The following is a 127,894-nucleotide window of genomic DNA, read 5'->3' as shown; positions in this document are numbered from 1 at the left end:
GGGGTAAAAACCCTTGTGACCTCGAATTAGGCAGTGGTTTCTTAGATAAGACACCCAAAGCACTAACAACAGAGAAAAACACTCGTCAAGGTCATAAAAATACAGAACAGTCACAGATCAGAGGAGACAAAGGGGATGTGACAACTCAGTGAAATGGTGGGACCCTGGGTTGGATCCTTGAACCAGAAAAAAGGACATTAATGGAAAATTTGGTGAAATCCAAATAAAGTCTAGAGTTTAGTTGATAGTAATGGCCAGTGTTGGTTTCTAAGTTCTGACAAATGCACCACAGAAATGTGAGATAAGAGGAATGTACCATTAGGGGAAACTGAAACTGGGTGAAAGGTACATAAGAACTCTCTGCATTATCTTTGCAAGTTCTCTGTAAATCTAAAATTATTCCACACACACACACACACAAGTCCAGCAGTCAACATTAGTGACATTGGGTGATACTCTTCCAAGCTTTTTCTATGTATATAAACCTTGTAAAAATTCTTGTAAACATTTCTAATTTTAATTCTAAATCTTACCAGGTTTAAATGATTTATACCCACTAAAAAAACAAAAGAAGCACTTCAGTCAGGACGCTCACTAGATATTGCCGGTGATGCTGATGGAGTATACAGAGTCCTGCCTCTGATCAGCTTCTCCTGGAGACCACATGCTGTGACCACTGACGGTGGTCAGAAGGAAGCCTGGTGCTGGCCTTCAGCACTAACGTGTCTTACACTGAATCGTGGTAGGTAGGGCAGGCCTGGGCCCCAGCGCTGTTAGCAGGCAGAACTTTCCAGCTAAACTTTAATGCATTTTTTTTCTTTTCAGTTACTTTCTGTTTATCTCCGGTGACCCTGGTTTAAAATGTAAAGAAGTGATATAAATTTTCCTTTTCAAATACATTTTAGGGGAAAGGAGATAATTGACTTTTAAAAAATACACAAAGAGGGGATTTCCTGGTGGCGCAGTGGTTAAGAATCCGCCTGCCAAGGCAGGAGACATGGGTTCGAGCCCCGGTCCTGGAAGATCCCACGTGCCGTAGAGCAAATAAGCCAGTGCGCTACCACTACTGAGCCCATGCTCTAGAGCCTGCGAGCCATAACTACTGCACCCTGTGCGCCTAGAGCCTGTGCTCTGCAACGAGAGAAGCCACCGCAATGAGAAGCCCGTGCACCACACTAGAGAAATCCCACATGCAGCAACGAAGACCCAACACAGCCAAAAATAAATAAAATTTACATTAAAAAAATAAGTATATACAAAGAAAATGATAGTACAAGTGATAGGAGGGCAAGGCTGGCCGGCTGGAGCTAGGAGCTCTGCTCTGCTCACCTATGACTCCCTCATCTATTTTGGGGTCTCCGGTGGGGTTGAGCTCTTGGGGAGGCTGTGCGCTGGGCCCATGGCTTGTCTTGTTTCCCAGGTAAGAGCAAAGTCACAGCCTAAGTTAATAAACTGTGTTTTCCTTTACTCTCAGACGACTACCATGCTCACAAGACCTCTGACACCGGATGTGCGGTTTTTTCCCCATCTCAACCCATGCTCTGACACCAGCTGCTTGTCCTGTGATTCAGTTCTGTTCGGACAGTAACTGGAGTTAGCGCGGTCCCCACAGGTTCACAGCTCAGTCCCATAAGGCTAACTCCCACTTCAGACGCCAATCACAGGTCCCAGATTCCCTAAACCTTCGTCTGACTGGTCTGTAAGGTGGGGTCCTCACAGCCCCTCCTTGGGTTTGATAATTTGCTAGAATGGCTCATAGGACCTACTGAAACCCTTCCTTACATTTACCGGTTTATGATGAAAGAATATGATGAAGGCTAGGGCACATCCAGATGGAAAGATGCATAGAGTGGGGTCTGGGGAAAGGGCACGGAGCTCCCTTGTCCCCACCAGTGCACCCCCCTCCTGGCACCACCATGTGTTTGTTGAGCAACCCGGAAGCTCTGCAAATCCCTGGTGCTTTTATGGTGGCTTCATCAGGTAGGCATGATGAGGTGGGATTATTAACTCCACCTCCAGCCCCTCTCTGCTCTCCACACAAGGGGAGCAGGGGGCTGAAAGTCCCAAGCTTCTAATCATGGCTTGGTTTTTCGAGTGACCAGTCCCACTCCTGAAGCTCTTCAGGACTACCCCCTCCCCACCCGCCACCCGAGTCATCTCATTAAAAAAAAAAAAAAAGATTCATTTACCCATGAAATTCCAAGGGTTTTTGGAGCTCTATGTCAGGAACCGGGGGCAGAGATCAATATATATTTCACAATCCATTTTTCTCACACTAGTCTTCCAACTTATAAATCAAACTGTGAGGTTGGTTAATGTGATGAAATCAATCCCTGGAACCCACAGTGTTAAGGATACAACTCTAGATCTGGGGTAACCACCATCCCAGCTCTACCAACTGAAGTTCAGATACAGCTTGATCAAGCCTTTCCTGACGCTTCCTGTGTGCCAGGCTCTAGGGGGCCAGTCATTGGGAGTACAGAGCTGGATCTGACATAGTCACCGAACTCGGGCGCCCTCACTCCAACAAGGGTGACAAAGCCTGAAGCACAGCACGTCGTGCATGGTCCCTAACGGGAGATGCCTTTGTCCCCGAAGTTCTGAGGAATGAAGAAACCATTCCTCCTGCGGCTGAGTTAGGGACCTTTCACGTGGGAGGTGACATTTGCACGAAACCTGGTGGAGCTAAGGGAACAAGGAGACTCCAGGGAGAGAAATGACCCCCACAAGGCCCAGAGACACAACAGAATTTGTGCAAATGAAACAGTCCTCACGGGAGGCTAATGCAAGACACACGTGCAGCAAGGATGAGGGCTGGAGGGGCGCCTGAGAGAAAGTGGGGCTGCAGATTGGGAGTGAGGGGGAAGCTACAAGGTGTGTGTGGTTGACGGGCTATACGGTTGTCCCCAAAGAAGATCCAGACGCTGGAGCAGAGCATTCAAACCCGTGAGAGTTTTGATATAAGAGCAACTTATGAGCAACTTCAAAAATCAGTAGTATGGTGACACACCAGGAAAGCCAGTTTGAAAAAAAAAAATTTTTTTCTTGGCTATGTCACACGGCATGTGGGATCTTAGCTCCCCGACCAGGGATCGAATCCGCGCCCCCTGCAATGGAAGCGCGGAGTCCTAACTACTGAACCACCAAGGAAGTCCTGAAAATAAATTTTTTAAAGATGCCATTTACAGTAATAAAAATTACATGTCAAAAATCTTTTAAATTTTAAGAAATTAGTGAAGGACAAAATTTTAAACATCCATTGACAGCAGAGAACTACATGTTCATGGATGGGAAGATTCCATCTTAAAAGCACGAGTTCTGTCCAGATTCATCCAAAAAGTCAATGCTATTTCAATCAAAATCCCGACAGGTCATTTCCGGAAGTTGACCAGCTGCTCCTTAAACTCGGAAGGAATTTAAAGGTCCAAAACGGCCAAGACAGTTCTGAAGAATAAAGAAGAGAAGGTCTTCCCATAGCAAATGTCAAGATTTATTATAAAAATTGTACTTAGGCCTGTGGTCCCGGATCAAAGCTAGAAACTTGGAGCAGAATAGATAGAGGCCGCAAAAAAATCCCAGGCGTGAGAGCTGGGTACAGACAGATGTTTGAGAAATCAGTGAGGCAATAACAGACTTTTCAGTGCGTGATGCTGGACCAGTTGGCAATCCACATGGCAAAACACAAAATTAAATGTGTTATATGGCCATCATAAAGTATTTATTTTGCTTCGATTTACCTCTCAGTGGATAGTGGCATCTGTAGTGACTCTTTGTCAGTTCCCGAGGGGAGCACGCCCCACACCCGCACCTCGAGCCTCGCCCTCCCCTGGTCGGGAGACGGCCTCGCCCCCGCTGAGACTGAGGTCGAAGCTCCCAGTCCTCCTTCCATTGTCATCTCTTAATATCTGGCATCTTCTCTCTAGATTAAAGTCCCTTCTCCTTCCCTCGCTGCCTTATTCTCTCCCACCATTCATTCATTCATTCATTAATGGTACATTTGAAGCCCTCCCACTTTCCCCAGTACATTTTTCTTTTCCTTTCTTTTTCTTTTATCTGGCCACAGTGTGCGCTTGTGGGATTTTAGTGCCCCAACCAGGGATCGAACCCGGGCCCTCGGCAGTGAGAGCATAGAGTCCTAACCACTGGACCACCAGGGAATTCCCCTTTCTATTTTTTTATTGTGGTGAAATATACATAAGATTTACCATCTTAACCTTTTTTTTTTTTTTTTTTTTTTGAGGTACGCGGGCCTCTCACTGCTGTGGCCTCTCACGTTGCGGAGCACAGGCTCCGGACGCGCAGGCTCAGCGGCCATGGCTCATGGGCCCAGCCGCTCCGCGGCATGTGGGATCTTCCCGGACCGGGGCACGAACCCGTGTACCCTGCATCGGCAGGCGGATTCTCAACCACTGTGCCACCAGGGAAGCCCCATCTTAACCATTTTTTAAACGTACAGTTCATTGGCATTTAATACATTCATAATGGTGTGCAACTGTCACCACCATTTATCTCCATAACTCATTTCATCTTGTAAAACAGAAACTCGGTTCCCATGACACAATAACCCCCTATCCTCCCCTCCCCCCAGCCCTGGAACCCACCGTTCTACTTTCTGTCTCTGTGATTTTGACTAGTCTAAGTACCTCATATAAGTGGAATCATGCAGTATGCCTTTTTGTGACGGGCTTAGTTCATTCAGTATAATGTCCTTGGGGTTCATTCACGCTGTAGCGTGTGCCAGAACTCCCTCTTTTTTAAGGCTGAATAATATTCCATTGTATGTGTGTGCCATACTTTGTGAATAAGGCTGCTGTGAACATGAGCATAAAAAATATCTCTTGGAGGGCTTCCCTGGTGGCACAGTGGTTGAGAGTCCACCTGCCGATGCAGGGGACACGGGTTCGTGCCCCGGTCCGGGAAGATCCCACATGCCGCGGAGCGGCTGGGCCCGTGAGCCATGGCCGCTGAGCCTGCGCGTCCGGAGTCTGTGCTCCGCAACGGGAGAGGCCACAGCAGTGAGAGGCCCGCGTACCACAAAAAAAAAAAAAAAAAAAAATCTCTTGGAGACCCTGCTTTCCATTCTTTTGGGTATGTACCCAGAAGTGGAATTGCTAGATCATATGGTAATTCTATTTTAAAATTTTTGAGGAACTGCCATACTGTTTTCCACAGTGGCTGCACCATTTTACACTCCCACCAACTGTGCACAAGTGTTCGAATTTCTCCACATCCTCATCAACACTTGTTACTTTCTGGTGTTTTTTGATAGCAGCCATCCTACTGGGTGTGAGGTGGTAAATCTTGTACATCAAGCTTAACACAAAGAAAATTCCAGCTAGAATAAAGAACTAAATGTGAAAAGGAAAACTTTAAAACTCTTAAAGAAAAAAATAATAGGCAAGTGTCTTTATGACTTCCAAGCAAGAAAGAATTGCTTAACCGACACGGAAAATGCACAAACCCATAAAGGAAAATATTGATAAATATTACATTGAAATTAAAATTTTCTGTATGACAAAATGCAAAGACAAATCATGGGCTAGAAAGTGACGTTTGTAAGATACATGTCCATCAAAGCTCTGTAGCTAGAATATATAAAGAACCACGTATCAACAAGAAAAATGTAACTCAGAAAAATGAACAAAGGATCAGAATGAGAAATTCATAGAAAAAGTAACCCAAGTGATCAGTAAACATGAAAAAGTACTCAAACTTACCAGGAAAGCAAACAAAGAAAAGTACAATTAGGTGCCTTTTCATACCCAGCAGACGAGCCAAGATTGGCAGGCAGATCACACTTGAGTGTCGGGAAGGACACCAGGGAAGGGTGACTTTTGCACACTTTGAAGAGCACGTTAATAATATCTAGCAAGGTTGCAGATGGCGTGTCATATCCTGTGACCCTATGTTTCCATCTCTAAATACATACTTCACAGTCACGCTGTCCTATACAGTAATCACCAGCATCGTGTGACTCTTGAAATGTGGCTCATCCAAACTGAGAAATTTGTTTCGGATTTGAAGACTTTATGAAAGAAATACTGGACTTCCCTGGTGGCACAGTGGTTAAGAATCCGCCTGCCAATGCAGGGTACACGGATTCGATCCCTGATCCGGGAAGATCCCACATGCCGCGGAGCAACTAAGCCTGTGCACCACAACTACTGAGCCCGCGTGCTGCAACTACTGAGGCCAGCGCGCCCAGAGCCTGTGCTCCGCAACAGGAGAAGCCACCACAATAAGCCCGTGCACTGCAACGAATAGCCCCCGCTCGCCGCAACTAGAAAAAGCCCGCGCACAGCAACGAAGACCCAACGCAGCCAAAAATAAATAAATAATTTTTTTTTTTAAAGAAATAGTGTAAGGTGTTTCATTAATGTATTGGATATATGTTGAGATGGATATATTGGCTATGTTGGGTTAAAATATGTTATTAAAATTAATTTCATCAGTTTCTTTTTATATTTTTTAATGTGGCTACTAGAACATTTTATGTTACATATATAACTCTCATTTGGGGCTTTATGATATTTCTACTAACAACGCTGCTGTGGAGAAACTCTCACTATCATACAAAAGAGACATGCTCAAAATGTTAACTGCCCTATTGTTTGAAATGGTAAAAATGGGGAAACATTAGTGCCCACCAACAGGAAAACGATGAGAAACACACATTGCTGGAGGATTTAGACAGTTAATAAAATATACGTAAAAGTGAAAAACACAAAACAATCCAGTGTGTTATTACAGGGAGGGAGGAAAGGGTTCAGCTAAAGTGAAAGTGTAAAACATGGATGGAAGGGATGTGTCACATCTTCCAGAGAGCGATTGGCCCTGGGAAGAAGAGGACAATAGGACGAGCAGTGCACACAGAGAACATCAATGCACCGGGAACAGCTTATTCCTTTAGATTAAAAACCAAATATTCTAGGCAAACATGGCAAAGTGCAAACATTTGTCATATTTTCCAATCTGGTTGCTTGCACCACATTATTTATGTTATGTTGTTCTCTACATGTTTGTGTGCTTAAAATAATTAATAATTTTTTAAAATTAATTAATTAATTAATTTATGGCTGTGTTGGGTCTTCGTTTCTGTGCAAGGGCTTTCTCTAGTTGTGGCAAGCGGGGGCCACTCTTCTTTGCACGCACAGGCTCAGTAATTGTGGCTCACGGGCCCAGTTGCTCCGCGGCATGTGGGATCTTCCCAGACCAGGGCTCGAACCTGTGTCCCCTGCATTGGCAGGCAGGTTCTCAACCACTGTGCCACCAGGGAAGCCCTAATTAATAATTTTTTAAAGAAACAGGTCGTGAAGAGTTTTGTATCCCATGCAGAGGGGTTTGGACTTTGTTCTTTTGGTCAATGTTCAAAGCCATTGAAGGGTTTTAAACAGGGGACAAGATTTCCATTTAGAGGGAGCGTTTTGGTAGCCTCGTTTTAGGCTCGTCCAGGCCAGCTAATAAAAGTCAAGAAGAGTATTTCATTGCTTCTGGCACACACTGTTTCCCCATGTTTTAACAGCTCTGAGATTGGGCTATGCCATGTTGGCCAGTCAGCAGTCAGGGCGTGGGTGTTGCTGATGCATCAGGACTTGCAGAATGGGCGTCAGGAACCTGGATGAACATCCTGGATACGGTGGAGCGGCCTTAAATGCTGCCTCACCCTCACTGCGCTGCTCGTGGTACTGAGACCGGTGATGCTGGTAAACCTGGGCATCAGTGACTCTGAATCAAAAAGTGATTTAGAAGGAGTAAGTTCTACACATGCGTGAGTTTTAGAAAAGCATTCACTTATTGATTCGGCCTATATTTTCCTTTTTATATATGCACAAGAGTGGAATGATTTTTCTTTTTATTAAAAAAACAATTTTTTTTAAGTTCCCTGGTGGTCCAGTTGTTGGGACTCCACGCTTTCACTGCTGGGGGCCCAGGTTCAATCTCTGGTCAGGGAACTAAGATCCCACAAGCCTCAAGGCCCAAAAAAATTTTTTTAAAAAACAACTTTTAATCGTGGTAAAATACACATAACATGAAATTTACCACCTTACCCATTTTTAAGTGTACAGTTCAGTGGCATTAAGGACATTCACCTTGCTGTGCAGCCGTCATCACCGTCCGTCTCCGGAACTCTTTTTGTCTTGTACAGCTGGGACTCTGTCCCCATTATGCAATAACTCCAGTTCCTGGCCACCAGAACGAAACCAGTCTCCAAGTCTCACACAGGTCCGTCCGATTGGTAGGACCTCCCTAAATCACAGCCGAACTCTAGTCGAGGCTGGAGGGTAGCGTTTTCAGCTCTGCAGGCTCTGCCACACAGTGAGGCGCCCCGAAGGGGGCAGATGGAGGTGGGGACCACCCTGCCATCCGTGCTGTAAATGTCCACTGGTCCTGGTCCAGAGATACACTGGGGAAGGATTGTTCCAAACAGGGAAACCCGATCAGAGGCGAATTCTGTGAGTTTGAACCACCAAAGTCGGCCTCACTGAACTCTGACCCTAGGGACCCAACCCTGTAATTCCCAAGGGCAGCCACTGCAGGGTCTCCCATCACAGTGGAACCTCGCACATCCTCCAGGACTAAACCTTACCTGGGCCAGTCCAGGCTGAAGACCTTATGCAGATAAGGCCCATCAAATCTCCCACATTTGCTGCCCCTGGGACTTGGCTAGCCTTGAACTTTTCATCTCAGTGAATTGCTCTTCTAATGCATTTCCTTTTCCAATGGCCAGAGCGCCTCTCTGCCCTCCCAGACGTTCCCGTCAACACGTGGTCTGCGGCACTCAGCTGGTGGTTGTGCTATTGACCCATGAGGTGTTGTTTACGCCCAATTCTCTATCGTGTCAGCTTGTGAGTTCCCTCCTCCTTTTCCTCAACAAAAAAACGAGGAAACCAAACAACCACAAATCCCTACAGCTTTTCTCCAATTCTCAAGATTTCATCCACTTTCAGTGTTCCTGTCACCAGCGGTTGTGTCATCAGCAGAGTGCTTCGGGGACGATCGGATTTTGATATATCAAACTGGCAAAAACACATTAAAGGAGATCACAGTAATCCCAGCCCCAAATCCAAGCAGATAAGGATTATATTACTCAAGAACGTACCCCGAGTGACAGAAACTGAACTTATCCAGTGGGAAGACTCATTAGCATTCAGCAGCCAGGATTTCAAGTCTCACCGCTTTGGGTAGTGGTTTTATATATTTATTTCAAAATCGTCTGGAAATCTCCGGCTCCTGGAGGTGGCTCCCTGTAAATCTTTTTGAAAAGACACAGTGTTGTCATTTGCTCTCCTCTGCTGATGTTTCCATTTCCTCAGGCCAGTCCAGCCTTTGACACAAAGACTATTTGACGACAGATGGCTCTGTGAGCTCCTGGTGAGGCCATATCTCACTTTTGGAATGCAAGTGATAACCGGGTTCCTCTAGAGCCTTATTTATTATACTGTTATTCCACACAAACTCATTAGATGTAAAACGTTCTGCCCGTCAACTTGAACCCGCTCTTCCCCAGCTGTCGTGCTGGCAGCTCAAAGATGGTGACAGATGACGCTGATGGACAGGACGCCTGCCATCTCCTGCTTTCCCAAATTAAAAGCCGGATGCTTCCCAGCTGAGGGGACGTGCTGGAGAAAAGAGCTAAGAAGGCACTCTGCAGCATCCTGCAGTTTAATCACCGTAGTAGCTTACTAAGTGGCGTTCGCAGGGTCCCGTTGCCAGGCCTTCCTAGCACTTGTGAGTGTACTTAGGCCAACGGTATGAAATCAACCGAAAGCAGACCACATCACTCCCTCCAGAGCCATGGGAATGCTGTCAGTCTTGCATCCTTGTCCCAATGTTTGCCAAGGACTAGTTCTTTCTCCCTTTTCAGAGGTGCCTGCATCCGGTCTCCAGCTCAAACATTTCTCATAGATGTTTTGGCAATAATATAAGAAGTAACGATTTATTCAATCACTCACTTAACAAAGGCACGCAGAAAATATCTAATGGTATTATTTGCTGTTCTGTGGAAACACACCTAAAGGATTGGATAGACTGTCTGTGCATGGATTCAATCAGGACATTACCTTTGGGGTGAGTCTCAGAGAACCAATAGGAGTTTGGCAAGCGGACGCTGGGAGCTCAGTAGTTCCAGGCATGCGTGTGCCAAGGGAGGTTCATGACCAGGTGATCATTTTTACCTGTGAGAAATTAGAATGTTCTTATAACAAGAGAGCTCATGTTAGGCTCTCATGTCTCACATTCTGAGCCAAGGTGACCTTGAACCTCAGCAAATCCCCTTGGGAGGATGTGGGAGAAGGAAGGCTATTAATGTACATCATAAGAATCAGGGGACAGGTGCCATGTTGGCACTGAGGACAGGCAGCAGAAAAGCCAAGATTATGATCCAATGAGAAACTCATCCTCCACGCCTGGAGGACAAGAGTCCAAACAGGAGGAGAGAGGTTGCTGGGAAGGTGGTGGGGTAGGAAGCCCCAGGACTCTGTCTCCTCGCCCAGATTACAACTGCACTGGCAGGATGTGGCTGTTTTAACTGCCTTTGAATTCTGGAGCCTATCCAAAGGCTTGCAACTTCCAGGGGAGGGTTTGGATGGTAAACTGCAGTTAATTCCAGCCAATTTCAGCTCCCAGCATAGTGGCTGATACCCACCCCCGACCCTTAGCCACATGGCAGGCAGCTGTGCAAGAGCTCCTGGAGCAGCTTATGGGCAGCTTTGGGGAGCCAGCGTGGGCAATAGGGACCTTGACCTCCAAAAACTGGGGCTCTGTGTTCTGATTGCTGCTTCTGATCTTGGAGGTGCAGAAACATAGGTAGGTGGCCCATGTGGAACCCCTCCTCGGTGTTGCAAGCCCCTCCCCCTCCAGCTGAAGCAACGTCCAAGGGAATTAAAGGGCCAGCACCCCTTTTTTCCACTTCCATTCATTTTTCTGCTTTTCCCTTTTGGGAGCCAGACATTTAAAGTCTAGGATTTTGAAAAGAAACCACAAATACAGGGGAATTTATAAAGTCAACACATAAGACCAGAGAAAGGTACATGCCCAAGGAAATATGCAGGTTTAAAAAAAGACCTGAGAAGATCGATGTTTATACCTCAGGCTTATCCCCACCAGAGACACAGCTTACAACAAGCAACAAAACAAAACCAAAATGCAGCAAATCCTGAGGAAGGGGGAGAATCTGATTTCCAGAGTTACTACATTACTAGATTCAAATGTCCAGTTTTCAACAAAAATTCACAAGGTGTACAGGAAAGAACAGCCTGTTCAAAGGAAGAAAGAACCTGACGGAAACCATCACTGAGAAAGACCAGATGGCAGAATTGCTAGATGACAAAGACAACTGTCTTAAAGATGCTCAAAGAACTAATGGAAGACATGGAGAAAGTCAAGAAAACAATGTATGAGCAAAATGGAAATATCAAAAAAGAAACTAAAAAGAAATTCTGGGGCTTCCCTGGTGGCGCAGTGGTTGAGAGTCCGCCTGCCGATGCAGGGGACACGGGTTCGTGCCCCGGTCCGGGAAGATCCCACATGCCGCGGAGAGGTTGGGCCCATGAGCCATGGCCGCTGAGCCTGCGCATCTGGAGCCTGTGCTCCGCAACGGGAGAGGCCACAGCAGTGAGAGCCCCGTGTACCGCAAAAAAAAAAAAAAAAAAAGAAAAAGAAATTCTGGAGCTGAAAAGTGCAATAACTGAAATTAAAAATTCACTAGAGGGATTCAAAGGCATATTTGAGCAGCCAGAAGAAAAAAAAATCAGTGAACTCAAAAATAGGACAATTTGAAATTATTGAGACTGAAGAACAGAAAAAAAAATTGAAGAAAAGTGAACAGAGCCTAAGGGACCTGTGGGACACCGTAAACTGGACCAACATTGTGGGCATCCCAGAAAGAGGAGAGAGAGAGAGAGAGAGAAAGGGACAGAGAGATTATTTGAAGAAATAGTGGCCGAAATTTTCCCAAATTTGATGAATGACATGATTATAAACATTTAAGAAGCTCAGCAAACTGCAATAGGATGAAGTCAAAGAGACCCACACCAAGACCCATTATAATCAAGCTATAGAACAGCCAAGACAAAAGGAGAATCTTAAAAGCAGCAAGAGAAGAGTAATGCATCACATACAAGGGATCCTCAGTAAGATTATCAGCAGATTTCTCACCAGAAACTTTTGCCCAGAAGGCAGTGGGGCTGTTATATTCAAAGTACTGAAAGAAAAACTGTCAACCGAGGATCTTATACCCAGCAAAACTGTCCCTCAAAAGTGATGGAGAAATGAAGACATTCCCAGATAAACAAAAGCTGAGAAAGTTGGTTGCTGCTAGACCTTTCCTGCAAGGAATGCTAAAAGGAATCCTGCAGATTGAAATGAAAGGACATTAGACAGTAACTTGAAGCCATATGAAGAAATCAAGATCTCAGTAAAGATAAAGATGTGGGCAATTGTAAACACTAGTATTATTTTAACCTTGGTTTATAACTCAATTTTTTATATTCTACTTGATTGAAGAGACTAATACATTTTTAAAAATATTAGCTTAAAAGCTATTATTATAACTTTTGTTTATAATTTTGTCTTATATACAATGTAAGAAATTAATGCATAAAAAATTATTACTAGTTTATGTTTTGGACACACAACGTGTAAAGACATTTTTGTAACATCAATAACTGAAAGGGGTGGGGACAGAATTGTTTAGGAGCAGAGTTTTTTTTTTTTTATGTTATTGAAGTTAAGTTGGCATAAATTCCAACTGGTGCTATAATGTTAGGATGTTAAATGTAATCCCTGTGGTAACCACAAAGAAAATAGCTACAGAATATACACAAAAGGAAATGAGAAGGGAATTAAAACATTTCACTGCAAAAAATCAACTCAACACAAAAGAAACCAGTAATGCAAGAAATGAGGCACCGAAAAAGCTATAAGGCATCTAGAAAAAAAAAGTTAAAATGATACAAGTAAGTCTCTCCTTATCAGTAATTATTTTAAATGTAAACAAATTTAACTCTACAATCAAAAGACAGAGATCAGCAGGATGGATTTTAAGAAACATGATCCAACTATATGCTGTGTACAAGAGACTCAATTTAGATTTAAAGACACAAATGGGTTGAAAGTGATAAGATGGAAAAAGATACTCCACGCAGAGAGCAATCAAAAGAGAGCAGGGGCAGCTATACATAAGCTGGTCACAAAAAGACAGATGCTGTATGATTTCACTCATATGAGTTCCCTAGAGTAGTCAACTTCATAGAGATGGAAAGTAGAATGGTGGCTCCTGGGAGGTTGGGAGGAGAGGGAAAAGGGAAGTTAGTGTTTAATGTTTTAGTTTTGCAAGATGAAGAGTTCTGGAGATGGGACACTGCAATATGAATGTACTTAACACCCCTAAAAATGGTGAAGATGGTACATTTTCTGTTATGTGTATTTTACCACAATTTTTTAAAGTGTTATTAAATTAAAAGAAAAAAACAACTAAATTGGAGTCATTACAGTCCTAATGTACCAAATGATAGTCTTTTTTTTTTTTTAAGTGTGCACCATGGTCAGATAGGTTCAGGGAACACTTTATGTTAAACCTCCCACGCATATGAGCTTCTGAAATTCTTGGGGAGGTGCTGCATGAGGAAACCCTTGTTTACCCTTTTTTTCATGGAGCAGTTTGATCTCTGCGCTTCAACAGCCCTGGTGTAATCAAGGAGCCGAAGGTGTTTGAAACACAGCCATCTCTCACGTGCCCTGTTCCTGTGGTTGCTGGCTGGCCTGTAGGAAATTGCCGCTGGCCACAGGCCCACATCCCTGTGTGTGGTGAACTGTCCATCTAGTGGCCCCCAGTGACCCTCTCCCCCTGGTAGTTAAGTCTTTTGAATCTGGCCTGGCCCTGTGACCTGAGGTGGAATCCACACGGTGCCAGTTCCAGGCCCCAAGCCTAGGAAGGTCTGGCAGCTTCCACTTTGGCACTTTGAGGGAAGCCAGGGCCCGTGTCAGAAGTCTGGCTGCTCTGAGCCCACACTGAGCTGTGAGGGAGCCCACGCTGGCCTTGTGGGCAGGACACGTGGACGAGAACTGAGGAACCCAGCCAACAGCAAGTTGTTCTGTTCAGCCTCCAGCCTTGTGAGCACCAGAGCTGGTGAGTCTGCGTGAAGCCAAGATGAGCTGCCTGCCCGAAGTCCACGTTGGGAGCAAATAAGCAATTGTTTTAAGCCTCTGTGTTTGGGGCTGGTGGATTTGTGCAGCGATAGATACTCCAAACCGCATGTTTCCTGTCTGGCTGAGTGAGGTCGTGAGCAGCCCAGCTGGGGCTTCTCATTACCTCCATTCTCCCTTCCCCTGTGGTCCCCTCTTCTTCCCTGATGATCTAATCCTCCAGCCTGCATCTCTGAACAATAAGGCCATATCCTACCTAATCACAGTACTATTATCATATTTAAGACAACTAGCATTAATTCTGTAATGCCCTCCAATATATAGTCCCTATTCTAATTTCACCATTTGTGCCCCCAAAATTTCTCCTATAATGGTTTTTTTAACTCCAGGAGCCACCAAGGCTCCTGGTTTTCATAGACATGAAGAATTCTCAAAAGGCATTTCACTGGAGAAGAAGATGGTGACTAGAAGTCCTGCTGTGGTTATTACCTGGGCCACTCTTTGCTACTCTCCTGGTCCACCTCCTTCACAGGTTGTAGGTTTCAATGAGAGCCGTTGCTAATTTGTGGTGACCACTATTCTAAACTAGTCCAGGTGAGTAAGAGCTTCCACATATAACATTTTCATTTCTGCTCGCACATAAACACCCAGCGTGCTCACTACTTGGTATATTGGCTTCTTCGTGGGTCTTCTCTCAGTTCTTATTTTATTTCTTGGTGGCTCATTGATTTCTCTGGATAGTAATTCCAAGCTGTGCATTTCCCTTGTGGGAACCTCTGCCTCCATCATGCTGTCTTCACTGCATCTTTTTTGGGTAGAGATGAATCATTCTGGAGGGGGTGCTTAGAGTGAGACCTGGGCATGGGAAGAGAGAGGAAGATAACATTTTTTTGCAGCAATGGTGTTAAGAGGGTGAAAGTAAGCAAACCCAGGGCTTTCCTGCCTCTGTTGGTGGACAAGGCAGTAGGACATCTCCAGAGACAGAGGGGAGTCCAGGATATAGGGGAGCTACCAACCCTAGTCCTGGCATTAAGCAAAATTTTTTGTGTGAAGAAACAGGTATATCCATAGTGATAATTCTCGGTTTGCACATTATCTTGCCGAAAGCCAAATAAATTCACAAGTTTCTTCTTGATATTGTGAGGAAGGATTCTGAAGTTTCCTGGGGCACTTACACTGCCCTCACACCACGTGGGGGAGTCAATATTTTATTCTAATAAATGTTTAAACATTTAAAAAATGTTTTACAAGGACTTTCAAAGGTTTATTGTGATCTCAGTCCTTTAAGGTGGAGTCCCTTCCTGCCCAGAGGGAAAGGGACCATGACCCTGTTTTAGCCAGTTCCTGCCTGCGACCCTCTTTCCCCAGGAAACCTCCAGAAAAAAGAATGCTGCAGGACCCCCACAGGCTATACCAGGACCTGGGAAGTCAGATGTCTTCCTGTTTCTTCCTACGGAAGCAGCTCTGCAAGAACTGGGAAAGGACAGATTGCTTCCCATCTTCTGCGTGGCCTCAGGGGAAGAACAACTGATTAAAAACGGAAGGTCAGGGCTTCCCTGGTGGCGCAGTGGTTGAGAGTCTGCCTGCCGATGCAGGGGACGCGGGTTCATGCCCCGGTCCGGGAGGATCCCGCATGCCGCGGAGCGGCTGGGCCCGTGAGCCATGGCCGCTGAGCCTGCGCGTCTGGAGCCTGTGCTCCGCAACGGGAGAGGCCACAACACTGAGAGGCCCGCGTACCGCAAAAAAAAAAAACCAAAAAAAACAAACCGGAAGGTCAACATCACCCATACTGGGCAAACTTGAGATCTTTGAAGAGCCTCTCAGCCCAGCGGACACTCGAGCCCTGCTCAGAGTGAGCAGAAAGAGGCTCAGCTTTCCCCTTGGAGGCCCATCCTGGCCCGAGCTCATCATCAAATGCGGAGCGGTTTTTTTTTTTTTTTTTTTTTTTTAGATTTATTTATTTTATTATTTTTGGCTGCGTTGGGTCTTCGTTGCTGCACGCGGGCGGCATGTGGGATCTTCCCGGACCAGCACTCGAACACGTGTCCCCTGCAGTGGCAGGCAGATTCTTAACCACTGCACCACCAGGGAAGCCCGCGGAGCGTTTTAATCTTTATGCTGCCCCTACTGACCTGGCCAGAAAAGCATTCATCACAGCGCCTTGCTCTATCATTTCCTTCAGAAGCCTAAAGTTCATGTCACTCCAAGCCTCTCTTGTCGGAAAGCGGGAGATGACGACATGACGTTGGCCCCCCGTGAGTACAGAATAGCACACTGGGTCCCCATTCGCATGGCTGAGTTGCAAAGCTGGTCCGTGAGCTTTCCTGACCCCTCCATCCTAACTCTGCATCCATTTGCCGAACACAACCAGCTCCTTTTTTAGGGCAGCAGAAAGCTTTATTCTGAGATTTTTAATAATGTCAAGTATTATAATAGCTGCAGTTTGGGGTCATGGCCATCTTTCCCCACCCTGGTAGTTACAGACAGGGGCTCTGGGGTGGCCACATTCCCATCATGGGGGTGGGGGGAGGGGAGGCTCCCTGGCCCGAGAGAGGCAGACCACAGGTCGGGGAGAAGCCCCCGTACCTTTGTCCCCAGCCACCAGCTCTCTGCCCCTGGCCTCTGCCGACCCTTCCCTCATGAGGCTGTCTGCCTGGGGTTCCCTGAGCTCTGTGCTCAGATTCCCCACCTCCTCACCCGTCAGGTGTGATAAGAAGAAAACCAATATCCCCTGGCGGGGACCTCAGCCGGGGCCGTCGGCCAGAACGGCTACGCCTGGCCTGTCCATGTGGCTGCTTGGCTTCCTCACAGCCTGGTGGATGGGTTGAGAGAGAGGCGGGGGGAGACAGGGCTCCAGGTTGAAGCTGTATTGCCTCAGAAGTCACATCCTGTCCCTTCTGCCACATTCCATGCCTTGGAATCAAGTCACTAAGGCCAGTCCAAATTCAAAGGAAGGAAGTGATGAGAAGAGTGCTCTGGAATGTTCAGACACGTTTTAACTTTACCACACATCTGCACAATTGCCGAAACTCACTGGCTGAACATTTGAGAACCGTTCATCTTATGGTAGGTTGTGGTATTATGACTTACTGTAAGAAACATATATTTGGTCTTCATCCCAGTTCCTGGCACAGAGCTCCTGAAACCCCGGGAATTTCCCAGAGCTGATAGAGGTGTCTTTTGTGATGTTAATGAGGATGGAGAACCAACCTTGATTAGAGGATTGGAACTTTCAGTCCCACCCTCTGATTTCAGGGGAGGAGATAAGGTCTGGAAATGCAGTCAGTGATCCGTCATGCCCGCTAGATGAAGCCTGCAGAAGACCCAAAAGTACAAGTTCAGAGAACATCCGAGTTGATGAATATGTTGAAATCGGGGAGGGTGGGAGCACCCAGAGCTCCACGCCCTTTCCCCACCCTGTGCATCTCTTCCATCTGGCCGTTTCCTGAGTTGTGTTCTTTTACGACAAACCAGTAAGCTAGTAAGTAAAATGCTTCTCTGTGTTCTATGAGCCACCCTAGCAAATTAGTCTAACCTGAGGAGGTCATGGGAACCCCTGACCTCCAGCCAGTGGGTCAGAAGCACAGGTGACGATCAGACTTGCGAGGGGCATCTGAAGTGGGGGGAGGGGCAGTCTTGGGGGACTGAGCCCTCAGCCTGTGGGATCTGACACCATCTCCAGGTAGACAGTGTCAGAATTGAGTTGAATTGTGGGACACCCAGCTGGTGTCAGAGCACTGCTTGATGGAGAATTGCAATTACACTTTGAAATTGGTGTCAGAAGCGTATATGTCAATTATACTCCAATTTAAAAAATGGAAAGTTGGCTTTCCTTGACCCTAAAATAGAGGCCCCACCCCACTGTCACTCCCCACCCCTGCGCCCTGTTGTATTTTACTCCAGAGCACTTATCACAACCCAACACAGTATTATACATTGTTTCTTCACTTATTTGCCGTCTCTCTCCCACCCCACTCCCCATGCTAAGCAAGACTGCAGAATCTAGGAGGACAGGCAATTTTTGATGAACACCTAGCACCTGCAACAGAGGCTGGCACACAGATGCACAGTCAAGATTTGTCAAATTTACTGAAAGCATTCAAATGACTCCAGGGGGGGAAGCCCCACACAGCTGAAAACAAGTGGCAACAAGCTGTGTATGTCAACGTATTAAATACTGACCACAGATGACACAGGCATTCAGACAAGGAAAGTGGCGTCTAATGCTGACGGATAGAGCCGGAAGAATCCTCAGAGGTGACCGGTTTAGGAACTCGCTTTACAGGTGAGGGCAGTGAGGTCCCAAGAAGGCCAGAGGATCGTTCAAGGCCACATAACAGTAGGTCTAGAGCCAGGTCTGTGACTTGGGTCACTAGGTAAAGTTAAAGCTCCAGGTGTCTATCCCTCTCTCCAATGCAGCATCTTTTAGGATCGTAGCATCCCTAGCCTGACAGTGCTGGCTGGCTGGGCAAAAATGAATGAGATTTTAGAAGGAGATTATGAATTGGACGGTAAAAGTCAGGCTCACATGCTGCGGGATCTCTGGGTACTAGACCGAGGGAAATGCATTCTTTGGAGTTTTATTTCATTCACCTTGGGTCGTGGGATCAGCTGCATGAAAAATACTACTGGTCTTTCGTATCATAAAAGCCTCTGTTTTTCCCGGCCATTGGCTAAAGTGCTCTCTGTAAAAGATAGAAGTTTCTAAGCCAGTTCTCCTTAAGCAAGTGATCCCATGATAGAAAGATAAAAACACGTGACTGCCATTCATGCACAGAAAAGCTTTTGGATTCTTACCTCTGTTATCTTTCTGAGAGCACTAATTTAAGGCGCTCTCCCATGGTGCTGGACTAACTCCCACATCGTGCAGCCAGAAGTCAAATCACGCCTCATCTCTGCACCGCACAAGCACCCAATTCTATGTCTTAGCTCTTATTCAAGTTTCTTGAGTGATTCTATTTGAGTAACGTGTTAGGACAACGAAACGCACTAGTCCAGGTGGAAGATTCATTTCAGAAAAGAACATGAGGATTTGCAGGACAGTGGGAATCAGGTTTAAAAAAATAGAAGAAAAAATGGCACGTGCACACTTGCTATACCAATGTATTTTCTTCTTCAAATTGACATTGTCTTAACAAGCACAACGGGCCGCTGGAGATTTTGTAAATGCACGATTCTTCTCCCCTCCATCCTGTTTACCTGGCTTTACCTGGAAGAGACTGCATCTGAGCCCAGAAGACATTACAAATCCTTTTCATGATGATGCTTTTTTTTAAAAAAAATTAATTAATTAATTAATTTTTGGCTGTGTTGGGTCTTTGTTGCTGCACGCAGGCTTTCTCTAGTTGCAGCGAGTGGGGGCTACTCTTCGTTGTGGTGCGTGAGCTGCTCATTGTGGTGGCTTCTCTTGTTGTGGAGCACGGGCTCTAGGTGCGTGGGCTTCAGCAGTTGTGGATGCAGGCTCTAGAGCACAGGCTCAGCAGTTGTGGCGCCTGGGCTTAGTTGCTCCGCGGCATGTGGAATCTTCCCAGACCAGGGATCGAACCTATGTCTGCTGCATTGGCAGGCGGATTCTTAACCACTGCGCCACCAGGGAAGTCCCCATGAGGATGTTTCTAATAGCGACAGACATCATTGCAATTCAGCAGCACCAAATGGACACTTGAGGTTTATTTGCTTAAACAATGAATGAATAATGAGACAGGGTGAGCTGCTCGTTTTTTCTTCCTCTTCGTAATTGTCATGAACTGTACATTCCAGTTTTCCCATTTGTGCTTCAGGTAAAATTGCATCAGCCCATGTGGTTACTTCAGGCTCCCTTAGAGCCGTCTGCTACTTCCCCCTTTTAGACTGCTGCAGTGACTCACATCCATCCTATAGAGACTCTACAAGTGGTAGCTCCCACTATGCTTTGCTCCTAGTAGATGCTCACTAAATGTTTGCAGACTGAATCTGTCAAGAGAATGCTCTCTGTACTCCCTTCCCTTCAAAAAGAGGATTTCTGAAATCCTAGAAACATGTTCGGAATGTTTAGAGACAGGCAAAATTTCGAGATTAATGATGTCTGTGAAATTTGCCTTAAGAATGTGATGTCACACATATAAGTTGGTGCCTTACCCTGACCATTTGGCTGGTAGGTATGTGGTCACATAGACAACGAGGCAAAAAGGGGAGCTGGACTAGTGCAAATCCATGTGCTGGAAGTACTGTCACTTACGTTTTGCTCAGTTGTGGATGAGCAAGTAGTTCAATGGTGTGTGAGTGAGTGAAGTAAGCATATGCTAGGGTGGTGGAGAAGCAAAATAAGGGCAGATGGCAGAGGGCCAAAGATGCTAGTCTAAGGAGTATCAATTCCCTTCTATAGCAATCAGAGATCCTCCCAAGGTTTTTGACAATGACAAGAATGCTCATGGAGGCCATTCTTATAATCATCAAGTGTATGTTTAGGTAAGATGGTACAACTATTTGTAAAACAGTTCGGCAGTGTCTTACAACATTAAACATATACCTACCAGCAGCCCTTATTCCCAGTATTTGCTTGCTCCAAAGAAATGAAAGTGTATTTGCAAACACACACAAAAAAACTTGTACATGGATGTTCACAGAAGCTTTATCCCAAAACACTGGAGACAACCCAAATACCCATCAACAGGGGAATGGACCAACAAATTGTGGTACGTCTACATAGTGATAAACAAAGGACTGATTCACACAACATGGATGAATTTCAAAAACATTATACTGAGGAAAAGAAGTCAGACAAAAGACTATAAACAGTAGATTTCATTTATAGGAAACTCTCGAAAAAACTAATCTAATCTGTAGGGGCAAAGTGCAGATTAAGAGTTGCCAGAGGCCAGGGGTGAGGAGGGAGTTGCCACCGCACGCACAGGAGCACAGGGAACTTTTGGGGGTGATGGAATTGTTCTATATCCTTGTTGTAGTGTTGGTTTCCCAAGTATGTCCATTTGTCAAAATTCATTGAACTTAAATGGAAGTATTTTAATGTATGTAAATTATATCTACACGAAGCTGGTTTAAAAAAAAAGAACTGTATTTGGGCAAAATGCCATACAAGGCAGAGGAAACAAGACAGACCTTCCTAAGGTGCTTGTCCTCTTGACTGAAGGTGAGTTGCAGCCTGTGACATAGAGGCCCCGCACTGCAGCACCATGGACAGCAGCGTGGGTGCCATGGCCCCGGAAGCATGTGGACAGAACGGAGAGGAGAGTGCGTGTGTGTGCGTTCGTGTGTGCGTGCGGGGGGGATGGGATCCCTGTGGCCTGGAGTTAATTAATGCACATCATTCTAGTGAAAATCTTACCTATCTGGCTCTTCCTTCAAGACTTGTTCCCAGTTCCACTTTCTCCATGAAGTCTTGCTTGACTCCCTGCCCATAACAGCCTTTTCTTCTTTCTCTCCTCTGAACTCTTAGAGTAAGTTCTGTTTAACTTGTTTGGAAGTAACCATGGCCTTTTTTTTTTCTTTTCTTGTACTGCTATTGAAATTGCTTATTGCTACTTAATTTTCAATGTGATTACACCTTATATCGTCTGCTACTGCGAGTCCCTGAAGAGAGAACCACAGCCTGGATCCCCCTTAGTTCCTACAGAGAAGTCGGGCAGTTTTTGTGGATGTTCTTGATTCATGTTGATTTTCAGTTCCTAAAACTGGACTCTGTTAACAATTTGGCATAAGGAAGAGACAGCTACAACTCTATCATAACTGAACTTAAGGACTATGTAGGGAGATAATGAGGTTTGTGAACCCCCCAGTAACTCATCTCCATTTCTACTTTATTAATCTATTTTTATTAATTTTTATTGGAGTATAGTTGCTTTACAATGTTGTGTTAGCCTCCACTGCACAACAAAATGAATCAGCCATACACATACAGATATCCCCTCCCTTTTGGACCCATTTCTACTTTAACTGACAGACCATAATTTCTACCACAAAGCCAATACCCTCTTCAGGTGATGTCCTCTCTGTGGCAAACTGAAATCTAGTTGATATATTTCCCCGATGATTTCATATCTCCATGATTTTTTTTCAGTCATGAATTTCAGCCAGGGCAGCCACATTTGTATTCGAAGCCTGCCAACTCTGACCAGAAATCAGGTGTCCGCTTAAGACACACCTTGACAAGCGGATTAGATGTTCTAGTGAAAGGCAGATAAATGTCACTCATGTCACTATAAATAAAAGTCTGGGCCTGCTTATCAGCTTGTAGGGTTGAGGTCATACCTTCTACACTTCTTAGTGCTTCACACTTTATTATCCTTTAAAGGAGGCCTTTTCCATCCAGTTTCTCCATTTATACCCCCAAAGGGAATTATGACTGTTCAACTCCTTGAAACATATGCCTTCTGTCAACTTCCTGTCTTTTGCTTCAGGAGACAATACAACCTGTGGCCTTAAACAGAAATCTGCCAGAATCTTCTCAAATGTCATGTTATGGAATGAAATGGAGCAGGACCCTTTCATAGTGCTGACCTAGGACGTCTTATACCTGCTTTACAAGCGAATCACATTCTGGTGGGCTTTGACTGTTTGGGGTTACATTTCAGAGCATGGGATCTGTCATTGAAATCCATGTAATAACAAGCATGGATTTGGACTTGTGGCTTTGGTCAAATCCTGTTCTTTGAAACCGAACTACATACAGCCAAAGTTTGCAGAAACATCAGTCGCAGCCTGTATACACTGTATACACTCCAAAAGTATCTGAGGGCTACAAGGCCTTGCAAAAAAAAAAAAAAAAAAAAAAAGGATTTTTGTGGTTAGAGAAATTGCAAGATGGGGCATGCCAAAAGGCTCTAACGTGGCCACAGAAATGTAGTCTGCTTAACTCAGTTCAACCCAGAGCTCCTAAAGTCACGTGACTACAGATCCCCTTTCTCACATGCTTTGGGGGTACGATGCTCATTGTTTTACGTCTTTGGTCAACTTAAGGTGTGAGGACAGACTGAGAAAGTTTACAGGGAAATAAGCTTTCTGAATACATTTAGCAGTGTGTACAGATCGAGGCCTTAACAAATGCATCTTTCAGTTATTTCCAGTTCTGCATTACCTTTCTGTACCTACATTTCTGAGCTGCATTCTTTTTTTTTTTTTTTCCTGAGCTGCATTCTTAAGTTCAGTGAGGACAGGACTGCACAGGAACAAACATGTTTTCACCAACGTCATGTTCATTTGTACCTGTGAATTACACCTGGTGATAATGATTGCACATTGTTTTGTGCTGCAAAGAGCATTTAAGACAAGATCTGAATATATCAAAATCCTAGAAATTTGAAAAAGTAGCTTTGGATGGGTTCTAAGAGCAGAAACTTGTCGATTCCATTTCTGTTTCTGTGTCCTAAGACAGAGGTTCTCAAAGTTTTTGGCCTTGGGACTCCTTTATACTCTTCAAACTTATTGAGCACCCCAAAGAGCTTTTGTTCAGGTAATAATATCTGTCAATATTTACCATGTTAGAAATCAAACCTGAGAAAATTTAAAAATGCTTAGAATACTAAAATAAATAATTATTAATTGGGACTTTCCTGGTGGTCAGTGGTAGAGTCCGCCTTCCAACGCAGAGGACGCTGGTTCGATCCCTGGTCAGGGAACTAAGATCCCATATGCTGCGGGGCAACTAAGCCCAGGCGCCGCAGCTACTGAGCTTGCAGCCTCAAGGAGAGAGCCCACGTGCCACAAACTACAGAGTCCACGTGCCACAACTAGAGAGAGAAAACCCACATGCCACAACTAGAAAGAAGCCTGTGCGATGCCAACGAAAGATCCCGTATGCCGCAACTAAGACCCGACGCAGCCAAAAAAGAAAGAAAATTATTAATTCACTTTAACAAAAAACCCATAACATGCTAACATAAGTAACATATTTTAATAAAACAACTATTTTTCCCAAAATTAGTGAGAAGATTGGCATTGTTTTATATTTTTTGAAATTCTTCAGTGTCTGGCTTAATAGAAGGCAACTGGGTTGCCACAGCTGCTTCTGATATTCAATCTGTTGAGCTATCACATCACATAGCCTCTGAACAATACACTCGGAGAATGAGAGTGGAGAGGGAAAATCACATGTTTTTTTTGGCCTCGCTGCTCGGCATGCGGGATCTTAGTTCCCGGACCAGGGATCGAACCCATGTCCCCTGCAGTGGAAGCACGGAGTCCTAACCACTGGACCACCAGGGAAGTCCCCAAAATCACATCTTAATATTACTATGAAAATAGTTTTAACCTCATGGACTCCCTGAACAGGTCTCTGGGATCTTAGGGGTCCCCGGATCACATTTTGAGAACTACTGCTCTAAGAATTCAATTCAATAAAAATATTGACAATCTACTGGATCCCCACAACAAGATTAATAAAGACATGTCCCTGCTTCCAGGGAACTCACGGTGTCTCCTTCCACACACACCTCCTTTTTTTCTAATCGAATCTCACTGAGATTTCAAGACTCATTGTCATTCAACTTCCTACTTACCATCTCTGATTTCCCCATTAGATGACTAGATCTCTATCTTTTTAAAATGTCTGTAGCAGTTATTGTCTGTGCAATTCATCTGGGATTTTTAATCATACACTGTGGTATGAGACTTGTTTACCGTAGGTCAAAATGCGACTTTATTATGCTGTGGTTGTATCTTGTCCTTGCTACTGATGGTAGGCTCTTTGAAAGCAATGATTTATTTTGTTAATCGTGCCCAACACAGGCAGGCAGCAGGGACTGTGGACCTTAAATACATATTTAATAATTTCATTTGCAGCTTAATTAAAAAGTGTGGCAGAGATAAGGCGTGTTCACCAATCCTCTTTCCTGTTCCTATTCTTGAGCACTCCAAAAGACCGTATTTCCCAATCTTGTCTTCAGTTGGGTTGGGACCATGTGACTGGGATTTGGTCAAACGGATGCAAGTAGAAATTATGTAAGCCCCCATCAAGCCTGGCCCTTCAGAACATCCAGGGCAGCCCTCCTGCCCTGTCTTCCTTTGGTAGTGGCTGTGGTGGTCATGTGTTGAGCTGGCAGAACCACAGGATGAAAGCAGCTGGATCCCTGAGTCACCCCGTGGAGGACAGCCCTGTAGGGTAGCTCAACTGCACACGTGGTCAGCTGATGAGATTTCAGGCATTACTTATTACCACAGCAAAGCCTAGCTTATCCTGATATGTTAGAGGAAAGAGGATGTTCACAGACGAGATAGGAAACAATGTAAGACACAACACCATGTGTTATAAGTCAAGGAGTGCTATGGAAGGTGAGGGCAGGCAGGAGCCAGTCTGGGCTCATGTGCTGGGAGAGATTTCTGGAGAAGAGGGGGAAGAGGGAATACATAGGATATGAATTGGCAGAAGACTCTTTCCTTTGAGAAGGATAGGAACTTAGCCCAAAACATCTTAGGGCAAAAGGATCATTTGTTGGTTCATGGAATTAAAGGACAGGTTTACCAACCAAACTGTAGGAAGAGGGATTTAGCTGTACTCAAAACCCACTGAAACCAGGGACTAAATCTGCTCCTCTCATTGCAGACTGGCAGTAAGTCCCATTCTTATCTTTTGGCTTTCAACCATCTGGGAGGGATTGCCGCACCATCCTTATGGCTTGAAGTTCAAAAATGCTGGGCAAGGGCTCTCAATGGCCAAGCTTGCCCAGCTACCCATCCCCGTACCAAAATGCTTGCGGCGTGTGTTCCTATAAGATACTTCTGCAGGGAAGCCAGGTATTGAGGAGGGGCTGTTTCTAGGAGAAATGAAGGACTTCACCACAGATAGAATTCCCGGTAATAGTTTTGGCTGTCCTTAGGTAAAATATGGGTTCATTATTTCTCTAATTTCCACACCAGCAGTTTAAACAAAGACCACAGAGGAGGGGGCATGGATACTGCATGCCAGGTCGTAGAGGGAAATGCTTTCACAGAGGCCTCCTGAGGTGAGCCTTTAGGATTGAGTGTGATTTATCAAGCCAAGAGGGGATTCCAGGGAGACAGACTTCCAGGCTTGAGCAAATGGACATAAATAACTCCCCTTCCACACCTTCCTTTTTATATGTTGAAAAAAAATGTATTTGAAGCCATCAGAAAACAAAGGACAAAAGTATTCTGTTAGTGCAAGGACGGAGGATTAAATGATCTTTACCTGGACTGAAACACAAGCAGTGTGAATAAGCAAATGACTTAACCCCTCTACAACCTGGCCTTCTCATCTGTTACGTGAAGATGATAAAAGCACCCTCAGAACGCCCAAGTGACGATCAAATTTGAGAATCCCTTAGCCAATGCTTTAGCACATTGTAAACGCTCAATTAAATGCTGGAGAGTGATACCAGTAATTATTTTATACGCATAAATGTAGCTGGATGCTTGAATTAGATGCTGAACGGTACATTCCATTTTACAACTATTTAAAGTGAGTTACTTATGCAAACCAGCCATCATTAGTGCAAAATACTTTTTAAAAATACGGTTGCTAGTCCAGATACGTACTGTGGCATAAAACCGGGAGAAAGCAGGAAGCAGAAATAACGAGTGCGTGTAGATGCTTAGATTCTACGTGAATCAAGATAGGTGGGAAAGAGGAGGAGACCAGACCGGCCAAGGCTCCCTGGCGGCCTGCGGGGCGCAGGGATCCCGCCCGAGGGGCGCCCGCCGCAGAAGAGGCTCCGGGACACGTACCGCCGAGAACGCGCGCCGAGCCGCGCCGGCTGCTGCCCTCGCCACCCGCTCCACTGGCCAGCCCCGCCCCCGACCAGGCCCGCTCCGCCCAGCCGGGCCGGAGCTTCCTTCCCGGCTTCCCAGGCGGCGACGCCATCACCTCACTTCCTGTCGCCGGGTGCACGTGGGAGGAAGTGCCAGTGCCTGTGGCCCGCTGCTGCCTGTCTCTCTGGTTACGTCCGTCCGCGGGCCGGGCAGCCGCCTACAGCTGCGCCGCCGCTATGGGAGTCCCGGCTTTCTTTCGCTGGCTCAGCCGCAAGTACCCGTCCATCATTGTCAACTGCGTGGAAGAGAAGGTGAGGAGGCGCCCAGAGGCCGCCACGCCAGCGCCAGGAGCCCTGGCGCGTCCAGGCCGCGGTCCTTGGGGCCCGCCGCCCGCCTGGGGGGCGTCGTGCGGGGGCCCGCGCTGCGTTCGCCCCCGGCAGCCGCGGCCCGCCGGGCGCCAGGCGCGGGCGCTCGGACTCGGGCTCCGGGGGTGGCATGGGCGGGGCGAGGGTCGAGCGGCGGAGCTCGCGGAGGGATGCTCCTCCCCGGTCCGCAGATTCCCCGGCGGAAGGCCCCGCCCACGGCTTTGTTTCTTCCCTGCTCGCCCGGTTTGGGTTTCGAAAGCGGCTCTCCGGCCGTCGGGCAGCGCGCGGCTGGTCAGCTGAGTTAGCTGGTTAGGGATGCGCGGGTGCTCCTGCCAGCCTCTAACCACTTTGTGAAGTAATGCTGGGGGGGAGGGGAGGCAGCTTTTTGTCGTTTCCTGTCCTAGCCTGAAAGGTTTTCTGCTAGGGGAGAGGCCATTTGTTGCTGTTGTCAGGTCCTACGGAGAGAGCAGCACCTCGGAAATGTCTAGGATAGGACAGAAGTCCCTTAAGTGCCCCCTTGTCTAGGTGCCCGACTGCTGGACATGCCTTTGACATTTTCAGAATTCCTGGATGCACTTGGACAATACACTTTTTGCTGTTGGTTTGTTAGTGTTACGTAGACTGTTGGCCGTTCTTGAGTTTTGTATTTGTCGTTTCCTTGTTTCCGTCCCAGTTCGATTTTGTACACTTAATGAGAATTTCCGGATTGGGTAGTTCAGGGGCACGTTATGCTCCCCACCCCTTCGTTTTTGAAGGAAGTGCCCAGTCGACACTGGGAACTTTTTGCTTAGGCTAGTGAGATTTGTTTGTTCGTTTGTTTGTTTTTTGGACAGGTAGATGGATCTCCAGGGTTCATTCGATGTGAGATCTTGATTTTGCTTAGTTTCTATCCTAGGAGGAACCGAAACTCCTGATGAATTTCCAGTACTCTCTGTGCTTTTCTCAAAGAGAAACTGTTAAACTGAATGCTCATGTCCTTTGCTTTTAAAACTTTTATCAAACTTTATTTAAAGTTTACTTACATCTTATCCCATTTCTACTCTACAGTGATAACTACTTTAAACTATTTTTGGTTCTATCTCTAAATGTCCTGCTGACATCTGATTTATTGATTTTGAGTGTATCTGTTGAATTCTAGCTATGATAGAAGAGGATGTAGTCACTTATACAGTGCCCTTCCCCACATGCCCCCCCATCCTCCTAATCATTATTTTCATTTCTTCTATTGGTAAACTTGATAAATTTAAGTAATATTCCTTTATTGTTTTATTCTATCTCCTTTACAAAGTATCCCGTGATTCTTCACATTCTGAGGTTAGGTATTAGCTTTTCTACTGCTGTTTCCTTACTCTTCATCCCAAGCTTCTCAGCTGTGCTCTTGCTTCGTTGGCATCCAGAATTAAATTGTCAGGGCTTTGGCTATACAGGTTTGTTTCAAAACATGAAAAATCAAATAGTATTGGTGATGATTGTCACTGTGTAGATTCAGATTATGTACTGTGACTGTTTCTTCTCTTGTGCTACTTTTGTCTTTTTCTGTGTGTTGCCTGTTTTCCATTATACATCGTTCCCCATCTAGACTCTCCTTCATCAGTTATTCTGTCGAGTCCTCTTTCTAGTTGGAGACTGCTTGAAGTCTTTATTTCTGTTGCTGTCACACCTGGTTATTTAGACTTGCTAGAAAGCCGCTTCCTGAGATTTTTAAAAATTTCTTCAGTTGGAGGTACTGTTTTCTAATCATTATCTCTCTTGGCTTAAACCCTTCCTTGGTTTTTGTTCTTACTTGAGTTCTTAAGAAGTGGTGTGTGGTATGTGAGTTTTCTAAGTCCATTCTACCCTTGTATACGTGAATAATCATTAGCTAAGCAGAGTTTGAAAATTACTTTCCCTCAGAACTTTGAAGGCATTGTTCTTTTGACTTCTGTCATCCAGAATTGTTGATGAGAAGTTGAATGTTAATGTGATTTATTTATTTAGCTAACACTTATGTAGTGTTTAACATGTACTAGGCACTTCACAGATGAATTTATTAAATCCTCATAACAGCTACATAACTATTTCTCCTTCTCCTCCCCCCCCCCCTTCTTATTACAGATGAGAAAATGAAGCACACAGGGGTTAAGTAAGGTACTCAAGGTCTTGTGGCTAATAACATGTCAGAGCCAGTGTCAAAACCAGGAAGCCCATGCTCTTGGTTTCTGTGTTCTTTTGCTTTCATTCTTTTGTAGTTGATCCGTTTTTCTTTCGGAATTTTTAAAAGATCTTTATCCTTGGTGGTATAAGCTTTTGTAATTATGTACTTAGGTACAGATTTTTTTTAAAATTTCAATTCATTTTGATCAGTGCTTGGCTGACTCTGAGTCTGGAGGCTTGTGTTCTTTAGTTCTAGGGAATGCTCTTTGATTTTTTTCTTGTTTTCCTTTTACTCTGCCTTCTCTGAACTCTGAATACTGGTCCTCCTAGATTGATTTATTTTTCTTTTCTCTGTTCTCTCCTCCCTCCTCCACTGAGGTATAATTGACCTAGAACAAACTGCACGCATTTAAAGTGTACAATTTAATACATTTTGACATATGTGTATGTTCATGAACCCATCACCACAATCAAGATAATGAACATCATCTCTGAAACATTCCTTCTGCCCCTTTGTTGTTCCTCCCCATAACCCCTCCCCACTGCCCATCTTTAGTCAACCACTGATTTATTTCTGACTCTATAGATAAGTTTTCATAGCCTACAATTTTATATAAATAGAATTATACAATATGTACTCTTTTTTTTTTTAACCTGACTTGGTTACTTTCATTCAGAACAATTATTTTGAACGTCATCCATGTTGGTACTTATATCAGTAGTTTATTTCTTATTATTTTTGAATAGTATTCAGTGTTGTGCATATATCACGTTTATTCATTCACCTGATTGGTGAACGTTTGGATTGTTTCCAGTATTCGACTATTAAAAAAAGTCTATGAACATTGGTATACAAATCTTTGTGTGAATGTATGCTTTCATTTCTTTAGAGAAAATACCTAGGAGTGAATTGGTTGCATTGTATGGTAGGTGTTTGATTATTTAAAAAGAAAAACTTGCCAGACTGTTTTCCAAAGAGGTTGTACCGTTTCATTGCCACCAGCGGTGTATGAGAGGTCTGGTTGTTTTGCTTCCTTGCCAACACTTAGTATGGTTAGTTTTCCTAGTTTTAGCCATTCTAGTGTAGTGTTATCTCAGTGTGGTTTTAATTTGCATTTCCCTGATGAGAAATGATGTTGAGCATCTTTGGGTGCTTATTTGCTTTCCATATGTCTTCTTGAGTGAGGTGTCTATTCATATCTTTTGCCCATTTTTAAGTTAAGTTGTTTGTCTTACTGAATTGTAGAGTTTCTTACATATTGATTTTTTTTTGCAAATATTTTCCCTTAATCTGTGGCTTGTCTTCTTACTTAGTGCAAAGAAGAGCAAAAGTTTTTAATTTTAGTAGTCTGCTTTCTTTCTTTTTCCTCAGTATTCCTGCTTTTTGTGTTATATTTAAGAAATCTTTGCCAAGGTCACCAAGATTTTTTCTTGTGTTTTCTTAGAGATGTCTTATTATGCTTTTAGTTCATAGTATACTTTCTGTTTTTTAGGGTTTTTTTCATGGTGAATTACATTGATTTTTAAATGTTAAACACACCTTGCATTTCAGGTGGATAAATCCCACCTGGTCATGGTGTATTATTTTTATATACTGTTGGAGTCAGTCTGCTAACATTTTCTTGAGAATTTTTACATTTATGTTCAAAAACGATGTTTGTCTATAGTGTTTTTATAATTTTTTTTTTTTTTGCATTACGCAGGCCTCTCACTGTTGTGGCCTCTCCCGTTGCGGAGCACAGGCTCCAGACGCGCAGGCTTAGCGGTTATGGCTCAGGGGCCCAGCCGCTATGCGGAATGTGGGATCTTCCCGGACCGAGGCACGAACCCATGTCCCCTGCATCGGCAGGTGGACTCTCAACCACTGCACCACCAGGGAAGCCCCTATAATGTTTTTGTCCAGTTTTGGTATCAGAGTAATCTTGGCCTCATATTGAGTTCCGAGGTACATACCCTCTTTAGTTTTGTGGAAGCGTCTGTGTAGAATTGGTATTATTTCTTCCTTCAGTATTTGGTAGAATTCATCATTGAAGCCATCCGGACCTGAAGTTTTTTGGGAAGGTTTAAGCTAAAAATATAATTTTTTTAGTAGACATACGGGTATTCAGATTATCTTTCTTTTTTTTTTTTTTTTTTTTTTTTTTTTGGCGGTACACAGGCCTCTCACTGTTGTGGCCTCTCCTGTTGCGGAGCGCAGGCTCAGCGGCCATGGCTCACGGGCCCAGCTGCTCCACGGCATGTGGGATCTTCCCGGACCGTGGCACGAACCCGTGTCCCCTGCATCAGCAGGCAGATTCTCAACCACTGCGCCACCAGGGAAGCCCTATCTGTTTTTTTAATGAGCTTTTGTAGTTTGTATCTTACACAGATTTTGTTCGTCTAAGTTGTCCAATTTGTTGCTATAAGGTTGTTCATAGTATTCCTTATTATCTTTTTAATATCAATAGAAAATGTAGTGATGTCACTTCTCTCATTCCTGCTACTAATTTTGTCCTTTCTCTTTTATCCCATTATCAGTCTGGCTAGACTGATCTCAGAGAACTAGCTTTTGGTTTCATTGATTTTTCTATATTATTTTTTCTCTTTTCTACTTCATCGACTTCTGTTCTTATTTTTATTATTTCTTATGCTCATTTTGAGTTTAGCTTGTGTTTCTTGTCCTCTTAAGGTAGAAGCTGAGGTCATTGTATTGATGCTGCTTCTTTGAGTTGCTTCTGTTGAGTGCCATAAGCTGCCTGCTAGGTGCTGTTCCAGTGGCACATCACAAACATTGACATGTTGTCTTTTCATTTTCATTCAGTAAAAAATACTTTCTCATATCCCCTTGACTTCTATGGCCCATTGGTTATTCAGAAGAGTGTTCCTTAATTTTCAGATATTTGGGGGATTTTCCAGGCATTCTTTTTCTGTTATTGACTTCTAATTTAGTTCCCTTGTCAGAGAACATAACTTTCCATAATTTGAATTACGTATTTTAAAGCTTAACTGATTTGTTTTATGACCCAGAATATGGTCTTGGTAAATGTTTCATTTTGACTTGAAAAAGACACAAGTTCTGCTGTTGTTGGGTAGAGTGTTCTGTAAATATTATCATGCTGGTTGATAGGATATGGAAGACTTGAACAGCACATTGATTTTCTGTCTCCTGTTCTATCAATATATATGGAAATCTTCTATAATTTTTTTGGATTTGTCTGTTTCTTCTTTCAGCTTTGTTGGTTTTTGCTCCTTGCATTTTAAAACTCTTTTATTAGTGCATAAATGCTTAAGATTGTTAGGTCGTCTTGATGAATGTGTTTCTTATTTTTTAAAGATTTGATACTTTTCTTTTTTAAAAAATTTATTTATTTTTGGCTGCATTGGGTCTTCGTTGCTGTGCGCGGGCTTTCTTCAGTTGCGGCGAGCGGGGGCTACTCTTCATTGCAGTGTGCAGGCTTCTCATTGTGGTGGCTTCTCTTGTTGTGGAGCACGGGCTCTAGGCGCGTGGGCTTCAGTAGTTGTGGCATGCGGGCTGAACAGCTGTGGCATGCAGGCTCAGTAGTTGTGGCTCGTGGGCTTAGTTGCTCTGCAGCATGTGGGATCCTCCCAGACGAGTGGTCGAACCCGTGTCCCCTGCATTGGCAGGCGGATTCCTAACCATTGCGCCACCAGGGAAATACCTGAATGTGCTCCTTTATCATTATAAAATGACCTTTATCCTTGGTAATATTCTTTGCTCTGAAATCTGTTTTGTCCAGTATTAATATAACCAGATCTTTTGACTAGTGTTAACATGGTCTATTCCCCTACTTTCTATCTTATGAATTTGTCTATTCTAGGAGCTAATATAAGTGGAATTATATAATATTTGTCATTTTTTGTCTGGTTTATTTCACTTTTTCATTTCGCATAGTGTTTTCAAGATTCATCCATGTTTAGCATGTATCAATTTATTTCTCTTTTTTTTCGGATTTTGGAAACCTTTTAATTGAAGTATATATACACAAATACATATATGCATGTATAGTCACTTAAATGTTTAAACTCTTCATATATTGAAGTTATATAACTGTGTATAGCTTGTTAATTTTCACAAAATAAAAATGTATGACTTGCATCCAGATTATGAAACAGAATATTATCATAGTATTCATACCCCAGAAGTTCCCCTTTGCTCCCTTCTAGACAGTGGCCACCCCACAATCCTGTCTTCTGATAGCAAAGAGTAGTTTTGGTAATGCTTTTCTTGTTAAAAATGGTACCGTAACCTCTACTTTCTCTTGTATCTGTGTTTATGAGATTTCATGTTTCTTTGATTTATCTAAGTTTGTTTCGTTACTATGTAGTATTTCACTGTGGAGCCCATTGTATGAAAATGCAATTAATTTTATTGGAAAACAGTTTGGGAGCATCTGTAAAACCTGAAGATACATATATTCTATAACTGTTAATTTTTAAGTCTGTATAATGATATCCCGACACGAGTTATTTTTACCTTTTGACTATTGGGAATAATGCTGCTGTGAACATTGGTGCACAGGTATTTGTACAATAGATCAATACTTTGGGTATATACCTATGAGTGGTCCCTGCTTTTGATTCTTTTGGGTATATATACCTATGAGTGGAATTGCTGGGTCTTATGGTAATTCCATGTTTACCTTTTTGAGGAATTGCCAAACTGTTTTCTCAATCTCTGCCTTGTAAATCGGGCATTTAGAACACTTACATTTAATATGATTATTGATATGGTTAGATTTAAATTTGTAATCTTACTATCTGTTTGCTGTCTGTCTCATCTGTGCTTTGTTTCCATTTTACAATTGTTCTCCTTCTTTTTTATGATTCCATTTTATTTCTTCTTGGCTTTTTAACTACTCTTAATTCATTCAACCATCAGTTTCTTTACCTTGTGTCCTTGGCTTATACAGTCCTCCACTCATTAGCTTTCTGGTCTTGGGAAAATGACTTAAACTCTCCTAAACGATGAAGAACTGGAGTTTCTTGCATTTCACCACCCTGTTCCTACAGTCTCTATGCTCTGGTCATCTCTGTGTGAGAGCTGAAATAGGGCAGAATGTTGCCTTGTTTAACATCAGTTGGGAATGTGTGTGTCAGTGGACTCAAATTTTTCATACTTCTTGTGTCTGTGAATGACCTTGAGAGTGCAAAAATTGATTTGGGGGGTTACAAAAAATTTTAGTGAGCGGGTGAATTAGCAAATATGGAATTTGTGAATAAAGAAGATCAGCTGTATATGTGCCACATAAGGTGGTTGTGTGGATTAAGTCAGTTAATCCAAGTTAAGTGCATGAAACAGTGCCTTGCACTGATATTTCAGAATTTTATTTGATAAGTTAATTTTTGGTAGTTTATATGTCCAAGTAAAAGTGGGGATATTTTCATGTCTAACTCTTGGTAACGTTGCGTAATACAGAATTGTGCTGTTTGCATGTAGTGAAATCTAGGTTTCCCACCTTGCTTTTTTTCTTTCTTGGTCAGACTTGCCAGAGGTTTGTCAATTTTGTTGATCTTCTTTGGTTTCATGGATTTTAAAAAATTGTTCTTTTTATTCTCTGTCATTAAATTTTTCTCTAATACTTGTTGTTTTCTTCTTTCTGCTTGCTTTGGGTTTAGTTTGCTCTTCTAGTGTCTTAAAGTGGAAGGTTAGGGGTTTTTTTTCTTTTTTTTAAAATCTTAAACGATATGTGAAAAGATTTATGGGTATATAGGGCTCTTAATTTCATAAAATAATAATTCAAGTCATATCAATACATGTTAAAAAGAAGCTTCTAATTTTCCAAATATTTTGATACAAAAAAATTTTAAACAAATATTTTATAGACCTTTTGTGAGAAGAATATAAGGATAGTTACAAGAAACATGCTGTTCAAGTGATCTTATTCAGTTCACTTGGCCTTCTTCAAATCAGTTATAATCAACATGATTCCAGTGAAGGTTAGGTTGTTGATTTGAGATCTTTCTTATTATAGACACTTACAGCTATAAATTTCCCTCTGAACACTGCTTTTGGGTTCTACACTGTAAGTTTTCATATGTTGTGTCTTCATTTTTATTCCACTCAAATTATTTTCTGATTCGCTTTTGATATCTTCTTCAATTTATTGGTTATTCATTAGTGTGTTGTTAAATTTCCACATGTTTATGAATTTGCCAACTTTTCTCCCATTATTGAGCTCATTACTTTGTTGTGGTTGAAGAACATACTTGGCATCACTTTTATGCTTTTATTGAGGTTTGTTTTATGGCCCAGCGATTGGTCTTTCCCAGAGAATGTTCCATATGCAGTTGAGAATGTATATTCTGTTGAGTGGAGTGTTCTGTAAAAGTCTGTTAGGTCTGGTTGGTTTATAGTGTTGTTGCAGTTATCTGTTTCCTTGTTGATCTTCTGTTCAATTCTGTCCATTTTTGAAAGTGGAGTATTGAAGTCTCCAACTATTATTGTTCAATTGTCTGTTTCTTTCATTTTTGTCATTTATTAAAAGTTGCATGTATTTTGATGCTGTTACTAGGTGCATGTGTTTCTAGTTGTTATGTCTTCTTGATGGATTGACCTTTTTTATCATTATCAAATGTCATTATTTCCAGTAAGTCTTTTTTAAAGTCTAGGTATTTTGTCTGATACTAGTACAGCCACTCCAGTTTTCTTGTGGTTGTTGTTTGAGTCTCTTTCCCCATCCATTTACTTTCACTCTGTATCTTTGAATCTCAAGTGTGTCTCCTGTAGACAGCGTATAATTGGATATTTTTTTAAATCCAGTCTGATAACTTTTGTCTTTTGATTGGATTGTTTAATCCATTCACATTTAATGTTATTGATATCACTGAATTTACATTTGCCCTTTTACTTTCTGTTTTCTATATGTATTTTTAATGTAGCGTTTAGATTTCATTAGTGATCTTTTTAAAAAATATATCTTAAGGGCTTACTATACACATCTTAGTCAGCTTTAGATTTTTTTTTTTGTCTTTTGGCCGCACCACGCTTACAGATCTTAGTTCCCTGACCAGGGATTGAACCCAGGCCCCTGGCAGAGAAAGCCCAGAGTTAGCTTTAGATTTATACTAGCTGAATTCCAGTAATATATAGAACCTTTACTGCTGTATGGCTTGATTACTGTTTTCCTTTTGTTTTTAATTTTATTTTTGGCTGCGTTGGGTCTTTAGTTACAGCATGCAGGATCTTTTGTTGCGGCGTGCGGGCTTCTCTCTAGTTGTGGCACATGGGCTCTGTAGTTTGTGGCACACGGGGCTCTCTAGTTGAGGCACGAGGGCTCAGTAGTCGTGGCATGCGGTCTTAGTTGCCCCGCAGCATGTGGGATCTTAGGTCTCCAACCAGGGTTTTGAACCCACGTCCCCTGCATTGCAGGATGGATTCTTTACCACTGGACCACCAGGGAAGTCCCCCCATTTTCCTTTTTTTACATGGTATTGTCATTATATGTATTATATCTGTTAATGTTACAAACCCAACAGTGCATTGCTATAATTATTACTTTACCATCTGTGGTTACTTCCATAGCATATTGCTATTTTGCTTCTACCCACCTCTTTTTGGGCTGTTACTAGGAAATATATTACATTTATATTAAAGTGTGTGTTGTAAGCCATAGTATTTTACAAAATATCATTTCATCCAACTGTTTTTTTGCAATAGCAGTTAAGAAAAGAAAGGATTAAAAAAATGTATTATATTATCTTTAGTGGGGTCACTTAACTTTCAGCCTGAAGAACTTCCTTTAGTATTTCTTGTAAGTCCAGTCAGCTAGCAACAAATGCAATTTTTGTTTATCTGGCAAAGTCTTTATTTCACCTTCTTTTTATTTTTTTGCGGTACGTGGGCCTCTCACTGTTGTGGCCTCTCCCATTGCGGAGCACAGGCTCCGGACGCTCAGGCTCAGCGGCCATGGCTCACGGGCCCAGCCGCTCTGCGGCATGTGGGATCTTCCCAGACCGGGGCACGAACCTGTGTCCCCTGCATCGGCAGGCGGACTCTCAACCACTGCACCGCCAGGGAAGCCATCACCTTCATTTTTGAACAATGGCCTTCCCGGATATATGATTCTTGGTTAACATTTTTTTTTTTTTCTGTTTTGGCACTTTATATATGTAATCCCACTGCTTTCTGGCCTCCATTATTTCTTCTTTTTTTTTTAATTTCCTGTGGAGATTTTATTGAAATCATATCAAATTTATAGATTACTTGAGGGAAGGCTGACAATTTTGCAATACAGTTTAAGGGGCTACTCTTTGTTGTGGTGCACGGGCTTCTTATTGTGGTGGCTTCTCTTGTTGCAGAGCATGGGCTCTAGGTGCGTGGGCTTCAGTAGTTGCAGTGCGTGGGCTCAGTAGTTGTGCACAGGCTCTAGAGCGCAGGCTCAGCAGATGTAGCACACAGGCTTAGTTGCTCCGTAGCATGTGGGATCTTCCCGGACTAAGGCTTGAACACGTGTCCCCTGCATTGGAAGGCGGATTTTTTTTTTTTTTTGTGGTACACGGGCCCCTCTCACTGCTGTGGTCTCTCCCGTTGCACAGCACACGCTCCGTTCACGCAGGCTCAGTGGCCATGGCTCACAGGCCCAGCCGTTCCGCGGCATGTGGGATCCTCCCCGACCGGGGCACGAACCCACGTCCCCTGCATCGGCAGGCGGACTCTCAACCACTGTGCCACCAGGGAAGCCCTGGCAGGCGGATTCTTAACTGCTGCACCACCAGGGAAGTCCCTGGCCTCCATTATTTCTGCTAGAAGCCAGCTGTTAAATTTATTGGGGTTCCCTGTAAGTGACTCGTCATTTTTCCTATTGGTTCTTTGAAGGTTTTCTCCTTGTCTTATACCTTCATCATTTTAACTCTGATGTATCTGTCTGTGGGTCTCATTGTGCTTATCTTACTTGGAGTTGTTAGAGCTGCCTGCACGTGTAGGTTATTGTTTTTCAATACATTTGGGAACTATTTTGTTATTATTTTCTTGAATATTTTTTCTGCTCCTTGCTCCCCTTTCCTTCCAGTACTCCAGTTGTATGTTCCTGTATTTATTTCTGTCTCATATTTCTCTCAGGCTCTGTCCGTTTTTCTTCATCCTTTTTTCTCTCTACTCCTCAGCTTGCATAATCTCTATTAATCTAAGTTTAAGAATTCTTTTTTTTTTTTTTTTTTTTTTTGCTGCACGCAGGCTTTCTCTAGTTGTGGTGAGTGGGGGCTACTCTTCGTTCCGCTGCACAGGCTTTTCGTTGTGGTGGCTTCTCTTGCTGCGGAGCACGGGCTCTAGGCGCAAGGGCTTCAGTAGTTGCAGCACGCAGGCTCAGTGGTTGTGGCACGTGGGCTTAGTTGCTCCACAGCATGTGGAATCTTCCCAGACCAGGGATCAAACCCATGTCCCCTGCATTGGCAGGCGGATTCTTAACCATTCAGCCATCAGGGAAGTTCCAAGGATTCTTTTTTTATTTTTTGGTGTTTTTTTTTTTGGCTGTGTTGAGTCTTTGTTGCTGCACGCGGGCTTTATCTAGTTGTGGCGAGCGGGGGCTACTCTTCTCTGCTGTGTGCAGGCTTCTCACTGAGGTGGCTTCTCATGTTGTGGAGCACGGGCTCTAGGTGCGTGGGCTTCAGTAGTTGTGGCACACGGGCTCAGTAGTTGTGGCTCGCGGGCTTTAGAGCGTAGGCTTCAGTAGTTGTGGTGCACGGGCTTAGTTGCTCCACAGCATGTGGGATCTTCTGGGACCAGGGCTCGAACCCGTGTCTCCTGCATTGGCAGGCAGATCTTAAGCACTGCGCCACCTGGGAAGTCCCAAGACTTCTTTCTTTTGCCAGTTCAAATCTGTTGTTGAGCCCCTGTAGTGAATTTTTGATCTCAGTTATTGTATTTTTCAACTCCAGAGTATCCATTTGTTTGTTTTTTATAATTCTTGTTTTTGTTACTATCTCTATTTGATAAAAGTTGTCATCATACCTTTCTTTAATTCTTTAACCATATGTCTCTTGAATTCTGTGAACATATTTATAATAGCTGCTTTAAACTCTATTCTGTTAAATCTGACATCTGGACACTATCACAGGTAGTTTCTTTTGCCTGACTTTTTTCCAGCATGTGGGTCATACTTCTCTGTTTTTCTGCATGCCTGGAATTTTTTTTTTTTCCTGCACACAGGATATTTTAGGTGCTGGTCCCCCCAAGCCCTTCCCAGATACGTTATTGTTATTTATGTTGCTACTGGCTGGATTATTTTAAGGAGGTGAGTTTCTTTCTCAATGTGTTGTTGTGCCTCTAATATTGATCCTCAGGGAGGTGCAGTTTTGATGTGCCCACAGTCACCCTGCGATGACAGTGGCACACATAGGGCTGTCTCCTACTCTCACCCACTTAACTGCTGCGTGTGATCACCCAGCAGTTAAATTCCATGGATTTTTGTCCATTGCGCCATTGTTTTCAACAGCGCTCAGGGAATAAATTCCTCTACAGACTAATGCAGTGAAATTGTGGCACCTTCCAAGGATTAGCTTCTGAGATTAATGTTTGGTATCTGTTCTAACCCCAGGAGGGTTCCTCCCAGCTGTCTTATTCCCCAGTTCTCTCCTGCAGACCAGCTGGTCTGTGGTCTAGGCTGTATCTTCATTAGATCCCTGATTCTCTACTCAGTTCTTCTCACCACACCTTATGCCGTTCTTGAGAATGAATGCCCTTGGGTGTAAACTTCTCCATGGTCTGTTGCAAATGAAGTCATTTCTGAATTTTCAAAGCTTTTCTTGACTAGATTGCTGTTTGCTCCTTGGACTGTTTCCAAAGGCTTTAAATGTTTTGGTTTTTTAAAAGGTTTTCTCTAGTTCAGCTGGGGAGCAGGTAGGCAGAAGTCCTCATGCAGTCATGCTGGTAGCCGAGCTCTCCAATATGATCTCTGTCTTGGAGAGTGAAGATCAGATTCACACATCTTGCATATTATGTGTCCCCCATAGTTCTGGCTGTAGTCCTTGACACACATTATAGGTGTTCAATAAGTTTATGCTGAATCTAGTGAAATTGCAATTAATCAGTCTGACATACCGCTTAAGATACCAGCTCTGAATTCAGATGACTGGGTTCAATCCTGGTCTCTGAACTTGGCAGAAGTGTGACTTTGGAAAGCCACTTACCCCCTCTAAGCATTTGTGTTCTCATCTGTAAGTGGGATACTCTGTACGTCACAGGGTTGTTGTGAGGAGAGAGGGAAATAATCCATGAGTAAAAGCGCTTAGAACAGTATCTATCCCATTTTAAGTGTTCTGTAAACGTTAGTGATCATTAGTAGTCCTTGTTGACTAACACTGCATAAAAATGGAGAGCTGATATACATGCAACTTGAAAAAACACTAATCACTAAAAATACTAAGTTTTTTTTGTTTGACAGCTACATCAAAATTTATGGCCCGAATTTTTAATGCAAATACTGTAATCTAAATTTTTCAGTAGCCTTTTGACCCTTTCTCCCCAAAATGTCACCTGTGTTTTGCAGTTCTTTTTTGGAGTTCTGAGCTGCTTTAAGGGAAGTCTAAAACCAAGTTCTACAGTATGTTATCTACTGTCCAACAGTGGGAGCTCTCGTTACAGTGGAACCTCAGGCATGAGTCCTGATATTCCTAGTGCTGCTGTTAAATATTGTGCAGACTTACACAGAAATGCATTTAGTTAGGTATTACTGATAGTAGTGGTTTCCGCCTTACATTTGAAGAGCCAGAAAGCCGTGTAAGGTTGACTGGAACAGTAGGTTGATGTGAAGCTCATTCTGGGGGTTTACTTCAAAACCTGTGGAGTGTATTTTTATACAGATTCACTGTTTGTGTATGTGTACCATCTTTACTTCTTCAAATACCTTCTTTATTTTGATTCCTTGGCATATTTGTGCACAACCAGGGTAATTTCTCAACTGCTTGTTTAGGATACATATATCCCTTCCTCTTTCCATGCAGTGGGCTTCCTGCAGGGCAGAACTGCCTTGACGGCCAGCCTTTGGGTAGGTGTGCTCCCTGCCCCTGCGGGGAACTGCTGCTCAGCCAGGGTACTGACTGCCCTTCCTCCGCAAGCACTCGTGTTTTATGGGAATAACTGTCTCAAGTTGACTGGTCCACATGGGGCCTGAGAGGGCCAGGGGAGAGGAGAGTGCAGGGCTTGACCCACTGGGCTGTTCCTGCTGCTGCTGCGGGATCATCCAGATGCTGTCCTGTGAGCCCCCTCTGGGCCCAGAGCCCTCTTGTGTTCTCCCACTTCTGCATGTTTGAGGCTGTGTGTTCCATCCGATCATATCTACTAGTTTTCCACATTTTGGAAAATGTGATTTATCAGTCACAGACGGATCTCCTTTTGGTTTTTCAGCACAGTTATGCAATTGTGGTTATTTGTTTGTTTTTAGTCATTTTTTTTTAAAAAATTATTTATTTATTTGGTTGTGCTGGGTCTCAGTTGCAGCATGTGGGATCTTCGTTACCGCGTGCGGGATCTTTAGTTGCGGCAAACGGGCTCTTAGTTGCAGGATGCAGTTAGTTCCCTGACCAGGGATCAAACCCAGGCCCCCTGCATTGGGAGCGTGGAGTCTTAATCACTGGACCACCAGGGAAGTCCCTGTTTTTAGTCTTTTATGTGGTCTGGGGATAGAAAGGGAAGGCTGCAATGTGTGCTCAGTTTATCATCTGGAAAACCCGAAAGATAATGAAAAGCTATTTGCAATGAATTGGTTTTAGGGTTCAGAGTAGCTCTCCTTTTAGCTACTCTTTGATTGATTAAGAATCTCTCTTGAACCTAGCAGGAGATAACTGGCATTGTATTTAATGGCAAGGCTCTTGAAGAGTGAGTACCTTTGTTGAGTATCAGAATCTTCCCTTGAAGAAAGAAACTCTAAATTTATATAATTAATGTGTTGAAGATATCCTCAGAACTCTGGAGAGAAAAATATGTTCCATTTTCTTACTGGGAATGCTTGTAGCTCTTTTCTCAAAATTAGGACCCACCTATACCTCCTTCCCCAGGCTATACTTTCTAGGTAGTGGAAGTGGAAATTCTCATGCAGCTGCATTCAGCATTCATTGAAGAGCTGCAATATAGCAAACCAGTGGTTTCCTGTTTTTGTAAAGTTTTATTGGAATGCAACCATACTCATTCATGTCCATCTTGTTTAGGGCTGCTTTTACTTTATAAAGGCAGATATGAGTCATTGCAACTGAGATCATTCAGTCAACAAGTCTAAAATACTTACCGTCTGGCTTCTTGGAGAGCATAAAGAAAGTGGGTTTGGATTCTCCTGAGTGTGGTGTCTGCTTGGCTCAGGAGAAAGGAAAATGTGGACTTTGAATGTAGAGGTGAGGTGGAGAGGCACAGAGCCTCCTGCCTTCATTGAGCTTGTTTTTGTTTTGGACTCATCAGATTATCTTGTTTGATAGACCTCCTAAATTGACCTCTTGCTTTCCTCCCCACTTATCCCATTCACTGCTTCTGATCAAGCCCCTCTTTCCTGATTTACAGGGTGTCTGCACAGATCACTGATAGCTTCTTCCCTGTTTTGATATCCGTTTCTCCCCATTATACATACAAACTGAAGCCCAGTCTCATTGCTTCCCTCTCTCGAAGATCCCCACTTGTCCTGAAATTGGTGTTCATCATTCCCCTGCTCTTTCCTGTGCTTTCACTGCATCCGTATTCGTCCCTGAACAATGCCTAATACTGTTTTGTGTATTTTATAACTTCCTGTAAGTGGTATACTGTGTTTTTTCTTCTTCACCTTGCTTTTTTGACTTAAGATATTTATGACCTTCCAGCCCTATTTCTTTGAATCTTACTTTTGTCTGGCATTCCGGTGTATGGATGTACTACAGTTCATCAGTCCTTTTCTACAGGCTCTTATTTTTCCTAGTTAAGTTGACCTTTTGTTTTTATTTCTTTTTTAAATAGCTTTATTGAGATATAATTTATATACCATAAAAATCACCTGTTAAAACTATACAGTTCAGTGGTTTTTAGTATATATGCAGTGGTACAGCAATCACTGTTATCTAATTTAGAACATTTTCGTCATTCCCCAAAGAAATGTTGTAACCGTTTTTAGTCACTTCCTATCTCACCCTTTCCCCAACCGCAGATTGAAGGTAGTCTATTTCTGTCTAAAGATTTGTCTGCTCTGGATCTTGTAAATGGGATCTTTTGTGGTCTTTTGTAACTGGCTTTTACTTAGCAGAATGTTTTTTTTTTGTTTGTTTGTTTGTTTTTTGCGGTACGCGGGCCTCTCCCGTTGTGGAGCACAGGCTCGGACGCGCAGGCCCAGCGGCCATGGCTCACGGGCCCAGCCGCTTCGTGGCATGTGGGATCCTCCCGGACCGGGGCACAAACCTGTGTCCCCTGCATCGGCAGGCGGACTCTCAACCACTGCCCCACCAGGGAAGCCCTAGCAGAATGTTTTTGAGGTTCATCCATGACGTAGCATGTGCCTGATGGGCTTTTAAGTTGTTCACAATTTTTTATTATTACAAATGATACTTTTTATGTTATTTTTTAAGTGACTTTGCTATTAGTAAGAGTAAAAACCAGTCTTATTGTTATCATTTGCTGAAGCTCTGGTAGAAAAAGAGAAAGATAATGCTTACCACAGAAATACAACTGAGTGCCTCCAGGAGTGAGTATGGCGTGGTTCTTGCCTTTGGAAGAACTCACAGTGTAGCTGGGGGTTAGAATGACAAACTAATTATAAGACCATAAAAGTGCTACAAGCGAATAAGCAAAATTGGGAGGAAATGCAAGCGGAGCAGTTAATTTTTTGAGGGATGTGTACAAAGTGTTATAAAGTGAATGGCATTTGATGTGAGTCTAGACCTTGGAAAATTAATAAGGTTTCCGGAAGTGGGTGTTGGTTGGGCGGAAGAAGGAGGAGCAGAGGTGTTGAGAGATGGAAGGGCGTCTTCCAGGAACTGGGGAGATCTGGCGGCCTGAGCAGTGTTTGGCAGGACAGGGTGGGTAAGGGCTGGACTCATTGGTCTGCACCTGCTGTGGTATCATTGGAAAAATTAGGGAAGATGAAGACACAGCCACATTTGTATTTAAGAAAGAAAACTGACAGCATAGAGTGTGGGCTGGAAACAGTAGAGTCTGGAGGTGGGGCAGCCCATATGAAGCCTATTCCAATCTCTTGGTGAGAGGTGATGCCTGATGTTGGTAGTGGGAATGAGAGGAGATGGTGTGGAGAGGCATTTTTCAGGTTAAATTGACAGGACTTACTGGTAACGGGCGATAAGGGAGAGAATTCTAAGATGACTCCCATGGTCTCTGTCTTGGACAACTGAGTGATTTGGGAATTTGGTAACTATCCCCCACGTAGTCAAGAGTAACTTGTTGCGATGGAATCTTTAAGGACTAAAATAGCCTATCTTATAATTTAAAGATTACTAAAAGTATTTTATTTCCAATTCAGAAATGAAGCAGGTTCATACTGAGCCTATGATGTGTCAGTTTCAGACTTGAAAGTTCAAACTACTATTAATTATCACTTCCTTGTAGCCAAAAGAATGCAGTGGTGTAAAGATCCCTGTGGATGCCAGTAAACCTAATCCAAATGATGTGGAGTTTGATAATCTGTATTTGGATATGAATGGAATCATCCATCCCTGTACTCATCCTGAAGACAAGTACGTAACCCATTTTTGTTACTGATGTCACAAATTATAGAGGAGTACTATTTGATATTACATCGTTTGCTTGTCATTGTAGACCAGCACCGAAAAACGAGGATGAAATGATGGTTGCAATCTTTGAGTACATTGACAGGCTTTTCAATATTGTAAGACCAAGACGGCTTCTGTACATGGCAATAGATGGAGTGGTAAGTACTAAATCCCCCATTTTTGTTTTTGCTGTGTTCCCAGTGTCTAGAATGAAAGTAAGCTAAATCGTGAAAAATGTTGACTATAGTGAATTTGAGAAAGAAAGCCTCATCTTTCAGTTATTCATTCAGATGTATTTTGTGTATGTGCCTGTTTTGTGCCGCATCCCGTGAGGGGCTGGGGATGTCAGTGACTGCCCTTGCTTTGAAGGGCTCGCCACTTAAGGGACAGAGGCAGAGGTAGACGTGCAAGGTTAGATACCCAGGGCCTTCCTCGGGCCTTAGACGGCACTTGCGGGGGGCCTTGAAGGAGGGGGAGTCAGTGCTACAAGGGAGTGAGGAAATAGAGAGGAGGGGGCGTTTGTCCCATTTTTTGAAGAGTTAAGAATAATTGGAGATTGGGAGGGCAGGGGCAGAGGAGGGAGGTGGACGTGACAGATGTGGGGAAGGAGGACCTTCCAGATGTCTCAAATGTGCCAGGTCACACACTTTCTGTGTCTCTGGCCACACTGACATGCTGGGGCAACTGCAGGTGTTTAGATTGGAAAGAGAAGTAGAGAGAGGGGCTTGAGAAGGCCTTTCTTGTCACACTCAGTTTGGCTTTTATCCTATAGGCAGTGAGTAGTCATCACAGTAACTTCGGAGGGGACTAGCTTATAATAATACCAAGTGGTTTCAGTTATAAATGACCAGCAAACTGTATATCAGGGTTCAAGGAAAATTAGGGTAAATCATAACCCTAAATTTATTTAGCCATATGCACATTGATTCCCTTTCTTTTAGATTTAATAATTTTGGTGGCTAATGAAATAATTTTGAAAATCTGGAAAACTTGGGTCCAAGAAGCTTAACTTTTCTGTGAGATACTATTTACTCAAAGAAAAATCTTAGCTACCTGAAAACTTAGGTTGCAGTTAAAGTGTAGTGAGGAATAAAGGGAACAGGAATATGTCCTATTTGGAGCAGATTGCAGTTCACATTAGCTAAGTTTCTTGAAGAAGCTCTTTCACTGTACTCTGTTGTGCGCTTCTGCTGAATCAGGTCTAAGTTATATGCACATTCGTATGTGTATGTACACGCTCTTGTCTATAACTCATGTTTTGTTAAAATATAAATGTAGATCATAGAACCTAAAAGAGTTAGATTAGGTGGTCTCCTTTTACAGGAAAGGGAACTGTTTAAAGAGGATATGAAATAACTTATTTCATGTAGGCAGGATACTTGAGGGTCCCTTCCAGCCCCAAACCCAGTTCAGTAACTGCAAAACCTTGCAGTTCACTTCACTTCATTCAGGCTTACCCAGTGATTGTAAGTTACATTTGGTTCGAGTGATTTAAGAGTACTTTTGATTAAAACCTTGCTCCTTTTCTACCTGCTGTGCCTTATTATAGACACAGTGATAATTATGAACCTTATTGTGGGAAATACAAAAAGGCTTTTAAGGTCTTGTGAATCCCATTTGGAGACCATCCTTCCTTTTAGTCGTGGACAAAGGGAAGGTCTTCCTGATCCTGGTTCTGTAGAAACCACTCACTTGCTGTGTGCTGAGTCTTTTGAGTAAAGTGAGTTTTCTGTCTGGGGTGCCTGAAAGCGTCATAACCCAGTGGAACTGGCCTTGGGGCATGGACCCTGCAGTATTAAGTGCTGTGGCCTCATAGGATGTTTGTCTTTTTGACATGTCCCTCACTCACCTAAGTTCAGCGTTCAAGGTTCTTGGTCCAAATATAAGCTCCCAGGATCTACTGTCTGTAATGAAAGGATTGTTTGGACATATTGCTTAACTTTTCCATTTTAGCATACTATTTTTGTAAGACTAACTGATTCAAAATAATGTACAGATTTACTTACGAATGTTTGGAACAGTATTATGTCACTATGAAATACCTGTTTTCAGGCGCCACGCGCTAAAATGAACCAGCAGCGTTCAAGGAGGTTCCGAGCATCCAAAGAAGGAATGGAAGCAGCAGTAGAGAAGCAGCGAGTCAAGGAAGAAATACTGGCAAAAGGTAAAGAACATGCACCTTGAGGTCGGACTTATCAGATGTACGTGGACGGGGGTGTAGGGGTGGAGACTTCTCCTTACAAATAGGTACGGTTTTAATTTAATCAGGACCCCAGGATAGCCAAGGGAAATTGACGTTCGCTGTTGAGGAAAAGTAGTTAATAGAATCATTTCTTCCATTAATAAGCTTGTTCATTTCCAAACTCTATAGTAAATGGGAAACTTGGGAATAAAAGGAGGGAATTCTGGTAGGGAGAGCAAATTGTCAACTTCTGTCAGGGCGAGTGCAGCCCTTCAGCTCACTTTATAGATCTGTAAACTAGAAACACATGAAGAGTGCTTCTTCCTTCCTTTTTCTCTGGGGGCTGCTAGGAAGCTACAGTTGTGTAACCATTTTCCTCAAGTCAGTCTTGGTGGCATGCTTGCTGCTTCTCCCTAGAACTCAGGTCTGGATGAGGAGGCCTGGGATGATGGGACCATGTTTCCAGGCTTTCCCTGAGTCATGCACACTCTCACTTTGGGTTGAGGCAGCAGGCACCGAGGTAGTGAGGTGCCCAGGCCTCCCTCAGTTCAGGGAGGGGGTTGTGGGGTGGAATGTGGTCATCTTGGCAGTTCCTCAAAGCCCTGATGGGTCCAGAGATGGGAGTTGGCTGAGTGTCATAGAGGAGGACGACCAGGGCCCTGACGCCCCGGGACCGCTTCTTCCAAGATGCCTGTGGGTGTGGTGCAGTGCAGGGCGGTGCTGGCAGGGTGGCTTGTTTGGTGTTTTGTTCCATGAGGCAAAATGATAGACCAGGAAAGCCACGATTATTGGTTCAGGATGTTGCATTTGGCAAGTGGAAAAAGAGACACAGTGTAGTTGGCTGAGGCTTATAATTACACTGCCTTTAATGTTATTTTAATTTGCTGGAAGTGTGCAAGTATGTGAGTATTTTAGCTGCAGCTTGTAATTAATACTCTAAAACCTGTTTATATTTATAACAGGCTGTCTTTGCTTTTAGAGATGTCTTCTTTCTTGAAGATGTTATAAAATATATTTGTGTCTTGAGAAAAAGCTAATCAGTGATATAGAGGAAAAAATAGGATTTCTAAATCCCTCTAGGTGATATAAAGCTGTGATAAATTCAGTATTTTAACTTTGTTTTTCTAAGGCCCCTTCATCTTAAGAACTGTTAGTAGGATCAGAGCCCCTAACCTGTGTGTGTGTGTGTGTGTGTGTGTGTGTGTGTGTGTGTGTGTTCTGCTGCCAGGGGCATTAGGAAGAATGTCATAATTTTTGTATTTTTATGTAACAATATAGTATCTTTTGTGTACCATGTATTGTTTGACAGTCATGTTAAAGCTTACTTTAAATTTGAGGGGAGGAATCTTATTTCTTCGGAAAGGGGGATCATTGTTCCTCAGGTGACAATACTTCTCCTTCTTTTGTATTTCAACTTATTGTTTTTGTTGTTCTGGCCTAATATCGAATAGTTACCTCACTGTTTATGGGTAGAACAAAGCATTGCCCCTTTTTCTCTAGGTGGCTTTCTTCCTCCAGAAGAAATAAAGGAAAGATTTGACAGCAACTGCATTACACCAGTAAGTAGTCTCATACTTTGCTAATTATTGCTAACTCTTAAATGATAGGTTAATTTATTTCCTTCTATCATTTTAGGGAACTGAGTTCATGGACAATCTTGCTAAATGCCTTCGCTATTACATAGCTGATCGTTTAAATAATGACCCAGGGTGGAAAAATTTGACAGTAAGTTTCATATTTTCGTACTTCAGAAAGATTAGGGTGGGGCTTCCCTGGTGGCGCAGTGGTTGAGAGTCCGCCTGCCGATGCAGGGGACATGGGTTCGTGCCCCGGTCCAGGAAGATCCCACATGCGCAGAGCGGCTGGGCCCGTGAGCCATGGCTGCTGAGCCTGCGCGTCCGGAGCCTGTGCTCCGCAATGGGAGAGGCCACAACAGTGAGAGGCCCGTGTACCGCAAAAAAAAAAATAAAGATTAGGGTGACGATTTGAGGCTGTCCTTTGATACAACTGATACTATTTGTCCTTTTCCCCCCATAAAATACTGGTTGGCTGTTAGAGGAAGGAGAAGCTTCCAGGGTTATTAGAAATGGGGTGCCTTGCATGGTCCAGTTAGAGACAGCTGATTTTCTCTCAGTGCCAATTTTGTACTCTTACCATCACTGCGAAGCCATAAGATGGGACTCATGATTTAAAATACATATATATGAAAGTCATTTCTGTTATTAGAAATCAAAATACAGCAAGATTAAAGTCATGGGACTGCCTCTAAAGAAAATTCTCCTGAGAATTTAAGCAAAACTTTTATATAATAGAAATTATAATAAGCTTGTTTCCCTATTAATTAGATATGGTACATTATATTTAATGGATATCTCTTACTGATTACTCTCAGGGCTTATATCGTTCGATGCTGTATACTTGAGTAGCAGTGAGAAGAGTAGAAACTTGTGAACTGAATCTGTTTTTCTAATGGCTAAGTTTGACACAAACATTTCATTTTTTTCTATTCCAAGTAGTAAGTTAACCAATGAAATAATTTTGATGTTTAACACATGCACACCTAATTAAGAAAAATTTCTAATTAATAACACTGTCTTAATAGAATTATCCCAGTTTATTTTAAGACATTCAATTCTGTTGATTTTTGTGCTAGAAAACTGGGGGTGAGCTACAAATGTTAAAAACTGTTTTTTATAGGTTATTTTATCTGATGCTAGTGCTCCTGGTGAAGGGGAACATAAAATCATGGATTACATTAGAAGACAAAGAGGTAAAATTCACCTATAAATATTTGATTATATGTTCCATTTTAAAAAAGACAAGCCATTGTATAGAAAATATTTGGTAAAATGTGATATTCCTATAGTATAAAATATATTTACTTTGATATATATTTCCCTTCTCTCTAGCCCAGCCTAACCACGACCCAAACACTCATCATTGCTTATGTGGAGCAGATGGTAAGTTTCTTCTTTGGGATCTGAGTCTCTTGGATTAAACCATAGCAAGTCGATGGGTTTGTGTGTAGTAATGGATTATTTGTGGTTGCCTGGAAATTCTAAAATGCCTTGCTTATTTTATGTGTGAGGGGGAACTAGTATAGAGTTGTTGTTCAATCTGTGATTAACATTCACCTATCTAGAATTTTTGTTGTTGTTGTTACATTTTTTCAACTTTTTAATATGGCCGCACATATCTTTAAAATGGAATGTTTCCAAGTTTTGACTCCTGAGTGGTAGTTAGATTCTAGGCCCACATTTCTGTAGGAGATCTTGTTGGCCTCTAGGAAGTTTTAGGCTTTTTGGCTTTGCTGCCTCTGTGTGCTCATTTGGGCTTTTCTTTGCGTTGGTGTCTTGTGTTATGATAATGTCTTGCCTTTGGTTATGGGGTAAGGGTCTTCTAGGGTGCTCACTGTTTGCTGTTTCGTTGTTGTTGATTGATAGCTGATCTCATTATGCTCGGCCTTGCTACACATGAGCCCAACTTTACCATTATCAGAGAAGAATTCAAACCAAACAAACCCAAACCCTGTGGTCTTTGTAATCAGTTCGGACATGAGGTCAAAGACTGTGAAGGTTTGCCGAGAGAAAAGAAGGGAAAGGTAAGAACTTCGAGGTGGTAGTAGCCTCATTTAAAATTTCTTAATTTTATTTTTTATTGTGATAAAATATTGATATATATCAATACAACAGAAAATACACCTTTTTAACCACGTTTAAATGTACAGTGCGATGGCATTAAGTATATTTAGGTTGCCTCATTTTAAAAATGGATAAAGAGAAGACAGTGGTTGATTAGATTTTTACCTACTTGCTCCGTTATCCCTCATAGAGATGTATCTTTCAAAGCTCTTTAAAGTAAACACAAATTAACAACCACGCATGAACTCATCCTTTCTACTCCCCACTTTCCTAACACAGCTTATAATCTACATGAGGCTGAGGTCATATAGGTAATAATGCCCATTGCACTTGATTTGTTTGTAGAAGTTATTTGTCTCAAATGGTTATTCTTCTTAAAAGGAACTATAAATCAGGTATGTTAAACTTCTTGGTATTTTTTAACGGCATATGTATTTTATTTTATTTATTTAGTTAAAAAAATTATTTTATTTATTTATTTTTTGGCTGTGTCGGGTCTTAGTTGCGGCACACGGGATTTTTCTGTTGCGGCGTGGGCTCTTCGTTGCAGCACTTGGGCTTTTCTGTAGTTGTGGCATGTGGGCTCTGTGGTTTGCAGCATGCAGGCTCTCTAGTTGAGGCGTGCAGGCTCAGTTTCTCTGCGGCATGTGGGATCTTAGTTTCCCGCCCAGGGATTGAACCCGCGTCCCCCGCATTGGGAGGCAGATTCTTTACCACTGGACCACCAGGGAAGTCCCCTTGGTACTTTTAAGTTACTCCTAGTTTCTACATATTCTGGGTTCCCTTGATTATATCTATTCTCCTTTAAGGAGGTTTCTGTTTTAAGAATATGGTACCTCTTTAAAAGACATGTTGAGTGAAAAAAGCAGGTAAGAAGTAGACGTATTCACAGAGAAGGATGAGGCATACACATTAAAATGTTAATATTGGTTGGGTGAAGGTCAGGGTTTGGCAAACTGCAGCTCTCCAGATTTGGCGTGTGAGCTAAGAGGGTTTTTTTTCGTTTTTTCAAGACTTGTAAAAACAAAGCAAAACAAAACATGAAAGAATATGCAGCAGAGACCATATAGGTCCCGCTCCCCAGGCTAAAATATTTAGTGTCTGGCCCTTCACAAAAAACGTTGGCCAATCCCTGGTCTAGGTCTGATTGAGGTTATGGGTAATTTTTATTTTTAAAATGGTTTGGTGAGTTCTTTTTTATTTAATACTTGTAATATTAAAGTGAGTCTTGCTTTAGAAAAAGCCATAATGTTTGTGTGGGTGGAGAAAATTCCAGGGTTCAGAGTAGATGTGTTGAGTCTTCATCCCCTTTCTTGCAGCACGATGAACTGGCAGACAGTCTTCCTTGTGCAGAAGGAGAGTTTATCTTCCTTCGTCTCAGTGTTCTTCGTGAGGTATGTAGCAGTGACTCTTGGCATCGGGCCACTAAACGAGGGTGCCTTTTCATGGCTTTAATGGCAACGTTCCTTCTTGGTTGCAGTATTTGGAAAGAGAGCTCACCATGGCCAGCCTGCCATTCACATTTGATGTTGAGAGGAGCATTGATGACTGGGTCTTCATGTGCTTCTTTGTGGGAAATGACTTCCTTCCTCACCTGCCGTCCTTAGAGATTAGGTATGTATGTTTGTGTCGGTCTTCAAACTGTTGTTTTAGCCTTCTTGCCTTTACAGTGCACGCTGGTCCTAATACATAATGTTTGTTTCCTGGTGGCAGGGAAGGTGCAATTGACCGTTTGGTTAACATATACAAAAATGTGGTACACAAAACTGGGGTAAGTTCACTCTTGAATAATTTCAAAACAGAAGTATTTGCTTTTATAAGAAGATCATTTTACATGTATTTTATCACTTACAGGGTTACCTTACAGAAAGTGGTTATGTCAATCTGCAGAGAGTACAGATGATCATGTTAGCAGTTGGTGAAGTTGAGGATAGCATTTTTAAAAAGAGAAAGGATGATGAGGTAAAGTGTTTCTATTGCAGTAGCTAAATTGCTCCTGTCTCTAATAGGCTGTGATGATCCTGTGATTGTCCTTTTAACCTCTTTGAGTGCGCTGTTAAATCACTGTAGTGTATCAAACACCAATGTAATCACGAGTGGTCAGTGCTTTGATGATTTTATAAAGGCTGTGATGCTTGCTGTGTGGAACTATGTACTGCACCCTGTGTGAGTTGCATTGTAATTTCTTCTCTCAATCTTAATTAAGGTATAAATCCAAACACCTGTCTAATCAATAGGACATGAAATGAGGGTTCCAAAGCTAGAAGAATGCTGGAATTGAACTAGTGTGTTTTATAGGCACTGTTTATGCTCTGAACCTAGGAACTCTGTACTCTGGTGGCAGAGTATAGGGGGCCTGGGTGGGATTACATCAGTCAAGGCAGGTGGTTTCAGCTCTGTGTAAGAAATGTAGACATAAAAAAAGGAAATAAAGTCACAAAGCACCCGGGAATTAGTTACCTGTGATAGGGTGAGTGCTTAGGTGAGAAGTCCAGGTTTCTGGCTGGGGTAGTTGGGAGTTTGCTGGTGCCATTCACCAAGGTAGCAAGCCCCAGGGGTAGAGCAGGATGGGGTGGGGATAAGGTAGAAGTGAGTTTCGTTTTGGAGGTACTGAGTTTGAGGGGCCACAGGACACCTGAGAGGAGAAAAGTCCATGAACCAATTAGATGGATATATGTAGAGCGCAGGTCATAAGTCTTTTGAAAGGAGATTTGAGAACCATTGGCATGTGGGAGATGCCTCCCGTCATGAGTGTGAACTTGATGTCCCTGGAAGCTCACATAGCGTGAAAGTGCCTCCGTGAGGAGCCTTGAGGAGTGTGGACGTTTAAGGAGAAGGCGGGGCCGGGGGAGGACGTCCCTAGAGAGAGGAGAAGCCTTCCGTGCTGCCTGAGGTGTCAGAGCAGGACGGACAGGCCCCTAGTCTTCAGCCAGGGCTCGAGATGCCCTCGGGAGCTGAGGGCTGGAGGGGCAGCAGCCTGGAGGCAGAGTGGGCTGGAGGATGACCATGGGGAGTCGCCAGGGAGACCAGCAGTGGGTAAAATGAGCAGAGAGCAAGTGGAGGAGAGCGCTTAGAAACTGATTTTCTACAAGTCACATGGCTCTTGTGAGCAAATAGCAACATAATATCACTACCTTGTGTCACGATTTCCTAACAGATTAAAACATGTCATTGTCTCTGACAAGATTTTATGTTCTCTTCAGTTTTGTGTACTGTAGTTAGGGGCCTCTTCTTTAGAACTTTGGGTACCATTTTGTGTAACAGTGAGTGGACTGTAGGCATTCTTTCAAAGCCTTTGGTATTTGATAATCTTCACATGTAAAATTCAAATAACTAACTTTGGGATATCAAATGTCTACCAGAACAGCCGTTTTTAACTAAGTCTTCAACAATTACAGTGGCTCCACTCGAACTGCTGCCATTTTGCTTAAGGAATAAACTATATATACTGTGTACTACTTGGTGTAAAAATCTCATGTTGGACAAGTCCTTTGAGGTGGCTTTAGCAGATTCTGTACTATTAAATATTGATGGTATTTGGCATTAGAATTGGATGTATAGGATTTGATAGACTCCAAAGTGCTTCAGATTTAAGTATGTCATGTGGTTTCCAGCTGGCCTGGCAGAGAGGGCGTTTTACAGCTTTGGATCTTTTTTGGTGTCCTTGACATCATATGATGTCTGTTAGCATGGTTGGGCATTGGGGAAATTAATGAACCCTCGGAAATTCAATATAAAAGTATCTGGCTCACTTGGTGGGGAAGTGTCTGGGGAATTCAATATAAAAGTATCTAGGGAAGTGTGTCCACGGCTTTTGACAGATTTCGAGAGGAATTCATAGCACACAAAAAGATTAAAGATCAGTAAGGTCCGTCCAGGTGGACTTGTTCTGCTTACGCAGCCACCTCCCTTAAAAATAGCAAAGTAGATAGTAGAATAGGAATACATCAATATTTGTTATTAAAATTGAACAGTTAGGTCAGAAATGTATAGTTTTTATTTAATGAGTTTTGATGTTTGCCTTTCATCTTGCAAATGTTCATTTACTCAGCAAATATTTCTTGTTTACCGTGTGTCAGGTAGTATTCTGAGCGTTACTGATACAACAAAAAATGAAGCAAAAAAGCAGACGAAATTTCTGACCTCACGGAGCTAACATTCTTCCGGGGGAAATGGACAATCAACACAAAAACGAAGTGTAGTGTGCAGGGTGTTAGAGAGTGCTGAGTGCCATGAAGGAAACTAAAGCAGGGCAGGAAGTGTCTGGGGAGGTTGCAACCCTAGAAAAGGTGGCTGGAGAAGGCCTCACTGACGGATGGCTTTGAGGAAAGACCTGAAGGATGTGAGGGAGTGAGCCAGGCAGATGTGTGCGGAAAGAGCATTTCAGACAGGGAACAGTCCGTGCAAAGGCTCTAGGGCAGGAGCATACGCAGGATGTTTAGAACAGCGAGGAGCCGGGAGCCACTGTGGTGGGAGCAGAGGAAGCAAAGGGAAGCGAGTAGGAGAAGAGGTCAGAAAGACGATGGATCTGGTAGAGCCCTCTAGGTCACTGACAGGACTTCAGCTTTCAGTCTGCATCATTGAAGCATAAAAGTGACAGATCTGACACGTACTGTAAAGCCATCACTGTGGCTGCTGTATGGAGGTAAAGGCAGAAGCAGTGAGCCCAGTTAAGAGGCTCCTTTGCAATAATCCAGGGGAGCCAGCACGGTGGCAGTGAAGGTGAGAATAGGTGGCTGGATTCTGAACGTATGTTGAAGCAGGAACCAATGGGGGATGAAATCCTAGGTGTGAGAGAAGGAAAGGTGTCAAGAATGACTCTAAGGCATTTTTTCTGAGCAGATGAAAGACGGTCTGGTCTGAGCAGCTGTGATGAGAAGACTGGGAGGTGCAGGGCTGGGGGTGGGGTTCTGTTTTGGACACGTCAAGCTTGAGACGTGAGGGTGGGGGTGTTGAGTTGGGAGAGGCTCTGGCTGGAGAGTCATGAGACGAGAGGATTCCTTCTGTGAGCGCAGGGAAGTGGGGAGGTCCAAGTATCGGGCCCGGAGGGGCGCCAGCGTTACAGGGACAGCATGGGGGCTGGGAGGCTGTTGAGTGAAGGCAGCAGCAGGAGTGAAAGAACCAGGTGAGTGTGGTGTCCTGGCAGCCCAGTGCAGAGGGCACCATTCCAGAAGGAGTCGTCGTGGTCAGATAAGAGACGTTTCCTTAACAACAGGGGCAAAGCTTCATCAGAGAAGTGGGTGGTGTTCACGTCTTAGGAGGTTTTCAGGAGTAGGTCCCCATGTATCCAGCATTCAGCCCCTCCTGCAGAAAGCACAAAGCTCACATCTCGTTAGGTGTCCTGTTGTGGGTGGAAGTGCTGCGAGTAGGGTGACAGTCAGTATAGTACCTGCCGTGGTCACCTTAGCTGTCGTTTCAGTGCCTGGACACTCAACAGAAATGCAGGCGTGGGAGGAGTGCTTTCGGGGGAAAGGGGGCCTTTGAGTGGCTCACCTGGGGGAGAGCAAGGTCAACCCTAAATCCTGTCTAGTTGAAACTATGGCTACATTTTGAAAATGAGTGGAGGGAAGAATCAAGGCAGACTGGACGCTTTCCTGTGAATTTAACTGGCCCAGAATAAACAGTATAGACATCTGAATTTTCTTCCTTCTTTCATTAGGTTGACTTGTTGCAATCTTGGTGGGTAGTGTTTGCATAGAGCCCCACTGCTCTCTTTACCCTTGTGCCACACATGTGACAGCGCTAGAAACTGTCCAGCCCTTTTTAGGTAATAGAGGCCCATTATTAAATTGTCGTGTTGATTTTTAAAAATTGTCATCTTCATTATTAACTATCTTCAGCTACAACTTAAAGAATTGTTCTCTTACTTATGTGTATCTTCTTCATTATTGGCAGCCTGTTCACTCCAGGGAAAAACCAAGGGTCCTTGTCATGACTCTTGCATTCTTTCCTGAAATGATGTTAAAAACTACCTGAAAAAAAATTTGAGGAACATTTTAAATTGTATCTAAACTCAATTTAGAATGCTCTCTATCCATCTGCAGTTCTGATAAGCAGCACTTTGAACATACAGTCCATTGCCTGGTTTAATTATGTACCTAGGTTTCTGGGGTCTTCCTTTAAAACTTTAATTGTCTCCCGAATCATTCCTGGTAATGTTTAACTCTTACATTTTTGTGTAATTATTTGACAGAATATGTGGATTTTATACTTTTAGGACAGTTTTAGAAGACGACAGAAAGAAAAAAGAAAGAGAATGAAGGTGAGTTTTAGCTAATATCATAAGACTGGCAATGGTATCAGTTTACGATTTGGGAGGAAGATGTTCATTACAATAGCTCTTTATTCCTTACGGGCTGGGAGTTGGTTAGGGACGTGGCGCCCACCCAGCTGCCTTCCTGCCTGGTATTGATTTTAAAGAAGTCCTTTCTAAGCTCTCTGGAGTCTGAAGGGAAACACTTGATGGGCAGGAGGGGGCAGGTTGCATTTAGCTGTTGAAGAGGTTTTTTTTACAATAATCAGATACTGTTTTTGTAATAAAAGCGGTCAACCCTTTGTTTCCCCTTACAAGTCACTATACTCTGTCTATATCTTTGTCAGGTTAATCTTCCTAGAACAAGATACCCATAGCTTTGTTGTTTCTCTGCTCGGAAATCACCAGTGACTCCTTAGTCCCCTCAGAATCCAGTTCTCTCTCAGTCTGCCTTGCAGAGTGCACCGTGGCCTGGTTGAATTCTGGCCTCCAGCCCTTCCCCTGCTGTCCTCTAAATACACCATGTTGCTCCTGACCTAGAGCCTTGCCCCCCTTTGGCTGCTCCAGAAGATTCCTACTCCAAGCCCCGCACACCTTGTCTTCTCCACGGCCTCCCTTGCTGCCTCTGCTTGTGGTCCAGGTTGAGCAGTCCCTTCCTTTATCTCTGGTGAATGTTGTCTTCCTTCCTGGATTTTAAATTCATGGAGTTGAGGGACTGCCTCTTATTATCATATTTTATTGGATTTGAGCAATTTCAGGAACCTAGAAGGGAGAAGAGTAATTTATTGTTGCAGGTAGTTGCAAACCACTTAGATTGGGAGGAGCATATTTGGTTTCTACTTTATTTTTTTCCTTTTTTTAATTAATTTAAAAAAATTGAGGTATATTTGATGTATAATATTATATAATCAGGTGATTAGAGTATATTATGTACAGTATAGTATATATAATAGTGATTCACACTTTTTAAAGGTTATATTCTATTTACAGTTATTATAAAATATTGGCCATATTCCCTGTGTTGTACATTATATCCTTGTAGCTTATTTATTTTATATATAATAGTTTGTACCATATATTATTATTTCCTTTCAGTCAATGTCTGTTTTTAAAACATCTGTTTATCAGTCAGCCACAACCGTCACCTAGTATAGCTATAGCTATAGTATAGCTGTAATTAATTGGCAATAAAGAGTTAAATTCTAGCAAGGTGAAGGGTAAATAAAAGCTGTATTTCCTGAGTAGAAGTTAAACTCTTGACTTATTTTTTTTTACCATTAAGGTAAATGTTATAGTTATTTATTATTTGTTATTTTTATTTGCCTAAAATTATGTCTTGAATGTGTTCAGAAATTGTAAGTAAACGTAGTAGAACAGCCTAATGAGACTTGAACAGTCCACAGGGTGGAACTGCAAGTGACGGGCATTCTCAAACTCCACGTGTATATACCAGAACAGTGAATTATATGTACTTTTAGAGCAGAGTTACTATTACAAACGGTTGTTTACAGGGTAAGTTACCATTATATCAAAGTGTAGACAACCCTGTCATGTTAACAGAAATCCATTTCGTCTTTTAAGTGCTTACAGTGGGGACTCTTTCTATTGCCCTCTTTTCTTCCTGTCATCTAACTGTGTTGTGATTTAATTTTAATTTCTACATTCATTTATTTCCATGTATGTTAGAGAGATCAACCATCTTTCTCTCCTGGTGGAATATTAACCCCTCATGCCCTTGGTTCAAGAAACTCACCAGGATCTCAAGTAGCCCATAATCCGAGACAAGCAGCCTATGAAATGAGGATGCAGAATAACTCTGTAAGTGACTCACTTTTATGTAGCTTTGAAGGGTGGTGACTTATCAGATGCCCCTGTAGTTGTGTGTGAATTTGATCATTTAGCCTGGGGTTGTTTTGTTTTATAGTTTTTCTCAATTTCTTTTGCCTTGAGAGATATTTTTAATTCTATTAAATTCTTTATCAATATGAAAATATCTAAATGATGTGAAAAGAAAGAAAATGCATGTAAATACAGTTGGCTAAGTGGCTGCAGTGTCTCTGTAATGCACATGGGCCACAGTGCTTCCCTCTTCCCCCAAAGGTACAGTGGTGATGGTGCTAGAAGCATGAGGGGACATCCAAATGTCTCACGTCTCTGGCGTGAGAGACAAGGGAGGGTTTTGCTGCCTAATTTCCCCTTTCCTTCCAGGGATCAGTTATGGGCATTTTGCAGAATGGTATTCCTCAGTCTGTTAAATACAGGTACTCCTTACTGCCTAAGCTTCCCTCTCCAACTCAGTCATAGAATAGATCCGAGCATGTGTTTTAAGGTAGTTCTCAATACCGAACTCAGAATGGATTTGCCTCATGGTATCCCTCCTTATTTGAACTTTGTAATCCAAGCTGCGTGAGCAGATCATTTCAGCCAGCAAGGCTTTACTCTGTCCATTAGCTTCCTGTTGTATTGACAGAAGACCAAGAGCTCAGAGCACATGGCAAGACAGCAAGCAGGGGTGAGGGAATAGACCATGAACTAACACACACATACAGCAGATAAAGCTATTGCTTATTTCAGGCTAGTAGGCATGAGAGAGAGAGAGTTTTGTAAAGGGAGAAAAGATACTATGTAAACTTTTACTATGATAGATGCAAGGAAATTGCATAAGTTTGGATATTTAAGTTTTATTTTTCTATTAGTTATCCTATTGATGATAAAATCCCTTTTTATAGGGCAATCCTGTATGTGGAATTTTTGCCATATCAAGAGACTGATTGAATTTATATTCCCGTAAATTCACAATTAGAAGTTTTAGGACCTTAGATTTGGAATTTGAGAAATGAGGTTTTGCATCTCCCAAGAGAAGAAGCCTGCCTTTTTGTTGTGTTTTTTTTGTTCTGTTTGAGTTTTGTTTTCTTTTTTTAATTTTTATTTTATACTGGAGTATAGTTGATTAACAGTGTTCTGGGACTTCCCTGGTGGCGCAGTGGTTAAGAATCCACCTACCAATGCAGGGGACACGGGTTCGAGCCCTGGTCCGGGAAGATCCCATATGCCGCGGAGCAACTAAGCCCGTGCGCCACAATGGCTGAGCCTGTGCTCTAGAGCCCCTGAGCCACAACTATGGAGCCCATGTGCTGCAACTACTGAAGCCCATGTACCTAGAGCCCGTGCTCCACAACAAGAGAAGCCACCGCAATGAGAAGCCCGCTCACTGCAACAAAGAGTGGCACCTGCTCGACGCAACCAGAGAAAACCCGCATGCAGCAATGAATACCCAATGCAGCCAAAATAAATTAGTTAAAAAACAAAACAAAACAAAAAAAACAATGTTCTGTTAGTTTCAGGTGTACAGCAAAATGATTCACTTATATATAGTTGGCCAAAAAGTTCCTTTGGTTTTTAAGTAAAAATAAAAGCACATTTTTAACTTCCACCAAGAACTTTATTGAGCAATGTATTCACCGTTTTGTTCCACTACCTTCTGCCATTTTTCAGGCAACTTTATAATTCCATCTTCCCAAAACTTTTTATCTTTTTGAGCAAAGAACTGTTCCAGGTGCCTTTTACAGCCTTCCAGGGAATTGAAATTTTTTCCATTAAGAGAATTTTGTAAAGACCAAAATAAATGGAAATCCACAGGTGCAATGTCTGAAGAGAGCAGATGACTCAGAACTTCCCAGCCAAGTTGTAATAGTTTTTGCCTGGTCATCAAAGAAACATGCGGTCTTGCGTTATCCTGATGGAAGATTATGCGTTTTCTGTCTTTTCCGGATGCTTTTCGTCGAGTGCTGCTTTCATTTGATCTAATTGGGAGCAGTATATGTTGGAATTAATCGTTTGATTTTCCGGAAGGAGCTCATAATAGAGGACTCCCTTCCAATCCCACCACATACACAACATCACCTTCTTTGGAGGAAGACTGGCCTTTGGTGTGGTTGGTGGTGGTTCATTTCACTCGCGCCACAATCTCTTCAGTTCCACATTATTGTACAGTGTCCACTTTTCATCACCCATCACGATTTGTTTTAAAAACGGAACGTTTTCCTCACGTTTCAGTAGAGAATCACATGTGGAAATATAGTCAAGAAGGTTTTTTTCACTTAATTTATGTGGAACCCAAACATCAAAGCGATTCACATAACCAAGCTGGTGCAAATGATTTTCAACGCTTGATTTGGATATTTTGAGTATGTCAGCTATCTCCCGTGTGGTATAACATTGACTGTTCTCAGTTAATGTCTCGATTTGATCTCTGTCAACTTCAACTGGTCTACCCGACTGTGGAGCATCGTCCAGCGAGAAATCTCCAGCATGAAACTTCGCAAACCACTTTTGACACATTCGATCAGTCACAGCACGGTGCACAAATCTTTTTTTGCGTTTCAGTTGTGTTTTTACCTTTCTTGAAATAATAAAGCATAATATGCCAAAAATGTTGCTTTTTTCTTCCATCTTCAATATTAAAATGGCCACACAAAAATTCACCAATCTTGATGTTTTTTTTTAAAATGCACACTGATGTGACAGCTGTCACAATACAATCTAAGAAAATTGTTTCGGACTTCCCTGGTGGTCCAGTGGTTAAGAATCTGCTTGCCAGTGCAGGGGACACGGGTTCGATCCCTGGTCCAGGAAGATCCCACATGCTGCGGGGCAGCTAAGCCTGTGCGCCACAACTACTGATCCCATGCTCTAGAGCCCACAAGGTGCAACTACTGAGCTCATGTGCCACAACCGTTGAAGACCACACGCTCTGGGGCCCGCGTGCTGCAACTACTGAAGCCCGCGCGCCTGGAGCCTGTGCTCCGCAACAAGAGAAGCCACTGCAATGAGAAGCCCACGCACCGCAAAGAAGAGTAGCCCCCCCCCCCCCCGCCGCTCACCTCAACTAGAGAAAGCTGCGTGCAGCAACAAAGACCCAACGTAGCCATAAAAAAGAAAAGAAAATTGTTTCAAATGAAGTTAAAGACAACTGAGCGCTACTAGAGCCATCTTAATGGAAAAAGACCAACAAACGTTTTGGCCAGACGTATACATGTACATGTATCTATTTTTGATTTTTTTTTCTTATACAGAGTGAGATGTGGAAGGTCAGTGAAAGGGATTGCAGCGAGACACTTGAGTAGAACAGAAAAAGCTGATGTCCATCATTTAAGATCATAGTGACTACAGTCCCCACAGAGTGGAACTGAAAGTGACTGGCATTCTCAAACACCATATTGATGATATGATAGAATGCTTTTTTCTTAATGTCAGGGAGGCAGTAGGTTTAAACTTTGTCACCTGTGATTGCCCTGAGAAGGATTGCAGTATTACAGTCCGGCTCCACAGAACCAGATCCACTGTTGATTAGTAACGTCTCCCAGGGGAGTGAGAGTGGGGAGGTTGGTGTTTACGTTGCTTATTTGATCCTGTATTAATTCCTCTTGACAGTGTATTTCTTTTGGAGTCTTTGCAAAGAGGGATTTTCATCTAGAATGTTCTGAATTTAAAGTAATCATGAAGGCATATTACCAGTTCAGTTAAAGAGGGCCTTTAAAGTTAAGGAGTTTTGCTCTTTTGGTGTGTTTTTGTTTATTGATTTTTTTGAGCTGTTTGGGCGTGTTAGTCTGCAGTACTTGACCAATGTCTGCTGACGGTGAACATTGACAGTGTTTTATCAGACGGCTTCTGTTTCTTCATAAATATGTGTTTTTAATTTTTGCATTCTGAAGTATGGTTTCATTATACCTGCAGCCATTCTCAATTAACAGAATATGATTACAAAACAGCATTTTAAAAAAATTTTTATGACTTGTTATGAATCTGGTATGTTTAGGAAGGAATCCTTTTGTTGGTAGAGGGAGAGGAGAAAAGAGCAGTGGGGGGGGTTAGCATTAAAGAACAGACACCCGCCTTTCGTGTTTTCCTTGAAGGTATATTATTTTTGTTATCTAAAGATGGAATTTATATTTTGTCAATTTGGGAAAGTTTGCTTTTTACCCAACTTCCCTTCATAATTTAATCCAAATGGATCAGTGTGGGGTTTAAAAATAAAAGTGATGACTTAGTGAGTCAGGTGTGCTATTGATCTTCCACATGTGGTGTTTCGTTTAATCCCTGCAGTAATCTGTGAAGATAGAGAACAGTAGCATCTCCATTTCAAGTTGAGGCTGACAGGTTAAATAAATTGCCCAAGGCCATACACGGAGAAAGGCTGGTTTGGTATTTCAAACCCAGGTCTGTCTGACTGAAAATACCCATCTCATTTTCCCAGTGCAACAGTGCCTTCCTGGATTTATTTTTTTACTGGGTTTTGTGAGGGGTTTTGGACAGTATTGGCCATACGATATCATGAGTAAAATTGATACTATACGTTTTTAAAAGGAAAGTGTTATAAGCTCTATGTGAAATATAATTTTGCTTTGTTGTAACAAACTTTCCTAGCCTGTGGTATGAACTGCCTTTATGCTAATTATAGTATCAACAAAATAGCCTCCTGAGCTCTCAATTTAAAAAAATTCAATTTACTCAAAATATCTAATATATTGTGAATAATAGAACAAAACCTTTACTATGAAAACCTTTTTTGCCACTTGTGTTTTTGGTCATTTAACATAAAACTAAAGTTGCAGAAGACTTTAATTTTTTAGTTAAAATTAAAATACTGTAGGGTGTGCCTATCTTTGTTAAGTACAAAGGGAAGAGATAATACTGAATTTAAAGTGGTATCCAAGTCTTTGAAATACTAATAAGATGTGCATTTTTCTAAGATGACCAATAGATTTTTATTTGTACATTGAATTTTAAAATAGTGTATGTAAAATAATTTAACAGTTATCTGGCAGAGCCTTATTACTAAACTGTTGCTTTCCAGAGTGGTTATACTAGGTTGAACACATACCATTTAACTTTATTTTCACCCGCTTGACTATTTTATGTATTACTAATTTATTTATTTATCTTTTTCCCCCTTTACCGTTTTGCTGTTTGATTGGTGGAAAGTGATCGTGAATTCATAAGATCAGCAAATCACCAAAGAAAATAAATATTTAAGTATTAATTTTCTAAATTTATAAAATTAAATTTTTCTTTTTTCTTCTGAAGCAGTTTTTACCCTAAGAATGTTCAGATTCTTTTGAATTTAAGCATAGGAAGCTTGGTACCATATTACTCTTTTTTGGGGAAGTGCAATAGGCCAAGATCAGTCTTTGTGCTTTCTAAATACGTTTACTAATATCTATTTAACAGCCTTAAAAAATGTATTACCGTGAAGCATGGTGGTAGTAGCAGTTGGATGTAACTTCTTATGTGAAATGAATAATTAAGTCCTTCCTCTGTAATGTCATAATTGCCTGCAGAGCCCTTCAGTGTCTCCTAATGCGAGTTTCACTTCTGATGGCTCCCCATCTCCGAGAGGAGGAATTAAGCGAAAAGTGGAAGACAGTGACAGTGAACCTGAGCCAGAGGATAACGTCAGGTGAAGCCATTTTTTGGTAGCACTTTGTTAGCAAATTGCTGAAATAGAGGCGGTCTGATTAATGCTATTAGCTCAGAGCAGCAGTGCCTTCAGATGCTTGCCTGTGATCTTTTTATCCACAAGTAATTAATGTGGAGGGTTAGAATAGTCAGTAAATTCCAGTGAGATGTGTAAGCTGTAGCTGTTAAACCTAAGTATCTAGATTAGTATGCAGGTTTTCGTCCTCCAAGCCACTTTTCCCTCTGAGAGCGGGCGCTAGATGGGCTGGGCATGAGGTGTTTAGCTCTGACTGTGTGATCTGAAGGTCACTGCGTGGAGATTACATTTTCAAGCTGCTTAACCCAGAAAGTTCAGTTACACTTGGATACTTGATATGGTTTGCTTTAATCTTCTTAGTTGAAAAGTTTCTTCCTCAAGATGAAATATGTAGAACTTATTTGGTTAAGAAATAAATATGTATATTTTTAAAAAAACACAGACTTGTATATGCATAGTTATATTTCATGACAGAGAAGTTTCCCTGTAGCTGTATACTTAACATTTATTTTATTTTTTAAAAAATTTATTTATTTATTTATTTTTGGCTGCGTTGGGTCTTCGTTGCTGCACATGGGCTTTCTCTAGTTGCGGTGAGTGGGAGCTACTCTTCGTTGCGGTGTGCAGGCTTCTCACTGAGGTGGCTTCTCTTTGTTGCAGAGCACGGGCTCTAGGCCCATGGGCTTCAGTAGTTGTGGCACACAGGCTTCAGTAGTTGTGGCTCGTGGGCTCTAGAGCTCAGGCTCAGCAGTTGGGGCACATGGGCTTAGTTGCTCCATGGCATGTGGGATCTTCCCGGACCAGGGCTCGAACCCGAGTCCCCTGCATTGGCAGGCAGATTCTTAACCACTGTGCCACCAGGGAAGTCCCATACTTAACATTTATAATGGGAAACTTTGATTCTTTAATTTGTCCAGAAGTTGGAGATCATCATATAATAAGATTAACAGCCTCTCCTGTAATTAAATCTAGGTTTGAATCCTGGGCTCCAAGTGCAAAGGCCAACAACAGTCTTAATAAATGTAACTCATTAAGAATTTAGCAAAAATGATATAGTTCAGAGTTAAGCAAACAATGGTGGTCCATATCTCGTGCTTCTTATATAGGATGTGGGTGGTGTGTTTATAATTAGAAATGTTCTTTGATGTTAGATTCTAATACCTGTGATGACTGGTCATCGAACATTTACCTGACCTGAGTTTTTATCCTCTGCTTCTATAACAGTGGATTTCCTCTTAGAGTATCTTTTGTTTTACTCTGAGGTCATCATGATCAGTACTAGCTTAATAGTAAACTTGATTTATTTAGTACTTTATTATTTAATTCAGGTGCTGGGGATAATCAAGGTAGAAATGCTTCTCAAGAAATGCTTGGGATTCTTAGCATTTATTTTGTTCATATTTTCTGTAAAATGGTGATAATCCACATCATGGATAGAGGATAGTTCTCCTGATTGATGTTCTGTGAATCCTTTGTGTATGCGGGAAATTAAAATTGGTAATATGTGCGGGTTTCCCCCAGTATCCGAAAGTGGATGGGGCCTATGAAATCTTTCAGAGCCGAAATGGCGTAAAGAAGGAGTTACCTTAGGTCACGTCTTGCTGCACAAAATAAATGGAGATAAAGCCCAGATGCTCACAGACACAGCTCACAGCTCTGGCGGCAGATGCTAAGACGCTGAGTGTGATTCCTGGGGAAGGGGCTGGCGGGGCCACTCCTTCTGGGGTGCACGCTGAAAACAAACGTGCTAAACGAGATTCCCATTTTCTGCCTTTTTTTTTTTTTTAAGCGAAATCTCTGCATTTCTTTCTATTAGAGAAAACAGGTATTAATGAGAGTCTTTTGTAAAAGCAAAGTGGTGTAAAGTGAACTTTTGAAAAGCAGGGCATACCTGTATTCTGAAACATGACTGCAGTTAATTTGTAAGCTCTGGCACATGGTAGAAAATGGCCTTACTGTAGAATCATCTTGGTGTTCTTGATCTGTGCTAATTAAAAAAATTTCTTTTTGGCTTCTTTCTGTTCCTTTAAGAAGATGTTTTCATCTCTTGGAGAATGAGAAATGAGTACTTTGTGGTTCTTCACATTGTATTTTCCAGTGATTAATGATAAATTAGTGAATTAATTGACCTGCTTCTAAGTTTTACCAGAATATACATACATACATACATACGTGTGTACATGTGCATGCGTGTCCTTCCCTTCAACTCTTAGCTCAAAGAGGCCCAAGCATAGGGAGAGTAGGTTAGTTATACATATAATTTCTGCCTGGTTTCTAGATTATTCTTTTATAAATCACTTTTTACCTTTAAAAGAATTACCCATGCAAGTCTTTTTTTTTTTAAGTAATTTAATTGACTTTCTCTGTATAGTTTAAATATATTTTAACAAACTGAGGAACTTGAACTATATAAAAATATCTTCAAATTTTAAAGTGTAGCTTTAGGGACTTCCCTGGTGGCGCAGTGGTTAAGAATCCGCCTGCCAGTGCAGGGGACATGGGTTCGATCCCTGGCTTGGGAAGATCCCATATGCTGCGGAGCAGCTAAGTCTGTGCACAACTACTGAGCCTGCGCTCTAGAGCCCAAGAGCCACAACAACTGAGCCCACATGCCGCAACTACTGAAGCCTGCGAGCTCTAGAGCCTGTGCTCCGCAACAAGAGAAGCCACCGCAATGAGAAGCTCACGCGTCGCAACTAGAGAAAGTTCGCGCGCAGCACCGAAGACCCAATGCAGCCAAAAAGTTAATTTAAAAAAAAAAATGTAGTTTTAGAATTATTCCGCAATCAAAAAGCATGTAAAACAGTATGAAAATTCGAGCAAACAAGTGTTCTGTATCTACTTTAGCATAAGTGATTATTCTTTTTTTAAATGTAGTTTTATAATGCTCTTACTGGAATCAGTGTTTGAGTTTTTGATGTTTAACTCTCTTTAAGTTGGTAATAAATCCTGTGAAAGCGGACTTTTTAGAAATAGTTAAATGAAACCGTGTTTGTTAGCATTACTGTTTAACTCATTTACATTTCACCTGGACATTAAATATAAATTGATTTGGTGATAAACAGGTAGACAGTTACCATATTAATTCAGCATACACTGGCTTTGCCTGGTTTGTAGGTTATGGGAAGCTGGTTGGAAACAGCGGTACTACAAAAACAAATTTGATGTTGATGCAGCTGATGAGAAATTCCGACGTAAAGTTGTGCAGTCTTACGTTGAAGGACTCTGCTGGGTTCTTCGATATTATTACCAGGTACAAAGAGAATATTTTCCTCTAAACCTCTAGTTAGTCATTTTAGGAACATAATTTCTATAATAATGTGTATTATTGAGCTGTATTCTGAGATTAAACCTAGACTTCTTCTTAAGCTTCCTATTTAGAAATTCATTACTTTGAATAATATTTGTTTCTAAAGCTCCTTAGGTGTTAATATATAAACAAAGCTATTTTTTTGCTGTGTCAAAAGATTTCAACACCAGGGAGTATGGTTGAGTATACTTTGTCTTTCAAATGACTAAAGTGTAGTGTTTTTTTAATTGGAATAAAAAAATAAGTGAGGAACTAATAGATAGTCAATAAATGACTGAACAAAGGACAAAGCCTGGAAAATACTATTAAGAATTAGAAAGGAATTTGAATGATACCATTTCCTCCGTATAAGGTAGTGATGTTACTTGAAGTGCTTTCTAATTGGAGTCATCTGTATCTGACTTAAAGCCTTTGATAATTGGGATGTCAGATTGATGAGAGGTTAGGTAGACATGGGGATTGTAACACAGATAGTTAATATCTGGTTTTGTGCTCGGAGGTGAAGCAAGTTCAGTTTGGTGTGATCTGAAATTAGTAAGTAGAAAGTAATTTAAATGTGCTGAGTATCAACTATAAAATATTTTAATTTCATGTTTTACTCCTACCAGGATTTTAATTCACCAGGCACAGAATGAAAACATATATCAGGGAGACTTCTTTTTTCTATGAGTATAACTTGTTTCCGTTTTGATGGGCTTACTTAAATATTTTTATAATGAAGATAAAGTTTTCCCTGAAAATATAGGGAATAGTAAGATGAAGCTTTTGCCTGTTTTACTCTCAATCACAGTGATGTCCCTTCCTCACCTGTAGGCTCAGTAAGTGTCAGCTGCAGCTGCTCTTCATTTTATTTGATGATGGCAGCTCTAGAGTTGAAAGAAATGCCACCAAACACATTATAAGGATAAAAATCTTCACCAAATTGTGTTTGTGAATATAAAGTTTGGTATTAACTACTGATTATTAAAGGTGTTTTGCAGTATTTTTTAAATCAAGGGACCATTGATACGAAGTAAAAAGTTCAGATTTAATCAAAATAACTTAGGACTCATGGAAAAACTTAATGCATGGAATATATACTAGAAGTCGTGCTTTATAAATAGAATATATAGGTTAACAGTCTAATTTTTATTTATTTTTTTCTGTGTATATCATTAACATAGATTTTTGGGTTTGCTGTTTTTAATGATTGCAGGGTTGTGCGTCCTGGAAGTGGTATTATCCATTCCATTATGCACCATTCGCTTCAGACTTTGAAGGTATTGCAGATATGGCTTCTGATTTTGAGAAGGGTACCAAACCGGTAAGCTTAACTATTTAGAGCCATAAAATTTATAGAATTTTGGCTTAGATAAAAATTGTGTGTTGTATGCTAAAGTTTTTTTTTTTTTCTTTTTTACAGTTTAAACCACTGGAACAACTTATGGGGGTTTTTCCAGCTGCAAGTGGTAACTTTCTACCTCCATCATGGCGGAAGCTCATGAGTGATCCCGTGAGTCTTTTAGTATTTTGAGTGCGTTGGTAAATGGATTTTTGTCGTACATTTTACCAACATTAGCCACAATTCGTCTTGCATCTCATAGTTAAGAGAGCGAAGTGCAGGAAAAAAAGTAATAGTATTTGAGTTCCGTATATTTTTCACCACTTTATTCTTTTTCTGCTTTCCTTGGCCATCAGGACCCAACTTAGTAAAAAAAAAAATCATTTGTGTTTGGGAGAAATTCTTAGAACAGTTTTTTTATTCTCAGCCTACCTGTAAGCTATTATTTTTGGTTGTTCCAGCCTGTGTGGTGGCTGCTAGAGCTAAGGCTGGCCCGCTTGAAATCCCCTCCCAGCTGGTTTTGTGGGCGAGTAGTGAGACCCAGCTGGGAGGTGGGGTAAGTAAGCTCTTCACTCTACACTGGGTCCACAGCTGTCTGCTTTAAAATTCCTCTATAATTATGCCTTTTTCCCCCTCTTTTAAAATATAATTGTTGGGGCTTCCCTGCTGGCGCAGTGGTTAAGAATCTGCCTGCCAATGCAGGGTACATGGGTTCGAGCCCTGGTCCAGGAAGATCCCACATGCCATGGAGCAACAAAGCCCGTGTGCCACAACTACCGAGCCTGTGCTCTAGAGCCCGTGCTCCGCAACAAGAGGAGCCACCACAGTGAGAAGCCCGTACACTGCAAAGAAGAATAGCCTCTGCTCGCCGCAACTAGAGAAAGCCCGTGTGCAGCAACGAAGACCCAACACAGCCAAAAATAAATTTATTAGTTAATTCTGTTTCACTAGACCTGCAATTTAAAGAATACTTTTTTTTTTTTTTTGTGGTACGCGGGCCTCTCACTGTTGTGGCCTCTCCCGTTGCGGAGCACAGGCTCCGGACGTGCAGGCTCAGCAGCCATGGCTCACGGGCCCAGCCGCTCCGCAGCATGTGGGATCTTCCCGGACCAGGGCACGAACCCGTGTCCCCTGCATCGGCAGGCGGACTCTCAACCACTGCGCCACCAGGAAAGCCCAAGGAATACCATTTTTAAAAGGAAAGGATGCTCATTTTCTTATCAGGCATGATAACGTGATCAAATGTTATGTCCAATTCTTTGTAACAGAAATATGTGACTTCACTTTTTGAATCTTTACTTGTCTTCCTGGTATAGGATTCTAGTATAATTGACTTCTACCCAGAAGATTTTGCTGTTGATTTGAATGGGAAGAAGTATGCATGGCAAGGTAAAATTTAGACATTATTCCTTTTCGTTAAAATAATTTTCTCTTGGTAAAGCTGTGCACAAACGTGATTTATGGGATGAAAGAATTTCTATATTTTGCCATCCAAACTGGGATTAGCAATGATTGATATTTTAATAGTCACACTGTGGTAAACAATAAATGGGTTGAAATACGTTAATCATATTTTTTATCTCCTTTGTGATAAATTAACGGGACTTGGGACTTGCTCCTTGCAGTCACTGACGCCTTGTGAGATTGCTGAGCAATGTAGAAACATGAGAGTGTCCATGTGGAGATTTACTTACACTCTGTGGAAACTTTTGAAAAATGTATTAGAAATTTAGTTTACATACTTAACATTAATTTTACTTAATTTCTTATTTATGTGTATATTATTTTCTCATTCCATTCTTTTCACAGACTTTGTAGAAAGAATGGCAGTAAAAATTAGTACTAAATGTAAGGTGATATTTCCCACTCAAAAAATGTGTGATGACAGTAAAACACAAGAATGCCTCTCACACAGTAAGCCAATTGTTGTTTCACACCAAAGTCCCTTTCAGCAAATCATTTTAACCTCTTCTTCCACCATATATTTTTCTAGAATGATAAGCATGTTTGGTAATACCATGCTTTCATTCTTTTTCCCTGATTATTCTCTGGGGTACAGAGACCAGTAAAATAACTCAAAGAGAACTGTGGAGGAAAAGGGGAATAAATAATAATTTACCAATTGAAATAATTATGAGATTTTAGGGTTGACTTTTGATTTATGTAGTAACAGGAATTTCATATTACTTTAACAGAATGATAGTGGGAAATGCAACCCGTTGATTGGGGCTGTGCAAGTGTTGTACTCTGTGGGCATATTGTGTTATAGGTAAAAAGATTGGGGACTTAGGTTGTTTTTGAAGATGCTTTGTAGAGGAGTCACATAGAGGGAGAGGAGGCATAGGAGAACAGGAAGTAGTAAAGTAAAAATAAGTAAAGTTATTTATGTAAGTGTTCGTTAAATGAATAAGTAAGTATATAAACATGCAGATGACTTGCTGACTATCATTGTAGTATAAATTGTCTAGAGGAAAAGTAAGGCAGTGCACATCAGTTAGTTTCTCCACACCCTTGCCAATATTTATTTGGTTTTTTGATAGCAGCCATCTGGATGGGTGTGAAGTGGTATCTCACTGTGGTTTTGATTTTTCATTTCCCTAATGATTAATTATGTTGATCATTTCTTTTTGCATGTGCTTATTAGCTATTTATGTATCTTGTTTTGGAAAATTGTCTTTTCAGGTCCTTTGCCCGTTTTTGAATTGGGTTTTCGTTGTTTTATTATAGGTGTACTTTATATATTATTGATTTTGATGAAGTCCAATTTTTGTTGGACTATTTTGTTGTTGTTGCCTTTGCTTTTGGTGTCTAAGAAATCACTGCCAAATCCAGTGTCACTAAGCTTGCTCCCTACATTTTCTTCTAAGAGTTTTATAGTTCTGGCTCTTACATTTAGGACATTCAGCCATTTTGAGTTAATTTTTGTATGTGGTGTAATGTAAGGGTCCAACTTCATTGTTTTGCATGTGGATATCCATTTTCCCACCACCGGTTGTTGGAGAGACTGCCCTTTCCCCTCTGAGTGGTCTTGGCACCCTTGTTGAAAATCATTTGAGTGCATATGATGGTTTATTTCTGGGCTGTTTATTCCATTGGTCAGAATGTCTGTCTTATGCCAGCACCATACTGTTTTAATTACTGTAGCTTTGTAGTCAGTTTTGAAATCAGGAGATGTGAGTCCTCCAACTTTATTTTTCTTTTTAAAGATTCTTTTGGCTGTCTGGGGTCCCTTAAGATTCCAGATGAATTTTAGCATGGGTTTAAACTCAGACCTTTAATATTTTTATATTTTATATAAATATTTTCATTTATTAGACTCTGTAGCAAGAACATACCTTTCTTGAGGTAAAATTTACTACTGTTAGGAGATGTAGTTTTTTCTCCATACATATCTTTAAATCGTATGGAAAGTAATGATAATACTTAGTTAAGTTCTTGCCTAAGTTGAGTACATCTTAAAGTGATAGATGATAAAATGTATCTGGGTATTTTTCCAACATTTATTGACCATGTGTACTTACAATTATTATATATAATAATATAGCGTAGGGCTTCCCTGATTCCGCAGCGGTTGAGAATCTGCCTGCTAATGCAGGGGACATGGGTTTGAGCCCTGGTCTGGGAGGATCCCACATGCTGTGGAGCAACTAGGCCCGTGAGCCACAACTACTGAGCCTGCGCGTCTGGAGCCTGTGCTCCGCAGCAAGAGAGGCCGCGATAGTGAGAGGCCCACGCACCGCGATGAAGAGTGGCCCCTGCTTGCCACAACTAGAGAAAGCCCTCGCACAGAAACGAAGACCCAACACAGCAAAAATAAATTAATTAATTAATAAACTCCTACCCCCAACATCTTCTTTAAAAAAAATAATAATATAGCATAGATATTTCGAATGCTGTGTATTTTATATATGAACAGAGAATTTAAGTAATTTGATCAGAGTCACACAGTGTCAGAACTAAAATCTGAACCCAGAGAGTCTGACCACTGTGTTTAACTAAATATTACCACTATTTGGGCTGCCTCTGGGCTGTTGAGAGGTTTAAATGAACCAAAGCATGTAACATAGGAAATAGGTGCTCAGAAAAAAGTAGCTGCTGCTGCTGTCATTTTTACTATCAACTCATTCTCAAGCACTGCCACTGTCACACCTGGGTGTAAGGCGTTCCTTCCTCCCTTGGCCAGTAGGGCTCGTTTGTTACTTGTTAACCATATGGCTGTCATTAGCACTGCAAGTTGCTTACTGTTTGGAATTAGCTTCTGGAGTTGATATTGTAGGAAAGTCTTTCTGATAATTTGTTTAGATCCTAAATCTAGTAGGTAGAAAATGAAAGCTAGATAATGTTGTAGTTTTTCATGTTATAACTTTTGTTAAGTGAATGACTAATTACCACTTGAACAACTTTCTAGGTTTTTTCCATCTAAGTGTTTACCAGTTTTTTAGGCCCCATAAAATTCACACTAGAAGTTAGTATTCTCCTTAACTAGGTATTCTCCTTACTTGTAGTACAATTGAAGACATTTCCTAACTTTGAAAATATGGTAGCTAAATAATTAATGACAACTTTGGAAACCTTTCATTTCTCATCATTTTAAAGGGAAAATATCACAAATACAGCAGTTTTGAGTGGGAGTAGTTTCAAAATTATTTAGCTTTATTTAACATTTCTCTTTGCTATTTATCTTAAAATTTTTATTTGGCCAAAATACTATTTTTACTGTATACAGCAGCACTTTTTATGCTTCAATAACTTCGTATATTTTTCTAGTAATAGATATCGTATTACTGGTGTGCTTCTTTGAAGATTATGCACATGGGTCCAGATAAAGCAATGATTTCAATTCTAGCACACTCCAGGGGACAGTTTTCAACCTGAAAATAATCATCTGTTCTACCCGCCCCTAAAATTTAAGCAAACAAGTGTCTAAAATTTTTGTGTGTGTAAGTTAATTATTAGGTCTTAAAATATAACAGAATATTATGCAATTTTAGAGCTGCAGGAGTCATTTCAAGTATTCTAGTTAAACAGAACTTCTGAGCATTTTTGTTGAATGATCTCTGTACAAAAGAAGAAACCAAGGTCCTAAAAAGATGAAAGGATGAACCCAAGCCTTTGGGAGATTGACTGGTTTGCCCGAGGGCATCTAGTAAGGAGGGCGAGAACAGAGAGAGGCTGGTGTCTAGGTGGCCACTTGTTCATTTAATTTAAAAATTTTATTATCACAGAGTTAAGATCAAACATGGTTTTCCATATGAGCCATTTTAAGGGTGGGGAATTTGGAATTTTTTCTTCTACATTTGAATTTTGGCTAAAGATTACAGTTCAGTTCCCAAATGTTTTTATATTAGCAGGGATATTCTACTAGAAATGTTCATTTGGACCAGTTGGAATTTAGGTGACCCTAATAGCTGGGCGGTTGGTGTGCGTTTATGTCCCCAGGTGTGGCTCTGTTGCCGTTCGTGGATGAGCGAAGACTGCGAGCTGCCCTGGAAGAGGTGTACCCGGACCTCACCCCCGAAGAGAGTAAGGCCGACGCCCCACTCAGTCAGCAGTGAGTCTGTGGGACACAGACTTCACGTTTCCTTATAAAATTAGACCTTTTGGGCTTCCCTGGTGGAGCAGTTGTTGAGAGTCCGCCTGCCGATGCAGGGGACACGGGTTCGTGCCCAGTCTGGGAAGATCCCACATGCAGCGGAATGGCTGGGCCGGTGAGCCATGGCTGCTGAGCCTGCGCGTCCGGAGCCTGTGCTCCGCAGCAGGAGAGGCCACGGCAGTGAGAGGCCCGTGTACCGCAAAAAAAAAAGAAAAAATTAGACCTTTTTTTTTCATTTGTGAATTTTTCACAAAGGGGGCAAAATCACTGATTTTACTTCTTTGTAACAAAAGTTAAATTTGTTTCTTAAAATTTATTACCTGTAAATTGAATAGTAATTAAATGAAACTTTTAAGTTATAAGTATTAGATTTCCTCCATCTCCCTTCTTCCCTTCCTCCTCCCCTACCCCCCAAATAACAATAACTTTGCTTGAAGGTTAAGTTGAGTCAAAAGCATTTGCTCTCAGAGTGTTAACTTGAAATGTTATTTTTCACAAAAAGTAGGATTTTGTCATTAATACTGACAGTTAAAATATTGGGAAATTGCAAGGCTGGGCTCAATTGGAAAATTTATTTAATACCAGTGTAACAAACCTATAGAAATAATATCTCCATTAACCATCCTTAGGATAATTTTTGTTCTCAGATGATAAAATTAGTGTTTTCTCAGGGAATGTTTGTTTCTTATAATAAGAAATTGAGTTCTGTATAAATAAGAAAACTTTGACCCTTATCTTGCAATCCCATAATAATTCAGGTATATTTTAGTAATTTTTTTGATAGTCATTGATTTTTGAAACCTTATCATCAAAGTTTTTTTTTCTTCTGCAGAGACATATCACCTATTTAGACCTATTGTTAAATTATTTTTCACAGACTTTAAGTTTTTAAAATTTAGATGCATCTTTTAATTTTGTTGTCATAAAAATTGCTCTTGCAGATACAATGGTTTGATCTTTATTCTTTTCCTACTTTCCCCCCAGCTAGAAGAAACAGTCTTGGAGGTGATGTCTTATTTGTGGGGAAACATCACCCACTGCACGACTTCCTTTTAGAGCTGTACAAGACAGGTTCCACAGAGGTACGGTCTCCCTTCCAACATGAAGTGTTTTTAAACAGTATATTTATTTGGTTAATTAATCAGGAATACCTAGTTAATTAATCAGGAATACCCTTTTTAAATTTGGTAAAATATAAACATGATTTACCATTTCAAGCATTTTTAAGTGTATAATTCTGTGGCATTAAGACCATGTACAAAGTTGTGCAACTACCACCAACTGTCCGTTTCCAGAACTTCATCTTCCCCATCAGAAGCTCTGTACCCATTAAACAACATTAAACACTGCCTCTCCATCCTCCCCTCCTCCCAGCCTCTGGTAACCTCTCTTCTTCTTTCTGACTCTATGAATTTGTCTAATCTTGATACCTCACGTAAGTCGCATCATACAGTAGTATTTGTCCTCTTGTGTCTAGCTCACTTGGCTTAGCATAATTTTTCAAGGTTCAGCCATCTTGTGTTAGAATTTCCTTCCTTTTATGGTTGAATAATATTCCATTGTGTGTATACGCTACATTTTGTTTATCCACTCATCTGTTGATGGGAACTTCAGTGGTTTCCACCTTTTAGCTGTTAGGAATGTTACTCCTGTGAACGTTGACGAACAAGCATATGTTTTAGTCCCTGCTTTCCAGTCTTTCGGGTGTATAATCAGGGCTGTGTTTTTCCACAGTCAGTGGATGTACCACCTGAACTATGCCATGGGATTCAAGGAAAGTTTTCTTTGGATGAAGAAGCCATTCTTCCAGATCAGTAAGTATTCATTGTATATAATTGAAGCGATTGGGAGGATGTATAGTTAGCATTTTTACTTTGTTGCCTAAATGTTTCATTTTCTAGTAATAATGAGAAAGTAGTGAGAAAACAAAACAACAACAGAATACCCCTGGACTAAAAAAACACTTGGGGTCAAAGCCCAGCTGTTGGGGCAATCCGCAAGGTCAAAACTATTTTCATAATAATACTAAGGTGTTATGATGCTGTTTGCCTTTCTCTTTTCCTGCCTTGAGTGTATGGTGGAGTTTTCCAGAGGCTAAATGTAGTGTGATACCTCAAGAGATTGAATCAGAAGTGGATAACAGAATCCAGCTATTAAGATAGATACTAAGCCATGTATTAAAGAAAGTTAAAACAGTAACATTCTTCTCATTTGTTTTTGTTTTGCTTTGTAAAATATAGTGTTTTTTTCATAAAAATGTTATATAAATTAATGGTAGGTTTATTACTAAATTGTCTTATTAGGTTTTCAATAGTAGGTTTATTAGTATTATCTTTAAATTAGTGTTTAAAAAATTTCTTAGTTTTAATTTTTAATAGGTAAATATTGACAGATATAACCAACATGAACAGAAGTTCTTTGGGGTCCTCAATTGATAAGAGTGTAAAGGGGCTTTGAGATCAGAGTTTGAGAACTGCTGCTCAAGGGTATATAGATCCAGGAATAGAATTGCGGGTCATAAAATATGTGTATCTTCATCTTTTCTAGATAATATCGGGGGGGTTTCCAAAGTGATTACACTGTTTTATAATCTGTGTCAGTTTGTGAGAGATCCTCTTGCTCTGTTCTCGTAAACTCTTGGGATTGTCACGACCTTACGTTTTGTCAATTTGGTGGATGCTTGTTGGGATCTTGGGGTTGACAGTTGTTATTTCTCTGATGACTAATGAAATTGAATGCCGTATGGTATATCTCTTAACTATTTGGTTTTCCTCATTTATGAAATACCTGTTCTGTTTTCCTGTTAAGTTATCTGTCCCCCCAACTCCCCCTTTTTGGTTTGTAGGTATTCTTTACAAATTCTGATAAAAGCCCTTTGCCCATAATTGTTTTCTGTTAGTGAGATTACAAGCAAGGAAGACAAGGCCCTTTTTTAAAGATATATACGATTATATTGTTTTGCTGGTGCATTTTAATGATTCCTCAGAAACATAGCAACATCTTGCTTCCACTTATCCAAAAGGTTACGATTCACAAATAGATGGTTCTTCTCTTGTTTCTTTTTAGAATAGTATGTTCTCCTGTTCCCATGTTAAGGGATCTGACACAGAACGCTGCGATCAGGTAAGTTTCCCCAAACTGCTGACATTTGCCCAGAATGCAGCTCTGAACTTGCAGATAAGTTTAAGAAGACTGGTTCACCGGGAAATGGTAGCTGTTATTCCAGCAGTGCTTTGAGATTGGAGAGTCCCTGTGTTGCAGACCTCCTAGTAGAGCCTCTTGACTTTAAATTATGTATATTGTTAAGGTTACTGATTTAACAAGCTTGCTTCTCTGCTTTCTGGTTTCCCCTAACAACCTCTAATTCTTCCTGGATTAGAAAAGTGGGAGGTAGAAAGTAGGAGTTTCCAGGAGTAGTTTGCTGTGTATGTGCAAACAGACCTCTTCACCCCAGAGGCCCACACAGCTTCACCGTATTGTAAGACTATTTATTACATTTATGGTCGTGGCCCTGCTGAGTTTAAAAACAAAACTGTTAATATACTTTATTTTGGTTAAGATGAGATAGACGAATTTGTGGAATTTTTTTATCAACAATTTTAAACTTAAGGGGCTAATTTCTGCTATCTGGAAAACTTATACTTCATTTCTTCAATGGTGACAGCATTTTCTACTGAGTATGTAAAATATAATATAGCTATTTAGATAAAAATCAAACTTACTACTCATTTATGTAACTGTTGTATGCAATTACTAATCTTGATGGCAGGGTTTATGTTTTTGTGTTCTTCAGTCTTTAGATGAGAGTAGGGCAAATATTCTAGTAATTCAAGGATTTTGTAAAAGCTGTTCCTGAATACTCCTTTATTTCTCTCATTCTCAGGGAATATTTTGGATTTCACTTAGATTTCTCATTGTGATGTATAAGCATGTTTATTTGCCTGTCTTTCATGGCTTTAGAGAGCAACTGCCATTCTAGAAAGGCTTTTACGTAAAGAAAACCATTGTGAATTTGGAAAATCTTCCTAAACTAGTTGCCTTTATTTATCTCTACCCACAATTTTAGTTTATCTTTGCACATAATTCGTCCTGGCTCTTTGTCTGTGGGCTCTTTTGTTAAGGGTGGGATTCAGAACCGTAAGCCAAGCTGCTGTGCCCACCACAAACAGTCTGGCTGCGGCAGAGCCAGTGTGGACTCTGTGTATTAACCCCTGGGGTCTTTGGCTCCCAGCCGAGCTTCAGGCCAGTTAACTCCCACCTGTCCTCTCTGTTTGCTGTGCTCCTCAATTTCTCAGCATGTTCTCAAGGGTCTTCCTTCACAGCCCTCTAGAAATAGTTAATTCATCTTAACTATCTAATTAGGATAGAGACTTGCGCAAGGGAAGAGTTACAAACTTGACAGATCCTGGAGTTTTTGTTTGTATGATGATATGGTGGTGGTGATTTCTGAGCCTGAAATGGCCTTTGGTGTTGTTTGGTATCCACTGTTTTTTACAAGATTTATTAATTTATAAAAGAAATCTGAGATTCAGCTGTATATTCAAGTATATATTGAATATAACTTCATAATAAAATTGACTTAATTGAGTTGATTTTCTAGAGATTTCGTGAAAGACCAAAGTGTTAACTCTTACCGTATGAGGTGATTTTCAGTGTTTTCTCTGAGGGGTCATGTTGAGGCTGAGATGCAGTTTACTGTAGTTTTGCGTGTGTTTGTTTCAGGGTTTCTTGTGTAGCCCAGTGGTTTTTTTTTTTGCTTTATAAACAAAAAATCTGAAAAGGTAGCTTCCATAGTCAGCTGCCAGTTCTGTTTTGACTCTTGATATTTTCCCCCTTCTCTGTTTGCATGCATCTGGTATTGCATTCCATGTTTGAGAAGTTGTTTCCTCACATTGACTTTAGGTAGATTCTTCCCATCGTGTTAGGTCTTATCTATAGTATTGAGAAAGTATATTTTAGAAGTTATTGAAGTGTCTTAAATTCATAGAAGGATTCTTAAAGAATACAATCAGCAGTTACCTAGGATTTTTTTTTCCAATTCTGATTCCATAAGTCGTTCAACATAGTAGTAGTTTAACTTTGAACAGAGCTGAGCTATCTCCCTGAATTTTCCTCAGTCTGCTCTTCCTCCACCATTGTAATTTGCTTAGCATAGTATTTTAGAATAATTCTTTGTCAAATTTAAACATATAAAACCTGTATATGATTTTTAAATTACAAAAAAGTTATCTTCCTGGTGTAGCAGCACAATTTTCTATCCATCTGGGGGAGTAGATGCACACACACCCCCTTGGTCTCACCTCGGACTCTGTGTCCACACTGGCTGCTTTGTTCTGCGCCCCTCACACGCCTCCTTGCCCATCTCTCCGTTCTGTCCCTCGACCTCCTGTTCCCCCAGATGCCCAGACTTAGGAGCTTTGGCTTCTCACTTTACAGGACTCCATGTACCTACACCACTGCTCTGGAATATTTTTTTCTTCCCAATTATTTTTCATATCTGGCTTTTCCCAGTGAGCCTGTTCTGTACTCGCTCCTCCTGGATTACCGTAGTGCTCTCCCAGCTGATTTTTTTTTTTTAATGCCACCTTCCTTCCCACTGAATCTGTTGTCTCATCTTTCTTAAACACTGCCACCCCTCGGCGATCTTTGGTTCCTGCCCTAATTTGGTGGAGCCGTGCTCTGTGCCTGAGTGCCCACAGCTCCTCAGGGACACCTCCTCCTTGCTCTCTAGGCTGGTCCCTTCCGTGTCCCACTCATCTCTGTGCCTTCCTCCCAGTGCTTGGAATGCTCTTCCCTTTGCCTACCCTTCATTGCTTTTCTTCTCTTCTCAAAGGTAATCTGGGTTTATGTAATCTTTAGAGATGTTTTCATTAGTAGCATTGTCAGATTTCTCTTTTTCTCTCATGGCACCTGGCATCCTTCTAAACCCATGTAAAAGCTTGGCTTTCATAGTGTTGGAACCTGTGTTTGCCAGATTCTTCTAAGAGCCCAGACTTACTTCTTCAGAGGACGGCTTCTCAAACGTTCTGTGTTCACTTTTGGATGGATAAGGCAAGGGATAGAATGTTTTCTGTCTTCAAGGAGATGTTTTTAAAATGTGGATGTACGTGAAGATAGATTTTTAATGTAATGACCATTACTGCCATGTTTGTAAGACTCATGGTTGGCAAGCAGGTAACTTGAGATCCAAAACCTGAAGAAGTGGAGGACACACGGAATCAGTAACAGAGTTGATGGTTGGGAACACTTGGGAGGGTTTAACTTTCACTGCCTGTAATACTTCATAGGACACAGCTGGTTAACCTCCTCTGATAGGATGTCAGAAAAGACATTGTTAAGTCCTATAAACTCTTTAAGTGCTTTAAAATGTCAAGTATATGAATCGTGAACAGTTTGCAGTGGTTTGCTGATTGAGCATTAATTATGGAATGTATCAGGGAAAGGTAAAAATGAAAAGATTTCTGGAGTTTTCTGCTTTCTTTGTGATGTGTCCTAGCACTCTCAAACAACAGTAGTACTTAAATAGCGTTTATAAGGATAATTCTTAAAGTGAATGGAATTGGAAAAGGTGTTGTGCATTCTGGTTTTTTTCTATTGAGACTTTGCTGCAAAGTGTCTAAAGTGCTACTTGTGATAAAAATAAAAGCACTGTTCAGTTTCCTTACTTTACAACTATGCTTAGGTTTAAAATTTTTAATTTATATTGTCCTTAGTGTGTTTATGAAGACAATTAAGTGATTAAAATAATAGGGAGGTTACCTAACCAAGGAGGGGATCTACTGTACAAGCCCTCGTCGGAGCTGGTCTGGAGGGTAGAAGCTTATGCTGGCTGACTCGGCGCTGTTCCACCTCGAGGGAGTGGTTAAACCCCCTCCGCTGTTCACCAGTTAGATGAAACAATATGAATCTACGCACCGTTCTCTGACCTTAGCCGGGCAGCCTGTTGGGTCCAGAGGTTCTTCTGTTAACTCGTCTCCTCCCTGAGGGTGCTTCTGACTTTATCTCCATATTACTGCTTTCCCTCCCCAGTAAACTCTCCACAATTAATGCCTCTTGTTTCTAATGGTGGGAATTTCTCAGAGTAATCTATATTTTTTCCCCGTTATTTTTATTTATATATTTTAGTATAATGGAATTATTTCCATTATTTTTAATGCTCTACCTATAAAAATTTGAATTACGTTAACCTGAAAAAAACCAAAAGCACTTTGAAAGTTTGGATCCAAATAAAAAGTTACCCTTTGGACCTTTGCCTAATGGGTTCCTGCCTAAGTCTGTTTTACTTTTAGGAAGTTTAAGTTGTGGCTGATGTTATCACATTGGAAAAAAGTACAGTAGAGTTGTGCTTTAGCTTCTGTTGTTACTTTAGTTTCTAGAAACATAATAGTTCTTAGTATATATTTTGGGGAACAAATTAAAATACAAAAAATATCACAACCAGTCAAAGCTTAACTCTTTCTAGGAGAGAATAAGTCTTCAAATTGTTCTCAAAGATCCAAGGGGAATGAATGCTTTAATCTTTCAGATCATAAGTTGTGTCCCTTGTCCCTTCAGTGGGGGACCTCCAAACTTATTTTTAAATACTCCTTTTCTGTCTCCCAATGGCTTGAACCATATTAAGTATAAGATCACACTGTTGAGTGTAGTTCTGAGGGGAAGTGGGAGAGATATTGGAGATTGTTTTCTTATTAGCTTGGAAATGTTTTCCCTTTCAGAGCATGAACATGAATAGTGGAATTTTAAAAACAGTTTTATTGAGGAATAATTGACATATAATAAACTGCACATATTTGATGAATAAATGGATTTGTTTTCTCAAACATTACCTTCAGCTCTCTTATTAAACCTCTTGTAACCGTTGTCTTTCGAGAGAGATTATCCCTATGACCTGGGATTCTCTCTTCTCCCTGGGAGCTTGTTACTTGGCTGTTCACTTCTTAGTTTCAGCTCTTTCTATGCGCGCCTTGCAGGTGTTCCCCTAGAGCCCTCACCTAAGCATGATCTTCCTTCCAGCTCCAGCCCTGCCATTTCCTTAGCTCGCCCAGCATTCCCTAGGCTAGGACTGTGACCTCCTTTTGGTTCTCGCCCCATCTTTCTAATGCAGTGTGGCCGGGTGGTTCTTTCTGAATTGCATCTCGGATTGCTTTTACTCTCTGACAACTTGAAGTGGCCTTACGTTGTGGTCAGAACAAGCCCTTCATGACAACATTCCAGTTCAACCAGGCCGTCTTACTGCCCACTTCTGTTCACATACTTTTTCATTCCAGTTCAGCCCTTCTCAACCGGGGTCCCACCTGAGAATTAAGTCTTGAGAACTTAAAGCATCTACTGCATGTAATGAACCAGTTTGTATCCTGTGCCTTTAGAATGGCACTGGTTATGTATCTTCCTTGGGAGAACTGAGAATGTATGTAGTCACTCAAATCATTTTTTGTAGGGCTTGTTACTTCTCTCCCAGATCCCCATTGAGAAGGCTGCTCCAATTAAACGGAGCTACCCCTTTCCATGTCTGTTCCATCCTGCAGCCAGTCCTGTCCCACCTTCAACCATAGCCTGTTAGGTGCTGTCTTCCTTGGTCCCAGGTGAAAGGCCCCCCTCCCCCATACATACATGCATTTAGCCCACACTCACAAGGGCGTGTGTGTGGAAGGCATGTGCACTCACATGCTTTGATTCAGCATCTTTCCTGTGCCTGTTGTTGCCTTTTCCACTTTCTTCCTTATTAAACTGTTATTAAACCTTTTCTGTCTATTTCCCCTATTAGAAGGGGAGGCAGGCTCCGTGCTTGGTCAGCGTTTGTGCCCCTGATCCCACTGTGAGACCGTGTATGCAGTGGGCACTCTGAAAATTTGTTTGGTAAACTGCCGAAAAGGCCTGCTGACACTAAGAGAAGTATTTTGAGATACTTTAGTTGCAAGTCTTGCTTTATCACCAGATTTCTCTCTCTCTCTCTCTCTCTTTTTTTTTGGCCACTCCACGTGGCTTGTGAGATCTTAGTTCCCCGACCAGGGATCGAACCTGTGTCCCCTGCAGTAGAAGCTCGGAGTCCTAACCACTGGACTGCCAGTGAAGTCCCCAGTTTTCTCTCTTTACTATGTATCTGCAAAGCCCTAACAGACCCAGATACCTATCTCTTTCTCTTTCACCCTCTTAAACCTTTCATACTGCCTGTCGTGCCTGGCCCTGCCCTAAGCCATCTGGAATAGAGAACATCTGAGATAAAGACAGTTGCGGTGAAGAGTGAGTTTGTAAGAGGAACAGATTGAATAAATGAAGTGTTGTTCAGCTGTTCTTGAGCTTATAGCATCTTTATTATAAATGAAACTATTTTTGTGTACTTAAAATATACAGTTAAATCCTACTGCAACGAAAATTTCTCTATAGCAGATGGGCCCTAATTATTTTAAGTGGCAGTATTTGAAGAGGAAAAAAAAGTTAGCTATCTAAAATGTCAACCAGTTCAATAAAACCTTTTTTCACTGATTGCAACTGTAATCTGTAATCTTTGGAGGATCTTTGGAGAATATAAAAAAGCAAAAAGAAGGAAAGGAAATGGTTGAATGTGCAAGTAACCTTTTGGTGAATGTGTGTCTAGTCTGTTGCATGTGTACTTTTCCCACGTCATTAAGTATTTTGTTACATTTTAAAAAATATCAATCGAGCATACCGTTTTTAGAAAGAACCATAGTTTCTTTAACCAGTCCACTATTGTCCATACACTTAGGTTTTACAGTTTTTCAACATTATGAATACTGATGTTATGAGCATCCTTAAGTATAAACCAGGCGCGTATCCAGAGTCCTAGAAGAGACGTTGCTGTGTCAGAAGGAAGACTTGTGTGCTTTGGGAGGCGCCTGCACACACACACACACCCCCCACCAGAAAGGAGTTTGGCCCAGCTTGTTAGTCTGAATGTACAGCCTTTGTGTAGTGTTCAAATGGTGACTGTTACATTATCACAGAAACACACATTAGTAGAGCAGGATACAGGCTTCCAACTGGGATGTTTTGTGTTTTTTCCCCTGTGGATTATTTGTGTTCTTTTTTGATTTTGCAAATGTTTCTGTTGTTGTTTGCATCTTTCTTGTAACAAGAGCTGATCTTCTCTAAGATGCCAGAGGGAGGGTCTTTGCCATGGCCTGAACAAAATGAAAGGTGTTTTTTATTTTTTGTTGTTGGAAACCTCTTGGATCTGTCTCTGATATTCTACTGGAATTTCTCAAGAGTTGGGCAGGCAGTGTCTGTTATTTCTCTGTGATCACTCACAATTAGCTTGAACATGACTGTTGCACAGAAAGTTACACGAGGGCCATCCTGGAAATTAGTGGCGGTTTGGTGAGGAAGATGTTTAGCCATTTGGCAATTTGGCAAAATCCAGTGACTAAGATCATTTTTTTTTCTTTTCTTTTCTTTTTTTTTTTTTATGAAAGCTTATTTATTTATTTATTTATTTATTTATGTTTGCTGTGTTGGGTCTTCGTTTCTGTGCGTGGCTTTCTCTAGTTGCAGCGAGCGGGGTCCGCTCTTCATTACGGTGCGCGGGCCTCTCACTATCGCGGCCTCTCTTGTTGCAGAGCACAAGCTCCAGATGCGCAGGCTCAGTAATTGTGGCTCACGAGCCTAGTTGCTCCTCGGCATGTGGGATTTTCCCAGACCAGGGCTCGAACCCATGTCCCCTGCATTGGCAGGCGGATTCTCAACCACTGCACCACCAGGGAAGCCCCTAAGATCATTTTTGGAGAACATTTGAATTTTAGTTATTCTGTGTAAAGGTCAAAAGTGCCTAGTTCCTTGGTGGCCTAGTGGTTATGATTCCAGGCTTCCACTGCCGGGGCCCAGAGTCAGTCCCTGGTGGGGGAACTGAGATCCTGCAAGCCACGCAGTGAGGCCAAAAAAAAAAAACTTAAATAAATAAAATAACGGTGAAAAGTACCTGAGTTTACATGATAGTTAAGTGAGGCTAATCCAGTGTAATCACTAAATTGTGTATTGTTCTCTTCTAGTATTAATTTTAAAGACCCACAGTTTGCTGAAGATTACGTTTTTAAAGCCATAATGCTTCCGGGAGCAAGGTAAACAACAGTGCATTTATAAAACTCTCCAGGTTTATTTTGTGTAAACGAAGTTCATCCCTATAACTAAATTTTGTATTTTCAAATGGTTAGAAAACCTGCACCGGTACTGAAACCTGGCGACTGGGAGAAATCCAGCAATGGGCGGCAGTGGAAGCCCCAGCTCGGCTTTAACCGGGACCGGCGGCCCGTCCACCTGGATCCAGCGGCCTTCAGGGCTTTGGGGTGAGTGGTAGGTTTCTCTGTGTGTGTATTTTGCTTTTTCTGGGTCTTCCACAAAGCATTAAGTCAGCATTTATGCCACAAATATTTAATATTTAATTAAATACAACTATTTTGCAGATATTTTAATGACTTTGATACTTTTCTGCTTTTCTTCATTTTTTAAAATTCACTTCTGTTTCTTTGGTCTGTATATTGCTTTATGTGTTGCTTGAGAATTCCGTTATTTTCTCTTAAGAGATTTTGCTGTCTAGAAGACTGTTATTTCAAAAGAATAAAACATGCTCTTTACCCTCAAGAAAGTTCTGGCCGAGTTCATGTCCGGGTGTCCCCAGTACCTCTGAGCAGAGCCATCACCTCCGGGGCTTGTACCTAAGCACTGATGTCTCTGTGCTGCCTTAATGTGTTTTCTGGCCTGTTAGTCAGGTTGAGTCTCTTTTAAGATGTCTGCTGGCCATTTGTATCTCCTCTGCTGTGAATTTCTGATTTTTATCCTTTGCCCTTATTAGCTATCAAATTGTCTTTTTCCTAGTTATGGAGACAATCGTATATAAAAGAGGGAGCTTTGAAACGGTAACACATAAAGCTGGGATAAAAAGAGCAATGTGCTGGGGTAAATATTAATGAGTTATCATCTATGAATTAATGATGATAACTCAAAAATAGATATTTCCAATTCATAGGAAAACCTTAAGATTCAAAATGGGATTTAGGCAGTAGGTTACCATCAGCAGCGTGTACTTTATACAGTGGCTAGTAAGGGACAGTGGAGTCATGGGCTTTGGATCCTAAACGTCTGGATCAGATGCCTTGTCTACCACTTGATATGTTTGTTCACGTTACTGAACCGCCCTGTGCCTCCATCTCCTGTGTGTAAAATGGGAATCATAATCACACCTACTTAACTCATGAAGTTGTTGTGGGGATTAACTGCTTAGGATAGTTTCTATTGTGGTTGGTTGGTCGTCTTCATTCTTAATAGTAAAAGAAATGCAAATCTAAAATATTCTTAAAAGATTTCTTTTTTGCATTATTTCAGCCATTTTGGAAAGCAACATAGAAATACCTCTAAATAGAGTTTTAAGTTCTGAAGGTACTCTGAACTTTTGATCCAGATTCCTGCTTATTGGAATTTATCCTGAGAAGATATTTTAGAGGAGCCTGGTTATATGCCCAGATCTCTCTAGGCATTGTTGTCTATACTACTGGTACTAAATGGTGGACTAGTTTAGTAAAATATGAGATATCAACATGTAAATATTCTATAGGTATAGATGTTAACACCTAGGAAGACTATGAAAGATATAGGGAAATGTTTGATATATCAGTAGTAAACTGAAAATAGTAAGATATAGAGTAGTAGTATATACAGTTGACCCTTGAACATCTCTGGGGTTAGGGGCACTGACCCTCTGAGCAGTCGAAAATCCTCAACCGTGGATTGTATAGGACTCTAGTATTTACTATTGAAAACAATCCACCTATAAGTCGACCTGCGCAGTTCAAACGCACGTTGTTCAAGGGTCAACTGCGTAGCGATAGCAACAGCATGGGTCTTTGAGGACAAAACAAAATATAATGCAAAAAAAGAGAAATGGACTCAGATTATTTTTTGCATAAAGTAATTAATATTTACATGATTATTAAAAATCTTTGGTGTGATAAGTGAATATTTGCTGTCACCATTATCGAGTACTGTTTTGAACTTTGTCCATTATAAATCTTTTAAATTTGCATTGTCTTAATCAGATCTAATAGTACAAAGACGGCTGCCAACATTTATTTATTACGTGTTGGATATATGTCTATATAATTGTTTTGCTGGCTGGGGGGTCCTTTTATAGCCATGTTATGCCCAGAGGCTCTGGAACTGGAGTTTACAGCAATGCTGCACCACCACCTGCGACTTACCAGGGAAACTTGTACCGGCCACTGTTGAGAGGACAAGCCCAGATTCCAAAGCTTATGTCAAGTAAGTTTTCAGTAATGGATTATTTTACCTGCTAAATTAAGTACTGCAACAAAGGGTGGCTTCTGATCTTCATTGCTAAAAAGATTTATTATGTCAGTGCAGACATAGTGGACTTAAAAACGTAATGTTTAGAAGAATTATAAGAGAATACTTCATACAGACTTTCAGATATTTTTATCTTATCTGTATATAGTTAATTGAATAATATGAATTGGATTTCTTATTTTCATTTCTAAATCTGCTTCTGGGTGAACATATGCAGAAAAAGGTATGCCAAACAAGCTCCTGTTTATCCATTAATACAGGTAATGGGGCAATTAAATCAGGTGCAATAGACATGGAATTGGAATTACTTGAAAGACAACAGTATCTGTTTCTTAATTCAAATCGTATCTTAGTAACTGCCTAACATAAAGACAGGCGTTGCCTTAGGTAGAAATATGCCTTTAACCTTGTGGTTCTGTGAAGACTGTGGCCTTTCCTTGACCCCTTATAACTTGTTTTGTGGGCAGAAGTGAATCAGAAATGTTAACTGTGAAAGTGATTATATGGCATTTGGATTGCAGTGGAAATGGGAGAAAATAGTTGAGTGTTGGGCTTCGGACTTTGTATTAATTTTAAACTGTATCCCCATTAACTGTTGTGTCTGAGCTCTGTGGCCGGGCTCATTTTCAGGGAAGTGTAGGTCACGTGCCAAGTTCTCAGAGCCCTTCCTTTGTGAAGCCTGTGCTTCTGCGTTCCGGGTTGTCTGGTTGCTGCCCCACCAGTCAGCCCCTGCGTGGGGAGGAGGGAGACAATGCGGCAAGATGCTAACATTTGTTAAATCCAATTGTTGTAGCATTTAAGTTTTTTTCTGAATGTTTCAAATAGTTGATAAAAATTAAATTTAGAAAAAACAGGAAGGGCTACTCTATTGCAGAGAACCCTTAGAACTCCTTTTAAACCAGTTACACCTGTCAAAGAAAGAACCAGATTAAAGTGAGGATTGTTGGGAAATACTTATGCTTTGTACTTAGTATTGTTTGCATGCTGATTTAGTTACAAAACCATTTTTAACCTGAAGCCCTGTAAGAAAGGAGTTCTGATGGTCTCCTTCTCTCAGGGTCCTGTTTTCACCGTGTTCTGTCTGTCTGTCTGTCTGTGTGTCTCTCTGTGTGGCTTAATGACACTGAATGGCGCATTGTTAGACTCCACCATGAAATCTGTGGACTTCAGCGGTTTTATTCTATTTAGTGAAGGAAGCACAGAAGGGGCACAGGGTTTAATGGGCTTCTTGGAGATCTGCTTGGTTACAGTAGTTCCCTCAGCTGCTTTCCCCCGAAAATTTAGCAAATAGCATTTCTGAGTATTTCCATTTGTAATGCATGCGGAATATGTATCAACATGTACCACATACAACAGAAAAGTCTAATCACTTTGTAGGAGTTATCTGTGCCCTGAGATCTCACCAGTGAGCGGTGAGAGCATCTCCAGCTAATTGTTAAAGCCAGCTGTTTACTCAGACGTTCTTTATCAGTTCCTTTTTCCTTGTGGCTCTTTGCCATTTACTTCTATCTCTACTGGTATCACAGCTTCCAAATACGGGGACAAAATGAGATGCAAGTGCTAGAACCAGGTATAATCTCTGTGGATTAGTTTAGCCAGTACTCCGCAAGACCATGGTTGTGGGGAATTTCTGAGGTTGTTGCATTGAGTAGACTTTCCGAGGTGTGGCAAGAGGTTTGAGTAGCAGAGGTGAAAGCACACGTGCTCTGTGTTAAGTGGCTTCCTTCCACCTCCTGTTTCCTAAGGCCCAGTTGCTGGCCTGCTGCCAGCAGGATAAACCATAGTTTATCCAGATGGCACCTGGACATCTTACTTAAAACTTTGAAGTCTTTTTTTCCCACTAACTTAAATTGACTTATTTTTAATTTGTAAAGTGTATCAATACATTATGGTTTTGATGTGCTTGCTGTATGTTTTCAAATATACATCAAAATGAATACAACCACGAAGAGAACAAGCTTGTTCATGGACCCCCAGAAAATCATCTTCTGTACCACCTGTGACATGTATCACACTTGGGGAAATATTGCCTAGATCAGTGGTGCTTAATCAGGGAATCATAGGCCATATGAGAATCTGTAAAAGTCATGGAGTCCCTTCCCAGAAAATCACTCAGTGTGGGATTCATATAAATCCAAGTACTGCATCCGAGGTCCCCTTCCACCCTGCAGGATCCTGTCCCAACAGTAAGAGAAAGAAGTCAGAAAGTTCTTTTATTTATCAAGGTCATACCAGAGGTAAAGAATTTCATACCTTTCAGGGCCTGCAATTCTAGAGTTCTTAGTTTGCCTTTTGTGGAAACAGACAACTCTTGTCAGCATCTGGGCATTTTATTTAAAATAGTGGGGTCCCCTCTTCCCTTTTATTACTTTGACTAACTCGTCATTTGCTGTTTTATAGCACTTAATTAGATAAAATTTGTTTATACTTACAAAGAAGCTTTGATTAGAAACTTTGATTAGAATCTGTTCCACTTAGAATCTCTTTAATTACATCATTAAAAAATAGGAAATATGCTTTGTGAAGTAGGGATTCACTTTGAGCAAGAAACAAGTGGCCCTCTCTGCCTGGTGACTTGTAAACATTGAGTCACCTGAGGATCAGTGCTGGGACTCTCATTGTATTTAACATACCTTTTCAAAGGGGGTGGGGATGGGAGGAGTGAAAAAGTTTATGGAAAAAAATCAGCCAGGATGCGATATTTAAATTGAGCCAACAAGGGGGAATTTGGAATACTCCAGGCTGAGAGAAAATAATGAGCCTGAAGTACACTGCAAGTAGTCAGGTGGTATTAAGCTTAGAATATAAAATTAGTCACAGTATGCATTGGAACTGATTATGAAGGTAGGGAGGCTGATTTTTTTTTTTTAACTGATGTTTTAAATGTATGTTAACTGTAATACACATTAGTTAAATAAAATATGGTGTGTAATAGTAAAACATTTTAAAAACCAATAAATCCATGATCGTGAAATAAGCAGTTTCTCTGTTAATTCTTCATATATGCAATTTTTGAAAATTAGGTTATTATACATGTTTTCACATATACTTTTTATTAAAATGTAACATACATAAAGTGCCAAATCATAAATGTACAGTTTAATTTTCTTTTTTTTTTTTTTTTTTGCGGTACGCGGGCCTCTCACTGTTGTGGCCTCTCCCGTTGCAGAGCGCAGGCTCAGCAGCCATGGCTCACGGGCCCAGCCGCTCCGCGGCATGTGGGATCTTCCCGGACCGGGGCACGAACCCGTGTCCCCCTCATCGGCAGGCGGACTTTCAACCACTGCGCCACCAGGGAAGCCCTACAGTTTAATTTTTATGAAATGATTACAGTCATGTAACCACCACTCAGATCAAGAAACAGAAAGTTGGGACTTCCCTGGTGGTGCAGTGCTTAAGACTCCGTGCTCCCAATGCAGGGGGCCTGGGTTCGATCCGTGGTCCGGGAACTAGATCCCACATGCGTGCCTCAACTAAGAGTTTGCATGCCACAACCGGGGAGCGGGCGAGCCGCAACTAAGGAGCCCGCTTTGCCTCAACTAGGGAGCCTGCCTGCCGCAACTAAGACCCAACGCAACCAAATAAATTAATTAATTAAAAAGTTACTGGTGCCCAAGAAGCCCCCCATTGTGTCCTCCCCCAGCCACTGCCCCTGCCCATTAAAGGCAACCTGACTTCCATAGATTAGTTTTGTCTTTTTTTTTTTTAACGTAGTATCTAACAGTCTCTTAACACCGTTACCCTTTTAAAATTTGTCCTAAAAAGTTGTATGTTTTGCTTCTGAGATTTATCTGCCTGTCGCTGTAGCGCGAGTTCATTTGTTCTCATTGCTTCTTGTGTCCCATTATGTGACTGACCGTCATTTATCTGTCCAGTTGGGATAGTGTGGAGTTGGTCCCCAGCTTGGGGGTGCTTGGAATGGACCGCTGTGAAGCTCTCACATCCTGGTGCGTGTTGTAAACGCTTCTGGTCGGTCCGTTCCCAGAACTGCAGGGTCAGGGCTATGTGCACGGTCACCTTTCGTGAGAAGTGCCAGACACGGCCTGGTTTACATCCCCGCAGCAGTGGGGGGGGAGGTCCAGCTGCTCCCTGCTCTAACCAGCCCCTGGTGTTGTCAGCCTGTTCGCTTTTAGCCACTCTGTTGGACGGGTAGTGGAAGCTCACTCACGTTGAATTAGCCTCTTCTTGGTGACTTGGAGCAATTTTTCATGTTTATTGACTGCTTGGATTATCTTTTTTGGTGATGTGCTTGTTTGGGTCTTTTGTCCATTTTTCTACAGGGTTGTCTACCTTTTTCTTTTTACTTTGTAGGAGTTCTTTTATAGTCTGGTTATGAGTTTGTGTGTGGGTTTTTTGTATTGGAAGTATCTTTTTCCACTTGAAAACTTGCCTTTTCCTTTTAGTGTCATCTGATGAGCCAGCATTTGGGGAAAGTGGGTGAGGCGTATGTGGGAACTCCTTGTGCCCTTGTAGCTTTTCTCTGGGTCTTGAATCATCACAATAAAAAACCGAGGACGAAAAAAATTAGTAGATATTTCATGTATTTTGATGTTTTTGTAAGTAATATCTTTTAAATGTCATTTTCCTGTTGCTTGTATATATAAAGAGTTGATTTTTAAATATTGACTTTATCCGACAACTTCACTAAAATTCGTGTATTCCAAAAGTTTGTGTGTTCTTTCGGATTTTTCCCCTACTCAGTCATGTCCTCTGTGAGTTGTGACAGTTCTATGTATTCGTTTTCTAATCTCGATGTCTTTTGGTCTTTTTGTTTTACTGCACTGCCTGGGACCTCCAGTGTGAGTCAGTGTAAGTGGTGATGGTGGGCATCCTTGTTTCATTCCCAGTCTTAAGGGGAAAACTTGTAATATTTCACCGTTAAATATGATATTTGCTATAGTTTTTTCATTTATAGAAGGAGTTTCCTTCTATTCCTTGTTTCTAGTGGGTATTGAATTTTATCAAATGCTTTTCCTCCATTTCTTGAGATGGTAATGTTTGTTTGTTCTTCTCCTTCTGTTACATGGTGAATGTACACAGATTGATTTTTGACTGTTAAGCTAACCTGGCATTACTGGAATAAGCCTAATTGTTTGTGATATATCAATTTTGTGTGTGTGTGTCAGTATAGTGTGGGTTATTTTTTCATCTCTATGTTATGAAAGATTAGTTTATAGCTTTCTTCACATGTCTGGCCTCATAAAACAAGTTAGAAAGTGTTTCCTACATTTTTGTTCTCTAATAAGGGTTACTGTGAGCTTGTTGTCATGTCTTAATCCTTAGACTCACACAAACCACTGAATTCTTCTATCTCTTTTTTGGCAAGAGTTTTTAAAAACTTTTTAAAGCAAAAAAATGTGCAGTTACATCTCGTTTCTAGAACCACAACTTGCTTGTGGAAAGACTTGGTGGTGGTTCTGTTTAGGGAGAGATGGTGAAAGTCTGGACTGATCTGTGGCGAAGTGGATTCCAAGTGGAGAAGGTGGGAATGGAGGCACTAAAGGACTGCATAGTTGAACGTGCGAAGTGCAGGAGAGAGAAGATTCCAGATGAGGCTCCTTGTGCACTGAGGGCACCTGGGGGACTAGAGAGTTTGGAAGCACAGGAGGATGGAGGAAGATGGAAGAACATGATAGTTCTGATTTGTGTGGAAGTTGAAATGCCTGAAGACATTGATGCCATCTGCCTGGAGGTAGCGATAAGGATCTGATACCTGCTCAGGAGAGAGGAAATTGGGAATCATATCCGTATAAGCCAGAAGTGTAAAAGTTTAAGCAGGATTGCGATAGGTTAAAGATTTCTAATTGCCCTTGGTTATACGAGAACGTAGAAAAGCCTGGGGTTGTGAGATTGGATTTCCTAGAAGGCAGCCATGTCATTTGACACAGTATTCCCTGATACCTTTGTAAGAGATGTGTTGGAGAAATAATCGGCCTAATCTAGAATAGTTGTTGCATGGTAGTAAACTGGTCACAGTTGTATGATAAGCACAGACAAATGCTGCCAACTGTCAAGAAAGGAAATTCCATGTTCTGGGATGTTTTCCCCAATACTCTTTACATGTGGCTCAACAGAAGATTTGGTTTTTCTTTTCTTTTCTTTCTTTCTTTTTTTTTTTTTTTTTTAGTTTACTGTCATTAATATTTTTCTGGCATATTTATTTCATGGTCTCTTGTGACCTCTAGATTTCATATTTATGCGGACAGACCTAATCCTTACGTATATGCCAACCAGTCCATCCATCCATCCGTTGATCCATCTATCCATTCATCTCTCTCTGTGTATTTTCTCTTCTAATTTGTATCTGATCCCTTACGTTTACATTTATATTTACATATCTTTTTTGAATACAAAGTGTTTTAAGGTAGTATTACCCTTTTAAGAAGAGCAGTGATTCCGGGGCGGGGGGTTGTGGTGGGATGAATTGGGAGATTGGGATTGACATATATACACTAATATGTATAAAATAGATAACTAATAAGAACCTGTTGTATTAAAAAAAATAAGGTGAAATTCAAAAAAATTAAAAAAATAAAAATGGATACAAATGAACTAACAAAACAGAAAAAAAGTAATTATGGATTTTCAAAAAAAAATGTCAGATGTCAAAAAGGATTATTTTCTAATGTTTAACTGTTTCCACATTAAATTACTAATAAAGTGAATGTAAAAATTGTACTAAAAAAAAGCAGTGATTCCAGATGTTTTACCCAAGATCTTTTATTTTCTCCCCATGAATCTGTGTTTGTCAAGATGCTTACTCCTGAAGTGCATGTGTTAATAAAGTATGTTTATTTTTCCTTCCTGTCTTAATTGGGTGGGTGTAGTCATGTGAATTCTAAACTTTGGAAATATTGAAAGTAGTTTGCAGAGATACCCAGTCTTGCCTTCTTGAGACCCTGAGCTTCTGAGCCTCCTGGTTGAGGAGGCAGCTCTCCTGGTCCTTCTGACATAAAATAACATGAAGAGTCACCTCAGCTGACAGCACAAGTGCACGTGAACCATGGAGCAGCATAGTGTGTTGGGGGGGGTGGTGCTGGCTTTCCCTCCACCCTTATTAGCCTTGTGACCTCAGGCAGGCTTTTGTCAGTACTCCCTTTCCTCATGTCTAAAATGATACAGAGAACACCCATCTCACAAAATATTCACAGTAAGTGAGTTTAAGTTATTAAGTACTTGAAACAGTACCTGGCACATAGTAGATACTGTGAAAGTATTCAATGATAAAAGATCAGCATTCCTCTTTATAGAATTTTGAACTTCAAAATTTGTTTAGAGGGCTTTCCTAGTGGCGCAGTGGTTGGGAGTCCGCCTGCCGATGCAGGGGACACGGGTTCGTGCCCCGGTCCGGGAAGATCCCACATGCCGCGGAGCGGCTGGGCCCGTGAGCCATGGCCGCTGAGCTTGCGCGTCCGGAGCCTGTGCTCCGCAACGGGAGAGGCCCGCGTACCGCAAAAAAAAAAAAAAAAATTTGTTTGGAAATAGTTTTAGTAAAATTGAGATCTAAACTGTTTAGTCAGTCTTTTAAAATATTTGTAGTATCAATATCATAGCTGGTTTTTCATGTGGGGCAGAGTTAAATCAAGGAGAGCCATTGGTCATACTTCCAGCTCTGTTGAGTGACTGCTGCAGGCATTTCTCACTGTCAGTCTTTGATGTGTCAGTTTTTGGCTGACGGGTGATTGTCCGGGTACTGGGAACTTGTCAGAGTCAAGTGCAGCCCCAAGTGCTCAGCATGAATAAAGCGTTCGCTTCTGCAACCTGGAGAACGTGACATGTCACTTCTCTTCATTTCAGTCGGTAAACTTGTCAGTTAGCGGCATTTGAAAAGTGATTTTTGATTAGTGCAATCAGTAAACATGGAATCTTTTCCATGATTGCTACGCTGATTAGGTAAATTGTCACTTGAGGAGCTATTGGTGAAGCCTTGGTTTCTGTGGCTGTAGAGCTCTAGAAAAGGGATATGTTTTTAAAGACCACAGGAAAAAATTAGCTGTCATTTTTTTTCTCTCTCTCTTGCTTGTACCTTTGTGAAGTGCAACTCACTATCTCAGATTTTTTTTTTCTCCCTCTCAAATGGATCTTCTTTTAGAGCCATACAAATGAATGGTAATAAGTTTGTTTTACATTCTACTTCTCAGCCAGGAAATAATTTCTGCTTTATGAACACTTAAGGGCCATATATATTGCTCAGAGCCACATGAAGAGATTTGTTTAAAGGTAGCCTTGAAATTTGTCTTCAGTCCTTTTTATTTTTCTTCTTGGGTTGAAAGCAAGAGATATTTTAAAGTCTTAACACAATTTGTTTAGGTTTTTAACAAAAAACTATAGTTTTTGCATGTGCTGAGTTTGTTGTATGGGAAAAAAAAAGTTGTCCTGGAGGTGAGAAATAGTGAAAGCAAAACAGAGTGGGCAGCACCTGGCATACCAGAATTGGTGGGATAGGAGCTCTGGCTGTTTTTCTAGACATTTACAGGTATACAATTAGACTACTGAGAAGGGCTCCCCCTCTCCAAAAAAAGCATTTACACTTAGTGAACATTACATTCCAATTCTACTTAGAAATACTGGTGTGCTTAATCTAACACGCAGCGTATTTGGATCTAGTGAACATGTATTTCCTGATGGTGAGGACTTTCCCTCCACTTAATACTGTTCCTGGGAGGAAATATACCAGCTTTTTCCCTGACTTTATTTTTCATAAAACATTAGGATAAACATTTCTGAAGGCTTTTCTTAATGTAAATGTGTTTTTTTTATTATCTTCATTCAATTTGATATTTATTAGGAATCCTGTGTGGAAGCTTTTATTAGTACCATGGAGAGTGTGTTCTGTGATGACATCATATATAAAGAGACACCATGCAACCAGAATCATGGAATTAAGTTTTTATGTTAAAAAGAGGCATGTTTCCAGGGTGACCACAGTGATTCTGGGACATGTGAAGTACAGAGCTAGACAGGCGTCCAAATGAAATTTACTGTATTTCTTTTGACCTTTGCTATATTAGCTAGTTTTTTATAATAAGACACTAAAATATAATACTTCTGGGAACATTTTAACCAATTTTCACTGACCTAAGTTTTGTGCAGTATCTGAATAGTTACGGACTACAAGTTTAACAAAGTAATCATCAGGAAAAGTGGCCAAAATGTTGGTTTTACTTTCGGTAGATTGCTTTCTCGTAACTCATTGAAAATCGTATAGTGTATTTTAAGTTTCTCTATAGAAGTAAACTGCACAGGGGGTTTGCTGTCTTGTAAGAATTTCTGGTTTTCCCTCCTCCGATTTAGATTTTCTGGTGGTGTACAGTCTGCATAGTGATTCAGAAGTTATTCTGCGCCCAGACTAGGGATCCTGGCCCTGTTTCCTGTGGATTGTGTGGCAATGAGCTTCCTGAGTTTCCATTCAGGTTCTGAATATCTAATGACCAACGGGAAACCTCCTCAGCATTGTTCTCAGTTTGACCGCTACTAATTTGGTTTTTAAGAGATAAAAGGGGGACTTAATGCAGATTGACTAGGGATGCCACCTTTCTTTCAGTTCAGAATGGAATTCTGCTTGGAAGTGATGGTGGTGAAGGCCTCGCGCGTGCACTGATCGCTAGGCCAGGGGCTGGGGTGGCTCCCCTGGGGTGGTTTGTCCATCCAGGAGGCTTTCTTGGGGCCAGTACCTCAACTGTGTTGCTTCCAGAGCAGCAACAGCTGGGTGTTTCATGCTGGAACCTTTGTGAGCAGCCAGGTGCTTTACTTGTTCCAGATTCTCCTTTGCAGGGGGTTTTAAAGCACAATTCTACTTTTCTTTCTTCTTTTCTCCGCCCCCCCCCCCCCCGCCCCCAAGTAAACCCAGATTGCATTTTTTTGGTTGGTAACCAGAGATAAGCTTTCATTTCTTCTTTCCTTTAAGAAAGTAATTTCGAAAAGCATGTTTCTAGTTTGTGTTTCCATTAAAATGTGAGCCTGAATACATTATGGTAAGCCTTGTTGTCCTTGGGCCTTGGGAGTCTGGAGGAGGTTACTGTCCTCATGCGGAGACCTCATTAGACAACTCCTGGAACAGCTGTTTTAATTAGGTCACACTCAGACCCTGCCGGAAGGTGGCTGAGATGACTGAGACTGGGGACTGGAATGGTGGTTGGTTGATACCAACCTGCCGACTGTGCTGGGGGTGCCCTTCATCCCATTTACACAGAGGACCAGCAGCCACTTAACTATTCCTTGTAATTCGTTCGATGTTCCCAGCTTAGCTTCTGTTAGGGGAAGAGGTTTGACTCTCAGAAAACAATAGGGAAGTGGGCAGTCCCTTTATGAACATGTCTTCTGACCTGTGTTCGAGAGATTGTGTACTGTCTGCTTCATGTTAGCACAGCTAGGTAAGTCAGCGTTCTTTCCAGTTTACACATTTCGGGGGCAAATTTTAGGATTTCTATTAAAGTTACTATTCGTTCAGTTTGTATTTATGGATGAAACCAAAATACCATCGTTTTGCACAGCGTTTAAAATAGAAATGTAAAACACATGTATAGCTTTATATACACAGATAGTGAGGGAGAGAGAAACGTGAGTTTAATGACCAAGGCTTCTAAAACTATGTTTTGTTATCAAAGGAGAAATAATTTAACAGATTTACTGACCCTGTTGGTTTCATATCTTTTTACATTTCCAGGGTGTGTAATTATGCTAGTTATTTAATTTATATTCGGTCTCAACTTTTTTCAAGAATTTTTAATTATAATATATGTGGGTAGCTGAATAGTGATTACTTTTCAAAAAATAAAAAATCTCCTGTTCAACCCTTTCCTGTTTATCTTCCAGATATGAGGCCCCAGGATTCCTGGCGAGGTCCTCCTCCCCTTTTCCAGCAGCAAAGATTTGACAGGTAATATTAAAGCAAATATGACTTTTCAGTAACTTTTCACGTCAGCATTTGAAGTTTGGGCTTTCTCTGTGGTATGAAATATACTTTCTTCCCTCTAAATAGTTTCTCTTGTGCCCTTTCTTTAGGAAAATAGATGGTTAACATGTTGAAGTAAAAGATTCATGCCTGTATACTTTCCTGCTTTTCTTGGTTCTTGGCCTTTATTTTATTGATGCTTTTGAGGTGCCCTGAAAAATGCAACACAGAGAGCTTAAAGTTGTATTAGGTTTTGGTCAGGCTAAACAAATTTCTTTTTAGAAGTGTTGTGCAGCTTAATGAGGCATAACTAATGGAGTTCCACTTTTATCATTTCTGTGCCGGCAGCACAGCATCAGTACAGACCAACCATTGATTCTTGCTGCAAACCTCTTGAAGTCCTAATCAGCTTCTTTGGTACAACTTTTTCAGGGCTGACAGACCTATTGTAGTGCAGTGTCACTGTAGGTCAGTAGTTATTAGTTGCCACTGAAAACAGTTTCTTTAACTACTTAAGACTGAACTGAATTAAATGCAGAAGGGACTCAGAAGAGGATTATGGGATCTGCAGTCTAATAAGTACCACGGACGAGGAGGAATGTGACATGGTTTAATAACAAGGGATGTTTGACATGTGTTCTTTCATTGATAAGTTGTGCTCTCCGAAGTCAGGTGGTCTCTGCACGACAAGGCAGCCGGGCGTGTTATGAATAATTATATTAACATCTGAAGAATAATTTTTTAAGGGCAGCTTTAAAGTCTGTCGTCTCATGCTGGTCTTGCCAGCACCAGTAAATGCTAAGACGAGTTTAAGCCCCCACATAGTACGTCTTCCTTCTTTGCCTTCCCAGTTCTGATCTGTTTTGTTTGCCTCTCTTCTGCCGTTTTAGCAGTCTGAGCTGTTCACATCTGAAATGAATGAAGTGTTGTTATTTGAACAGGGTTATAACCTCTACCCCCTTTAAGAAAGGTCTTTCTTTAGAGACTCCAAAACCTCATTTCATTATTTTCTTCAAGAAGATAAAAGAAATTATGTTATTCAATTGTTTATTAATAGTATCAGCTACTTAGTGCAAGCTGCATTTTAATTTAAAATAACTGCTACTGCCTGTGTTTATGTTTTGTTTTCAGTATAAGTGCTCAAGGCACATGGTATGTACCACTTCAGCATCCTCAGAGTAGCACCATTGTCAAACAGATTAAATGAGTGAGGGGTAAATTTTTTCTAAATTACATATTACCACATTCACACCGATCTCATTTTAATAACTGTCTTTCTCCATTACGTTTGTCAAGTTTGATCCTAAGATTTGGTTTCTCCACTTTGTTGCTTGCCTTTTTCCCATATTATTAATAATCACCAGTATTATCATGTGCTTGGGAAGTGCCAGCACTGTGCTAACATGCTTTTAGAAACGCAAATTCGCTTATTCCTCTTAGCGACCCTTTGAAGTGGATGTTATTTTTACAGATGAGGAAACTGAGGCACACAATTCAGTAGCTTATCTGAGGTCTCTCTTCCTCACCATCCTTTACTAAGAAACTTTTCACTCAAGCGAAACTCGTCAGAAAACTGACTCTAAGCATCATATTCCATAATGCCACAGGGACTTCACAGAAGAAAAGGAGCCCCTTCCACTTTCAAGGCACCCTTTCTTCAGTCCTAAAGCTTTCCTTCCCTCTACACATTGTTTCCCTAAGATTATCACCTTGTGTCCTGACATCCATCGGTTTTTTTTGTTCTGCCCTAGCCAAGTTGGTATCTTCTGGACTGACTCTGTGAACCCAACAGATCTGGGACATATTTTGTGGATGTTTTTGGTTTAGTTTTAGTCAGAAACTAAAATCATGCTGTAGAGCAGAAGTTACGTGTGAGCGTAATATAATTATTTCTTATGTCTTAAATCATGGTCATTTAAGACACACACCATTTATTCATAAAGAAAACAAAGTTTGAATTCAGCCTCCTAAACTTCACTATTAGCCAGCCTCTTAGCAAATACAGTACATCACTCGTTTCTATAGCACGTGTCAGTCTAACCTTTCTGACCTTACAAGACATAGAGGAGAAAATACAAACTCATAGTCACTTTGACTTTGCTGAGATGTCACAACTGGTAAGTAGAATTCTTCCTAGAACCAGGTTTTACTGATGATTAGTTTAGTACTTTTCCACTGCACAGTTTTGAGTGTTTGGTTGAAAACTCTATTAGAGAAGAAAATTTTGAGTGTACTTTTTTTTTTAATAAACTACACTGTTTCTTGAATTAATTCCTACTTTGAAATAGTATATATAATTCATATATTCATTTCACTTAAAAATACACTGGGCGCATCCCTGCCCCCACCTTCTTCTCCCCACACAGAGACAACCTAGCGATCATTGTGTTGATGGCGAGTGAGGTCCAGCATGTGCCTCCTCCTCACCTGAGTTTCTGCCCTGTTGTCTGTGTCTTTGCCAGTGGAGCATTCTCTTTTCTGGCCGTATGCAAGGTTTTTTTATCCATTTAGTTTTTAACTTAAATGGGTGCTAAGCTCAAAGCTGATTTGCCACATACACACACACAGACACACACAAACACACAGACACACACACACACAGACACACACACACACAGAGACACATACACATAAAGATACCCCAGTGGTAGTATGTAGTTATGTCACATTACCAGCTACTTTCCAGAGCAGTAATTTAGAAACTTAAGAATATTGTTGCTATTCATGATGCCAAATGCCTCAGTTAAGTTGCCTCAATCGATGGCTACTGATTTTAAAAAGTTAAAATGTGTCAGCCTCAGCGCTTCCATCCCAGATTTAAAATATATTTTCCAGGGTAAATTTCAGTTTGTAAGTATTTGCAAACTAATATAATTAGTACAGTGTAGAAAAATGATAAACTTTTGTAAAATAAAGGCCTTTCTGCCACTAACAAGCAAAAGAGAGTAGTACATGTCCCTCTTACTTGCTCTTTCCATTTAATTTTAATTAAATTATTTTTATAAATATTATTTTTGTCAAAAACGTTTCAAGTAATCATTTCAAACAAAAAGGAGAACTTTGTGCTTTTAAATTGTGGCTTTGTTCCTAACCTATTTTTAAATCATAAAATAATGTAAAATTGCATTTATAATGTATTTTATCCATACCAGCAGATTTTCCTGAAACTCAGTTGAGTGAGTTTTAGCATTATAAAACTGTAAAGAAAAAATGATCACAGTTAATACAATGTGTGAGTTGCACTTAATGCAAGTGGGTTTTGCATGCTCAGTTTTGATGAGCCTCCTTGGTCACAGCACAAACCTCAACCCCTCAGTCCTGCAGAGAGTGGAAGAGACCATATGTTCTCTACATATGGAGCTGTTCTTCCTAAATAGATGAGGCCTTCTCACTAAAATATAGTTGTATTAATGAATCCAAAAAATAATTAAAAGCCCTGAATATATGCATATTCTTTCTGAGGTACAGATTTTTCATTTTATTTTGACTCACAGAAAATTATATTATTAGAGTCCTGATTTCACCACGAACTGTGAAGAATAGCATTGGCCTTTCTAGAGTTCTTAAAAGAGCTGTTCTTAGAGCCATCACACAAAAATAATTATCTTTGGTGTTTGAAAAACAAAACAAAACAAAACAGGCAAGCTCCAAGTGAAGGGAGGAGAGTGGGGGGTAGAGAGGATGGATTCAAGCTTGAATAGCTGTGAGAAGAATGCATTACACAGTGAGCCCAGCTTTGGGCTTTTCCCCCTAAGACCTAGGAAGTGAAATTCATAAGCTGATCAGTTATAGCTAATACCAGCTAGTCAGTGCTTTAGCAAATTTAAAGTTTGCTTATAATTCCTCCCAACATCTGTAATGGCCCCAAAGCTTCTAATGCTAAAATATACTGGAGAATTTTGCTACTGTTTATTCTTTGTAGTGACTGTTCTATAAACTGGAAGTTGAGGAAAATGCCTCAAGAAAGTTATGTCATACATGGTGATTGCTTTTAGAGGGTAATCTTTGCTACATTGTTTATGTGACAGTTTTAAATTGTTATGATTTAATACATCATACCTGTTGCTTTGTATCTGCAAAGTTAAAATAGGCACTTGAAGACAATTAAAACATTTCTTTTGACCATAATCTGGGCCAGCAAACTGGGTTATAATAGCTGTTGAATCTGTGTTCCCATGTAAACTGTACACCAAATGCCAGTCAGCCCATGCCAATTAGTGCTCATGTTGCTAGGTCACCGTGGTCAATTGAAAGCTGCATCAATAGAACTTGAAAAGGTTTCCTCCTGATCAGACCTTCTGACATATTGAGCAGAATAATGGATGGGAAAAAACAGCCAAGTCCCCTACCCTAGATTCAAAATACTCAGCCGTAAGAATTCATTTGCAGTGTGCAATTAACTAGAAAGAATGGACTCCAAGAACCAGCCTGGACATTTTTTAAAATAAAGCCTCATTCTCCTGTCTTGTACATGTTTACTCTTTGGATAGCATCTTATTATTTTTTATTTTTTTTTTTTTTTTGCGGTACGCGGGCCTCTCACTGTTGTGGCCTCTCCCGTTGCGGAGCACAGGCTCCAGACGCGCAGGCTCAGCGGCCATGGCTCACGGGCCCAGCCGCTCCGCGGCATGTGGGATCTTCCCGGACCGGGGCATGAACCCGTGTCCCCTGCATTGGCAGGCGGACTCTCAACCACTGCGCCACCAGGGAAGCCCTGGATAGCATCTTAAAATGTAGCCAACTTGGTGATCTTGGGTCCAAAACTTTAAGTGACTAAAAAGAAAACTTGACAGTTGAAGGTGAACAAAATTTTTTTTAAGTCAGACCTTTCTGATTCAATTGAGTTTAAACATCCTTTTAAATAAATGCTGATACTTCCTGAAACATGTTAAACAACACTCACTGTGAGGGATATAAAGGCCACTCTGATACTACATATCCCCTACGACAAATCCAGGCAGATTGGATTGTCCTCAGATTTGGAGATGATGATACCTGCCAGATTTTAGGCTTCTGACTTTTAATGCAAACATGATGCTTTTCCACAGAGGCGTTGGCGCCGAACCTCTGCTGCCATGGAACCGGATGCTCCAAACCCCAAACGCAGCCTTCCAGCCAAACCAGTACCAGATGCTCGCCGGGCCGGGCGGGTATGCACCCAGACGTGATGATCGCGGCGGGAGACAGGTGATGCAGCGGGGACTGTGGCATGGAAAGCTTACTGCTCACTTTGAATGGAACCGTGCCTCTTGGGACTCCATGGTTTGGTTTGGTTTGGTTTTGGTTTTGGTTTCCTTAAACATCTGTGGATAAGTTACTGATAGAGTAGCTCAGTCGAACTTGGATCCCTCATTAAAAATGTATACGGGGTGAGTATCTGCCTCACTAAATAGGTTATCCTTTGATGATGCTGAAGAATTTTCAGACCAAAAGCCCCTTTAATCACAGCAATCTGATATTTAGCACAAATATGGTCTGTCACCAAAACATGTTTATCCTTAGGGTATTGCTTTTTAGTTTCATAGAAACTAGATCTCTCAAAATAAATGGTAATGTTCTAGAAGCTGAAAGTAATATTTCACCTTTTCAGCTGTTATCTTTATTCCTCTTGGGAGTTTTCTGTCTTGATTCATCTGTTCTCTATCTTCATGGAAAGAAATCTTTCCTATCTAATTTCCCACTTTTTTTTTTAAACTAAATTTAAACAGCTATACATTGAGTGAGTATAATAATTCCTAGACAAATTCAGTAAATGTAAGCTTTATTTCCTTCTCTTTATAGCATCTACTTTTAGCAGCATTTAGGCCTGAGGTCTGTTTGCCTCAGTGTTTGTCCCCCAGCCATTTGACACCCTGGCCAGTATCTACATGCTCTTTAATCAAACGCTTGCCAGAGAACAGGATCTGAATGCCGTGATTCAGAATGTGTGCTATTCCTGGAGTTGGCACCTGTGGTGATGTGAAGTGGTTTTTAAATTGCTTACCTGGTGTCGCCTACAGCCTTTTGCAGTGCTTCGAATATTAATTTTCTAACTCAGGTTCTTGCCATGTGTCCCTTTGTTCTGCCAGCTGAGAAAAATCTTCTGCCAGCTAAGAAAAATCTTTTTTTTCCACGCTTTTTTGGTGTATTCTTACAAGTCTCAGTTCACTTTACAAGAAAGTAATCATCTTGTCTTTTGAGAGAATTTTGTTACAGTTCTTTAGAATCAATTTGTAGAATATGACTTTGCATACTCTCAGCCCGAGATCTCTACAGATGCTATTGGTAGGTTCAGTAGATTGAGACTATTTATGCTGCTAGTGTGAAGGGGACACTGGGCCAACTAAATGATGAATATTTTTGAAAGGAAGGCACACTTGCAACTAGAAGAAGTTCTGGAGGAAGTTCAGTCCAGTCACCTCATTTTTCCAAGTCAGGAGTCGAAAGCTTAACCCTCCTGCCTCTGGGTTGGGCAGCAGAGCTGGGGACGCCTGTGACTTCGGACCCTAGTTCAGCGCCTCCCCTGCCTCCTTTAGGGGAGCACGTCCCTTTAAAGGAGCCTTCTGCTGTTACACGAGGTAAAATTCTTATTCACTTAGGAGATGCAAACTGGTTGTACATTATAATTCTTTTAGGACCTTTTGGAAATACATTTCTTTCTTAAGTCTTTTTTCTGTGGAGATTTTTTTTTTAAATTAAATCAGAATTTTGAAGCGCTGTTAAATTGTAGAAGTTTATTGTTAAAAGCAGTAAAATTATGACTTCATTATATATTTAGTGGAGTTTATATGACTAAACAAGTCCTTAGCCTACATTATGACCTTGAAGGACTACACATATTCATGTTATAATTTAAACTAGTGAAGCGCTCTGAGTGGCAACATGGGGAAGGGGGTCCATTTCAGAATCCTCCGTAGAAAGGGAATTGTGATGGGAGACACATCACATTTACCTTCAGGTTGTACAGAAATGTTATTTGCAAGCATATTAGGAACTGTTATGAATATTGCCAGTAATTGATTATGTAATAACCTAATGTGGTACACTATTATTTATAGCTAAACAAACAAAAAACCCTAAAATTAATAGTTCATTAGGCCTCAACTGATGCAGCAAGCTCCTGCCTTTGTTAAGCAAAACGACTTTCCTGGTATATAATATGTGTGTGTGAAGATGATGTGGGCACCTTACCACAGTGTGGCTTGAATTACTAGCTGGGGAGGGGGTGGTAGGGAGAATTGAGAATGACAAGTGTTTTACACGGGACACTTAACGATCCTTCATTTGTGTGCATTTTAAGGAATTTCTCAAGCGCTTGTTAAGGCTTGTTTGGTTAGTTATCAGTGATAGCATTTATGCTGATGTCCCACTTTGCATGCAGCTTTCTATGAAGCTGCAGACCAAAAGCACCCGTTCAAGGAGACCTTCCATGTGATATACCTGTGAGACATATTCACCTTCTTTATAGTGTGTTTTTCCACAGAGAAGTAAGATTAGTTTCTTTGCAGGAGTGTTAATCCAGAAGATAAACTCTCTCTTTTGCTCTTTTTTCAGGGATATCCCAGAGAAGGAAGGAAATACCCTTTGCCACCACCTTCAGGAAGATACAGTTGGAATTAGGCTTTTGTAAAGCTTTCCCAAATCCTTTCATCATTCTACAGTTTTATGCTATTTGTGGAAAGATTTCTTTCTCAAGTAGTAGTTTTTAATAAAACTACAGTACTTTGTGTATTTCTTTTAACTGTGTATATTTCTACTGATCCGATCTCACTGTTTTATGTTGCTTTCCAAAGATGTGTGTTGCATAATACAGTGGATCTGAATTTATTATTGCTTGTAAAACACATTTGATGGAACAGGAATACTGGTTTTTCATTATGTTCAAAAATCAAACCAGCTGTGGATTTCAAAACACAGTGGTATTCTAGATCATCTCAGATCCATGCTGATTTTTAATGCACAATTGGGTATGAACTATTGAGCTGGAACTCTCAGCTAACTAGAGTGTATATTGTTCAGTATTTCTTTGGGAACATTTCATTAATGTACTTGTCATATGGAAATTTCTGGACTTTAGTAAAAAAAAACAAACTTAAAACCCTGGTCTCTTGTTTTTCTTTTACAGTATTTAAACTTTGAAAATCTTGGCCAAGCATGTGGTTTTTTTTTTTTTTTTAATTTTTTATTTTTTTTTGCGGTACACGGGCCTCTCACTGTTGTGGCCTCTCCCGTTGTGGAGCACAGGCTCCGGACGCGCAGGCTCAGCAGCCATGGCTCACGGGCCCAGCTGCTCCGCGGCATGTGGGATCTTCCCGGACTGGGGTACGAACCCTGCATCGGCAGGCGGACTCTCAACCACTGCGCCACCAGGGAAGCCCTTTTTGTTGTTTTTTAATCAGTATATCAGAAAACAATTTATTTCTACAATTAGATGTCAAAAGAAAATCAGTGAAGAAGTAGATTTTAAGAGGATATGGTCAGCAAGACAACCCAACCGACCCATGTATGTGTCTGCTACTGATTTGGCAAATTATAAAATCTTCATGAGAATAAATTATTTACATTTTACAAATTTCATTTAGATTTATACTGCAGTTTTAAGGACTGGTTTTAAATCTCTAAGAAAAGTTGAAAAATTCCGGGGAGTGGTTATGAGTGAAATAGGTGAGAGGGATTGAGGTACAAACTTCCAGTTACAAAATAAATGAGTCATGGGATGGAATGTACAACATGGGGAATATATTCAATAATATTATTTTTGTGTGGTGACAGATGGTAACGACTTATTGTGGTGATCATTTCGTAATGTATAGAAATATCGAATCATTATATGCACCTGGAAGTAACACAGTGGTGTAGGTCAGTTGTACTTAAGTTGAAAAAACACTACACAGAACCCAATGGGAGGGCAGAAAGAAAGAAAGAAGAAAGAAAACTTAAAAAGTTTAATTCCTAGCTAAATTGCCGATGTTCCTTGGCAGGTTTTTGCATTATTTCACAATAGATTCCAATTTGTACTTATCTTTTTCTTGCTACTAAGCACACTATAGTTCCTTACATTTACGCTTGCAGTTCACGTGCAGCACTTCCATATGCATTTTCCTTGCCACAACCAACCCAGACACACGTATGAAGACTTGCTGCCTTGTTTCCACCTTTCCATTGTAGCCTCAGATTGTAAAGTAAGGTTTCTCTCTGACTTTCTGACCTCCGACATTTTTGCTTTAGTATTCTACAAAGGCACACTTGTTAATCTTAAATCTATTCAGAAAAAGTCCCACCTTAAACCTTGGATAGGAAGGTATTTTGAAGCTATTGAGTTCATTGCTGATGATGGGTGAATAGAGCAGGGTCCTTTATTGTTGAGGTAAAGAGTCTCTCTGCTGGGAATTAACACAACCATTATATATTACTTCACAATACATTAAAGTGGGAATAATACCTTCTGTTAGATTTCTCTATCTTCCAAATACTGAAAATGTATAGCGCCTAAATCAGTATTGCATACTCCAAAGGAGCCCACATACATGTCTTACTTAGTGTACAGAGCTTCCTAAGTACACCATACCCACACTTCTGCAGAACCTATATTTTCTCAGATCTTTAATTTTGGTCTAGTTTTTGTTTTAAGCTATCATGAGTGTGTCCAAAATAACTTTCTGATTTGGCTCTTTCACCATTACATGTAACGGATCAAAACAAGTTTGAAAATTAATGTTTAAAGTGTTCTGAAGACACCTAAGCAAAAAGCCTGATGGAAAAATTAAGCCAGCTAGAGTCCCACTAGCCGGTGGTGAGACCTCGCTTCCTTCCCTCTCCGTACTCTGCATCTCTTTCTAACTTGTCCCCACGTTTGAATCTCCCAGAAAAATGCCCTGTTATTTCAACAAGTACACGCTTTTTAGAACTTTAAATGGCATGTTTAAAGCTATAACTATCCCCTCCATGTTCGGGTGTAAAGTCAACGGGTCAATTTTATGTAATTAACTCCACTGTAGTATGTTTACGTAGGGCCAAGTTTTTTCAGGGTCTCATTAAAGATTTGTAAGAATCTTAGAACCTGGAAACAGCCCGACTTCATCGCGGCGCTAAGAGCCCATGGTGAGCAGCTGTCTTCCCCGTAGGGTCCAGTGAGGCAAAGCCTTAGAGCCCACGGCCATCCATCGGAAGCTCTGTCCGGCCGCCGTGCAGCGTCGGGGAGGCAGGCGGGGAGATGACCGGCAGGCAGAGCCCGAGCCAGGGCCGGGCGGGCGGGCTCGGGGGGCGCTCGGCGGGGGCGGGGACGCCCGCGGCCCCGAGACTCGGGGGACCCGGCATCCTAGCCCGGATCCCCGGCCGGACCCCGCGCCGCAGCTTCTCCCAGCCCAGCGTCGTCTCAGCTCCGCACGCGTTCGAATACCGGGACCTGGACGGAAAGAGCGGAAAGGGTCCTCTCCCGAGGCTGCTGATTTAAGTTCCAAGCCTGAACGTAAGCGAATTTCGCTTTGCTTCGAAATTAGAATGTAGACATTCTCCGAAGTCACCTGGACGCCCGGTTCACAGGCGGCTTGCGGCCCCGGCTGCATCCCGCTCGTCGGCGCCGCTACCCGCCCCCAGGGCGGCCTGGAGCCGACCCACCGGACGCGTGCCCGCGAGCGACGGCTCTGCTACTTCTAACCGGGAAAAAAGTAAAACTAATGAAGTAGCAAACGCCCCACTCGGGGTGAAGTGAATGCCTGCGTTGCTTGTTGTCTGACACCGTATACATGCACGAGGGCCAAAGAGGAACATGCTTTAATTTGTGTGTGTGAAATGGGAATGGAGCTATTCACTACTCCAAAATAGCTTGCACAACTTAGACTTGGGCAAATTTGTGGTTAAACTTTTATTAGAAATCATTTAAGCAACTACTGAAATAAGAGGTTACATGGAATTTAGAAACTGAAATAAAAGGCATTTCATTCAACTGCAGGTAAACATTCTAAAGCAAAGACAAATTAAACCAAAACACCTCTTTCAGAAGCTTCCATTTAAGCTTACCTCCAGGCTTAAAAATAATGACATAAAAGTGATCTTAAAATCACAAAGTTATCTTAATACTTACTGGAGAGAGCGAATTCCTGACTTCAAGTCTTCTTTGAATCTTGTCCAGATGCTCACCAATTCTCACTAGCAAAAGTCTATTTATTTAATTCAGTTTTAATAAAATGTATCCTACTGCCCTGTCTCATTGTATTTGGGCATGGCAAGTAGCAGTTATTTTTAAAAACTGGACTAGTAATTAATATACAGGGTTTTATCCACACATTAGTGTTATATTAAACAGTTGGGCAGTATCATTCATGCTTTGAACTACATCTGAAATTTATACTGCCACTACACAGTGCACTATCTGATGCACAAATTCATAGCTAAAAATCCAATCAATGGGTCTTTATGTGACTATGGTTCACCAATTTATTCTAAAAGTTTATAAATCATCAGTATTCAATGCAGCTAACAAAGCAAGTCTTTGGAAGTTGCTTGCATTTAGTGAACAGGATTGAGTCTCTGATTTGCTTTAAATTGAAGGTAAACAGTCGATAGCAGAATGGAGTTTGAACACAACATCTGTGTTGATAAAAGTCTGATTGACTTACTTGTTCTGACCATTAGGTTTTAGTTCTAAGCAAAGCCTTAAATAGAAGACAACTGGGTTTCACACACCATCCCCCCTTCCATATACAAAACACCCTTCCTGTATCCTTCAACATTGCGCTCACACACACATACACACACACACCCCGCTTTAATTTACATCCCAACACAGATTTCAGAAAAGTACCTGCAATCCCTGCCGTTCCTCTCTGCAACTTTGATTCTGGATCTTGGTTTCTGTGCCTCAATTGGAAAAGATACGTTAGAATGCTGTAAAACTCCAAAACATTTAGGAAAGTGTCACATCTGCAGTTAGCATTTCTGAAACCGCGTTTTACTGTGGCCTCTGCGAAACTTTGGAGGGGCTTTGTTCCACTTAGACCCTGCGCCAGCCCTCCCTCTTGGTCGTGAAGACACTTATCCTCCTCTTCAGTTAATGAGTTTCACCTAGTCTGGCCGTTTGTGTTTTTATAAAAGATCTGCAAAGCATTAATTGCAAAAGAAGAAAAAAGCTCTTGTTTTGCATTAATCAGAATGTGGAATTCTATAATAAAAACATTTTCTATTTTAATGTTTCAAAATCAAACCTTGTCCTAATTTCAGGATGTGCACACATAAACTCAGTAAGTTTCTGGGTATAGAATGTTAAGCCCTCTGCAGCAATTACTTCTGGCTTGGGTCCTTTACTATTTAAAGGAACATTGAAAGGAAAAAGATATGCCTGTACCAAATACACTTTCAGAAAATATTGTATAAAGAAGGCTGTTTCTTCTTAATGGTCTTTTTGATAGAGAGTTCCCTTAGTCTAAGGGATTTTTTGTTCCAGAAATTAGCAAGGAAAAAACTGTCCACGAAGATTTATTTTCTTTAAATATGTTACTTGGACCCCTTAGTCCCATAAGCTATTCTTGCTTTTGTTGAGTATTGGGCTGTAAAAAAAAAAAAAAAAAAAAAAAATTACAAACCATGTGAACTTTTAGAACATGTTTTCTAGAAGTAAAATTTCAGAATTTGAAGGAATCCGATCAATATAAACAAGCATTTTGAAATGTGGCACATCAGTAATAGTTATGCTAGCTTGGCTAATATTTTGAAAGTCAATTTTATTAGTATGCAAAAACCCAAACTGGGAAAATTTCCTTCAGGTGTATTGCACCATTGTCATACTATTTTTTCTGCTTATTTTTTTATGTAAAATGTTTTAAAAATCAGTTATCATTTTACAAAAATGCATTCACAGCCCCTTGATAAAGGCTGATCCACTTGCTTCTTTAGTGTTTCGGGTTTTTTTTTTCTTTTTGTGGAAGGAACTGGAGTTTTTAATTACTATTATTATTATTTACTATATAAAATACATTTAGAGAAAGTGCAACTTTTAAAACACCTTCTTAAAGAATGCACTTTGCACATTCAGAAAAACACCCAAACAGTGAAGTTAAATAAAATGTTTTGCTTCAAACTATAATTCTAAAACTTCAAATGTAGAAGAGCTTTAAGGTCTCTGGTAGATGTTTTGGTCATTTATAAATCACGTTTTATCCATGTTAACGTCTTTAATTTTTCTTCATTTCATAAGCTCACGTTCTTCAGCTTTTTAGTATTTTTACTCCGCTACCAGTTCTTTAAATCATGAGTCAACTGAGCTGTGTTGTCACATCATGCCAAGTAGTGTTAAAAAAAAAAAAAAACCTATACAACTTAGTGTAAAATAAATGACCATTTGACTCTTACCAAAAAAAAGTACTTAAGGTTCTTTTAAGTTATATTTAAATATCCTTTTGAAACACAGGAAATATAAATCATCATATTAAAGAGTAAATACATTATTTGTACAAGAAAACACCAACAAAATCGGTGTGTAACCCCTATTAAGTTCTAAATATGAAAAAATTATAAATATTTTAGTTACTTATTCTTTACATACTGATTACAATTCAGTAAATCACCTTATTCTCTTCTTGACATGCTTTCAAACAGGTTAATTAATTGATGTCTATCTTAGCAATTTTGCTTACTTGTTCTAATGTTTTATCACGGTATTCAAATTAAGATAAGCAAATACCTTAGAAAGAGTAAATAACATGTCTACGGAAAGACAGGGTGTCATTTATTTTATCCATTCATTGGGGAGACCAGTTTCCATATAAAAAGTAGCTTACAACCCTTCTTTCTTTTGATGAACTGCATATTAGGGGGAAAATCCTCTTTTAGGGTAATATACAAACACTCATTGCCAAATAATGATCAAAACATTTAAAAAACAGCATTAAATTTAAAAAGCTATATCAATTCGTATAAGCGATATTTTGATTAAGTTTATTCCATTTCTGTAAATGGCAATAACTCCTCTGCAATAATGTTGCTATGTGCATGATCCACCTTGAGCTACAATTAAATTTACTTTCCATCAAACATTAATGAAATTGCACTTAAGGGGAGGGGGATTCGAAAATTAATCTCCCAAGGTAAGTTCCACTCCAAGAAGAATTCATTGCTAAAGCTGGGTTGGTTTTTAGAGCAACAAACACCAACGAAGTCTCCAACGTTTAAAACTCTGAGAGCTTTGGTTAGGAACGTGGTGTATCTGGATTCGGCCGGCTTTTCACATAATTTAGGAACCTCTGGAAGGAGGAAATAACCACCTCAACCACCTCAAAGCCCCCTGGCGCGATGCTCGTGATTCGATCCTGGGGCTGTCGCGTCCCCACACCCAGTAGTAAGGTTCCGCGCCCGCCCGCCTCCACGACCCGTCCGTCCGTTTGCGAGCTCCGCGTCCGCCGTCGGTCCAAGCCGACCCTCAGGCGTCACGAGGGACCCCGCCCGGCCCGCGCCGTCACCACGTCCTGCCATAGAGCAGGTTGGCGCCCAGCGCGCCGCCGCCGTAGTCCCCAGCCGCCGCGTCCAGGGCCGCCAGGCCTCCCCCCGGGCCGTGCAGCGCGGGCGGGCTGGGCGACAGCTCCTCCAGCTCGGGCGCGGGCGTCGGCGCGGGCGGCTGCGGGCCGGCCTGGCCGGGCGTCGGCGTGGCCGCGCCGTTCTGGCAGGGCTTGCCGTCCTTGACCAGCACGGGCACGGCCACGCGGCGCGGGGACGGCGGCGGCGGGCCCAGGCCGACCTCCTGCTGCAGCTGCTGCGCCGCCTTGTCCTTGGCCTGCCGCTTCATTTTGTACCGGTGGTTCTGGAACCAGATCTTGACCTGCGTAGGCGTCAAGTGGATCATGCTGGCCAGGTGCTCGCGCTCGGGCGCCGATAAGTACTTCTGCTGCTTGAAGCGCCGCTCCAGCTCGTAGACCTGCGCCTGCGAGAACAGCACGCGGCGCTTCCTCCGCGGCGGCGCCGCCGCCGCCGCCGTATGCAGGGGCGCCAGCGACTTGGCGGCGTCCGCGATGCCCGGTAGCGACCCCATGCCGGCCACGTTCACTCCCGCTGACTGCCCCATGAACCTGGAGACTGGGGAGGGGCCCAAAGGGAATGCCAGTCAGCCGCCACCCAGCTCGCTTCACACCGCTGCAGCCGCGACGCCGGCGTGGCCCCGGCGGGTCCCAGGACGCCCCGCGCGCCCAGGGGCCCAGCACCCCCCGCGCGCGCAGGGGCCCAGGACGCCCCGCGCGACCCCGGCCGGGTCCCAGCGCCCCCCGCGCGCTCAGGGTCCCAGGACACCCCGCGCGCTCCGAGCCCGGTCCCAGCGCCCCACGCGCCTCGGACTGTGGCGGGAAAAGCCCGCGCGGTCCGCTGCCCTCCGTCCCGCGTTCCCGGCCCCGCTCACTTGACGAGAAGCGCGGGTCCGGGTTGGCGCCGTACCAGCCGGTGGCCGCGGCGGCCGCGCCGCTCCGCATGCCGTCCGTGTAGGCGGGCAGCTCGCCCATGTTGCCCAGGCCGCCGTTGCAGTAGCCACCCATGGCGCCGTGCGGGAACTGCGGGACGCCGGGCGGCATGTGGTAGGTGGCGGCAGCCGCCGCCGCCGCCGCCGCTGCTGCTGCCGCCGCCGCCGCGTTGTGGCCCGCCATGGCGTGCGGGGGCTGCATGCCCGCCACGGCCGCCGCTTGCGAGGAGGGCCCGGTCGGCGGCGCGCGGTAGGCGGCGGCCGCGGCCCCCAGAGGCGCCCCCAGGCCGGGCGGCGTACCGTCCATGGCGCCGCCGAACTTCTTGTAGGTCTCCTCGATGGGGCTCAGGATGTCGGACACGGAGAAGGGCGTCGTGTGCTTGGGGCTCAACGACATGGCTCGGCGGACGGCCAGGTAGGGGGGGCCGGGGCGGGCGGGACGCGGCGGCCGTGGGTCGCCGCCACCTGGGCCGGGGCGGCAGCGCCTGTGACCAGGAGTCGGCGGCGCGGCGAGCCCCCGGAGCTGCGGGATCTGGGGTTTATTTTAGTCCCGCGCCAGGTTTACGACAGACTCGGGGGGCGGAGCAACATCGCACACGAGCAAACAATGGTCATTGACATCTTTTTCTCTCGGCCCCCCACCTCCCCATAGTGGAGACAAAAAAGGTAAAGGGGGCAGTTGGGTGTTTCTTGAAAAGATCACTCCCCTTTGCTTTCTCCATGCTTCCCGCCTCCATCCCGGCCGTTATCCCAACCCTGGAGCACCAGAAATAGAAACTCCGAGGCCGGCGTCGAGGCTTGAAGTGAAGGATTCCGCGCCTCTGCCGATCCAGACCCCAGTTTTCCTAAAACTACTGACTTCGTAGCAAAGTCCAGTGTAATTGGGGAGGGGGTATGTGGTGTTAAGTTGAGGGGGGGATGGTGCAGGGCTCGCCTATTCGTCTCTAGCTACCAGCCTCTCACTCGCTCCATCATCTAAAGTGTTAAAAAAAAAAAAAAAAGAGAGAAAGAAAGAGAAAAGGAAAGGCTCTTGGGCCCCACCATAAGAGCGCATAAAGAGTGAGGTACAGTGACCGTTCTGTGCCTTTGTAGGGCTTCTAATTTATGCATCCTTAGATTCTCAAGCATCATTTTGTGGACAACGAAACGGGCACTTCCAAATTAGCTCAAAGTATCCAAATCCAAAGAAGAGAGAAAACACATAGAGATACAAATACACAGATGCTAACTTGTAAGTATTCTGTTTCTTCTCTGTGGGGATGGAGGTCGGGTTAGGGAAAGAGGGTACATTTTTATCTTTCGAATGTTTCCTGTTCAGCTTGCACCTGCAAAGTTCTTTACAGGTTTCTTCCCCCCCCCCCACTTTTTTTTTCCCCGCATCCGCCCGAGTACAAATATCCAACTTAGGGATTACTGGCCTATCACTACAATGATCAAAAAGAAGAGAAAGAAAACACCGCGAAAATCCAAATATTTCTAGCTATTCGAAATGGGTCTTTTTATTGTTTTATGAAAAATATAACCTGCTCAAGGATTATGAAATGGATGCACAGATCAGGTGAAAATGGTAGTTTCTCTTGAAAAATACTGTAGATAAACTGATTCTAAAAAAAACTTTGTCATCCTTTGATTTGCATATTTACCTGCATAGCAAAGAACTTAGACATTGTGAACTTTCCTCTGAATGCTGAACACCACAAAGAATAAGACAAAAGAAGTGTGAGAAGCATACTGACTAAATTTTTAAAACAGCCCTGCAGTTAAAAAAATGAAACAACCAGGGAAATGAAGATGCAGTTTTTAAGTTTTCCTGGAGACTGGGGCAGGAGAAAGAAAAACAAGGAGAGTGCTTTCTTAAGCAAGATTTTATTGTTTAGAAAAAGAAGAACAGGATGTATGAAAACAATTCCAGTTTAACCTGATAGAACATAAAACCTAATAGTACACAGTCTTGAAGGGAAGAACAGTTACCATTTCCTTGTTTGGTTTCAGTGCTTTGGTTGAAATGTCTTCCATGGTTTTGCTCTTATTATTTTAATTATTGTTTTGTTTATTTTAGTGAGTTTTGTAAAGAATCTGGGGGTGAGTGTTGGGGGGGAGGGACCAGTATTCACCTATGGGAAGAAAGTGTCAACCAGGCAAGTGTGTAGAGTATTAGTATTTTAAAATACTGAAAGATCCAAAAGACAAGGTATCATGATTGTTTCCAGATGTCAGTTGCTGACTTAGTAAGATTAGTATTGCTACAGTTTTTGCACCACACTACTTCTACAGGTCTTTCCTCAGCTTGAAACACTTGGGCTAGGTCTTCATCCTCACCTGCACTGGAATTGCCTACTTAATTTTTTTAAATTAGTGATTTAATACAATGAAGTATTCATGTATCGTATGTATTTAAGTAGTTGCTAGAATCTTAAAAACTGCAGTTTGGTTTTTAAGTTCTGGTTTCATTCAAATTGTATTGTTTACTTGATTCTCTTAAAAATAGTAAGAAGTCTTTCCTTTCAAACTTTCCTCAGAGACAAGAGAGTAAGTAAAAGTAGTTTTTATAACATCTATGGATATAAAAGTCATTTGTGAACCGTTATATTTTAGTTTTCAAGTCGAAACATGTTTTAGAAGTGAAACCTATTATCACAGTCTTCATTCGTGTTGTTGAGTTACCCAAAGTGCAAAAGTGTTTACAATTATAGTTTTTTTTAGACAATTATTATTTATTCTGTTTTCAGGCTATACATTTCATCTTGTGTAATATTTTTATAGAACTTTAGGGTAGCAGTTCACATTGAGTGGTTAAACTACAATTTGTTGCTTATTTTGTTTTTCAGCTGTAGTGGGTCCTGCTACAAGTTCATTTACATCTGGAAAGTTCCCACCTTTAAATAAAAAAGCACTTTATCATATCTCGGGGCTCTCTGCAGATAGTCACTTTGTGGCTGCTTGGGAACTTGATACCCTAATTAGTTCTCCTTTACTGGAGGTGAACAGTTCTGGAAAAAAAATCCACAATCTTCAACATTTTTCCCTATCATTTGTTTGTGTTTCATTCCAGAAATTACATAACTTCATGCTGGAAACACTGTTTGGATGTGTGCAGATGATTCTGGAAATAGGTGTAGTCTGGAGGATGTGTATCTACATTTATATACAGATACAAATTAGAATAATCCAATTGATGCTCCATTAAAGCTCTTTATCAAATTCATTTCATCATATTGTTGTCTGCCTAAATTATGTATGGAAATTTATACTCAGTAGATTCTTGAATACTATTGACTTGTGAAATTGGATTTCATAGGAAATACGTTTCTGAGAAATGTTTTCTTGTTGGTTTTTTTCTTTCCTTAAAAACAATGCCGGCACTCAGAAAAAAAACCCCAAAACCAAATACTACCAAAGAGAACAAAGTGAAAAGAGATGTTCCTCCCCTTCCCATCCTCCCACTTTCCCTCAAGCCTCCCATTTTCCCTCCTTAGAGGCACTATTACCTGTTTCTTCTGGCATAGTCTGTACATCTTGAAGCATACTACCATTTTACACACAGGGGGTAGCATATAGTTTGATACCTTGCTCTTTTCACAGTTTAGGTTTTTGTAATTTTATGTATCACACCACTGAAAACTTAATAAATGGGCTGTGGCAGACATATAGAAACATTTCCTAGATAAAAAGATTCAGTAGAATCTCAGCTTTCTGACAAAAATGTGGTAGTTAATGAAAATTTCTCATGTGTTTGTTAACCTTAGGGCCAAAATTATTTGGCAAAAACAACTCTGAAGTAGGAGCCTTCCCCAGATAGAGGATTTGCTGTTGTCAGACAGGAGCTCAGAGAAAGGGGCCTGAGAGACTTTGAGAAACCAGTCAGTTACTTAAAGGGAAATGTTTTTCTAAGGTGGCAAGTAGATTTCTAATGTATCCTGAATTTCCTTATAAAGAAAAACTGTGTTTGAAAATATAACTTTCTGCTTGACACTCAAGAAAATAAGTGCCTTTTAGAAATGAGACACTTGCTACATTTGTGATTAGTTTAAAATAGTTGTGAAATAATTTGATTAGTAAAATTCTCACTTTTGGGAAGTAGCTTTAAAATATTGTCTTTGCAGTTGGGAAGGAATAAAATGAAGCAGGTCAGGATACTAGTATTTTGTAGCAAAATTTATGATTATAAAGAGGAAGCAAAACTGTTACAAAGATGAAACACAAAGTTTTAAAAAAATTATTTTTAAAATGTTTGCCAATTTCTGAAATTTGGTTTCTTTTTAGTCCTTCTAAAAGACTCTGTGTTTTTGAATGTTCATTTCAATTATTATGAGTCTCTTATGATAATTTTACACTTGTATTTACATGACTTTGTTATTTCTCCCTCCTCCTCCTGCAACGGGGGATGGCAGAGAGGAGGGTTTCCACAATACCCACATGCCTCCCCGCCAAGCCTCTGTCTCTTAACCCTCAGCTCTTTCCCTGGTGTGCTGAAATGCAGCTAGGGCCGAGGGGAGTGGGACTCTCTCTCCTTGGGAGGACAGGAGGAAGAGACTAGAGAACTGGACAACCCCCCACCTCATCCTTTCATAATTTCTTCACAAATGCAAATTCCTTGCAGTTTAACTCCTATTAAAAAAATCTTGAGTCACTCTTTCCTGATACTCAGATTTGTAGATTGAAAATAGTTTTCTGACCAATGAATACATTTTAAATTTAAATGATTTTTAGTACAATGTGAGAATGAGTAGAGGGTGTTAAGACATGATTGTTGTTGGAATCATCATAATAATAAGGGCCAATTAAATGGTTCTTAAAAAACAAAAAGAAAAACTAGAAACCTCCCCTTCTAGGGGATAATAACGTTAGGCTACACCAAAGGGGTAAAAATATGAAAATTGACCAGTATGGTACAACTCTCTCACCCTAGGATTATGAACTTAAGCTAGAAATTTAAATTTTTCTGTTTTAAAAATTATTTTTATTTTTATGTATTTATTTTTTAAATTAATTAATTATTTATTTTTTGGTTGTGTTGGGTCTTCATTGCTGCTGGCAGGCTTTCTCTGGTTGCGGCAAGCAGGGGCTACTCTTTGTTGCGGTGTGCCGGTTTCTCATTGCGGTGGCTTCTCTTGTTGCGGAGCCCGAGCTCTAGGTGCGCGGGCTTCAGTAGTTGTGGTTCACGGGCTCAGTAGTTGTGGCTCGCAGGCTCTAGAGTGCAGGCGCAGTAGTTGTGGCACGTGGGCTTAGTTGCTCCGTGGCATGTGGGATCTTCCCAGACCAGGGCTCGAACCCGTGTCCCCTGCATTGGCAGGCAGATTCTTAACCACTGTGCCACCAGGGAAGTCCATAAAAATTATTTTTAGAGTAAATATTAAAATAAATACATGATATGGGAAACAAGGGCAATATTGAAATATATTCTTTATTGTGATAACAAGTTTACTTGTATATCTTGCTTACACAGAAAGTTTAAACTTTTTAGAATATAATAGCATTTCCATTGAACAATATCTGACATTTTTTACATGTCTTGGAATGTAATTAAATGGTTCTTTTATAGGAAAAAGAGAATGCTTTGAATTTTAAGCAAAATGGTATTTCTATTTATTATTTTGTGTGAGGAGCTTGTCATTCTAAAGGTTGTACCATATCTCTACACATACCTGCGTGAATACATACAGCTTTTTAAAATATATACTTTTATAACTTTTTTTCTCAAGTGCACTCAATTTTTCCAAATCTAAGTTTCATTGAATTTAAAGTCTCTTTCTCTCCTACACGTCACATTAAAGATGTATCACCTTACGTTTACAAATTAATTTGTGATTATCAAGGAACGTATCAGTCTTTACACCTGCTATCATTTACTTGAAGGAGAAACTTCAGTTTGGGGCATTTTTGATAAATTATTTGTTGCATTTATTAATAAAGTTTTACTATACACATTTTAGAAGAAAGAACTATGAAATTAACATAATTAGAGAATGTTGCTCAATGTTTCCCTTTTTGTTCTGTGTACTATGAATGTTGTGGAGCTATTTGTTATGTCTCTATCTGCATTCTTCGTTGAGAATTGTGCTTGATCCAGTAGGCTAGTGTTCACCTCATAAATCAATGTCAGTTTTGGTAGATTTTAAACAATTTAATTTTTGGTTCAATAATTCGCTTTACAAAGCTTGATATGAAATAATTTTATTAATCTACTTTATACAGACACTGAGTGCAGTGAGGAGAACTGATTGATGAAAGTTTCCTCATAAGGTTTCCTTTAAAAAAACAAAAAATAAAAACCTAGTAAAATGAGTCTTAAATCACAACATATCTGTCAGATGGACTTGAAGTTTACTGAATATTGCCTCAAAATACCCAGTTAAGTGAACTAACAATGAGATGACTCTTCAGTAAACCTAGTGTTTATTATTTGAAAATTAGGTACTAAATTTGATCTTGTAACTCTGTAGGGAATTACATGAGGTAATACTGAAAAGATGATTCAAACTTTTTTTTTTTTTTTTTTGCGGTATGCGGGCCTCTCACTGCCGTGGCCTCTCCTGTTGCGGAGCACAGGCTCCGGACACGCAGGCTCAGTGGCCATAGCTCACGGGCCCAGCTGATACGTGGCATGTGGGATCTTCCCGGGCCGGGGCACGAACCTGTGTCCCCTGCATCGGCGGGCGGACTCTCAACCACTGTGCCACCAAGGAAGCCCTCAAACGGTTTTTTGCTTTTAGAATTAGTGGAAATTTCACAAGTGTCACAAGCTACTAGCTATTGGAATTTGGCCAAAAATGCCAAGTAAGAATTACTTGAGAAAATCAGTACCAGCTTGAATGAAAGCAGTTTATCATTGGTATACAGCATGTCTTTAGAAATAAATATTATCTCACAGAAGAAATAGGTAAATTTGGAATAGGTCATCTATTCTAAAATAAAAAGCATATATGTATATGCAAAATAGTTTAAAAAGCTAACAAAACTAACTTAACTGTAAGAATAAATGGCAAACTTCAGTGGGTGAGAGATTTTTAAAAAATTACACAGTATAAAAGAAATTTAAAATAGAGTTTATAATTGTTTAAAGTTCACTTTTTAATAGGATAAATAAATCTTGAACTGTGAAGGGTGTATTACGGTTGGATGTTGTGCATAAGTTGTTCTAGGAGTTAGATGATGGAATACAAAGTCATTGTTTTGATTTGTGTTTTGTATGCTTACTGTTATAAACATATAAAATACTCTGAAAGATCTGAAAGAAAACTATTTCACGTGCGAAGTTTTAGTTTTCTATAAATAGTCTGGTATGTGTGATGATTTCTTCTAGAGTTAATTCTTTTAAATGCAATGTTTCTTTAGAATAATCAGTGGTAGTGCATATATGATTGAACTGTCATTATGAACATAATTGATGACAGACTGCCTTGCTGCAGCTCTTATGAACAATTTGCAGAGATTAAAAGGGTGATGGAAATGGTGGTTTAGGAATTGCTTTCTAAAGACACGAGAGGATCGAAAAGAAACCTGGGGTTTCCAGTGCCCTCTGAAATCATTTTCACATAAAACCCAGGTTTAGTAGGTACAAGTGTTGTTTAAGTGCTCTGCTCTTGAAAAAAAAAATTATGTGGCATAAAGAGATGATTTGGTCATGGATCTTAAATGATCAAATCAGAGTGTCTATTCTATACCCGTTTCAAAAGGAGAAATGCAGAATGTTCTGTCTATTCAGTATTCCGTATGTGCCTGCATTTAACTATGTAGGCAATAAATGAATATAGGTAAATACTCATGAAAATCAAACACTTTTCATACCCCAGAAAGGCTAACCACAATTGTCCTTAGCTATCTATATACATAGATTGCCACATTTCCATATATTCAAGCAGAAAGTTGTATCTCTCATGTAAATGTTTTGACATAGACTCGGAGAATTAGTTATATGATGCAAAAAAGAAAAGCTTAATTATATACTTCTTCTACCTTGATTCATAAAGGATATGAGGCAGCTTTTAAATAAGTAGGTTTGTGTACTTCAAATATTTAGTAAGAATCATGACCTCTGGGCTTCCCTGGTGGCGCAGTGGTTGAGAGTCCGCCTGCCGATGTAGGGGACACAGGTTTGTGCCCCGGTCCGGGAAGGTCCCACATGCCGCGGAGCGGCTGGGCCCATGAGCCATGGCCGCTGAGCCTGCGCATCCGGAGCCTGTGGTCCGCGACAGGAGAGGCCCCAATAGTGAGAGGCCCGTGTACTGCAAAAAAAAAAAAAAAAAAGAATCATGACCTCGTAGATAAGGATCTTGTAATAGTAAGAAGTTAAGATATGTCTGAAAAAAACATCAAATCTATGGGCCATAAAGCCTACCAAGTTCCTGTAGTTGAACCCCAACCTTGGCTGTAAGCGTCCTAGTGGTCATCTGGAAAAGCCAGTTACACTTTCCTTATTTTTAGGGGAAAAAACAAAACAAAACCAAAAACAAACACCACCCCCTCCCCCGCCTCGATTCTTCAGGAAAAGAAGCACTCTAAAAAATTCCTCACAGGGGGCTTCATATAGGAAACACTGAATACTGTAACATTCTTAATAGTTTTCTAGCAGAGTTATTTCATAAAGTTAGCTTGTTTTAGCGGCCATTCCTCAAAAATTTGAGACCTCAACACCAAATCAGCTCAATTAAGGTAACTGAGGGGTGGGAGCAAAGTAAGTGATATGGTCCAGATGGGTAGCCTTCTGATGTTCCAGGACTGAACTCCACACTTTTCAAAGAAGATGTCATAAAAACCACAACATTGTTACGCTTTGGTTATTAGAAAGTTCTTATACTGAGGCTAACTATGTCCCTCTCATTTGCAGATATCAGTCCCAATTCAACCTTTTGATGCCAAATTATAAGTCTGGTCTCCCATAAAGCCCTCTAAATATAAGAAGATACTATATTAATCATATTATGTTTTCTCCTTTTCATATAAAAAGTGCCCCAAAACAAAAAAAAGTCTGTAGTGAACATACACAATTATTAACCAAGAATTTATCAAGTGATTACTATTTATCAGGTGATTATCAGGAGTGTCCTGAGTGCTTTAGAAAATTGGGAAGGGAGCCCTTCTGGTACGAGAAAGAGGAAACTTATTCTTGGCATCCATATTCTGATCTTGAAATGGTACTTTTAAATTGTATGTACGTATGTGTGTATTACTTTATTATTTTAAATTATATGTACATATGAATGTATGCTTGTGTGTACATATATATGTGTGTGTATATATATATATACATGCCAGGTTCTAAGCAATTGACTTACTAATGAACTTTTTAGAACATATCCCATTTATAAGGTGGAGATAAGGCTAAAATCCTGAAACCCACTAACAGTAATCTTTACTAATGTGCTAGGTACGTTCGTGAACTTTAGGTGTTTATCTCATTTGATAGTTACAATAGAAGAGAACTTAAAGTGTGACTGACATTGACAGTGATTCAAGTGAAAAAATATTCTTTTTTTTCTTCCAGGTGTATTGAGATATAGTTGGCATACAGCATAATAATTTTATTTACATACATCATGAAGTGATTCTAAGTTTAGTGAATTTCCATTATCTCATATAGGTACAAAATATGAGAAATAAAGAAATAGAAATAACTGTTTTTCTTGTGATGGGAACTCTTAGGATTTACTATCTTAACAACTTTCATATATAACATATATCAGTGTTAATTGTATTTATCATGTTGTTCATTACATCCCTAGTGTTAATTTATCTTATAACTGGAAGTTTGTACCTTTTGACCACCTTCATCCAATTCTCCCTCCCCTCACCCCCCACCTCTGGTAACCAAAAATCTGATCTCTTTTTCTAGGACTTTGGTTGGTTGGTTGGTTGGTTTTGAAGTATAATTGACCTACAACACTATGTTAGTTCCTGTTACACAAAATAGTGATTTGATATTTCTGTGCGTTTCAAACTGATCACCGCGATAAGTCTAGTTTTGATATGTTACCATACAAAGACATTACATAGTTATTGACTATATTCTCTACACTGTACATTTCATACCCATGACTCATTTATTTTGCAACTGGAAGTTTGTACCTCTTAATCTTCCTCACCTATTTATTTTTGTCCCATTACTCCCCTTCACCCTGGCAAACACCTGTTTGTTCTTTGTATCTATAATTCTGTTTATGTTTTGTTATGTTGGTTCATTTTTTTTAGATTCCACATGTAAATGAACTCATACAGCATTTGTCTTTCTTTGTATGACTTGTTTCACTTAGCATAATAGGTCCATCCATGTTATCACAAATGCCGAAATTTCATTCCTTTTTAAGGCTGAGTAATATTCCACTGTATAAATACATCACATCTTCTTTATCCATTCATCTATTGATGAACATCTAGGTTGCTTTCATATCTTGGCTATTGTAAGTAATGCTGCAGTGAACATAGGATGTATATATCTTTTCTAATGAAAAATATTCTGAAAAGGAGTGGGAAAGAGATCTCAAAGATACTTCTTTCCTGCATCTCTACAAGGGTGATAGATTAGGATTTATGTGATATTTGAGTAGCTATTGTTAATGAAACTATTCTTACATTGTCAGACTATTCTGATGGCTATCTAGATAAAATTTAAAAACTTACTATTCAACTGGATATTTGTTTTCTGTACATTTTCTTTATAAGGACAGCAGAAAGTTTGGAAGTTTCTAGTGACTATAAGGAGAGTTAATAGAGCAGTGATAAAAAGAGTTTTTTCTGTAGTTACTGCAGTAATAAAACAATCTCCTTAAAAATATTTACAACATAATCTCTCAAAATTATGTAAATATTTGATTTGTAGATTATAGGCATTATTGATATCTGCTCAATATTATTACAGTTACTGAAGTAATAGAATCTTGTTGAAAAACAATTCAAAATACTGTTGAAGTATATTATTGTAGAACAGTTGTGTCCAATACAAATACAATGTGAATCACATACGTAATTTAAAAATTTCTGGTAGCTACATTAAACAAAGTAAAAAGAAACAGGTGAGATTAAATAAAAATGTATTTTATTTAACCCAATATATTAAAATTTTATCTGTAGCTCCAAAACTATAGCCCCCAGGCCAAATTCAACCAGGCACCTGTTCTTCTACAGCCCAGGAGCTAAGAATGGTTTCTACATTGAAATGGTTGAAAAATGAATAATAATATTTTGTGACATGTAAAAGTTATATGCAATTTAAAGTTCAGTGCTCATAAATAACATTTTATTGAATATACCCACACACCTTTATCAGTGGCAAAGTTGAGTAGTTGTAACAGAGACCATATATGGCCCACAAGCCTAAAATATTTGCTTGCTGGTGCTTTTACAGAAAATGTTGGTCAAACTCAGCCAAGGTAAAAGTGAAAGTGAAAGTCACCTTTACAAATACCCAATCCCACGCCAATCTCCGGAAGTAATCACTATGAAGGTATGAAGGGTTTTCTGTGTGAGTTTTTCTAGATCTGTATGACTACACATATTCTGTAGTTCTGTTTCTTTATGTATCTAGAACTTATATTCACACTTAAAAAATATAATGGCATCATTTCATATATATTCTGATTTCTTCACTTAATGATATTTTATATCAGTTTCAAAATGAGTACTTTTTTTTTTGGCCGCGTTGTGTGGCATGTGGGATCTGAGTTCATCCACCAGGGATCGAACCTGTGCCCCCTGCATTGGGAGCATGGAATCTTAACCACTGGACCGCCGGGGAAGTCCCTCCAAATTAGTACTTATACATATGTTCCTTGTTAGTACAAATATGTGCTTTCATGACAGTGCACGTAGATGTTCTCATTCTAGAATCTACTTATTTATATCCCATGATTCAGGTTTACTATATGTTATTTTTTCAGTCCCATGTTAATGAGTTTAGGCTCTTTCCTCTCCTTTCTTCCCCTCCTGTCTTTCTCTCTCTCTCTCCCTTTCCCTCTCTCTTTCTATTACAAACAGTGCTGCAGTGAACATTCATGCAGATCTGTGTGTACTGGTACAAATATTTCTGCAGGATAGATTTCTAGAAGTAAAATTGGATCAAAGGGTAAGTTTATTATACATTTTGGTAGGAGTTGCCAAATTAGCCTCCAAAAAAACCAGCATCAGTTTATGTGTCAGTGGTGTGTGATGTAACCTTTTCTCCCTACATCTCTCACCAACACTGGATAATCATTAAAAAAAAATTGTTTTTACCAGTCTAGTTCAGCTTTACATACATAACTTAGTATTTCCTTAATAGTCTTCTATTTGCTAAAGTACTGTTGCTCATTTAAAAAAATCAAAAAAGAAAAGAAAATTAACCAAGGATTATATAAAGTGCGAGGGGCAAGTCCTCTGAAATAACATTCAGAAATAACCACTCTTAAATAAGAATTCAAGCTAGAAGATTTAGCTTAGGACTCTGATATATTTGTATTTTCATCCTGATTAGTTTTCTTTGAGAGGAATATGGCATAGTAAAAAGCAATCATGCTTTAGAATTAGACTTCAGTTGACTCCTACTCTATCAAACTGTAAAATTTGATGGCAAATTTTACTTTATCTTTCTGAACTCAGTTTTCCCATTTGTAAAAATGTGAAGGTTAGATTAAATAGGTTTAAATAATAGATGAAGTCACCGATCATAGCTGTTGCATAGTGTTTGCTTTATTTATTGCTTCCTTTCTTTTTCTCTCACTGCTTTCTTTCTGAGAACAACAAAAATACATGTTTCCTAAAATACCATGTTTTATTGCAGAGGTTGGCAACCCATGATACGTCAAAGGAGATAGCTGAGAAGTAACGTTAGTATAGTAATGGATATGGACTTGTGGAGAGAAAGATTTATTCCTTTGAGGACTGAGTCTTCTCACCATCTCCTGACATCGCCCCTTCAGGTCATCCCCTCTTGTCCCATGACATTCTACAGCCAAAATTTTTGTTTGTTTGTTTGTTTTTAAACCTCAATATTGAGTAGTGATTCCTTCCACTTTAAAAGAATTTTTTTTTAATTTATTTATTTTTGGCTGCGTTGGGTCTTCATGACTGCACGTGGGCTTTCTCTAGTTGCTGCGAGGGGTGGCTACTCTTTGTTGTGGTGCATGGGCTTCTCATTGAGGTGGCTTCTCTTGTGGAGCATGGGCTGTAAGCGCACGGACTTCAGTAGTTGCGGCAGGCAGGCTCAGTAGTTTTGGTGCGCGGGCTTAGTTGCTCCACAGCACGTGGGATCTTCCTGGACTAGGCTCAAACCTGTCTCCTGCATTGGCAGGCGGATTCTTAACCACTGCGCCACCAGGTAGGCCCCTCTACAGCCAAAATGTTGAATAACATTATCCTCCCTTTGGGGAAAGCATGACTCTTCAGGCATAAAGGAAGTACCTTAACATTTTTTTTTATTGAAGTATACTTGATTTATAATGTCGTGTTAGTTTCAGGAGTACAGCAAAGTGATTCAGTTATACATACATAAATA

The 127,894-nt window shown here is 41.0% G+C and overlaps 2 protein-coding genes and 1 long non-coding RNA gene across 4 annotated transcripts; 1 reads left to right on the top strand and 2 right to left on the bottom strand.

Moving 5' to 3' along the window:
- Positions 1–9,183: 9,183 nt before the first annotated feature.
- Positions 9,184–27,097, bottom strand: LOC117201527 (uncharacterized). The gene is made up of 3 exons (XR_007472066.1): positions 26,963–27,097; positions 17,352–17,458; positions 9,184–15,000 (listed from the first exon to the last, which is right to left on the bottom strand). It is a non-coding gene; the product is annotated as an uncharacterized LOC117201527 (long non-coding RNA).
- Positions 26,990–107,084, top strand: XRN2 (5'-3' exoribonuclease 2). 2 transcript variants are annotated; one of them, XM_004270421.4, is made up of 30 exons: positions 26,990–27,158; positions 44,851–44,978; positions 45,061–45,172; positions 47,067–47,178; positions 48,697–48,755; positions 48,832–48,921; positions 49,894–49,966; positions 50,106–50,156; positions 50,640–50,797; positions 52,157–52,231; positions 52,318–52,451; positions 52,551–52,608; positions 52,692–52,799; positions 57,055–57,099; positions 58,777–58,908; positions 64,431–64,549; positions 67,703–67,838; positions 69,091–69,198; positions 69,298–69,387; positions 70,533–70,605; positions 74,656–74,739; positions 75,794–75,891; positions 76,544–76,623; positions 77,876–77,932; positions 85,813–85,881; positions 85,975–86,106; positions 87,948–88,075; positions 98,936–98,999; positions 104,063–104,201; positions 106,548–107,084. In XM_004270421.4, exons 1-30 carry the CDS (start codon positions 27,084–27,086, stop codon positions 106,611–106,613), a joined length of 2,853 nt encoding a protein of 950 aa, XP_004270469.1. In that variant the 5' UTR covers positions 26,990–27,083; the 3' UTR covers positions 106,614–107,084. The 2 variants fall into 2 exon arrangements, with proteins under 2 accessions (XP_004270469.1, XP_033285301.2); XM_033429410.2 differs by lacking the exon at positions 26,990–27,158 and adding an exon at positions 31,099–31,290.
- Positions 107,085–113,442: 6,358 nt separating this feature from the next.
- Positions 113,443–114,838, bottom strand: NKX2-4 (NK2 homeobox 4). The gene is made up of 2 exons (XM_004270423.3): positions 114,373–114,838; positions 113,443–114,056 (listed from the first exon to the last, which is right to left on the bottom strand). The coding sequence occupies exons 1-2, from the start codon at positions 114,824–114,826 to the stop codon at positions 113,443–113,445; spliced, it is 1,068 nt and encodes a 355-aa protein (XP_004270471.1). The 5' UTR covers positions 114,827–114,838.
- Between the last annotated feature and the right edge of the window lie 13,056 nt (positions 114,839–127,894).

This window comes from Orcinus orca, chromosome 16 (assembly GCF_937001465.1).
Source record: "Orcinus orca chromosome 16, mOrcOrc1.1, whole genome shotgun sequence".
NCBI lineage: Eukaryota > Metazoa > Chordata > Mammalia > Artiodactyla > Delphinidae > Orcinus > Orcinus orca.
This window is presented reverse-complemented; position numbering and strand designations above follow the sequence as displayed.

Excerpts from the sequence above, each read along its gene's own strand:
- XRN2 (XM_033429410.2), top strand. The coding sequence starts at position 31,114 with ATGGCTCAGGGGCCCAGCCGCTATGCGGAATGTGGGATCTTCCCGGAC. Across the intron at positions 45,173-47,066 it reads ACATGGCAATAGATGGAGTG|GCGCCACGCGCTAAAATGAA; the intron begins GTAAGTACTAAA and ends ACCTGTTTTCAG. Across the intron at positions 74,740-75,793 it reads GGACCTCACCCCCGAAGAGA|CTAGAAGAAACAGTCTTGGA; the intron begins GTAAGGCCGACG and ends CTTTCCCCCCAG.
- NKX2-4 (XM_004270423.3), bottom strand. The coding sequence starts at position 114,826 with ATGTCGTTGAGCCCCAAGCACACGACGCCCTTCTCCGTGTCCGACATC. Across the intron at positions 114,057-114,372 it reads GGACCCGCGCTTCTCGTCAA|TCTCCAGGTTCATGGGGCAG; the intron begins GTGAGCGGGGCC and ends GCCCCTCCCCAG.